General features: G+C 41.7%; 4 protein-coding genes across 12 annotated transcripts; 2 read left to right on the top strand and 2 right to left on the bottom strand.

The window, feature by feature from the left end:
- Window positions 1–2,304: 2,304 nt before the first annotated feature.
- scn4aa (sodium channel, voltage-gated, type IV, alpha, a) lies at window positions 2,305–22,291 on the bottom strand. Its single transcript, XM_066663645.1, is given in 25 exon segments — window positions 2,305–3,861; window positions 4,025–4,295; window positions 4,385–4,489; window positions 4,607–4,744; window positions 4,850–4,903; window positions 5,501–5,779; window positions 6,647–6,769; window positions 6,875–7,048; window positions 7,178–7,332; window positions 7,498–7,624; window positions 7,730–8,110; window positions 11,571–11,927; window positions 12,191–12,364; window positions 13,647–13,885; window positions 14,761–14,881; window positions 15,482–15,619; window positions 16,226–16,426; window positions 17,190–17,331; window positions 17,523–17,586; window positions 17,696–17,944; window positions 18,241–18,332; window positions 20,292–20,420; window positions 21,180–21,268; window positions 21,777–21,914; window positions 22,040–22,291. Coding segments are annotated over 25 exon segments (5,472 nt in total). The 3' UTR covers window positions 2,305–2,581.
- A 29,624-nt stretch (window positions 22,292–51,915) lies between these two features.
- zgc:163073 (uncharacterized protein LOC100037358 homolog) lies at window positions 51,916–56,092 on the top strand. Its single transcript, XM_066663956.1, has 6 exons — window positions 51,916–52,062; window positions 53,408–53,435; window positions 54,031–54,174; window positions 55,455–55,628; window positions 55,877–55,954; window positions 56,064–56,092. Exons 1-6 carry the CDS (start codon window positions 51,916–51,918, stop codon window positions 56,090–56,092), a joined length of 600 nt encoding a protein of 199 aa, XP_066520053.1.
- A 7,124-nt stretch (window positions 56,093–63,216) lies between these two features.
- On the top strand, window positions 63,217–99,989 carry mapta (microtubule-associated protein tau a). 7 transcript variants are annotated; one of them, XM_066663852.1, is made up of 16 exons: window positions 63,217–63,299; window positions 76,299–76,490; window positions 80,576–80,653; window positions 81,541–81,618; window positions 82,966–82,983; window positions 83,470–84,129; window positions 85,207–85,241; window positions 86,712–86,778; window positions 87,277–87,315; window positions 88,519–88,787; window positions 90,071–90,163; window positions 90,367–90,459; window positions 91,249–91,341; window positions 93,912–93,993; window positions 95,230–95,336; window positions 97,229–99,989. In XM_066663852.1, the coding sequence occupies exons 2-16, from the start codon at window positions 76,316–76,318 to the stop codon at window positions 97,424–97,426; spliced, it is 2,085 nt and encodes a 694-aa protein (XP_066519949.1). In that variant the 5' UTR covers window positions 63,217–63,299; window positions 76,299–76,315; the 3' UTR covers window positions 97,427–99,989. The 7 variants fall into 7 exon arrangements, with proteins under 7 accessions (XP_066519949.1, XP_066519950.1, XP_066519954.1 ...); XM_066663853.1 differs by lacking the exon at window positions 83,470–84,129 and having other exon boundaries at window positions 80,567–80,653; XM_066663857.1 differs by lacking the exons at window positions 80,576–80,653; window positions 83,470–84,129.
- Window positions 99,990–101,039: 1,050 nt separating this feature from the next.
- kansl1a (KAT8 regulatory NSL complex subunit 1a) lies at window positions 101,040–123,333 on the bottom strand. Of its 3 annotated transcripts, none has more exons than XM_066664172.1 (15): window positions 122,832–123,333; window positions 118,250–118,987; window positions 116,869–117,458; window positions 109,232–109,373; window positions 107,860–108,005; window positions 107,039–107,177; window positions 106,746–106,917; window positions 106,217–106,267; window positions 105,875–106,054; window positions 104,969–105,120; window positions 103,979–104,097; window positions 103,254–103,311; window positions 103,052–103,164; window positions 102,700–102,955; window positions 101,040–102,541 (listed from the first exon to the last, which is right to left on the bottom strand). In XM_066664172.1, the coding sequence occupies exons 2-15, from the start codon at window positions 118,916–118,918 to the stop codon at window positions 102,386–102,388; spliced, it is 2,943 nt and encodes a 980-aa protein (XP_066520269.1). In that variant the 5' UTR covers window positions 118,919–118,987; window positions 122,832–123,333; the 3' UTR covers window positions 101,040–102,385. The 3 variants fall into 3 exon arrangements, with proteins under 3 accessions (XP_066520269.1, XP_066520268.1, XP_066520266.1); XM_066664171.1 differs by having other exon boundaries at window positions 106,217–106,402; window positions 107,039–107,174; XM_066664169.1 differs by having other exon boundaries at window positions 106,217–106,402; window positions 122,832–123,332.
- Window positions 123,334–123,557: the final 224 nt, after the last annotated feature.

Genomic DNA, 123,557 nt, shown 5'->3' with positions numbered 1-123,557 from the left:
TTAGGAGGAAAACACGTCATTAACGCCAGTGCAATCTCAATCAGTTCAGACATTATCTAGTGTTCTCTTGTTTTTACTGGCATAAGCTGTTTACTAGTATTAAAAAGTGCTTTATGACTACATAATTCAGTGTTTATTTATGTGAAATTGAGGAAGTCATCAAATGAAGTGCTGGGAAAATAAAAACTATTCGACACTGTCACTAGGTTAAACCTTGTGGCCATGTTTACAAGCCTTCAATTTCACCTGTAAGCTGTCTATTGTTTTACATTTTATAAGAATTTAACATCAGGTGTGTGAATTATATTTGTGGTGTATAAATATATATTCACTACAGATAAAAACTGTAAAGTGTAAACATTGTAAAATAACATCACAGTCTCAGTCCATAGATATTAACCTTGTATGAAGTGCAAAAAAAACAAGGTAAATTGAGGCGGTACAACTTTGGATCTAAAGAACATATACTACCATAACAACTATAATTCTTCTCGTATTGCAGTGATTTACTATTCGATCATGTAACATACTTCATAACTGTCATGGGGGTACCACTAATTTTCTTGAGCTGCAACAGATCCAACTCAGAAGGTAACTCCAATCTGAAGGAACAGGAAGGTCTTGCCCTTAAGCGAAGAAATGCCTTAAACCCTGTGAAACCTGAACACAAAACCCGAGAGACAACTCCTCAGAGGTGGGATACGTACTGTTCGTCACTGGATACCTATGCTCAAACCATGTTTGCTCAGTTGGTAGAGCTTAGGTATCCCTGTAGAGTCTGTGGAGATGGATCTGTGGCAGCGTAAGAAGACCTGTGCTTCCCTGTAACAGATGTAACCCTTGACCAACATTAAGGGTTGATGAAAAATTTAATTATTATTATTATTAGATGTACAGATAAGTTTTAAAGTGTTTTTTTTTTTTGTTTAACTTGTATTTGTAATTCAAAACATTCTACTGCTCTTTTGTCATTTTATGGTAACTGTCTTTTATTTACTAAATATTAACAAATATATTAAGTAATTTGAAAATAGCAAGGGACAAGAATTTATTTGCTGCTGAATTTGTTATGGGCGGCACGGTGGCGCAGCAGGTAGTGTCGCAGTCACGCAGCTCCAGGGGCCTGGAGGTTGTGGGTTCAATTCCCGCTCCGGGTGACTGTCTGTGAGGAGTTGGTGTGTTGTCTGCGTGGGTTTCCTCCGGGTGCTCTGGTTTGCTCCCACAGTCCAAAAACACATGTTGCAGGTGGATTGGCAACTCGAAAGTGTCCGTAGGTGTGAATGAATGTGTGTGTGTGTGTTTGTGTTGCCCTGTGAAGGACTGGCGTCCCCTCCAGGGTGTATTCCCGCCTTACGCCCAATGATTCCAGGTAGGCTCTGGACCCCCCGCGACCCTAAATTGGATAAGCGGTTACAGATAATGGATGGATGGATGAATTTGTTATGAGCTCCGTCAGAAAAGTGAGTTTGGGTTTAGAAAGTCTTTAAAAAGATGGTGATTTTGATGTTTGCAATCACGAACATATCGTATTTGTACTTCATTTTTTGATTTTTGGTTAGGAGGGTCATTTTCAATAACGTATAAAATGACAATAGAGCAATAGAAATGTTTGAATTTTGAACTGCAATGTTACGTTACACAAAAATGCTTTAAAACGTATCAGTACATAATAATTCACATTAAGGGACATGTTGGGTTTATTATAGTTTTCGGGCAAATGTCTAAGCATGTTTGACAATGTATTTACGAATAACGACATTCACTGACTGCATTAATAAAAACATCTGTAAGTACATAGATAACCTGGACATACATTTGGTCACAGTGCACATAAAGTGCAACTTCATGAAGCATACATAACAAGTAAGACTACAAGCAATGAAGGTATCTGATTATGAGAAACCTAAAACAGGGCTAATGTAAGGCCATACCTGCTGTATTAACTGCTATAGGTAGGTGTACTGTACTGATTATGTATGCCTTACGTAGTTGCACATACTGCCCAATGTGACTCTACACCCCCTATGAAATTGATCAGCGTCTGCTAAACGCCCAGCTGTAAACCAGCAGGCCACAAACTGTGGTTTTATAAATAGTGCAAAGGATAGAGAGGCCTCAAGACAAACTGAAGAGAGCAGTTACAGTAGCTCTAGAGTGAAAATGTGTACTTTCATGGGGAAATTGGTTAAAACTGATGAGAAAACTCCAACCTTAAAGTTTGTTTGAAAAAGGGCCACTTCAGAAGGTGATCCTGATTTTTGTTTATCCTGTACCTTTACAGTTCCTGTAAGGTGGGGGGGGGGGACACACTCTGCTGATTCCAAAGGAGGGTGGTCTGAATTTGAGCAAGGAACAAGGGGCAACAAACAGAGGAGCAATCTGTTCCAAAGGGACCCCAGAAACCAAAAACACAATTTCATTGTCTTTGAACCTCAGCAACTCCTTAACAGTAATGTGCAATCCCATCAGACACAGTGTTTCTGGAGCATCAGGGTTGTTATGTTTGTGCAAGTGATACTCCATTTCAACACTTTCCTGGTTTTCTTCTGAACAGAGCCAACATAACACTGAACATTGTCTGCTATACTATTGATTCCCTCTGTGGTGCCATCTCTGAGCTTGAAGCTGTGGGTGCAGAACGAAGAACTACCTCGTTTGTGACCTCTACGGGGACGATCATCATTCGGCCTTGGGGCCGACGGTAGGTCACTGGAACCCCAAGCCCTAAAGAGGCGTGTTTGGATCGCATGGGCCTTGCCTGAAGCTCCATAGCCATAGCTAGCTCTGCTTGGCTGCCATACAAGGCATTCATTTTCTGCGCAATTAGACCCACTGTTTCTGGCGGTTTCTCATCCTCCTGCCGCCTCACCTTCTTCCTCTTTGAGCGGTGCATGAAGCTAGCGTGGCGTATGGAGCGTTTGAGGAGGTGTTTGCGGTAGGATCTCTGTAACACTATGGCTGCCCGCTCCTCCTCTTTCCTCCTCATGGTGGTGGTGATGGGCTCGAAGGAGGAGGGACTAGGGTTGTTCATCATAAATTTGGCTTCAATGCTCAGTCTCATAGCTGCCATCTCTGTGGTGTCGCCCAGAACCTCCTGCGTGACCGCAAGCAGGATGTCCAGACAGTGGACTTTGTCTCCTGTTACAACAGGGAGATCCATGTTGACCAATCTGAGTCTGTTTGGCTTGGGAATACGCAAGGGCTCCTGCAATGCGTCGACAAAGTCAAACACACGCTCATACTCCAAAAACTGTGTGCCATCCATGTCAAACTTCTCCCAAGTCTCGTCAAACATCTCAAAGTCGTCCTCGCACAGCGGGTCGCTGCTCTCCTCCTGGGCCACGTTGAAGTTCTCCAGGATGATTGCAATGTACATGTTAACCACCACTAAAAAAGACATGATGAGGTAACTGCAGAAGAACATGATTCCCATGCCTGGATTCCCACAGTTTCCCTTCACATCTGATCCAGGGTTTTCAATGTCAGGGTCACAGTCAGGAGGACCACTGTTGAGCATTGGAAGCAGAAGCCCATCCCAGCCGGCAGAAGTGGTGATCTCAAACAGGCAGATGATGCTATTTCCAAAAGTCTCAAAGTTAAAGATATCATCGATGCCTGCTTGTTTTTTCACATAGGCGAAATTAGACATGCCAAAAATGGAGAAGATGAACATGATCAAGAACAGAAGGAGGCCTATATTGAAAAGAGCAGGAAGTGACATCATCAAGGCAAACAAGAGCGTCCTGATGCCTTTCGCTCCTCTGATGAGACGCAGCACACGTCCGATCCTAGCCAAGCGGATGACGCGGAATAAGGTGGGGGACACAAAGTACTTCTCAATGATGTCTGACAGCATGAGGCCTAGGGCCAGAACAGAGGAAATTTGTTAGAGAGTACAGCTTAGGTGTTTCACAAAAAGAAATGGCACAGTACAGTAATGTTATTAATACACAAATGTTTTCAGAGCGATTATTGCAGTTCACCTTCTGTCTGAAAAACAGTAACTATATAAAGTTAAATTTACCTGCTATAGAAAGTATGACAACAATGAAATCAAAGACATTCCATCCGATGGTGAAAAAGTATTGTCTGAGTGCAAACATCTTGAGCACACACTCGCTGGTGAAGACAACGATAAAGATCAGATTGATCTGGTACAGCACATCCTCTTTCTCTTTACTTTGGTCGTCTGTCTCCACCATCATGGTCACCATGTTGAGGCAAATGAGCACCATGATGAAGATGTCAAAGAACTGCTGGCTGATGAAGTCAAACACCATGCCCTGGATCATATTCTGGAAGAGAAATCTCATTATTAAGCCAGCGAGAATGGGGATTAGAGAACAGAGGGTGTGGGAAGCGTAATGCACTGGTTTCTACTTACCGAAGGGCGTGGTATGGGTTTGACTGGCTTCTTGGAGCCCAGCTTCTTCATAGCGTCGTAGTACTTTTTCTGCTCCTCTGTCATGAAGAGATCCTCTCCTCCAAAGTGCAGAACAAACAAGAAACACATAATTATTCTTTCTGTTGATTCTGAGCCATCCATTTTACAAAACGAGAATAAAATACCATGAGTGATATAGAGTTAGAAAGAAGGGGTGCTAATCTTTTGCTTTTGTTGATTGAAGTTGTCGATGATGACACCAATGAAGAGGTTGAGCGTAAAGAAGGAGCCAAATATGATGAAGATGACAAAGTACAGGTACATGTAGAGGTTAATCTCATAGGATGGCTGCTCCTCTACCTACAAAGTGAATAGCACAGTCGTGTTTGAATGGACATAAGATTCAGGATTCTCACTTAAACGTCAGAGAGTTCAGTTTGTGTAGTATAAAAGACAAATCAGTACCTCTCTGGAGTCCACTGCTGCGTACATGATGTCCATCCAGCCTTTGAAAGTAGCCTATGAACATAGAACAATGTTAGTGTCCCAAAAAAGCTACACTCTCTTAAAGTCACTCTCTTAAAGACATTATCTTATATCGTCTGACGCAGGGAAAAAAGGCAAAGGAAAAGTATATATATATTTTGTAATAATTTTCACCTGAGAAATTTGGGCCGTTTTCCACATGTTGTGAATGTACAGTGCCAGTCAAAAGTTTGGAAACATCTCATTCAATGGTTTTTCTTTGTTTTTTATCACTTCCTACATTGTAAATGAATGTGGAAGACATTAAAATTAGGAAGGAACACATTTGGAATTATGTAATAAATTTTGTTAAACAAACCAGAATATGGTTTATACTTTAGATTCTTCAAAGTAGGGCTGGTACACAGCGAAATAGAGTGAACAGCCTTATTCCACCAATGACTATGTGTGTGAGATGTGTCCAAATATTTGACTGGTACTGTATATTATTTGATAGCCACCTAAATAATACATTTTACATATCCATAAGCTTCTGCAATTGAGTGGAAGCTGCATTTATTTTCCATACTGTAATATACTGTGTTCATTTACTGTACATTAACAGATGAAATAAAACATGGGAAATCTCACCACTTGCAGCAGGGAGAGGTATCCCAGTCCCACATTGTCGTAGTTGACTTTGACGTTGACCCAGCGCACCTCGTTAGTGTACATTAGGTTCATGCATTCGCTCTTGTTATTCACTTCGTCCATAGGTAACAGCTCGTCTGTGGTGGTGTTAATACAGCGGTAGAACTTTCCGGCAAAAAGGTTGACCCCCATGATGCTGAAGATGAGCCAGAAGATTAGACACACCAGCAGCACATTCATGATGGAAGGAATGGCACCCACTAAGGCGTTCACTACCACCTGCGTGGAGGGGCACAATAAGCATAGTGTGTAGTACAGTCTTCCAAAGGTACCTGCAAACTTCTAAAAGAGCTGCACTAATGACCTGTAACCCTTAGAGTGACTTTGCTTTTCATCTTTACGTCCAGGTGCCTGTGTATTTTACTGAGATGCTGTGGTTTGATTTTTCAGCACATTATATTAGATCAACAGATATGTTTTTTCTGAAACAAACTCATAACTCATAACAAAAAGAGCAGAGGCCTTTGGGGTTTGGGGTGGGGGTTGAGCGGAGCACAAACCATCACAGTGTTTGTGGGCATGTCAAGCTAAAGCTCCGCAGAGTCTAAAGAGTTACAGCACAGAGGACACATAATTCGCTTTATTTCGCATGGAATAGTTTTATTATCAGGGGCTGTGGTTGTCCCTGCACTGTCATTATGATTCACTATGAATAAACCATGACACTTTCTTGACTCTGTCTGTTAATCTCTGGCTCTGTCCTGGTTAAAACAGACAACAGCACTGAGAATGGACGCAAACTTGATTCCTGTCATAACTGCTGCAAAATTTAAGATGGGGGTAGGATTTTTGTTGCCAGATAACACCAAGGTTTATGGAACCAGATCAAGAAGCAGAGTTCATGGTTGAAAATGGTTATGATAGAAAGGAACTGTTTTATCTTGTATAATACCATTTTTTTAAAATGTCTTCTTTATATTAAAACAATAAACTCCAATAACAGAACTGTGGTATAATCACGATCATACACTCAAGGTGTATGACACAAGGCTTCAGAGTATAGTGCTCTTATTTTTTTATTATTGTTTATATAACAGCAGTAGTAATATTAATTTTGTTATATTTATTGTGTGATATTGTTCTCACCCTCATTCCTTCAAATCTGGACAGGGCACGTAAAGGTCGAAGAGCCCTGAGAGTCCTTAGAGATTTGATTGGTCCCAGCTCAGAGTAGCCCAAAAGATTGGCTGTTAAACTGATAATTGATACCTGCAAAAGAAAATAATGAAGATATTAGAGTTTTAAGACAAAAACAAACTAGAGAACCACTGAAAATGTAAAGACTGTTCTTTTAAAAACTTATGATGAACTCACATCCACTATAAGAAAGTCCAGCCAGCACCAGGCATTGGTGAAGTAAGTCTTGAAGCCATAAGCAACCCACTTCAGCAACATCTCCACTATGAAAATGTATGTGAAGACTTTGTCTGCATACTCCAGAATAATCTTGATCACCCTGCGACGCTCAATATAAATGTCCTCGAAGGCCTGGGAAAACAAGAAAAGGTAATTCGGGAATGAAAACAACTGGAAAATATATGGATTTATTTTTATTTAATTAAAAATAGATTTTTTATGAAGTAAATGAAGTCATTTCTGTCATTCTAAAGAACGCACCAGTGCTCCACTACTGAGGAGAATCATGAAGATGATGAATGTCTCAAAGTAGTCGTGCTCCACAATGGTGAAGCAGGTTCTGCGCAGGTTCCACCAGCTCTTCCCTTTCCCCTGCGTGATGTCCACATCGAGACAAGGACACCGCCTCACGCAGTCTACCACACGGGACAAGAAACGGTCAAGTCTTCAAAGAGAGTTCTGAAGACACACTGTGATTTTCTCTATGGTTCTCTGTGTTATAGTGGGGGTCAGTCATAACATATTCAAGAAATGATGTAGAAAAGCAAAGAAAGAACAGCTTGTGCAAATAAGCCTCTCACTTTCAGTAAAACAGGCTTGGGGATCCTCCGGCTCTGGTTCCTCTTCCTCTTCTTCCTCAGGTGGGGGCTCTGGAGGCCTGTAATCCACTGTACTGCACACTGAAGAGTCTCCATCATTGAGAACACCCTAAGAGAGAGACAGAGAATAAGTCAGAGACAGATGAATAATACAAACATCAGTGCTGTAAAGGATGCAAGGACAGAAGGAAAGCAGTGCAGTAGGGTTAAACACCTTTTTTTCGCTCCTGTCCCCTTCATCATCTGATGAATCTTCCGACTCCTCATCGTCAACGTCAGACTCCCCCTTGGCAATGGGCACATTCAGGATCGGAGACTCTAGACAATTGGACAAACCATCTGCCATCTTCCCTCTGTCAAGGCTGTTTAAGCCAAGACTATCCTTTAGGCCCCCATTTTCCCCTTGCCCTCCTCCCCCATCATTGTGGAGAGGTTTTCTGACCAGGCCGACGGCAAACGCTTTGAACCAGTCTATTCCCCTGGTGATGCGACCGATGGCGATTTGGAGATTGTTCATCTCTCCATCGTCGTCGCCTGCTGAGAGATTGTCTCCGCTGAATGAGCTGAGCAGCAAGGCAAGGAACAGGTTCAACACCTGAAGAGAGAAAGAGGTGGAAGACAACCAAGTTTAGACAGGTCCAACTTTTACTTTACATATTAAGAGCAATAATTAATGCTTGTTAACACCACAAATACTCTGTGAATTGTTGGTTAAGGCTGCTGTATGGGATATGTATGAAGATGTGTGACGTAGAGGAGTAGGTGGAACTGAAAGTACTAGAGATGGAAAGAGAGAACAGGGAAGCAGCAGCAGCAGTGTGTTACATCTGTCAAGCTCTAAGTTAACCAGCAGCTGATTAACAGTATGTTCTACATGGACGAGTCTCCGTCACATCTTGCCCCCTTCAACCTTCAAGTCTTCATCAGCTGAACCGACCCACAACCCGAATCTGGGTAGGATAAAGAACCCACATCAGCTCATTTTAACGTTCACACTGCTAAGAACGTGGAGACCTACAGTACCAGTCAAATGTTTGGATACATTCTCATTCAACTGCTTTGTTTTAATTATTTTCTACATTGTAAATGAATGTGGAAGACATTAAAACTATAAAGGAACACATATGGTAAACTAAAAGCTGTTAAAACAATCCAGAATGTTTCATTTTTTAGATTTTTCAAAGTAACCCCCTTTCAGCTTTGCACACTCTCTGCTTTCTCTCAGTCAGCTTCATGAGGTCGTGACCTGGAACAGTTTTCAGTGAACAGCTGTGGCCCCAGCGAGAGTTATTTTGTAGAACTGCTCCCTTCTTAATGTGTTTGAGACCATGACTTTGGTTGTGCAGAGGTAGGGGCTGGTACACAGTTCTCTAGTGACTAGCTCTAATCACTAATGAGATGTGTCCAAACTTTTGACTGGTACTGTACATTTGAAGTATGATGCAGATTTAATTTCTTCATTCATTATAATACCTCACTGTTCAGAAAGATTGTCACAAAATGCCCCCACATTGATACAAGCTTTTTAATTATAGAGTGTTTGATGGGTATACATAACAGATATTAGGTTTATGTCATGTCTGTAATGATGAGGAGTCAATAAACATAATGTTGTCTACATGTCTGTTTGAGTGTGGCTATCTTTAGAGTCTAAACCCTGTTAGCCCACTTCTGGGTTCCTATTTCCTTGCTTTAAATGTAGATCATAGTTACAAGGGGCCTCTGTGTTTGAGAGGCATTACAGAAAGAAAGAACAGACACAAAATGGGACGGGGACAAATAAATGGACAAACATGAAAGAAAAAGTAATTACAAAACACGAGAGTTAGGTTTCAAACCAAGGCAAACTATACCATCAAACATTTTTGTTTCATACCTAAAAGACCACTGCAATTTGTATTGTTTTCTAAAGGAAATCTACAGGTTTCGCATTTTAACGCAGAGCTGGAAGTGGTTTGAAAAGGTTCAGAGGCATAATGGGGTACTTACAGTAAATATTACTTCTTTGGGAAACTATTTTAAATACTTACCATGCCTTGGTTGAATGACGGCATATGAGGGGGTGTGGAAAAGAGCGCAAATGTGACCTTTACACCAGTAGTTTTTTTTATTTAAACTGCCAAACACTGAGGCAGATATATTGAAACTCCCTGAATAAAATCTTGTTTCGATCTGAACTTGATGCAGGACTACACAAGCCATTAATTAAACACGTTAAAAAGCTAACATTAATAATCACAATAATCCATATCACATTAAGAGAAAAGCCAAGTGACTGATGCACACTATTTTAAGCAGCTGTACTGTGAGTAAAATTCACATAATGCCAGAAAGACCAGCCATATGTTGTCACTGACTTTGAGTCTGCATGATATTATATCTTCCCTAATCAATGCAGTAGGGAGAGTAATGGCAATGATATGCTGTATGTGACCCATGCCATTTTAGTGGCCAATCCACCACGTTACACCCTGCGTCAGAATGTGGACTCCACCTTGTTGCTCTGGATCCTGTCAGTTAGAGAATTTTGCTGATGTGCCACGCTATGTAGAGTGAGGATCCGCCACACACTGGATCTCCAGCCTGATGCTGCTGTGCTTCTCAGCTGTCTGTGTTTGTTCCCTGTGTGCCAAGGCGCTCACTTGAGCTGGGTCTTAGCACAGAGCCAAGGTCAGAACCACTGTTTGCTGGCTCGAGTCATACAACCTAAATAGACGTCAGCGCCGGAGAAACGGCGCTTAGTCCTACTGATCTGTTTCGACTGAAGAGGGGCCCAGAAGAGGCACAACACCTGTGCTGGTCTTGGCTTGCGTTGGTGGGTGATGCTTCTGTTAGCTTGCTAAGAAAAGCCATTTCCTTTCCCCTCTATGTATATCCAGACAGGAAATGTGTTCGGGCAATGCCGCACATACAGCAGTGATGCGCTCAGTTGCTAACAGCTCATCTGTACGTCCTTTGTCCTGTAACAGTACAGAACAAGGACATGAAGGCAATGGGGTTGCTTCCGTCTCTGCAACTCAACACCTGAACACGCTCTCCCACTCCGTGTAAAACCTGTTTACACCTGGCATTAACATGGGTTTATGCACGAAAAGCCAAGTCTACACACCTCCAAGATGCATTGTGGTTGCGTTAGGATCCGATCACACAAACCACATTTGGATCTCGTCTACATTTAACACAAGTGTAAACAGAATGTATTTTCCTTGTCTCGATAGAGTTAGAGTTACGTTGGTCAAGAGGAGGGAAAGCGCAGGTGTGCTGAGATCTGTGGCGTCATATAGGGCAGTGGTTCCCAAATTTTCTGCAGTGCCCCCCACTGCATATAAGAATATTTTTAAGCCATTACTTTAACAAACATGTACATGCCTTTCACTTCCAGACTCCACTGGATTTATTTTAAACACTGAAAGACATACAAATCTAGGGTGGCGGTGGTGCAGCAGGTAGTGTCTCTGTCACAGCTTCAGGGTCCTGTAGGTTGTGGGTTCTAGTCCCGCTCCGGGTGACTGTCTGTGAGGAGTGTGGTGTGTTCTTCCAGTGTGTGCGTGTGTTTCCTCCGGGTGACTGTCTGTGAGGAGTGTGGTGTGTTCTCCCCGTGTCTGCGTGGGTTTCCTCCGGGTGACTGTCTGTGAGGAGTGTGGTGTGTTCTCCCCGTGTCTGCGTGGGTTTCCTCCCACGCTCCAAAAACACACGTTGGTAGGTGGACTGGTGACACAAATGTGTCCGTAGGTGTGAGTGTGTGTGTGTTGCCCTGTGAAGGACTGTCGCCTCCTCCAGTGTGTATTCCTGCATTGCACCCAATGAATCCAGGTAGGCTCTGGACTCACCGTGACCCTGAACTGGATAAGTGGTTACAGATAATGAATGAATGAAAATAAGCCATCGGAGTAACTGCATCAAACACTCACACAGTCATTCACACATTCACCCAGAACACTCTGGGTGCACATCACCGGAATGGACTACAGTTCTTCACTCTTGTGATGTGCTTTATAAAAGCAGCAGAATAGATTTAATGAATAACAGGTATTTATTACGGGCAGTTTACTCACCACCAGGTTTCCTATGACCATGACCATCATGAAGACCACCAGGCACATTCCTGCCCCTGCCACCTCCATGCAGTCCCACATGGTCTCGATCCACTCGCCGCACAGGATGCGGAAGACGATGAGGAAGGAGTGGAAGAAGTCGTTCATGTGCCAGCGGGGCAGCTCGCAGTCCTCCGCGATCTTACACACACAGTCCTTGTAGCTTTTTCCGAAGAGTTGCATGCCCACCACAGCGAAGATAAAGACAATGATCGCTAGCACCAGGGTCAGGTTCCCCAGAGCCCCCACGGAGTTGCCAATGATCTTGATCAGCATGTTGAGTGTGGGCCAGGATTTGGCCAGCTTGAAGACACGCAGCTATCTCCAGCACAACCAGCAAGAACACAAAGACAGAGCACAGAATAAGACCCATACAGATATGAGTTAATGAACGTTTAGCAACAAGAGGCAAAATCATCACATTGAGACATCACACCTGTCACACAAGTCTTTTTAATCTCTGAAACTGATGGTTGTTCATTGGCCATTCGTTCTGCATGGTATGTACAAGTAATGCTGAGTGAAGTCAAATAGAAAAGAAAGTGCTTCCATGGCATCATAGGGCTCTGGTTCAGACTTACCAAACGGAAGGACCTGAGGACAGACAGACCCTGAACATTGGCCAGTCCCAACTCCACCAGACTCAGAGTGACGATGATGCTGTCGAAGATGTTCCAGCCCACCTGGAAATAGTAGTAGGGGTCCAAGGCAATGAGCTTGAACACCATTTCAGCCGTGAAGATGCCTGTAAACACCTGATGGAACAGAAGTGGATTCAGCTTGAAAAAAATATTACTGGCAGTGCAAGCAAAAAAAGCTGGAATTTCTTTCCTTCTTTCTTTTCTTTTATTTTATTTAAAGAGCAGCCATCACATTTCAGTAAGAGACTACATTGAACCTGTCACTGATTAAGAAGTCAATGGTTAGCCATGCGGTTTGATTGATTCAAAAACTTTCTTCATCTTTGTGCTGAGGTTCAGAGAACCAATGGAAATTTAAAAATTTACCTATGTATTTTAATATGTAATTAATATCTAAAACAGTTAAATCACCATGGGAACCTCATCACATTAAAGAGCCTTTATTTAGACATGGCAGACAAAAAGTCAAAGCTTTTTGACATGAGCCTTCATCCAGCGCAGTCACAACATTATAAATAATAATCAGGCTCCTTCTGCACTCACAACTAAAAACATATTTCTATTCTCTGGTGTTAAACTAGTTTTAATATTTTTATGTTTTCACTTTACTATATTCCTTTTATTTTTGTTGCTGTTTTCTATTTTGTGTACTTTTTTTATAATTTCCATTTATTTTCAGTGATATATTATTCTATTTGTTTTCTCTCCCTTATTTTACTGCTTCATTACTTTTCTATTGTATTTTTATGTGTTTTCATTCATTCACTTTTTGTAACTACTTCACCCTGATCAGGGCTGTGGTAATTTTATATATGTATTTATATTCATTCATTAAATGTCTAACTCTTATCCAGTTCAGGGCGGCGGTGGGTCCAGAGCCTACCCAGAATCACTGGGCGAAAGGCGGGATCACAACCTGGAGGGGGCGCTAGTCCTTCACAGGGCAACACACACTCACACATTCAATCACACACTCACACCCACGCAGACACAGGGAGAACACACCACACTCCTCACAGACCTCACTGAACTCACAACCTCCAGGACCCTGGAGCCGTGACAGAGACACTACCTGCTGCTCCACTGTGCCGCACTATAGTTATTTAGTATTCTTTTATTTTGGTTATTTATTGTTTAATGCATTAAATGTGCTATATAAATATAGTTTATTATAATTAATATTTTATGAAAAGTGGAATTGTGATATACAGTATTTAAATCCTCTTTCCTTAGAGCACCTTCCAAGCTGGCTGGATTGATATCTCTCCAGTCAAACTCACTAGGCTGAGATTCTTGTTAAAAATAGCTACTTGGACATTCATGGCCCTACTTGCGTTCTTTTACATTATAGTGTTAAAGCAGAAATAGACGACAACCGTTCTTAAAGATCACCCACCAGGTTGCCGACGGAGAGCACATGCTCAAACTCAGGACTCATGGGATAGTGCTCCATAGCCATGAAGAGTGTATTTAGCACAATGCAAATGGTGATGCCAAGGTCCACGAAAGGATCCATTACAACAAAATGAACCCATTTCTTAAAGAAGATCCAAGGTGCGCAGCAGTCCCACTTTAAGAAGATGTCAGCAAACTTGTACCAGCCTGGAGGACACGGCCTCTGGGCATCTTCCAGCTCTGAAGACAGACAGAGAGTGTGTGACTGTCAGAATAATCAACCCAGCAATGACTCACGGACAGTACTGTATTTAAGGTAGAACATGTCATTTTTTTTGCAGATAATTTTGTTTCATTTAATATTTTAATATTATAATTTCAGCAGCATTGAAACTTTTCATCCTTTTCAGAGGATGGTACTTGTGATTTTTATATTGATATGAATCTGCTTACATGAGCTCAATGAATTGACATATGAAAAGTAATGATTTAATTTAAATAGCTAACACTAATAACATTTATGAACTATAAATATTATTAATAACAATAAGCCCAACAGAAAGCAAGAAAGTGTTTTCCACACATTGTACATTTGTCCTTTAATTAAACCCAAAGTTATTAGTCCTCAGTGAGCAACAACGGCTGAATAAAAGACCCAAGCAGAGTCTAAACTGAGCAGCTTGGCACGGAAATAGCCTGAAGCTTATCACCACTCAGGGTATGTCAACAGGGCTTTCTCCACATACAATAAACTTGACCTCTACTCATGTGTGCAGACCTCCAGACAATAACCCCTCCGTGCATGGGGAAGAGTACTAACCAGGCCATGATAATCTCAGTAATTATACTTCAGATTAGAGCACACACACATTCCCCTAATGTATTTCAAATCTAACTGCTGGGACTTCACACATCTCGCGCACATATACACACACACACACACACTAAATAAAACTGTCATGCAAATGGCAGAGTGTGTGCTGAGTGAATTCATCTCAGCTGTGCCACTCAGTGGTGGGAAAGAGTACATTATTGAAACTTTAAATGAACATTTAAAGTCATGAAACATGAAACAGCAGCAGAGACAGTGAAGGTCTGAGACTCTTGCGTGGTACCTTCCATAGCTGTGGTGAGCACACTGAGCTGGCTCGCTGCTTTAGTGGGAAGTTTGGGCTGCTCCAGGTAATTCATGCTATGTTTGGAGCCTATGGATTTACTTTCCTCTTCTGCTGCTGGCTAGAGAGAAAAACAACATGTGAACACTCCCTCTGAACAAAAACAGTGCTAATAATATATTTTAGTAATAGATTGCATATTGAAAATACTGAATTTAAATGGTTTGTTTGACTCTGCAAGTAGTGTATATAGTATAAATAGTAAACAGTATAAATGGTATTATAATATAATGTAGTAGTATAAAAAGTATGCTGATTAATAAAAAAAATAACATTCAGATGTTTATTGTATTATCAGATTTCTTTATTATAACACATTTATGTTTGGTGAATTGCCTCTGTGCCAAGTGCTGTTTTCTCTTTCCTTTTTATTTGCTTTATTTGTTTGATTCTATGAAGCAATAAAATATTTACTGTGGGCTAACCTCTATAGTTTGCAAAATCCCAAATGCCATTTTTATGTTTTCCAATGATTAATAAAATGCATATATTTAAAAATAAAGATTAAATGCTCATGCAAAAAATAAAAGGTCACTTTCAAAAGTTTCCAAATGTTGAAAGAAAACATGCAGAAAATACGTCTCAAATATCAGCACTGATGTTACCTGTATTAGACGTTTTGGAGCTGTGACATAACAAGGTAACGGAAAGTAATCTTTACCTCCCTTATAGTAGGGGCTCTGACAATCAGACAAGGAATAACTCTGCCATTACAGTCTTTTACATCCTCCTCCCCATCTTCTGATCCTTGGCTTTGAGTCGTCTGACTTGCCAAAGATGCCTTACTTCCAGCATGAATCTAAAAATATGAAAAATAAGCCAAAGACAATTGTTTAGCTTGACGAATCAAGGGCTTTATACAATAAAGAAAGGTAAATGGTAGTGTACATATTCACTATATGTACAAAGGTACCTATATTCATAAAATGCATAGTGAATTTTAAGGTGCACATTGCTGGCCCAGGAGTTCACACGGCTTGTACAATCACTATAGAAAAGCACTGACCAGTAGATTGGGAAGCAGCTACACATGAGCCTAATGTTAAATGTGGACTGACCCTCCAGCACTAAGCTGTGGAGCAGTGTCTTCTGTGCGACAGTGAAGCTCCATCCAGTGTCTTTGATATGAGCTGGAATGGTGTTTGTGATTCACAACTAATCTGTCAACATCTGTACCTGACTCCACTAATGTTGTTGTGGCTGAATGCCATCTCAACAGAGCAGAAGCTGGTACTGCAGCAAACGAGTGCATGAATATCCTTTAATTCAGAAGAAATTATGGATAAACCTGTTTCCATAAGCTTTTGAGCATATAGTTTACACAGTGTATAATCAAAGTCTTCACTGTGCTGTTAAGAGTCCTCTGATTTTATCTGTAACAATGTCCAAATTGTAGTCACCTGACCTGTTGCTCTTTGTTCTTGAGTTGCTCCAGCAGTCTCTGAAACTCCTCTTCTTTCTCACGAGCCTCAGCCTGTGTGGCTTCGTTCTGTTCATCATATGCCATGGCCACTACAGCCAGGATCAGGTTGATGAGGTAGAAGGATCCCAGGAATATGACCACAACAAAGAAGAGCATGTAGGTTTTCCCAGCGGCTCGCAGAGTCTAAAGAAAAGTGGAGGATGACGGTGTAAGAGGCAATGAGGAGTACCGACTTACGATTGCTCATATGGTCCAGTAATAATTTAGATGACGGCGCCTGCTGTACATGCTCAACAAACATGAAAGTATTCATTGCTAAATAAGCTGAATCAAATCTTTAGAGTGCATGTTTCACAGGGGGAACACAGGTCTGTTTGCACAGTCACAGATACAGCCTCCCAGAAAACTCCAAACTGGAGGAACAGGAGGGCCTTTCCCTTAAGACAGGGAATCCCTCACACTGTGCACAACCTATACGTGCAATCTCAGGGACACCTTTAAACCTAACAGGGGTATTATGCGAGCCTGGTTTCTGTAGGGTGAGGCATCCCCTCAATTAAAGGAGATGTTCGTGATGATAATCCATAAACACAAACCAGGAGGGGACTTTATTTTTTCTGTGAGAACAGTAGTCCTCCTCAATCGTCTGTGCTGCTTTTAAGAGTGTGGCCATCTTATCTATCCACTTTGCTGTTTCCATTGCTGGGGGGTGGTCCTAGTTTCAGAGATTCAGAGCTCCACAGGGTGTGGGGGGTGGCTGGATCTGTGATAGCACATGAAGACCACAGCTTCCTATCACATCTTTGTGAAACATTATTAAACTGATTTAAGCTACAAATGATCTTAAAAATATACTTCCAAAATACTTAAAATTGGCATATGATAAAAACACTGAACACATTTTTCTCGGGAAAAACACAGATTCTATTTAAAATGAATTACCTACCAGCTGAAACAGGTTCTCCCAGTAGTCCTGAGTCATGAGCCTAAAGAGGGCAAGGAAAGCCCAACCAAAGGAGTCGTAGCTGGTATAGCCGTAGTTTGGGTTCCTGCCTGCTTTTATACACGTGTATCCTTCTGGGCACTTTCTGTCAAAACAGCAGCTATGAAAAATCATAGCACTGAATGCTGATCTAGCTTTAAAGATCACTCTTTTCCTTATATTATAATCACTCCTTTTCCTGTGATAACTCTCATCATGGACACCAACACCTGATTACGTTTATGTAATCATGTAGACGTTCAGTTAAACACTGAAAGATCTACATGGCAAACGTACCCAGCATCAGAACTGTTGCCACATAATAAGGCGTCGAGGCTACCCTCCAGGAAGTACTGGTTTTCTGCCGGAACATGGATATTTGAATGAAACACAATATGCAACACATGGTGCAGTAAAAAACAAGGACGAGAACACGGTCAGTAATCAAACTGTTCTGAACCTGAAGTCACCTTCGTTTTCGATGTAATCTTTGAAGTCAAAAGTGCTGTTGACATAGGTCTCGTTGTAAGCCAGGGTGGAGTTGTACTCGTCCATGGTGCTGTTGGGGATGGGCCACTTTATGCACTTATGGCGCAGGTTCCCCATGAAAAGCTGAAGGCCGATGAGGGCAAAAACAGCCAGGGCAAAGACAGTCAGAATCATCACGTCCACCATCTTCTTTACCGACTGGATCAGAGCTCCCACAATAGTCTTCAGACCTATGAGTGGACACAAAAAAGAGGAACGTGTGGAGCAGGGGAACACATCGTTTGTGGTCTACAATCAATTTGACAAAACTTTTTTTTTCTCTATTACCTTTATTTGGCAAATATTTTGAGCTGTGTTTGTATTATGTTACCACATTTGTCAGGTGACTCTTTACTAATGCATCGTAATGTTTCACAATGTTCACACTGTAGGTGCGCAGAACAAAGCGTTACCACAAAGATTAACCTTGCTGCTCCGTTGTCTCTTACCTGCGAAACCAGGCACAACAATTGATTCTAAGACGTACCAGGAATAACAGTGATTGTTTTGAGAGCTCTGAGCACACGGAACGTCCTGAGCGCTGACACATTACCAAGGTCAACAAACTCTGTGACGTACCTATGAACAGAAGAGACACATACAGACCAATGAGATGCAACTCAAACATGTATAAAACAAAACAAAACCAAGGATGGCAGCACAGTGGCACTGTGGATTGTGTCACTGCCACACAGCTCCAGTTTCCCGTGAGGAGGAAACTACCGAGAATAAAGTCACAATAGTCTGATATTATTTCTCAGCATCTAAAATTCTTGATGAGAGATTTAGTCAGTCAGTTTAGGGAGTGGAGTGGGACGGTTGGTTCATGTTGTGAGTGAATACAGCTGCTTTAGTGAGAAAGCATTACACTAATATTTTAACCTCAGAAGTGTGTTGTTTTGTTTCTGTTCAATTCTTTACTGGTTACACCGTTGCACTGAAACAGAGCAGTGGTTGATGTAAATGATATGTTTTAATGGGTGCTATATTTAGACCTGCCCACCTCCATTGCCAAATGGCAATGTTAGCTGACTGTCATTGAGAAGGTGCCTGAATGGTATAACCATGCATTAAGTATAAAGAATATTGCTTACGCAAACAGCACAAAAGACTGAGCCTGAATTCCCCAGAGAAATCCAATCATTTCCAAGCACATGAGGAGAGGAGAGAATAAGCTAAACTACAGTTATCAGACAGCACATGTATACAGCCCCTCTTTAATTAGATTAAACCTGATACAAGCTCAGAGCGGCACGTTGGCGCAGTTGGGTAGTGTCTCTGTCACAGCTCCAGGGTCCTGGAGGTTGTGGGTTCGAGTCCTGCTCCGGGTGACTGTCTGTGAGGAGTGTGGTGTGTTCTCCCTGTGTCTGCGTGGGTTTCCTCCGGGTGACTGTCTGTGAGGAGTGTGGTGTGTTTTCCCTGTGTCTGTGTGGGTTTCCTCCAGGTGACTGTATGTGAGGAGTGTTGTGTGTTCTCTCTGTGTCTGCGTGGGTTTCCTCTGGGTGACTGTCTATGAGGAGTGTGGTGTGTTCTCCCTGTGTCTGCGTGGGTTTCCTCCAGGTGACTGTCTGTGAGGAGTGTGGTGTTTTTTCCCTGTGTCCGCGTGGGTTCCCTCCGGGTGACTGTCTGTGAGGAGTGTGGTATGTTCTCCCTGTGTCTGCATGGGTTTCCTCCGGGTGACTGTCTGTGAGGAGTGTGGTGTGTTCTCCCTGTGTCTGCGTGGGTTTCCTCCGGGTGACTGTCTGTGAGGAGTGTGGTGTGTTCTCCCTGTGTCTGCGTGGGTTTCCTCCGGGTGACTTTTTGTGAGGAGTGTGGTGTGTTTTCCCTGTGTCCACGTGGGTTTCCTCCGGGTGACTGTCTGTGAGGAGTGTGGTGTGTTCTCCCTGTGTCCGCGTGGGTTTCCTCCGGGTGACTGTCTGTGAGGAGTGTGGTGTGTTCTCCCTGTGTCTGCGTGGGTTTCCTCCGGGTGACTGTCTGTGAGGAGTGTGGTGTGCTTTCCCTGTGTCTGCGTGGGTTTCCTCCGGGTGACTGTCTGTGAGGAGTGTGGTGTGTTCTCCCTGTGTCTGCGTGGGTTTCATCCAGGTGACTGTCTGTGAGGAGTGTGGTGTGTTCTCCCTGTGCCCATGTGGGTTTCCTCCGGGTGACTGTCTGTGAGGAGTGTGGTGCGTTCTCCCTGTGTCCGCGTGGGTTTCATCCAGGTGACTCTCTGTGAGGAGTGTGGTGTGTTCTCCCTGTGTCTGCGTGGGTTTCCTCCGGGTGACTGTCTGTGAGGAGTGTGGTTTATTCTTCCTGTGTCTGCGTGGGTTTCCTCCCATGCTCCAAAATCACATGATGGTAGGAGGATTGGCGTGTCTGAGTGTGTGTTGTCCTGTGAAAGACTGATGCCCCCTCCAGTGTGTGTTCCTGCCTTGCGCCCGGGTAGGTTCCGGACCCACCGCGACCCTGAACTGGATAAGCGCTTACAGACAATGTATGAATGAATGACTGATACAAGCTCAGGTTAAAAGCTGCAGTCCCCTGAGCAGCTGTAATACTCACGCCATGCTGATCACCATGAAATCCAGCCAATTCCATGGATCACGAAGGAATGTAAAACTTCCGATACAGAAACCTCTTGACAACACCTTGACTGTTGCTTCGAAGGTATATATACCGGTAAAAACATATCTGAGACAAGAAAGACGAGTCAGACACAGCTCAAAATGTACGGACATACTTTAAAAAGCTGTACCGTCAAATACATTTTAATAATGAGTTATTCATTTAAATTTTTGTCAAAATAGCCATTAAATGCAAGCAATACACCTACTATCAGGAGATCACCGGTTCAGCCTCTCAGTCATCCCAGATCACAATTTAAATAATCACTGTGTTTGATTTGCAAATGCTCTTTATTTGTGTCTACATTCCTTGACAGCTCCACTCGCTTTTAGACCCAGACCCAGAGCAGAGTTTGAAATACTGTGTTTTCCTGTGTTGTTTCCATTCAGTTTTAACAGGCTGTACAAGTGGAGTGTTTTATATCTAATGTCCTCAAAAATATTCTTGAATATGAGTATATTGATTGTCATTCTGACAGAAAATCATAGACTTGAAAAGAAAACTCTGACTCCTCTGCAGTACTGTAAGTAATGGTTCAACAACAAAAAATTATATATATATAATATATATAAGCGCATAAGTCAAAATTCCAGATGTGCAGCCTCCAGTGGCCGAGCAGGTAAACTTCAACAACACAAACAAGCAATCCAATCTGTAGTGTCATTTCCCATAAAATATTTCTCAAGCACAAAATGCACTTGTTCTGATTCTGCTGCTGGGTTAGGGTTAAAATTAATAATAAAAACACCCTAATTTTTTAATAATGTTTTCATATTTTATCTTTAATCTCATGGTGTAGTGCAAGCAGAATAATGTAGCACTTACTCCACAGTTTTACTCCAGGAAGGAGGGTTGCTCATGGTCATGAAAACACAGTTGGAGAGAATGGTAATCATGATGAACATGCTAAATAACTTACAGAAGGGTCAAGGCAAAAACACACAGACATAATAAAGGCAAAGGCAAAATCACAGATCTACAAATAATCACATTATAATATTTATTTATATATTCATACATATATAATACACACACTTTCAAATACTATTAGAAACCCCAACATTGTATTGGCCAACATCCACTGTATGAAGTACTACAGTGCTACAGACTGAAGGCCACTTGTAGCTGCCCAGTTTATCAGCTCTTTTTACCCTATTCATCATTCTTGTTTCCAACAGCAGGACCATTGTTGACTATATATTATTTTGGTCACTGCAAGGTTGAGTGTTAACCACCAGCCAAAATCATCTAGAGATCGGCTCAGTGTGGTAAGATACTGACCATTGTTGTAGGGCTAGGAGATGGTTAATACACACACTGTAAATCGAAGTATGGAGAACAGTCAGAAGATGCGAAACAAAGGAGGGCTTTCTGAACTGTTGCTTTTATATTTAAAATGAAAACACTATTCAAAGAAGACACTTACTGCAAAAAAGGATATGAATGTATGAGAATTTTAATGGCTCCTCTTCTGATGGGGTTAAATGGGCTGAGAATGTAGCAGGCTGGTTCTGCGTTGAACCTGTTGATTGTGTTTCCTTTGCTAATCACAATAAACGTCTAAAAAAATTACCACACGTTTAATAATAATGAATAAAAGATGAAAGATGGTGCATGTAGTTACTGTAAATCCGTTTCCACTTAAAACCTTCACCTGCAGAATAGAAGTCAGACTTGAAACTCACTTTCTGTGCTTTGTAGTAGGGGTCTATGTCCTCCAGAGGAGTGTTAAGCAGCTCGTTTGGTGGGTCTCCATAGATCATAGGTAGGGATTTTCCGGCCTCCAGGTCACAGCTAGGTGCCGATGGCTCTGGCTCCACTCCCTCTACTTCCTTCTCGCTCTTCCTCTCCTTGATGAGTCTCTCGATCTCTGCCAGTGACTCCGGGGTGAAGCGGTGGAACGCTTCGCTGCCTGTGGGAGGGACCAGGCTTGCCATCTTCGCATCGCGAAGAGATACCACCTCACCGGGGAAACTCTAAGCTGTTTAAAAATCAGAGACAATTAAAAAAAAATAAGTGAGATTAAGTAAAAAAGAATTAGACATGTTCTTCAAAAAGAAGTTTCATAGTAAATATTAAATGGATTTGAATTACTGTCAGCAAATATAGCATTGTCTTAGTGATTCTGGGGGGAAAAATTAATTTATGAGCTGTTATCTGAGGGGCAAAAACTTAACTGGCCACAACAATGCGTAGCATTGCTAAGAGTGGTGTGATAAGAGTGGGTTAACCCAACAATATGAAAGTTTAACATTTTAGGAGCACACAGTCATCACAAGATTATTTACTGATTTACTGCGTTTTTTAATGTGAAAAAGAAAACTTGTTACACCTTATCAATGCACTATTTGTCCTTGTTTAAGAAGCAAAGCACCTCTTGGGATTGGAGAGTACTTCAGGCATGAATACTCATTCTTGTAAGTTTAATAAATATTCCACAAGCAACTATTCATCTTCTTTTAACGTGGATATTATAATTTATTACAATAAATTTAATATCATAAGCACTGCTTGCAAAAGAAATATAATACAATACGATAACACAAGACAAAACAGTAACTACTATATTGTGACTGTAATGAAGTTCCCCTTCTCCCACACTTTGGCAAATAATCTTACGTTAGGCAGTGTAAAAATATTCAGTTACACGGAAAGGAAACAAGACTCAAAAGTTGAAAACGGTGTCATGAATTCTTCAATTCAAGGTGAACTATGAGGGGTGTACACCTCCCTACACCTCATCATTTCTATCAGAAAGAAGAGTACATGTTTATTGGGATGTTTCAGTAAATGCTAAACTCGTCGTTGAAACTCTTGAAATATCTTCTCAAAATAAACAAACCTCAGGTAATTATGTCAGAGTCAGGGTCAAAACCCACAATCAAAACAGCGCATAAGCTTAAATACAACTTACAAAAACAACCGCAACGTCGGGTAAACCACTGATGGTTTCTGAACGATTAACATCTGTGCCCAAATATCCTGATGAACATAATTTGATCATTCTGGCAACAAGTAACATATAACTTGACAAAGAAATAAGGATAGCACGGGTGCAACAGGCAGTGTAACTGGCGCACTGCACCAGGGTTCAATCCCCATCTCGGGTCACTGTCTGTGAGGAGTGTGGCGTGTTCTCCCTCTGTGTGTGTGTGTGTATATATGTGTGTGACTGGATGAGAGTGTGATGCTCTGTGACCGACTGTGGCTGTGTCCAGGGTGTGCTCCTGCCGTCTACACAGTGGTTCCAAGTATAAAATGTGAAAATTAGAAGAAATGTATTAAAATCAGAATTTCACACAGTGGGAAAATAATTTGAAGTTCAATTAAATAAAATATTTAAGTTCAGTATGCTTTTTGTCGAAAAATAATATCCATATTTGGTCAAAATATTAATTTGGTTTCTAGGACTATAAGGAGCCAAATCAGGTTTATAGACTAGAAATGAATAAAGATTTTCTTTTTACAAACATTATTGCAAGCATAAATGGCTGCCACTTCTCGCCACTGTGTGTGTGTGTGGATTGAGTGTTGCATGGAATGGCGTCTGAGCAGTGTTAATTGTAAAGCTATCTAGAGGGTATCTAGAAAGGCACTATATAAATGTGATGACAAATAAATCAAAATATATTTAAAATACCTCTCCAATTATATGATTACCGGCCAACGCTGTTTTGCAGTATTTTAAACAGGAAATAGAAGAATCACCTCTGCATTTAACCCATACGTGGTAGTAAAAACACATTTCTTCAAACACACAGTGAACACACACACAAACCGGGGCAGTATGCTGCCAACCACCTCATCACCAGGGAACAGTTTGGGGGTTAGCTGTGAATATAAAAGCGCTGCACTTTCCCACAGTACCAACGAGATTCTGACATTACTCCTGTACATCAGGTTACTTATTAGCTTAGTAGACACGTCCACCCAGGCCAACTCACATAGCACACACACATATCCCACTCTTCAGGTTCTCTAAGCAGCAGCACCTACAAGGGCCTTCAGAACAACCGGAACTGAGCTTATGCGGCGGGCTGACAATGCACGGCAGGGCTTTGTGTTCACTGTGTGATAAACAGGGATGTAGCCAATGCTAAAGGCTGAAACAGCAATCTTAAGTGGGTTAAGTTTGTTTCAGTCAAAAAGTAAGATATCATTATTTGAATTGCTCTGAACAAAGCTGACATTGTTTGATCCCTGACAAGACAGTGAACAACAGGATGTTTTGTATGAATGTTGTGCAGGGCTGCAACTCAGTGCTGACATGTACAAACCGAATTCCAAAAAAGTTGGGACACTAAACAAATTGTGAATAAAAACTGAATGTAATGATGTGGAGATGACAAATGTCAATATTTTATTTGTAATAGAACATAGATGTTTAATCTGAGTAAATGTAACATTTTAAAGGAAAAATCAGTTGATTCAAAAATTCACAGTGTCAACAAATCCCAAAAAAGTTGGGACAAGTAGCAATAAGTGGCTGGAAAAAGGAAATTGAGCATATAACGAACAGCTGGAAGACCAATTAACACTAATTAGGTCAATTGACGACATGATTGGGTATAAAAAAAAAAAAAGCTTCTCAGAGTGTCAGTGTCCCTCTGAAGCCAAGATGGTAAGAGGATCACCAATTCCACCATTGTTGTGCAGAAAGTGCAACAATACCAGAATGGTGTTACCCAGCGTAAAATAGCAAAGACTTTTAAGTTATCATCATCAACCGTGCATAACATCATCAAAAGATTCAGAGAATCTGGACCAATTGCTGTGCGTAAGGGTCAAGGCCATAAAACTCTACAGGATGCTCGTGAAATTGTTATCAACGCTCCGTTCAGAAGCCTGCATCACTGATGGTATGGGGTTGCATGAGTGCTTGTGACATGGGCAGCTTGCATGTCTGGAAAGGCACCATTAATGCAGAAAACTATGTTCAGGTTCTAGAACAACATATGCTCCCATCTAGACGTCATCTCTTTCAGGGAAGACCCTGCATTTTTCAACAAGATGATGCCAGACCACATTCTGCAGCAATCACAACATCATGGCTACGGAGGAGAAGGATCCGGGTACTGAAATGGCCAGCCTGCAGTCCAGACCTTTCACCTATAGAGAACATTTGGTGCATCATAAAGAGGAAGGTGCGACAAAGAAGGCCCAAGACGATTAATCAGTTAGAAGCCTGTATTAGACATGAATGGGAGAGCATGACCTAATGTTTAGGGAAGTAGGCTTGGAGACGAAGGGATGCCAGATTGATTCCCCTCGATGGGCACAAATATTGGGGGAAAAGATCAGCATGGTCTCCTCCCTGAACATTCACAACTGAGATACCCTTTGGGAAAGGCATCCAATACAAAACTGTTCCCGGAGAGTGGGCGATGGCTGCCCATCCCTCTTGGCATGAGAGCTTACTGCCCCTTATGTTTTATTGGTAGACAAACCGTCTCTGAAGAGAACTGTGGGCTATAGAAACCACAACAATCGCAGTAATGTTAATCTTTGTTTATTGTTGTTGTTGTTTTGGGATTGAACATAACTCACCAATTCAGGAAGATCAGTAGATTTTTTGCCTTCCTTGTTGGACCAATCCAAGGAGCATTTGAACTTCAAAAGACCACAGCATAATTTTATGAGCTTCCGTCGTGAGTCGGATAAAAACAAATGTGATCTCTGCTGCAGCTGGAGATTTTACAGATGGAGAGTTGGTGCTGGACGGCTGCGTTGCGTGGCATAGAGTGATGACTTTCTCTGGACAATCAGTGCTCTGCAAGTTTTACACACCACGGTTTAGTCCCTACTCTGAACCACGAGAGAATAGGGGCTAAAAAGAACCCAGTTCCAGGGACAAGAAAGCTAATTTACCTAATGTAAAAGCAAATAATCTAAGTAGATGCTGCACAATTAGCTGTCAAAATGAGAAATGTTGAGGCTAGGGGCATTGGGCATTAGGTAATGTTGACCCCTGGCTCCCTCTGTATGATATAATAGAGTATTACCAAAAGGAAAAGATGAACTACGAAACTAATCTACTTGTATAAAACATGAAGGCGTGAAGGATCCTGCTGAGACAGTCTGTGTTGTAGGCATTACATTTAGTCAGCAGCAGTTACAATCATTACATGTACATGACCTGGGATCTGGGGTCCAAAAAGCACAGACACCCAGAAGGATCCAGTGTTTCTTTAGGGGGCCCCAACTCAGTGCAGAGGGCAAGTGGGGATGGAAGAGTGAAGCACAGACACATGCTCTGTCTCAGAATTACACACACACACATACACACCTACAGACAGATATGGTAACTGCCCAGCTGCTGTAGACCATCACGCTTGCGTGTCGAATTACAGAAGTGCGATGACTCCGCTCATTCCAGGCTTCTTCAGCCTTTGCTCTCTGATTCACAGCTTGCCGATAAACAGGTCAGCATGCCAGCTCAGCTCACTATCACAACTCACATACGCAATAAAAAGGTAAGGGCAGGGCCACTATCAGCAGGTTCTCCCAACTTCAGTCACCAAAATCAGCTGAGAATTCTCTTTCAAGTGTGTGTTTTCTGGACACTGAGGGGGCTTACCCATGAAGAGGGGAGATCAAGATAAGACATAAATACAGAGGGAGGTATCTGGCCATCAGTCTCCAGCTTAAATGTCTTAACTTTACCCAAATAGTGTGATGTAAGGATCTCTGATGTCCTGTCAGCATGTGTCTTTCAAATTCATCATAGTAGTCCATCTTCTAGAATTGTTGCACTGTTACTTTAAGCTGTTGGTAACAATTTTGGCTCCATAAAGGGCACATATTAGGTAAAGAATATAACATGTTTGGTGCATCACATTTGTGGTGTATGTGAACATTTTTTGAGGATCTGGAGCCCAAAAACCCATACACTGTGAAACAAGACCACCCAGTCAGTTTCCTGTGTGCTGCCTTAATCACGAAACAGGATAAAACAATCCGTTCTGATTCTTCTCAACTTCTGACGTCAAGTTTAGAGACTTTAGAATTGCCCCGCCCCCTCGTCTGAGTCTATCCAATCACAATGCTGGACCTGAGAGTTAAAGGCAGCAAAACACAACAAGCGCTGAGAAAAGAGCACTGATTAAAAACGGAGAAAATGAGAACAGAGAATAAAGAGAAACAAGACAAAACGGCCAAAACACAGATCTTCTGCTCATCATTCCTCACTATTGTGTGCTCGGGTCAGTGGGGGAACAGCAAGTGGCTCATTATCATTTAAAGGAGCAGGTGCTGAACCTGGCCATTCTAAAAAGGGCAGAAGGAGAATGCTGCTGGTGTTTGATCCTTGTGGAGTTTTAACCAAAGTAAGTCATGATGCAAATCTGACTGGTTTCAAATTTGTTCCAAATATCCAAGAAACATCTCAACTATTTAGATTGTTTGGTTTATTCACTTGGAGTAACTATTTTTACACAAGTTTAGGGTGAAAATACAATCCATTCTTCATTTTCAGGGACTCCAACCCACCATCTGAACTCCACGGCCCTCTCACTACTAGGTCACTTTAAAAAAGCCCACCAACTCTTCACAAAACATTATCAGTCCCACACTATCCTCCACATCACTGCCAACTCACAACCCCCACCCACCCCAAGTCTCTCCCATCAAACCTTCTCCTGTCACTGTTTCAGAAGTGTGTGCCAAGCATGAAGGATAGATACTCTCTGCCATTTTCCCACCACTATTAGACTTCACCGTGCCATTCTGGGTGGGTCTGTTAAGAAGGCATCCAGGTCCGCTTTGCAGCACAGGACAAGACAAGACAGGAACACCTCCCTCATCTTGAATTTGAAGAGCACTGCCTAGTCAGGGGCCCCTTTCTCACTATACGCCTTAAAATACACATGCTGCACATGGGGAATACCTTTATAAGGGCTGTTAAGTCCTTATTGCAGATGTTTGCAACTACAGCAGTAAAAATGCCCAAACAATTAAAATTCATGTTTTTGCAAATCTGTTTGTTTCTTTTCTATAAAGCATAAATTATTACTTTTACTTATTACTAAAAAAAATTTTGTCTTGAAGCCACACATCATAAATTGTCCGGGTCTGAGAGTGAAAACCTGTCGACACTGGAGATGCTGCCATCTCCTTGACTGGAAAGATGAAGTCAGCGATAGCATCTGATGACATGCTAACATTTATAGCTGCATCAGGTTCGTACCACGCAAATAGTCGCAGTGAGAAACTATTATGTTGCTGTTGTCATAATATAGGCCTTCACTTTCAAGAGCATGACTGAAACATTTATGTATGAATTCAGGTAATCTTAGGCCTTTACATTAATTACATTATGGACATTGTACAATGAATCTGTCCCTAAACCTGTGGGCTGTCTAACTAGAGATCATTTTACCTCACAGTAGGTTGTCCCAATTCTTAGATACTCAATTATGCTGCCTACTAAGATATCTTAATCTGGCCAATTTTAAGGCAGATTTGAACCATTCCTCAGCCGCAAAGGCAATCCCATGATGCAACACTAGAACAACTCCCGTATATTTCACTCTCCTTCCAAAATGTTGGGTATTCACATTTTTTGTTGCGATAATTAATTTTGCTTTGGGAGAAGAACAAAATGGACAGGAGTTGTTCTCGTGTTGCATCATGAGATTGCCTAAGGAAGGGTTCAAAATTCGGTCAAATTAAAATGTCTTAGTAGACAGCATAATGAGGTGCCTACCTGTATGTTCACACTAGCAGGCAACAAGTTGCTTACGTTGCTCCAAGTGTGTCTCTTGTGGGTGTGTTGAAGCCATTTTCATTGTCGGGGAGTGGGGGTGTGTATTCAGAGAGCAGAAGCTGGCCGAACTTCGGACCTTGTGTCTACGATTGGTTTAAAGAATTTCTTGCAGCCAGTCGTTTATAATGTTGCTTTGTCGACTGCTAGTGTGAACGCAGGGTGAGTATCCGTTCACACTAGCAGGCGACAAAGCGACAAGCATCTAGTCATTTCCTACGAAAGAACGTGATTTGTAGCCGCGATACAGTGGCAAGCGACATGGTGACAGCGGCAAATCAAGTTAAGATCTTCTGAACTTTATGCAAATTTGTTGTGACACGGTGAAGCGACCTTCTAAAAGATTGGCTGCAAGAAATTCATGTTGCCTGCTAGTGTGAACATAGGGTAAGAACTGGGACAGCCTACGTATCATAAAACGTTCTCTAGTCAGACAGCTCAATAGGATTTGGGACAGACACTAGGTTTTGGGACCAACCTAATATATCTCATTACCTCAATAATTTCTGCTGACCTCAAAATGTTTGTTTGCATAAGAAGAAACAACTCCAGTATTTTAGTAACTTGCTCTGTTTTCTCTGATCTCAGTTGATAAAAAGAGTTAATTTATTTTGTTTATTTTATATCTTTTAAATTTATTTAAGATATTTAAATTTTATATATATTACAATTCCAGTGTCTGAATATTTATAATGTCTAAATAGTTTATTTGTAATTATATTATATTATTATTATTATATCAGTGGCATAATATGATCTCACAAAAACAATAATATTGTTTACTGAATTATTTCTGGAACAATATATCGACCACAAAAAAAACCAAAAAAAAAAAACTATTTTGACAGGCCTAGGTGGCCAAATATTGCAATGTGTTTATCCTCCTTGCACGGATAATGGTGTAAATGGAGAGATAAATGTATAAACAAAGACACTTGTATTGACCATTACTGCCTTACAAAAACACAGTGTTGATCTACATGTTAATGAAGGCTGGCATTCCACTCTGACATGTCACATGCCACTAGTGTTTAGAAGTGGTAACAGAGACACAACACGCTACTCCATCTGATCAAGACGTGAGCTTTCATCCAGAAACTGCATTACTCAGCTTTGAGACTCTCATAAATATATGCTCAATAGTAACACTTCAGCAGCACTTAAAACTGTGCTATCCACACAAATACACTGACGGATAGGATAAACAATATATCATTAGTCAATACTGATATTCCAGGATTATAAATATAAACACTAAAACTATTATTGATATAATTTTGTCAATATTGATAGAGAATCACTCGACAAGTTCATTAAACAAACTCTGGTGATTTCTCTTTGAATGCAGTTTGTTGGACAAGTAAAAACACGATGGTCTGAACCCTGTTTTTTTGTTTTAAGATTTAACGCTTGATCACATAGACCACATATGTCTTAACAGGCCAAACACAGGATAAACCATCAATAAAAATAATCTGATAATATCAAGTGATACCATAATAATCTGATACTACAAACCAATAAACTTAAACAACATTTACTGCTAATTTTCCAATAGCATTGATATTCTTATTCTGCCACAGCTCTGTGGACAGGACTGACAACTACAGCAATTATGTCCTTAAGAAGGGGCATTATTAGACAGAGGTGTTAATACAATTCATTACCAAATTGAACATGGTGCTTTGCATTTCATTTGGGTGGGAGGTAATATAGACATGACACGATTTTAACCACTGAGATTTGATTGGCTGGCAAAGAACAGGATCTTAAATTAATATTGCCTTCTGGTTTATTCAGGCCAAGAGTTCCCAAGCTAGTGCTAAATCGAATCACTTCACTTAAAAGAATGGATCAAACAAAATCTCCATTTGTATTCTATTCATTTATTTAACCAATCACTTGACTGAGAATTTGGGACAAAGGATACAATTTTGGTGATCGAACCAAACAAATTTGAGGCCCAATTGGGACATCAAGGACAGCTATGTATGGAATGTAAATAAACACAGTAACATAACTCTGTCTTTTTTGCATTAACAATAAAATAAGCAGATCTGAAACTTACAGTACACAACAAGGAGACACTGACCAATCTGTCAGTTTGCCAATAATATCAGCAGTATATATGTTTTATTAGTATCTCCAAAAAACTGGTGATAATGAGCTAATTGTGAATGATCAGTGATTACTGCTGGAAATCAATCTTTCTGAATTTCCTCCCTAGTTTCTCTCCTGAATTGTAGAACTACTTTGAGGGAGTTTAATTACATCTAAAGATTAAATTAGAAATAAGAAACTTATTAGTATTCTCAGAAAAAGATATAATGCGAGAGATATTTAGATTTGACCCATATTTAACTCTGATATTTCTTGATGTGTTTATTGGAGACTAGAAAAACTCTGAGCTGCAGAGTAAAAATATCTGCATCTGATTCATTGAACAGCTTTTGCAGCCCTGTACAAGTAAGTGTTTACATTTTTAAAGTTTTATATACAATTCAATACAGATGACTCAAAAAATTATTATTAATATAATTATTTGGTAGCAAATGTCTTCCTTCATGGCTTAGCATTATGACTGAAGCCTGTCTCGTACTAGATTGTTGTACTGAAATAGCAATTCCTTTCTGAACGTGTATCCAGGATAACTGACAAGTTGGAAACTTCACCCATCCTAACATTAGATCATGTATCAGTGCTTCCCCTCATTAGTTCTTTCAGTTAGAGCTTTCTGGAGCATGGCTAGTGAGACTAATGGCCAGCATAGTGGAACTACATATGTTTTTAAGTTCGTTTATTAGACACCAGAGGCCTGATTTCCAGTTACAATCTTCTTAAATATTAGTTATCATAGCACGTCATGTCTGTCTATCATGCTGCAATGAGTAAAGAGGGCCTCTGTGAAAATCCAAGAACCTACAAACCCCTACACCCACTATGGAAACTGATCTGATCTTCGTAAATATCCGAGGCCCCGATCTATGTCTATTATATTTGTTTATTAGGTCCTTAAGTTTGCCTTGATGGTTAATATGACCCTGAAGGTAATGTGAGCATAATCAAATGGGAATGTAATCAGAGCTCTGCATGCCACCGCAGCTTAACAGTTGCTCCCTGTTACCACCGCAAAACTTGGAAAAGGAAAGGCTTTATTCTGTCCTGAGAGTTAGGATTTTGGGGACATAGTCAGTGAGAGATTTCTACGTTTTTTTCACCCTTTGCCCACAGTAGGCTGAGAGAGAGAGAGAGAGAGAGACAGAGAGAGAGAGCGATGTAGAGTCTCAAGGAGTGATCACATGGTGTCCCCAGAGAAAGAAATTCAAAACCAACACCTTCTGTGTCCAACAGCATGTGATGCTCAACACTCTTAACACATGTACGCACACACATTCGTACAGAGATTGAAGGAGATGCACTGCAAAGCCCATCGCCATGCATGCTAACATGCAATTGACTGATGCTATGCTTATGTTTACCAGACTGGACCAAATCTTTTCTGTCTTACTAAAACGTAAGACAGAAAGGAGCACAGATCAACTTCAACATTAATCATATCGTATCTGGGTTTTATTAAACTGCCGCCACACTGTCCAAACAGACAAAAGAATGTTAAGGAAAACTGCACGTTTAAAAACAGCATTGACAATGTGCTGCATCAAACTTGTTTCATTGTAAATTCAGTTGAAACTACGTGATAAGAAACTCTTCCCCAGGACCATCATCCTACACCATGGATTAGGGCAACATGGATTAACAGCAGAGGAACGATGTGGTGCAACCAAGCACTTCCAGCATCATCATACAAGCCTTGAAATGAAGACACAAACTATATTTAACCTGAACCCCCCGGACGATGGGAAAAGGAGCAGGACTGCAGCTTGGATAGAGAAATGGACCCACGGAAAATACAGACGCTGATATATTCAGGGGAGTGTTAAGAGTTACAGTCAAGTATTAATGTATTAATTAAGCCATTTGTAAAAAGTAAAACACACACACACACACACACACAAACTACACTTCAAAACCTTCAAAAAAAGGTGTATAGGGGAGAGTGAGAGAAAGAGAGTGTGAGAGAGAGAGAGAGTGAGAGAGAGAGAAACACAGAGATTCACCGGCATGCAAATCTATACCAATTTAAAATCATATGAACATTTCTGTTTGATATCTTTGCCCAAAAAGTAAATATCGCAAACCCACTGCATTTCATATTGTAATAATATGGTAATCCTTATTTACCATCAACTACCAGGGCCTCAGAACAAACATGAGATGTAAATATGAACCATGCCCAAAATATATTTTACCATGCTGGTTAACGTCATTTTACTCTGGTCTTTTTCAGGCCCATAGAAGAAATAAACCTTTGCAAATAAATAAAACTAAACAAAGAGCACTTAACACAAGAAATAAAATAAGCCTTAAAATGTAAAAGTTACCAAGGAGCCAAGCCGATGCAATTTTATTTCAAATATTGTGCATCACTGAAGAAAACAAAAGCAGAAGTTTGTTTAGTTTTTTACCTTGCACACCTGAGTAATATTTCCACAGAACTGTGTAGGTTTAGTCCCTTTGGGTCTTCTGTAAAGCCTTCCAACCAAAGGTCTCTGCTCTTCGAGGCCACAGCAATCTCCAAGACAGCTGTTGCTCTCTTACTGAGTGTCTTGTATGAAATCTGAGATTACTCGCAGGTAGGATCATCACTGCAATAACAGGCCAGAGGCAGGTTTTTTTTTTAACTATGTAAAGGCTCTCATTTAGAGGATATTTTAAAAATACCCAACATTTAGGTGAAATAATTTATTACATTTTGGCAGAATTAAATGTAAACAAAGCCATTAAGGAGGGGATGTAAAATGCTTAGTTACAGAGAAACTTACCAACTCAGACGTGTTTCTAAGCGCTCATGATAGGAACCAGCTGTCACAGAAAAGTTTGGTCTTGTCCGGTTTTGCCTATAAAGCCTTGCTCACAGAAGAATATTGTGTTAAATGTTCACAAATATGCTGTCAGTTACTGAGACAACAGTTTTTATTTTTGTCCCCATACAAAAAGAAAATAAAGTTTGTTTAGTGGTGCAGTGGATTGAGATTTTCACCTTTGCATAAGTAAATATAAAGCTAAAGTATCTTACCATACCATTTAAGTTACTCAAACAGACACGTGTGCTTGTGTAACATAAATGCAATGGTAAGTTACTTCAGCTTTTTATTTACTCCTGTGTGTGAGTGAATTTGTGTGCAACTTATGTAAAAATGACAAATTTATTACATTTTAATTGTAATTTATCATTCTTAATTTTTCTAAAGTATTCATCCTTAAATTCAATATATTAGTTCTAGCAATTAGCATTTCAGTTCCCTCTAAATTAATACATATTGTCACTACTTGAAAAAAATGTAATTTATGGCTATAATCAGAAAATCTCTTTCCACTGAGATCTTTCTTCAAATCTGGAGACAGGTAAAAATCCCTCTGGGCTGGGTCCGGGCTGTGGTGTGGAGGACTAATGTCCTGGAATCCACAGTCACACACAGCGCCAGGCTCAAGTTTCCTCAACAGGCTTGTGTTACTCAGAAGGGTTTTTGCCACAAATGATCTAAATGAGCTAAATATCAGAAAGTGATATTTCTTAGAACACATAAAATTACTTGCAGAATTAGCATATTATTCATACCAAGAGTTTACTGAACGCACCTAAAATAAACAAATAAATAAATGTGTACTGAACTGGATAAGCGGTTACAGACAATGAATGAATGAATAAATAAATAAATGTTTATATATGGGCGGCACTGGTGCAGCAGTCACACAGCTCCAGGGGCCTGGAGGTTGAGGGTTCGATTCTCGCTCCGGGTGACTGTCTGTGAGGAGTTGGTGTGTTCTCCGTGTGTGCGCGTGGGTTTCCTCCGGGTGCTCCGGTTTCCTCCCACAGTCCAAAAACACACATTGGTAGGTGGATTGGCGACTCAAAAGTGTCCGTAGGTGTGTGAATGTGTATCTGTGTGTGAGTGTTGCCCTGTGAAGGACTGGCGCCCACTCCAGGGTGTTTTCCCGCCTTGCGCCCAATGATTCCAGGTAGGCTCTGGACCCACCGCGACCCTGAACTGGATAAGCGGTTACAGATAATGAATAAATGAATGTGTATATATATATATATATATATATATATATATATATATATATATATATATATATATATATATATATATATATATATATATATATATAGTCCTATCTCCTCAGTTCACTGTCTGTGAGGAGTGTGCTGTGTTCTCCCTGTGCAGCCCTGGGTGGGTTCCCACTGGGGTGCTCCATTTTTCTCCCAAGATTTGACCTTATGAAAGTGTGATACCCTGTTATTGACTTGTGTCCACAGCTCCCAACAATTCCATGTAGGATCATTCTGGACCCTGATCAGGAGAAACAAGATGAAAGAACAAATGAATTAATGTACTCCTTGAGAACAAACAGTATAAATTCTCTGCATTTCTTTTTTCTTTTACAAAAACTCTTCAAATATTTTAGTATAATTTGTGTACCTCACATTTAAACTGATCATAGCTAAAAGTAAAATGTCTGCAAAATGGAGTATCATATAATTATATATATTTACTTACAATTATTTAAATATTTCAAATTAATAATGAAACGATAAATTTGTCCAGTGATATATAGGAATATCTGCACTAACAAAAACTCCTCATGAATTTAGAAAGTTGTTCTGCATATATATATGTATATATATATATATATATATATATATATATATATATATATATATATATATATATATATATATATTATTAGAGAATAAATGTATTTAATTAATTCTTATTTCCAGTTGTTCCAAATAGATATTCAACATACAGTGAACCTTTGAACACTTCTGACATTTTTAATTTTCTCAGTGAAAGATGGCTAACACACTTTCTATGTGGGAATAAACTTTATCTAACAGCTCCATCTAGTGGTACCACGAGTTGCTTTGCCATGCATTCTTGAATATAATTCCATTAAATTATAAATCACTGTGAATTGATTTTATTTAACATTTTGGAATAAAACACCTGTAGTTCTACACTCCACTATTCAAGAAGATACTTTATTGTTATTCCTATTTTACAGAAGACGGCAACGTTGTATATATGCTGGCTAATAAAATAAACTACATATTTTATTGTGATAAAGTAATATATTACAAATGAAAATAATGTGCATAAGGCAAATAATATAGGTCACAAAAACATGTTTCTCCCTTCAAATAATCTGCTTTTAAACCTTTCATTTCTAAGAAAGAGAAATAAAATGAAAGTCCACACATTCCCTTCCACTGTGAGAATAAACCTCAACAATATTGGTCTGAAATAGGATCTTACCTCTGAACTGCCAGTGAATTTCTCTGATAGGGTGATGTGACACATAATAAATCACATTAAAATCCATCAATAAGCCAGTTCATCTGCAAGGATTTTTAGTTGTTACCGTGAAGTGATCAATGGCCTCATCACTGAATAACACCGCTTCTTTTACAAACACTGCTACACCCCTTAGAATAAAGGAGGAGTTGAGGTGGATGCAGGTTCGAGTACACAACAGCTTCCTGGGGATTCAGAGGAGATTAGCCTGCTGTGATCCACACAAGTTACCTGCAATTTGAATTTTGTCATCATAAGTCAGGAAAGGGTTAAATTCACAGATATGGTCATATATCATAACAATCAATCTGACTAACTAGTGTCCTGCGTCCACTGATGAAGGATGAGAAGACAAGTAACTTGTAATTTGGCTTTACATCTACAAGGTGGACCAACAAGGGAGGAGTGTCCCACAGAGTGGACGGTGAATGGACACAGGGTTTAAAAACTCCAGCAGCACTGCTGTGTCTGATCCACTCGCCCCAGCACAACACACACTAACACACCACCACCACATCAGTGTCACTGCAACGATGAGAATGATCCACCACCACATCACATCTGCTCTGTGGGGGTCCTAAGCGCTGAAAAACAGGGTGAAAGGGGTTAACAAAGTATACAGAGCAACAGAGGGACTACATTATGTAACTGCTGAACTACAGACTGTTCTTCTTTGGTCAGTGGAGCTGATAAAATGGACATTGAGTGTAGAAATGAGAGGGGTTGCTCTAATGTGAGAATTAGTTAAAGGTACACTGTAAAAAAAATCTGTTATATGCTGTTATAAGCTGTGGTTGCCAGAACTTCACCGTTAAAAAAAATGTTGACAATGTAAAGAACATTACGGTATCTTTTCGAGCAACCGTAATTTTCAACAGTTTAAAACTGTTGTTTAATTACGGAAAATTACTGTAAATTTAAAAAAAATATATTGAACCTGTTTACAGTACTATGCTGTAAAATTAACAGCTATTTTTATGAACCTGTTTACGGTGAACAATTAAAAAAACAACAGTTTTACTGTAAAATATTACATCCCATTTCCATGATAAACACATTACAACCATGATTATTTTACAGTATTAATAACTATGTATATTGCACTTACACAGTTGTAGAGTGCTTCTCAAAACAAAAATAAAAATGAAAATACAAAACATTAAATAAATGAAACAAGAAAACGTTAAATTGTTAGCAAACAGTATGTTAAAATTAATTGTAAATAATAAATAAACAAACAAACAAGAGAGATCACATTACAATAAAGATTTCACGAGCCACCTAAAACAATGAGTAGACTGAGAAAATGAAGGAGACTGAAGGAGCTCAGTCTGTGCTGTCTCCAGCCCATAAACAAACTCCATTGCATCTCCTGAACCAGATTATCGGACCAATAGAACATACATAAATCAAGCACAGCTGCACAAGTTTGTCACTATGACAAAAATCACCTGACCTGTCTCCAGTCTTCTGTGACTAAAATACCTAAATCCTAATAGTTAATAAAATTACTAATAATAAAAGATTTATTAAACAGTTATCAAAACATCTGAAGAAAGGGACTAGAATGGGTGAAATTGAAATCGCATTAGGTTATATAATTGTGACAGTGTTTATCATCAGCAATTGCATACGCTGTTTGAACATGAAATGGCTACACAGTCTACAAAAAGAGATTAACCCAAAGCCTTCTTTCATTAAATTAATATACACTGAACTGCACAACCAACTACCACTTTTTATGGATGTGATGTCCATATCAAGAAAAATCTTAATACCTGAAACAAAATTAATAAAAGACAAGGAGATGCATTGTTCTAAGAAAAAAAACATACCACATATTGTTATTGTAGCGGGCAAGGTTCAGTTCTGGCATGGGCCCTTTGCATATCATCACCTCTCTTCACTGTGTTTGTCTCTCTACCACAGCTGTCAAAAAAAGGAAAAATGGCAAACAAATCATCTTCTAAAGTATCAAACAACAAAAGCTTGATTTTAAATGAATTAGAATATCACCATTTTCCTAGGTGTCACAAAGGCCAGCACATTGTTCCTTCCACAACCACTCATAGGAGCTGGAATGCAATGCTTGAAAGGTGGCAGGAATGAAAAATTTAAACTGCAACAATCGTTATAAAAACAATTTATAAAATTGAACTGTGTACAGATAACTATGACAATGCAGTCATGACACGATAAAACATTTGTTAGATATATGTAGTTTTCTTACCTTGAAGACGCCTATCTTAGCAATGCTAGCAGCCTTCATTCTAACTCTGGAGATTCATTAAAGCAATCAAATAAAGGATCAAATGTTCTCCAAAAGAATTTTTATTAACTCAAATGCATGAACAGCCATCAAGCTCTACAGTCTCCCTGCTATTAACATGCATATATATTGCAAATCAGGATCCAAAAATTTGAATAACTTTAAGTGATGCAGGACGTTGAAGAAGCACATTGCTGTTTGCCATTTCCAGAATTATGCAATCGAATCTGGTCTTCCCTTCAAATTGTACGACGTAATTGAAAAAACAGCTGAACAACAAGACTAAAAATAAAAAAATAAATAAATTATGTTGCCTTGACCTTACTGTTCAAGTAATCATTAGGCATTAGCAATTGCAAAAAAATAATGTTCATATACATTTAACAGAACCAAACACTGCTTATTAAATCACTAAAGTACAGCAAAGTGTGTACTATTCCATAGGACTAGTGCTGTGTAACAGTTCAGTCTTGAAAGTTGAGTTGGGCGAGTCCATCTTTAACATGTCCCTCTCCACTCATGATCAGAGAGATCTGCAATGAGGGTGAGGACTCTTGGGTTCACGGTGAGTTGCTTCTTATTTTTCTTCGTTTCAACCTTTGTTCCCTTCTCTGGATGTTGATGTTGAGGAAACACCTTTTTGAACACAAGAATTCATAATCAACTATGACATACAGTGATTTGTTCTTAAAGAGGAAGTTATAAAAGATGTGTCTTTACCTCTGAAGGAACTCAAGTGTGGAGGCCAAATCCACGGGATAGTGGATATTGAGACAGTAATAGCTTCCAAACATCAAACAGATTGCAGAGATGAAGTTAGGGATTTGGTCATTCACAATCTTGCGGTCTATACTTAGCATGAACGGTCTTGAGGTATAGCAAGAAGTTCCTGTAAAAAAGAGATAAAAACTAAGTGGCAGCACAAGTCATTAACATCTGAATGTGGCCTTAAAATGTGCAAGTTGAGGTTCTTCCCTATCCCTTATGGTATGTTCTCCTCCATATGAGTGTAATAGTTTCTCTGAGTTTGACAGTTTCACTGTGGTTTGAATAAGTGCTACACTGGGACTGTTCTTACACAAAACGAATTACACATATCTGAACAAGCAAATAATTTTTGAGCTGATAAAATGGTTTGAAATATCCATCCATCCATTATCTGTAACCGCTTATCCAATTTAGGGTCGCGGGGGGTCCAGAGCCTACCTGGAATCATCGGGCGCAAGGCGGGAATACACCCTGGAGGGGACGCCAGTCCTTCACAGGGCAACACAGACACACACACACACACCTACGGACACTTTCGAGTCGCCAATCCACCTGCAACGTGTGTTTTTGGACTGTGAGAGGAACCCGGAGCACCCGGAGGAAACCCACGCGGACACGGGGAGAACACACCAACTCCTCACAGACAGTCACCCGGAGCGGGAATCGAACCCACAACCTCCAGGCCCCTGGACCTGTGTGACTGCGACACTACCTGCTGCGCCACCGTGCCGCCCTATGGTTTGAAATATGAAAAACAATAAGATAATCCACAACAATTGTGTTGCGCAACCTTCCAAATCTTCTTCAGTAAAAATGGTATTGTCTGTAGTTACAGACGGGTCAAACTTGTAGTATATATTATAGAGGAGAAAACTATGTGGAAGAACCACAAGAGCGCTTTAAAACATGACGTTTCTTGAGCTTAAGTTCATTCTGCATAAGTGAATATCAGCTTACCACATACAATGATGCACGGTGTCACAGGCAAGCTTTCCGGTAGTACATCTTGTGGCAGACATGTTTCTTCTACATAGTGCAAGAGGGTCTCCTCTTTTTCCTCAAAATAGGAGAGAAGCAGCAACACCATATCCTTGACATCTTCTGAGCATCCCTCCAGCTGTCCCCTCAGAAATTTCAGCTTTATGACAGTCTGCATAACTTGTTTCTTCCTGTCTGAAAAAATGGTTCTCATGAAATCTAGAAGCCGTTTCCCTTTTATTCTATACTGTTGAGGAAAGTGTCTTTTAGTGATACCCCAGTGAGCTCTTGGAAGTGGACTGTCATGCCAATCTCCTGGAACAAAAAAGGCCAGTCCTCCATGAGGGACTGTAGCTCTGTTCCCTTGATTATGTCTTTACGTTGAGAGTAGTAAGTGCACTTCATAAGAGTTTTTACCTCATCTGGGCTGAAGTTAGTTTGTTCACTGAGCATCTTCATTTTGTCTTTCTTGTCCTGTTGGCTCTCTGGTGTCTCACTCACTGGCATGAATTTCATGTCCCACTGTATGCAACCATATGTATCCTGAACAGCTGCCCTTTGTTCGGCTGGAATTCCCTCTGTGTCATACTCATCTGATCCTTGTTCGCGCTTCATTATCCTTTGTGCTGAATTACGCTTCATTATCCTTTGTGCTGAATTATGCTTCACATTTTCAATTCTGGCTTGTAACTGCTTAACCAGTGAGTGATATCCAGGTCCCACTACATCACCTTCTATGACATCTTGCAATGACTGTGGATACTTAGCAACCGTTTTTTGGGCAACTTGTGTGGAGGCTTGTTTACCAGGAGAAGCACAGATCACCATAATTTCAGTAACAACAATACGGACCATTTCTCTCCGTAAACGTGGGCTTGGCCTTTTCCCCCTCTCCAAACACTGCATCAGGGCTTCAGGAAACTTCTCCAATAGAATCTGGAAGCTGTCAACCCAATCTGGAGCAGTAATCAGGTGACTGGGCGGGGGGGAGGAAGAGTGTGAAGAGGGTGTTGAGGAAACTGGAGTGGTTAGTGCTGACTGGCTATGGATTTCAGTGGTCTGATCTGTAGCACAAAAATAATTAAATTAATAATACTTGTTAATTTGAATGATTATTTATCCTTGGCGTTACTTATAAACTCACTGTGTTTTTTCCAGGCAGCCACCAATTTTCTCACTTGAATTGGTCTCAGTACTGAAAGCAGATCAGCTTCTTGGATGAAGGGAAAATCCTCAGTGGACTCCACACCTAATGACTGTAGTGTCTCCTCTAAAATATTTAAAATTGCAGCTGGGAGATCTGGTAAAACTTTCATAATGGAACTGCTTATGTTGCTGTGCTCTGCATCATCCATTTCTGAGTATGAAAGAATGAATAAAGGCAGAATACATTAACAAAATAATGACAGCCCAAGATATTCATTAAAGTGACAATACACTGTGCTTTAGTGGAACCACTTGGTTTCCATCCTTCATGTAAAATGTCAATGGATAGAAATCAGTCAAGTCATTGATGTTCAGACACAACATCTTTTAATTGTCTTTGATAACGGAGTACAGATGGTATTCAGGAAGAAATTCTGCTACATATGCAGACACCAGAAAATAAACAGCATCATTTTTTAGCAGAATAAGTAGTAGTTCACCAAACTCCACAGAGTCAAAGCTCCCTGTAACAAGGAACTGACCTTTCTTGTACAATGTTCCCTTATACAGCATTTCTACAGCAACATTTGTTTGTTTCATGAAAGTCAAAATGTCTGACCGTATCTTGAATGGCTTTACTGTACAGTACAGAGTAAAATGGAGAACCACCTTTAACTTGCCAGACAGCTTGACCCATTGGTCCTGCTGAAAGGTATGCCTGCAACATCTGATGCCTTTCAGACAGAGTAAAGCAGAGGTTCTTGAAATTCTTCAAATTCCTAGCACATCTCTTGAAATAACTGTGCTTACTTTCAAAGCGCATTGTCCATAGTCTAATCAAGGGGCAAAACTTCAGAATCAGTGCTGGGTAATGCTGTAAATAATGATGCTTTGGTTTCAGGTTACTTTCTGGGAACAGGCCTTTCCTTGACTCTAAATATTCTTGAATAAGAACATCAAGATATGCAACCTGAGGCACAGAGATTTTTTGAGCACATATCATGTCCACAATGTCTTTCAGCTGCAGAGTCAATTGCCACACAGCATCTTCTGTATCTTTAAGTCTATCACCAATTATGAGAGGCAGCAGCCTTAGAAAATTCCAATTCTGTATGGCCTGTCCTGAGAGTTTAGCTGCTTGAGGGCTGACATCACATGGCTTTGCAGAAGCATCAGTGGCGCTGTATTTGAACTGTTTAATGCGCCGATTCAGAGTGGAGTAGGTGAACCATGACTTTACCTTTATGAAATACTTAAGATACAGTGCAGTGTCATATGACAAAACACCCTCAAAGATGTCATGCCCTAGACATGGTGGCAAACCTGGCTGACATATATTAAAGTATTTCAAAGAATTGAATATTGACTTGAATTTTACACCTTCCACATCTGATGTACCTTCAGTCATGAGGCGATCAACAGCAGAATTGTATTTGTCAATGGTGCGCATTGGTCCACAGAGATTGGGATCAGCTCCGTGAAATTCAGATCGTGTTATTAAGCAGTACCTACAGAAATGTTCTGAGCGACTAAAATTTTCAGAGAATCAACCAATGCAATGCGAACCCAAATTATCTCCAGCAATGCAATACAAGGTTCCTTTGACTACTGTTTCATCTGACATTACAATGCCATTCTCTTCCAACTCCTTCAAGTCTGCTAGTAACTCAGAAAACACCTTAGCATGCCCAAATACTTTGAAATCTTTCTCTCTGCACAATAAAACAAGTGACATGTAGTCTGTGTCAGACCGTACATGAACTGGCAAATTACCAACAGATACATAAACAGCTAATATTTTGTGTTTTGTCTTTGCAGAGCCTAAAGGGTTAACAACTTCAAAGGCGTCCTGGTATAATACTAGCTTCAAACATGATGGATTCTGAGCAAAAAAATCATTCGATCTGAATATCTGACCATCACTAATGTCATTTAGAACATCTGAGGGCGACTCATTTGAGTGTTCTCCTGAAACATACTTCTGCCACATATCAGATTTTAAGACACATGTCAGTGTTTCTCTCACGGGCACATAATAAGCAAACCTATCTGTCCTGTTCTCATCTCTTCCTAAAAATATTTTCTTAGGCTCCACATAGTTGAACATTTCTTTGAAACACTGAGCTCTTGAGTATGCTGTCCTCATTGGCCCTGTATGACATGCAGAGAATAGATCAAATCCCCTGACAGACTTACAAATTTTGGTGATGTCCTCATCTGATAATGATGTGTCATTTTTTAGCAATGAAGTAAGTTTACTAAAAGTATATGTCTGGCCCAACTCATGAATGTTTTGCATCTCCTCAATAATGTTCTGTATGGTAGAAACGGGTAATAGAAACTGCCTGTGTAGTTTCAAGTAGAATAAACAGACGTTTCTAAGAAAAAGATCACTAAAATTTTCTGACCTATCCAGATTACCTTCATCTGTGCCTGTCTCTGTGCGTGCCTCGTACACCTGAGGGTCAAAGTCATCTGATTCGGCAGGAACAGATGATGACCGAGAAACAGATTCTCTGTACAAGTCACTGACACTGTGGTCTGCCAAATCTCTGTGTTTCCGTGACATGTGGGCGGTAAATGAAGATTTGACCTTGAAAGCATTGGTACATCCTCTCACAGGACAATTCACGACACGTCCTTCTACAACATGCTCCTTCAAGTGCATTATTAGATCTTTGCTATCCTTGCACTGGCGTTCACACAAGGACACAGCGCCCAGCAACCGACTCCAAAGCACTTAAATAAACAACGTGGTTCATTTCGATGAAGTTTGCAATGAAGCACATAACCATTCAATGTTAACGTGCCACAAAAAGTACAACTAAACATTTCCTTTGCCAAACTAAGAAGTAGCTAGTTATCGCTAGCTAATGTTCAACTCGCTGTACTGAGCAGTCGGTCCGTCCGTCAGTCTCGGTCCGTTACAAGTGTGAAAACAATAAGAACCAAATGCTTCTAAAAGAGTCAAAGGCAGGATGTGGTGTTCTAAGACGTGAACATAATCGCGCGTCGAGAGAAAAGAGTCCGTTAAAATCAATAAACGAGCCGAGGCCAAAGCCTCTCCTAACGTCTTTGCAATAGACCTACTTTGGGCAGCGGAGGAATTCCTGTCGCTGTTTCGACTCATTTATTCACTTCACCGCCTCTCGTTATTTTTCAAGTGGGGAAAAATATCACCACGTAAACACACAGAACCACAAAAAAAATGCATCAAGCCCAGCGGGGTACACTGCTCTGATGACTGGCTCAAAAAATAAAAGTCATACGTGCATCATACGTGACTTTTTTACTTACTTTGGTTTGATTGTCAGTGTATAGTGGGAACATAAACCAATCCAGGGCTAAAATTTAACAATCTATGTAGCTGCCGAGAGAACCGAAACAAGTTTGAACACATCCTTAATGTTAGTCAATAAGCAGTGCTACCTATCCTGACCTAGTTAGCTAAACAAACGCCAATACACACACAAACGAGCCTTAAACAAAGTTTTATTCTCACATTGTGACAATTTACGTGAAAAGCTTACCTCAAGAAGATTTTTTTTGTCACCAGCAGTCAGGAAAAATTCCCTCAGCATCGGAGTTAGACTAAACCCCACAGATGCGTAGGGTTTTTGGCGCGCAGAAATGGAGTTATTTGGTTTACATGGGGTCAAAAGTTCAGTGTCCGTTAGTATTGAACAGTCTGTCGGCTCGCTCGTCCTTTAAATTAGAACATTATCTTGAACTCAGAAGTTATTTTAAAGTAGGCATAATAGCAATTGGTGATGCATGTTTCTATTTATTTATTTATTTAATTTAAATAAAATGTTATTTTGTTTATTATTATCTTTAAATGCATTCTTTTACACTTTCCCAGGCTGTAGGTTTAACATATATAAACTCATGCTCATGCACAGAAATTTTTTATATTGTATACATACAATTTATTAATGTAATGAGAGCATTCTTTGTATTTCTATTGTAGCAAACACCTGGTAAATAAAAGCAACCAACAAGAACATCCTTTGGCAACCACATTATACACCTAGTAACTACTTATAAGCACTATGGATCACCTATGGATCCCTGTACATACTAACAATCTAGAAATGCTGACAACCACCAAGTACATCCTAACAACTATAAGCAAACTTTTCAACAATCCAACATTCACTTGTGGCCACCCAGAACACCTTAGCAACCCATCAACACCCCGGTTAGTTTTTACATCTTAGCTTATATTATGAAACTAGCAACCCATATATGGTTACACCCTAGTAACCACCTACTCTGACAGCCACAAAAATGGTTAGCATTGCTGCCCAGCAATTACATTACAACAAAAGTTGTGTCTTTCTAGTTTTGTTTAAAATATTCCATTGCAAATAGAAAATTATGTGGTATATATAACTAATAATTGCAAAGACAATTCCTAAAATGACATTCTAGTATACTTAAACATATATAACTACTTTACCTTACAACACATGCCGTATTTTTTAACATTTTCTTTCTGTAGAAATCAAGGTATTATTTTGTTGAATAATGAACGGTTTAATATTGTAAAATTAAATGTGCAAATCAGCAAAATCTTTAATTTAGACTAAATATTTCTGTTATTTTTAGGGTTATACTTTGCTTATGATATTATGGTATTTTCCAATATATTTTACATAAAGTAATAAAATTAACAGTAAAAAATGTCTATATTCTACATATTATGTCAGTAAAAATTAATGTAATATTCTATTTATTCATTTAAGGAAAACATCTTTATATGTTACGGTGATATACTATTTTCGAGTTTATGACCTTTTACCATTGCTATTTTATAGTTTATTACCGTAAATTCTACAAACATTTTTTACAGTGTACAGTACCTGAAGAGACAGAAGATGAATGTAGCAATACAGAGAGAGCCTAGGGATACACCATAACCAATGGCTGGTGCAAGTGGATCAGACACAGCAGTGCTGCTCTAATTTTTAAACCCAAATTCCATCTCACTGTCCACTCTGTGAGACACTCCTCCTTCATTTGTCCACCTTGTAGATGTAAAGGCAGAGACAGTAGCTCATCTATTAATGTTTTTGTGATTACCACAGGTTCTCTTTTTCATTCATTCATTCATTCATTCATTATCTGTAACCGCTTATCCAGTTCAGGGTCGCAGTGGGTCCAGAGCCTACCTGGAATCATGGGGCGCAAGGCGGAAATACACCCTGGAGAGGGCGCCAGTCCTTCACAGGGCAACACAGACACACACACACACATTCACTCACACACTCACACCTACGGACACTTTTGAGTCACCAATCCACCTACCAATGTGTGTTTTTGGACTGTGGGAGGAAACTGAAGCACCCGGAGGAAACCTATATTTTAATTTAAGGGTCTCATTCTGGACTCCTAGTTGTTTATGTTTTTACTGATCATCAGTAAAGCCTGTCACAATTATTAGGCCAGAATTATTATATTATAACCATTATTGATTTAAAACTTAGGTCACCGATCTCAGACGATATTTTCAGCCGTATGATATATCGGCCGAGCTCACAGCAGCTCCTCATTCTCCCTGCTTTGTCCTCTGTGGACCGTAAAGGGGGCTTTGTTGTTACTGTACTGAAGACATTAAACATCCATTTATTGCATGAGTGAACTTTTCCAAACCACTCTGATACCCTATGAATGGTACACTAATGCTAACGCTAATGCTAATGCAGACAGGTTAGCGCTCAGCTCATATTTAGGCTATTCGTCTTAAAAGTGCCCCAAAAGAATTATGACCAGTTTTAATGTTTGGGCTAAACTGTGCCTCTACAACAGAAATAACAGCACAGTCCATTCATTTTTAAAGCGGTGGGAGCGGCAGTGGTGCTGACAGGAGGCAGGTACTCATCAGAAGAGTCCCTTCCATTGCATCTCATGCAATATTCAGAGAGCACCTCTGAGGGAGACGTGAGAAGTGGAGAAAACGTTTCAGCATCTCAGCGTAGGTACAGTATTATTAATTTTATGTGGAAGAGGGAATAATGTGGAAGAGCAGAATAGCTGTGTAATCACAGTAAATGTATCATACTTCAGTGGTCCTAGCACTACTAATGGCACTTAAAGATGTGTTAATGAAGCCACAGATGGACAGCGGTGCCTCCTCTTTTTGGATTCCCTTCCATGGAGAGCTGTCAGCTCTGGGATTTGAACTCCTGATGTGCTAATAATGGAGCAGTGAGACAGTTTGGTTACTCTAAAGAAATTAGCCCAAACATTTAGCCCATTTTCTCAAATTTAGTCTTTGAACTGTTCTACGCAGTAGGCATCCCTCATTTTATTTTATTATATCTTATATTTTATTTTATTTTAGGAATTTTTAATTGAAGGAAGACATACAATAATAACTAAAATAGTGCAAGGAAATGACAAAATAAGGGCTTGTACTAGGCGCTTTCCTAAATTAATCTAACGTTAAAATAGATATTCTTTGGGTTTAGATAAAGAGAAGAAATAGAAGAAAGCAGAAATACAGAAGAAAAACATGAAAAAATGAAATAAATAGAGAGATACGTGGGGTTGTGCCGTTTCTAAAAAAAAAATAGGTGTGACGACAAATGGACTTAATCTAGTTTAGACTGTTACAAATTCTCAAGTTGGATGGCAGACGAGGTCCTCTGAATTGTCTTAATGTGGTTCTGTAAAAGGCAGGATGTAGGTTGCTCGAGGTCCTGGTAGAGTATTGATGAGTTTACATGTCATCATCACTAGCATAATGCACCTGGGGGACAATACTGACTACTACATCTGTTATATTAACTTGTAACCATCAGGCAATGAGAGGAGACATCCTATCCGGAGAGAAAGAGGGTGGGCAGTATCTCTTGGGCCCAATCCCATTTCTTATTTTTACCCCTTTGTTTTTGAGTATCATCTTGCCCCTTGGAACTGAGATACAGTGTGGCTCTTAAAACATTAAAAGCCAAGTGAAGAGAAACAAATAATACACAGATCTGTTTCCCCAACTCTTACATCCTCGCTGTCCAAAGGAAAACATGTATCTCCCAAAATAGTAACTTTACAGGAGAGGGGAAATCCTTCTTAACTCTCAATGGAAGTCAATGTAAAAAGATTTAATTTTGGAGCGTTTCTATTGATCCATTCTTCATGAGATTTTCACACAGTGTGAATGACAGCTGCTGTGTTCAAATGATGTAGTAAACTAGAAATCCTCAAAGTGGACATAAATGGTGTTTTTTTTTAACTGCGATAGACACGTGTCATAGACCCAAGCTGGTTATTGTGTGAATTTGTATATATTTAACTAAAAGACTGTTCATATAATGTCTACAAAATAGAACTGGCACTCTGACTTTACATCAACAAGATGTGCCTATTGGACAGTGAAGGGGAACAGGGTAATATATGTATTTGTGGATGCTCTTCTGAATATTGGGCAACCCAGCATTAAACCAGCATTAAAATCTCCTCTAACACAGCTCCAGTTCCACTCCGGGTGACTGTCTGTGAGGAGTGTGTAAGTGTGTGTCGCCCTGTGAAGGACTGTCACCCCCTCCAGGGTATGTTACTGCCTTGTACCAAGTGACTCCAGGACCCTGAAATGGATAGGCCGTTTCAGACAATGAATAAATGAATGAATTAACCAAGTTGTAAGCTCCAAAAGATGTAAGCTCACTTACTGAACGTAAAATCACTATGAATTATAACAGATATAAATGTACAATGAATATCCGCAGTGCTATTTTTAGAAACACATACTAAATTTTGGAGATTTTGTTTGACTCGTCCACATTTTCTCAAAAGCTCTGTGAGGTACGGCCCACACTGTGCTGTCTCTTCACTCCGAGGCACAATAGCAGAGTGATGACAGCCTCCCACAGATCGAGTTCCTCCTGAGGAATGAATCTGGAGAACAGCATTAGTGCTGGCGAGGTAATGTAGATGGCTGTGTGTGTATTCTGAGAGGGGTTGTGTCTGTGTGCTTGGATTTACAGGCTTTCTGCCGCCCAATAGCCCCCTCAGCAAAGGAAAACCTGACAAGAAGACACCTCTCTGCTTCTTAAGGAGGAGAACAGACTTTTAAAGGACATTCAGTGTTTTCATTCAACCACAGAAGATTGTGAATTACCTACAAATATGTTCCATATGTTCCTTCCCTGTGAATTTAAACCCAACATCTATAGTTTCATGTAAGACGTAAAGCACAGGGTACTTTATGAGTTGGGGCAGATGAAATGTTGCATGAAACATGTTAAAGGTTCTATTTTATGCCATTTTCTAAAACACATATATTAACCACAAGACAAAATTACTGTCAATGGCTTCTCTGAATTATAATAAGGTATATTGTGGACCCAACTCACACCCACCCCCTTCCACTGTCCCCTCATTATTGGAATATAGGTGACACTCATTTGACAAATTGCAGTTGATGTAGGTCCAGAAAAACTCAGGTATTCTGGTCTATTTTTGTTTCCACAATCACACAGCTAAGATAGCTAATGGCAAATACCAGTGCCTCTGGGAGGACAGCTAGTGGCCACCAAATGAGAACAGACACTATTGGGTGGGAATGGAGCTCTGCTCAGTGTTGACTGTGATTGGCCGAGAAGCATGTCAATCATTATAATTACTATAAAAAGCATTAACCAATGCAAAGGAAGGCTAGAAATCAACTCCCACAATGTCTAGTGTAGAGCATTCCCTCAAGAGAAGAAGCTGTTCCTGTAGATCTCCAATTAATGTCCACCACATTACAGTTGAAATGAAAACCAAAATAAAATCTATACTAGTCATTAAATCAATTAGCACGTAGGTTTCACCACCTGCTTCCTCCATTTGTCATGATCTGGTCTCTGTAGTCTGCGTGGCAAGGGGACTGTTTGTTGTGACACGCCAAGACAGTTGCCATCAATAAAAGGTCAAAACGGCAGCAAAATCTAGCCCTCGCTGCCCACAGATGTTTTAGAAAGGAGGTAAGCTGCAAGAAAGGGGACTATTAAAAGCAAGCATCTTCTGTAGCCCCTTTCCCTGAGAGCCCTCCTCCCTAATCCCTTCATGGCTGCTGCTTATTTTGGTTCTGACTCCTTTGAAGCACGACAATGCAGTACGTGGCCACTATGAGATCATCGCTAATGTCCACCAACAGTAATGGAAACAACAGAGGGGGGGGGGTGTGGGGGGGTAAGCCATAACATTAAAACGACCTGCAGATCAGCTCCACTGATCTTATATGTGGACTTTTTTATTCTACAGTTACAGACTGTGGTCCATCTGTTGCATACTTTGTTAACCCCTCTTCAGCCTGTTCTTCAATGGTCAGGACCCCCACAGAACAGGTATAGGCTTTTATTTCTGTGGTTTGTGTGGATCGTCCTCTGCGAGTGTTGCGCTGGTACGAGTGGATCAGACACAGCAGTGGCTGCTGGAGTTTTTGTCCACACTGTGTCCACTCATTGTTCACTCTGTTAGACACATTTGTCCACCTTGTAGATGAGTCCAGTAGTGACACTGAAGGGCTTAAAAACTCCAACAGCAACTGCTGTGTCTGATCCACTCGTACCAGCAAAACACATGCTAACACACCAGCACAAATTCAGTTCAGCGCTGATAACAATCCACTACATGGGAGGTGTGGGGGCTCCTGAACATTGAAGAACAGGGTGAAAGTGGGCTAATGAAGTATGCAGAGCAACAGGAATAAGACTAACACAGCAACACTGGATGATTATACTCTGTACTCCACATTTACAGCTTACTGTGGCATCGCTAAAGATGAAGCTCGTGATCTCCTGAGGACAGGGGCAGCACTTATAGCCCCTGATGAGATTAATTTAATAGCCTTAATGCATTTTTATTAGTGTTTAATGTGCTGATTGCTTTCCAGCAGTTATCTTGCATGCAGTGGTCAGAGAAATCCTGGCAGGACATAGTTCAGCTGGACACTGCGTGCACTCAAAGCCATTTGCAAAGCTCCACCGGGCCCCGAATGAAGATCAAACCAAATACGAAAGGCTTGTCCGTCCCAGACTTACGGGAGGGTCCGATGTGCTCTTTCCAGTTTATTTTAGAACTGTGACTAATATTGCCGTTTGCCACAGGAGGAGGAGATAAGGTGGAGTATATAATGCTCAGTTCTTCTGACCTCCTTACCTCCACCACTAGGTGTCTGGACCACCTCTTATTCATCTGCATACTGTTTTTCTTTTTTTTCTTGCTATGTCCATGGATAAGCAGGACACTCAGGCCACCCTGAAACAGGAGCCAGCCGCTAAAGCTGCAAGTCCAGCCCCGGGTGCTGCTCCGGCCACTGCAGGAAGCAGGGATCCTGCACCTTCCAAAGCTGGTGGGCAAATAGATCCTGCGCTCCTGGTGAGTTTGGCACAGCATGGGTTACACAATACACCTGAGATCCATCCATGCTCATCATATAATGTCAAGGCTTACATTTTCTTGTAACAGCAACATTATTATACAGTGGGACCTCTGAAGTGGCTTTGAAGGAGGTGACCTTTTCTAAGTGCCACATCTTTATCTCTTCCAATGGGAAGATATTGCTGCTGCACCCAAGGACAACTCCAGTTTTACAAAGTGCTCGATAAATAAAATGTAATTGAATAGAAAGTGAATACATATTTGACACAAACACAGCTCCAGCAATGAAACTAATGTTCAGAGCAGACTCTGAGTCCCACAGAGTGCATCTGAAATGCAGTTGCTCTTCACATACGATGGTGTGTTTTGAGCTGTTGCTAATGTTTAAAGCTGGGGTTGGGGTGAGGAAATCTGTCACAACACTGCGTTGAACAGAGCCACTGTTGTTGCTACATTGCACTATGTACCTTTTGGAGGAGGGCAGGAAACCAAGGGCAGCTCAGAAGCGACTCGGATGAGAGTGAACTGGCATGTCTCGGATTGGTCGGCCACTCTGTGGTATGTGTCCTTGCATTACTGTAGACATCCGTGAAATGGACGCACAGTATTTTTGCGGTTGTGTTTTAACTCCCTCCAGGTGTTTTTTTTTTTTTTTTATGGAGGGAGTTCATTGTTCTTGGTTTAGCCCCCTGTGCCCCAGGGAGTCCAGGGGGGGGGGGTCATTATCCAGGAGAGAAGGAATGCTGCGGCTGGTGCCAGGCCACGGGGAGTCTGGGTGTGGGGGGGTCATAAAGGGTGTGGACCACCGCCGCCAGCTTCCAGTCCATGACCGTAACAGATGACACCAACGTCTGCTTTGTCCAAGCTTGTGTGTGTGAGTGTGTGTACCAGGAATATATCACATTGTGGGACCCTGTTGACACACTCAAATTTGGGGAGCGGGACCCCACAATATAAATGATTATATTTAAAGGTGAAGGCATGTTTTAAATTAGGGTTAGGGTTAGGGCCAATTGAAAAGTATATGATGTCTTCACAAACTGAATGGAAGTCTGTGTAATATCCTCACAATTCACAGACACACATTCACATAGCGAGGATTTATCTTCCTTGTGGGAAGTAATAATTAAATCAAAATTATTACATTTTAGGCTGTAGAATTGTGTTAGTGTTAGGCTACGGTTGTAGGGCTAGGATTAGGGTTAAATTAGGGGTAAGTCAGGGTTGGATTAGCATAGGGTTAGGGTTAAGTCAGGGTTAAATTAGAATAGACTTAGGGTCAGTCTTCACCAAAATGATTTAAGTTTCTGGTCTAATGTGAATCTTTCTTTATTTGTTGCAGCGAGAGTTCGGAACAGACAAAATCGAAGGTACGTGTTTCATCCCACTTTTCTAAAAAATTGTTCATCACCAATTTTCCCAAACATCTAGGCCTCCCCCAGTCACCTGGGAGGGTGGGGAGCACACTCTTCCACGGAACCACTGCTTCTTCTGTTGTAGATCTTCTTAAATCTGCCTTCACCTGCACCTTATATCCATTTGTTTCATAACACACTGTTCAGCTCTCTCTGGACCACCTCCGTTTGACCCTAAGGCTGAAACACTGAAGTCTGAGCTTGTAACATTCTGCCTGCCTTCACCCATGAGCGTCTGATTGTGTTCTTCCCGAATCCAGAGTGTGAAAGGACCTTGGATGCTCCGACACATGACCTAAACACAAATACAAATTATGTTTTTACCATTTGTTTTTACTGTTCTTTACTCTTAAAGCAACACTAGGTAGTATTTTCACTGTGGTGCTTCACTGAGCTGTCATTGACTCTCCATGCTCAGCACTGCAGAAACTGCACTGTGTAACTTTGGAAGGAGGGTAGGATACTGATAAAACATAAACATAAGAAGATAATCTAGATGTATTGCTGATCTTTAAACATGTTTCCTTTCTTGTGTCTGATGTCCTCCCAGAGTTTAAAGAGGCTTTCCTGCTGTTCACAAAGAACCCTGAGGGGCAGATCACTCTGAGTCAGTGTGGGGACGTGATGAGGGCTCTGGGTCAGAACCCAACCAACGCAGAAGTGCTGCGAGTACTGGGCATGCCCAAACCAGATGGTAAATCAACACACACAGCACAGACGGGGTATATACACAGATCAGCCAATACCATTAATACGACTGTCATCAATACACGAAGTTAGACCTCTTTTACCCTGTTCCTTAGCACCCAGGACCCCCACAGAGTAGGTGTGATCTGGTGATGGATCATTCTTAGTGCTGCAGTGACACTGATGTGGTGGTGGTGTGTTAATGTGTGTTGTGCTGGTGCGAGTGGATCAGACACAGCAGTGCTGCTGGAGTTTTAAACCCCTCAGTGTCACTGCTGAACTGAGAATAGTCCACCAACCAACGACAGATGAGCTACTGTCTCTGACTTTAAATCTACAAGGTGGACCAACGAGGGAGGAGTGTTTCACAGAGTGGACAGTGAGTGGACACAGGGTTTAAAAACTCCAGCAGCACTGCTGTGTCTGATCCACTTGCACCAGCACAACACACACTAACACACCACCACCATCACATCAGTGTCACTGCAGCGCTGAGAATGATACACCATTGTCCTGATCATTGAAGAACAATGAAAGCGGGCCAACAAAGTATGCAGAGTGCTCCTGTGTGGTCAGTGGAGCTGGTACAATGGGCAGCGAGTGTAGAAGTGAGGAGTTGGCATTAATGTTGGGGCTGATCACTGTAATGAACAGAACAGGATCTCAAATTAGTCTCCTGCCTTTGAATCCCCCAGTGACATCCGGCTAAGCCTGGCCATATTCACATCAATAAATCCCAGCATTCCCAGTTCCAGGGGGGAACGCGTCCGAACATCCCCTCAGCATTAAAGTCCACCAAGGAATTCCTCGTATGTGCGGGGAAACAATAGGTAGAAACTAAATATAGGGTCTATTGTTTAAGGGGTTTAGAAAAGAAGCTGTCACGTCTTGGGTGGCATTAAATGCGAAGCTGATCTGCATTCTACTGTTCTACAGGACACTCCCTGCAACAGCACGGGACCTCACTATGAGCAGCTCATTTTGGATTCAAAGCTAATCCTGTTACGGCTGATGGATTGTTGTTCACGGGGCTGTAAACACAATAACCAGGTCCCAGCTGAGCTCGACCTGCAATTCCCAGCCAATGCTGGTCATCTTGTAGTCATTTTTTTTTCAATTTTGGAGCATTTCTATCTTTATGTATTCACGTCAGACCCACAGTCACACTCGATCCCCAATCTGGCCAAGCTTTATAAGATCTAGGTCCTTGGTCTATGACTTATTGTGTAGTTCGCTCTGATTTCAAAATTCAGTTTCATTTGCTTGTGGTGTGTTCCTTTGTTGCAGAGATGGAGACCAAGATGATTGACTTTGAGACATTCCTGCCCATGTTTCACAAAATGTCAAAGTCTGTAAATCTGGGCTCGTATGAGGACTTTGTGGAGGGGCTTCGCGTCTTCGATAAAGAAGGAAACGGCACAGTGCTGGGGGCCGAAATCCGCCATGTTCTTGCTACACTCGGTACTAAACAGCTCCATGTATCTGTTACTGCTGCAATATTAAATATTAAAGAAAAGGAATTGGTGACTACAATTGATTGGCTAAAATAAAGCTTGGGGATCAAACAGTAACGAAAATACAGAATATTATGTAGTAGTCCTTTAACAAAAAACAAACAAACAAAAAAAAACCTTGCAGGACTGAAACTGCACAGTCTTTGTTTAGAAACCAAGCTATCTCATTGTCTCAGTATGTGTTTCTCCTGGCAGGCGAGAAGCTAAGTATTGGCGAAGTGGAGCAGGTCATGGTGGGACAGGAAGACACAAATGGCTGCATCAACTATGAAGGTAAAACCCATCTACTTCAACTACTACTCTGTCTTCAAAATGCAACCGTGGAAATGACTGTTCCTCTGGATGACACATTCACGCACGTTTATATTTCTTTCTCTTTCAGATTTTGTGAAGCACATCATGACAGGATGAGGGAGTAACTGAGGTAAAATCACTTTAAAGCCAACAGTTCGACAATATTGCTGGACAGTTAGGGTTCTCCTCAGAGCGTGTTGAGCTGTCCAGTGGTATTTACATTAGCAGCAGTTTTAAAAGAGCTGGTGAAAGCTAACCTGTGCTACGTAGCAACAAGTGAAAAACTAAATTTGTGAAGGGCTTGCTAGCATGGATGACTCCAGGCAATGTTATAACAGCATGTGTCATGCATAGACAGGTATTATGACCGAGATATTGCATGTGTTATGGATATATAAGAGCTTTTGTACAATACCTACTTCAAACATTTGAGGGACCCACTCTGTTGAGCATAAATAAAGTGTAGGAGAAGGACCAAGCCCAGACTCCTCCTCTTCATAATTATGCACCCTATAAAACCACTCCTCAACCCTCACCTTCTCATGAAGAAATTTGCACCCCTCCACCACCCCTACTCCTCCTCCTCCACCAATGATTTTGCCAGGCAAGTGGGGGTCTGGCTTCAATCTTCACCAGCAGAAGCTGCCCAGAACTCCAGCCCAAGTCCTTCTGTGTTGCCCTTCCTTGCCCTGCTTACATCAGGCGTGGTCCTCACTTCACAAAAAATACTTACTGCTGCTTTAACTGCAATGCCATCTTTCTACATTTCTGAAAGTGGAACATCCACCCTTCTTTGCTTTTCAGCTTCCTGAGAACAGCCAGAGCAGCTGCTTGAGAAAGAGAACAACTGTTGTCCAGACCCACGGATTTACTGAAGCTTTACAGATCTCATCAGGTCTGGATAATCAGCAGATGCCCTAAATGTCTCGGCCCTGAGTTGTTACCCATCTATGATTTACATGTAGATTTAAAATAAAGATGGCATTGTTTTTAAGCTGGTTGTGCTTGTTTCTGTATTGGAATATTACATACACTGGATATACAGGCAAAGGTATCAAATTTCATGCTGATTAATCCCATAATCTTTAAGGAATGCATATGCAATTCCTCACTTCCGTAGCCTCACACTCATAAAAGTGTCATCATATTTGAATGCTGTCAATCGGAGAAGATACTGGATTTACACTGGTGCTACACAGAGCCAGTCCTGACTTTCCTGGGGCTTTCCTAAGCAAAATTTTGATATGGTGTCTGTGAACCAAAATGTGACCATTTTTTGACAGTTGCACCTGACTCTCCACTAGTACTTTCCCTCCTTTTTTGGCTTAAGGATAAACAGAACAAAATATATAAAAATATTTGTTCAAAAAACAATAGATCAATGAACAGTTTTAACATAGTTAACTTTGTGACCAGCCCTCTAGAATTCAAGTTAGCATTATTCATTTAAGGTGAAACTGAAACTCAAAGAACTTGGAAGCAACTACATAATTTTAAGGTGGAATGGAATAGTAAGTAACTTTTAGAGTGTACTGGTGGGTTTGGGGAAGTTTAAATGAGTACTACACAGTATAAAACATCAGTTTATGTTCACTTATGTTTCTGTTTACTTTTCTGCTTCAAAGTTTGGTTCTTTTGTGGTGCTGGGAGGCTTTTAATGTTGGCGAGAACAGCACACACCACCTCTAGATATGTTCCCACGCCTATGTTCGTAGACTATTATTTATAAGCAATCCTACCTCAAGAAGAACAGTCACAGATTTACCTCACTGCTGTTCCCGAAGCTCAGTCTCGTGGAGTGTTTTTTTCTTGTTTATTTCCTGAAGTATAGCATCGCTTCATTTTCTGATGATACACTATCTCTCCCTAACTTGACGTGAGGGGGAGACAAGGGGTCTTTCCTTACTTTGCAGTAAGGCGGTCCGTCTCGGGCACTACAATGCTAACGTAGTTGTCATTGAAGGAATGCCTGAAAGATTACACTCCAACCATTAGCCACCTTGAATACTGATGCTTATACTGTTTCCAGAAGCCATAAATTGATAGGAAATTACTGTCATTCTGTGTGTTTTTGGTGTGAAATGATAAAAGTGGTGATGAAGGTAACCAGATGTCTCCTTGTCTACAACAATAGTTTATTTACTCTCAGCAAATTACCAGTGAATTCCACCTCTATAAAGAGATTCATACGGAAAGATGATGAGGATGATGTTTAGAAACAGTGGTATATCTGGAAAAATATGGGTGTTTTCGCTGTAATAACTTTCTCTAATTATCTTTTAGAGACAGACATCTGACAGACATCCATTCAAAGTTTCCCTAGTACTGAGCACTTGCCTTAAACAACTTAGCTATGCAGTTAGTACTACAGTAAATTTTAACTGGTCCAGTACTTGTTAGCCTCAAAAGAACCAACATCAGGCACCAAACCTTAATTGGTTAAAGGATTCAATTTATAATAAGTGGAAAATATGCTAATTTAACTTGTCTTTTTCATGAATGAGTGTAGGGATTGAAGCTTCACTACAGTACAGTAGCTCTCTGTAAACTGTGGGTTCTCAGGAGAGAAAACAGCCACAGCTGTCGGAGGATAAATCTCTGGATTTGAATGTGCCGGTTTAGTGCATGTTCTCTAAGCTCTGGATGCCATCACAGACAGACGTTCTGAAGCCCGGCTCAACTGGACCATCTCAGGGGAACTTTCTGGAACAAAAACGTCATTCAGCATGCCAAGCTCTGCACATTCCCTTTCTAGAAATCACAGTGCTTAGCTGGTGTTAATTGCTTACACCACTCGTAAAATTCATACATTCCATTAACCACTGTGCTGCACTGGGTGAATTAGAAATACCACTAGGTCACTTTTTTTTTTCTTTAGTTACAGCTTCAAAATCATTGTGATGTTAAACTGTAATAGGGAAAATATTGTTGCTACACCAGGCTCAGCACTGCAGAAAGTGCATTATGTAACTTTTGGAGGAGTTATTTTACAAATGTTTGTTTTAAACATTGTAATTCATACAAAACTGAACCTGGAACTAATCTAAGTGAGAAATCACATTTAGATCTGAATTATTATGAAGTGACATTCATTCATTCATTATCTGTAAGCACTTATCCAGTTCAGGGTGGTGATGGGTCCAAAGCCTACACGGAATCATTGGGTGCAAGGTGGGAATACATCCTGGTGGGGGCGCCAGCACACACTCACACCTACGGACACTTTTTGAGCCGCCAATCCACCTACCAACCGGAGCACCTGGAAACCCACGCAGACACAGGGAGAACACACCACACTCCTCACAGACAGTCACCCGGAGGAAACCCACGCGGACACAGAGAGAACACACCACACTCCTCACAAACAGTTACCTAGAGGAAACCCACGCGGACACAGAGAGAACACACCACACTCCTCACAGACAGTCACCTAGAGGAAACCCACGCGGACACAGAGAGAACACACCACACTCCTCACAGACAGTCACCCGGAGGAAACCCACGCAGACACAGGGAGAACACACCACACTCCTCACAGACAGTCACTCGGAGGAAACCCATGCAGACACAGGGAGAACACACCACACTCCTCACAAACAGTCACTCGGAGGAAACCCATGCAGACACAGGGAGAACACACCACACTCCTCACAGACAGTCACCCGGAGCGGTACTTGAATCCACAACCTCCAGGACCCTGGAGCTGTGTGACTGCGCCACCTACCTGCTGCACCACTGTGTCGCCCCATGAAGTGACATGCATATAAATATATCTAAATATTTATGACCTCCTGCAATAGCACACACTGATCTGTACCATCTGGAATAAAGACACCCTGTGGTAGCACTCCCTTGTGGAGCAGTCCTATGCAATGAGTATTTATGCGAGTGAGTGAGTGAGTGAGTCAGTGAGTTTGACTGCTGTTTAATGTTTAATGTTTAATCCTGACCCTCTCCATTTATGGCTCGGTTATGGTTAAAACTAATGTTTAAAAAGCCCATTCAAGGTTTCAATGGGCCCAGAAAAGCCCATTCAAGGTTTTCCACAATAGACCATGTCATATTAAGCATACATAAAGCTGGGGAACATCTCACTCAGGTTCTCATTATGTGCTAAATAGTGCTAGGAAACACAGGATCCTGGGAAATAGGGTCTCTTGTCATGTTCCTATTAAATCTAGGGAAGGTCTTTGCAAAACATATGAAGAACTCTGAAAGACAAATTACTGTGTGCAAAGGTTTAAACCCTCGAGGTCAATTCCAGGTTGCTCTTGATTTTCAAATTTAAATAAATCTATTTGCATATTTTAGATTTTTAAATGTATTATAACAAGTAGGAATAAAATAAAATATTATATCTTCACTTATTTTCATGTAGAATATCAATAAAACCTTTTATTTGACCAAAGGCACCCAAACTTTTGTATAAAACTGTATATTCAAAAATTGTAGTCACTTGCACAGCCAGCCTTTCAGGGTATTAATGTTCTCTGTGGTAAGTTATACATTTTCCGCAGTAATAGCTGCTCTTCTGGAAAGGCTGTACACTATGTCAGAACATGGCTGTGAGGATTTGATGGTATTCAGCTATGAGAGCTTAAATGAGGTCAGGTACACGTCAGACAATGTGTTCTGGATAAGAAATGTCACTCAGAAAATTGTCATTTATTATTCACTGACTAATTATCTTACAGTGGCTTGGGCCTTTAGTGTTTGGGAGTTATACCAGTGATGCTGTGTAAAAGGAATGTCTGTGATTTAGGAGTGAATCAACATCTTTTGAAAATTACATAAAAGGACCCCAAAGGCTGGGCTACACAGTATTTGTGCTCTCCATCGCTCTCCTGCAGGCCCCACTGAATTACACAGTCATAACACTCAGTTTGCCTTTCTCCTCCCCACATTACTGCTTTTTTTTTGTTTGAGTCAGTGACGTAAGTTTCTAGAAAGGTCTATGAGAATTACACTGTTCTCCACTGACCTCTACTGGCCGAGCAGGGAACAGCATTGTGTTATTCAGAGAGTACTGAAAAAGACCTCATATAACATACTGTCATTTTTATTAACAGCCACTAGATTACAACCACAGACAAGTTAGGTAAATGGTCAGTTTTAAAAGTTGATGTTGGAAGCACTCTGTATATTATGGCAACAAAATTATCAGTGTTATTAACTTCCTTTGTCAATAGTTTTAATCTTGTGGCTGACTGGTGTATAATGCAACATTTATATGAGTTGGTATTTACTCATACATTTAAAAGGCATGGCCTGAGAACAAATTTTCTGGACATCATTTACAAAATATGATCAACAAATAATTATAAAAAGCAAAACACTAAGTGTTATACATCAACCAGTATCTATATTCCTCATATGAGACTAGCTATACTGAAATGAATACAAAAGCGTGAAATCAGCATTGTTTTTCCCTCTCTGGACAGTGCTGTGCAAAAGTCAGAGACCAGATGTTTGTGTATTTAATTTCAGATAAAACCTGCCATTAAGTTAATTCCTTTAAGGAGATAACAAATACAATTCCTAAAATAAGCAGAGAAAATCAAACTCTGTTCTCACTTTAGACCTGAAAATGTCCACAGGTGTTTAGGCCTACTGTGAGGTGGAAACCAGGGATGTGGGTCTGAAAGGATGTGGATCTGTCAAGAAGCCTGTACTGAGAAAACGGGACAGACAGAAAAAAATAAATAAATAATTAAGTTTTTCTAAGAACAGTGAACTGTAGGCTCCAGGACCCAGACCCATTATAGTTCAATTAGTAAATGCAACCAATAACTAAGACTGACTGAAGTATGGACAATTTTTCTGATTTTTTGGAGGAACCAAAACCAAAATCCAGAAAATAATATAAGCTATGATAAAGAAAAAGGCTGAACATAGTAAATACAGTATATTTTTTTCTGACACTTAAAAATGAATACATTTATTTATTAGCACATAAAATACAATTTAAAGGATGTTTCCTGCCTTATGAACACTGCTACGTGAAGCATCCCATTGCCCAAGCAAAACGTGCCATTAAAAAAAGTGTACAGATCATCAGGTGCACAACAGCTCAGAATGAAAGTGCCTGTACTTGCTTCATCATGTTGGAGAGAAGCTGTGGCCAGGTGCTCACAGCCATGACCTGAGGCTATTAGCTACAGGCTGATCTGGATCTACGTACACCTGACAAACAGGCAAGGCCAAGGCCAGGGCAAATCCCTTTCCTCGTCTGAGAAAAGCCATTGACAGATGTTTCCCTGGGCTTCTTTCCAAAAAGGAAAGTAGGAGAGAGTGAGAGCGAGTGAGAATAAGAGATGCTATGTATTGCCAGGGCAGACCCTGGTGAGTCCCATAGTTCTCACTGTAATTTGGATAGTACATAAATCTCCTGAGATTTTCTGGCTGTTTCATTTCTCAGGCCAGCGTGGAGGCTGATAAAGACAGACACGTGGCAAAAGAATACTCAGGAAAGTTTAGATGTACATAGTCCTGCTAAAATCACGCTGGTCTTGTCCTGTAACAGTTGACAGTATGCTATCTATAAAAGTAGGCTATGTAGGGAATTAGTGAATTTAACTACTTTAAGACACCCCTGTTGAATTTACTGTTTGTCTGATATTCGGCGGAAAACATTAACCAATAGAAAATGGTGCAATGGAACAGCTGCGCATGAATTCAGTGCCTGGCTTCTGGCTAATTTAAAGTTCTCCAGCAGTTTATAAGTGGGTGAGACTGATGGAAACAAGAAAAATACAAAAGGGGACAGGGATATAATAGTGCTGTATGGAATAATATATTCTATAACATAATGAAACACAACATAACAGATCAAATGCTAGTTTTAGACCCAAATGCCCCATCAGTGATGATATTTAGAAACTAGACTAGTAGTAATAGCTATATTCAGTTAATTCTAAGTACAGTTTTGAGTGATTGTGTTGGTGTTTTTCGGAATCGAACAATAATATCCTCAAACATGTTTGGAAGGAATCTAGTTTTCCCACAGATTTTACAACAGTTCCTGTGCTGATAGTTGTTGAGTGTAATAAGACGTTCCACTGCTCTTCTGTGAAAACTGAGTATTTGAGTTTGTAGGCCTGTAATCATAGTATATTACATTTATATATTCACAAGTACACTCAGAGCTGGCTAACTTACATTTCTACAGTAGCTTTTTTACCTCAGCTCCATACCAGTAAACGTAAACTCGGCTCACTAGCGCCCCCGCCCTCATCCAGGCGGCGGGGGGTACTTCAGCAGGCGGCAGAGCGCGCTTCGGCGAGAGACTGCAGCTGGAGACACAATAACACAGCGAGTGGCACAGGTAAGAAAACGGCTTAATTTTGCTTGTATTTCTTTAATACAACATATATTTTCGCATGATGCTGACATTATTCGACGTGGATGTGTGTTAGACGTCTTTATTGTGTGAACTCGCGAATTTCTAAGCGTCTGTTTGTCATGTTATCGCGTGTATTTCTATTCGCCTGTGGTCGGAGCGGTGAGGAACGAGGCTGAATTCGCATTTAATTCGCTTCTGTCTCGTTAGAATTTTCCGATCCACCTTAAACGGTGCAACTGTTAACGTTCTGGCTCAGAATGTAACTGTTAGGCGCTGCGGCATTTAAGGTGGATTGGATAATTCCAATAAGTAGCCGAATTAAAATTAAGTATTTCTTTAAAAATCATAAAAACCGTTATGTATTTGGTTGGTTGAAAATGTAAGTGAACACAATGCTCTTAGAAATTAACCGTTATAAGAGGAGCCGCCTTCAGAAGGATAATTACTGTCAGATAGGACCTAGACTGGGCAGTGTAACGGCATTTATGGGCTCTAACACTGGCAGCTTTAATATGGATCAGTTTTCTTTCTTTCCGTAATTAAACATCGCGTTTACTCTTAATATATCTTAATATTTTCTAGACGTTTCCTTTCGATGTATTTAAGCAGAAATGCTTCTTTCACCGTGTCATTTGGTCCTTTCTGCTCATTGTGTTGAATAATAGACTCCCCCATGCAGAACGGCTTACAAAGGCGTTACATTGCCATGCATTGATGCCACTCTCATTGAATGCGAATTGACTCTGAATGGATGCAGATTCTGTATTTGTTTCTCTGGGAAGTGTTTATAGTCATCCACGAGTGGGCAATGGTTTTTTATCCTGCACCGAGAGAGTGGTGCTGATGATGCAGCCATGATCCCAGCTCTCCATGTGCTGCCATTTCAAAGCCAAGCCCATGCAACATGCAGACAGATGTATGCATGGAAAAAATGGCCTGGCCCGGCCCTTAAAGCATTGCACCTATCAGATCTTCTTTTATTCCTTTGCTCTTTTGCATTTACAATGACCTGACTGGTGATGGGGTACCACAAACTCATTGTGTATCTTTGCTTTACGCATACATGTCCGTCAATCATCCTTTTTTTTGCAGCCGAACCTTCAAAACTAACCAAAAAAAAGGCAGGTGAGTTTTATCCTATCCATGGTTCTTCGCAGCTGACCACCGTGATGCCCTCTCAGGATGCAGTTTGTCTGCGAAGGTGAAGGGAGGGCTGCTGGATTTTCTCGTCCAGTTGCAGAGTTGCAGAGACACACCCCTCCATGCAATTCAGGATCTAGTTCAGAGATGCAGAGAGCTCGAAGCACCAAGGCACACGCTACACTGAGCTAGAGTTCATTTATATCTCTTGTTATTTATTGTTGTCTAAAATAAGCAGGACATGTGAGGTCGTGGTAAACTACATTCAAGACAAACACCTGAGATTTAAATAAAGGGAGGCATTAGAAGTGCCTGATTAAAAAGGCCAGTGTTCTCCAAAAATCAACAAAAGTTTTTACTTTAGGTTCTGACTTTATCTTTCCTTTTGGCTGCATAAAAGCTCTTTAGGGATTCAGGTTGCACTTTGGACACTAAATATTTGCGTCAGCACTTGCAGTTTAGAGAGTCGCACATTTGCAAGTTTAAAATTAGCCCTGTCACTGTCTGCGTGGGTTTTCTTTCCAAAATCCCCCCCAAAAAATCTTGGTAGGTGGAGTGGCTGTGTGAAATTGTGTGAGTGACTGGGTGAGTGTGTGTGATGCCCCGAGATGGACTGACGCTCTGTCTAGAGTGTGTACCTGCCATTGAAAGCCTGATAAGGATGTAGCTGCTACAGAACATGAACTAATGAACGAATAATGGCCAAAAACCCTCAGTTTCATATATTTTTAATTTGTGTTACTGGACCGTTCAGAGACAGGCCCAGCTGAGGTAATTGAATCTGTCTGACCCAGGGAATGATGTACTAGATGTAAGTTCATTAAAACCACCAATAAGGAGTTAGCGGTTTTCCCCAAACAGCTGCTCTTAGCCAATTAGCCTAAATGCCAGGGGGCAGACATTTATTTTACACATAAGCAGCCTATTGTTATGGCACCAGGACTGACTTATGTTAATGTGGTGGTCTTTCCTTGCGTAATTAATGCAGTTAGGGGCAGTTCACTGAGGGAAGGCAGTCGGTTTCACAAATGCTCAGTGAACTTTGAGACTGGGTTTTGAAGGTAATGGTCTCTGAGAACACTGATTCTGTTTACATAGGAGAGGTACCTATAGGGGGTTTGTGGGGGGTTATGAAAAGTCTTTGTTGGGCTTTATTGTGAGGTGAATATATAATCACAATCTAATTTGCATAATATAAATTGCTCATACTTTATATATTTCTTGGTTTTCCCCAGGCTCCACTTATGATCAAATTAAAAAAAGATTAGTTTTACCAGGCCATAGAAATAAACAGGGTGATTTGGTTACTGTGCCTTTAAGACTGAAATGTGTCAGTGAGCTCTGTTCTAATTGGCTGCCTTGTAGTGTGCCTCAGTCATTAAGTAATCTGGAAACACTCTGTATAACTTCTTTCTGAATAAGGGACTCTTTAAGTATTAACTCCTGCAGCATGACAAGGTACAAACTAACCCACTCTTCTGCTCTGAAAAGATTAAAGAGGACATATTACGAGTCTGTCCAGTCACAGTGCTGGAGAGTGCAAAGACGAGGTTAAACGCAGCAAAACAGACATAACGAGCACTGAGAAATAAGAGCACTGAGTAAAAACGGAGAACACGAGAAAGGAGAAGAAAGAGAGACGAGCACAGACGGCTAAAAACTTCTGCTCCTCGCTCCTCACTGCTGTGTGCTCGGGGTCAGGGTTAACAGCGAGTGGCTCGTTATCATTTAAAGGAACAGGCGCTGAAACACAGACATTATATTAAGACACAGAACCATGTTCATTTGTGGAAAAGTGGTATGATATGTCCCGTGTAATGTTTAGAAGTATCTGTAGCACCTTTTGCGTGAGACATTGTCCAAAAACTGCTTAAAAGACGTCCAGAGCCCTGTCGAGCGAGCTGAGGGTGACGCTCATAGGACAGCCTCATGACAAAAAATAATCATGACAGATAACAGATAGCGGATCAGTATAAATTAGGGGCTAATTGCCTGGTGTCTTCCCTCAATTTGTCCTAATGAAATCTGCGGGATGCAAATGATCGATGGTACATTCTACCAAGAGCTGCATGATTACGAACAAATGACCAATGGAGATTTGCCTTGCAGTATATCGCAACTGTGCCATTACATTGGCATTTCTTTGTTTTTGTATGAGTACCCTGCTTTATCAAAACATCCCCACAAACTTAAGATGCAAGGAATGGTTTTCCTGGCCTTTCTGCTCTCATTAATGAGCTTCGAATCACACAATCCAACCCCTGCTATGAGTATTATCCCTATGCAAATGACTCCCAGCTCATGTCTGTGGATGAATGCTTTTCACAATCCGAATCCGACCATATCTGTCCAGCACAAGGATCGTCTAAAATCCCGGTTGATTATCTTTCATTTTGTCTTACGCCTTGCAAAACATCCTTCCCCTGAAACCCTGTGCTGACTTTTCTGACACGGTTCCATCTGCGGCCTCTTTTCCGACCAGCGTTCCTGCATGAGCGCCTAATTGGAATGGTGGTAACGAAGGAGGTGCTATAGCTCTTGGTTTGCCCCTCCTCACACAGGCTGGTGGGGCCGATAGGATCTGCGCCATGGGCGCTGTGCTGCACGTCGCTTAAAACAAAATGCAGCTGCAGATATTTAGGCCGGCCCCCTCTCTGCACCACACACAGCCACGACGAGTACAAACCTAGAATTCCCAAATCCCTGATGCTTACTGGTGTCCAAGAGGCCTGAGGCTCCAAGGAATGCACTATCTCTCTAAAACCGCTCGGACCTCCTTGTCTGTGGGAACTGGACTAATACCAGTTCAGATAGTTCAGTTCTTACCAGAAAAAAACAAGATATAAACATTTGACTCCTGTTTTTACATTTTAGTTTGTATTTACTGATTAATTCAAAATAATTCCTGATTAATTTATTGCTGTTACTTAATAATGTGTAGTAGAAAATGAATCATTTATAGAAGATATGGAGTAACTCATAGTAGAAATGTAGCGTATTTTAGCAGACATGGAATTATTTATAATAGTTACTGAGATTAATAGCAGGAATCAATACAAATTGTATATTATTTACTGAGTGTTCATACTACACAGCTCACTGTACTTACATATTCATTCATGTTAATAGCAGATACTTGAAGGAACACAAAGTAAGATTTGGTGTTTCTGCTCGTGGGCTACCCCTCACACAGTCACAGAGTGCAGTTCATTTTTACAGCACAGTCCTAAAATCAGGTGTTTCTCTACCCTCCTCCAAAAGTTACATAGTGCAGTTTCTTCAGTGCTGAGCCCGGAGTAGCAACCAGAGTCTCTATTGTCCCTGTTAGAGCTCAGTGGAGTGTCACAATGATTTTAAAGCTGTAATTTTAAGTTTGAAAACTCTACCTTGAGTTGCTTTAGTAATTTAGTGTAGTTACTGAGTTATTTACTATTTTATGGAAGTTTAAATTAATTTTCACCTATTTTGTAAAATAATAAAAATGTAATGTTACATTAATTCTGAGTCATAGTGCGTTAACATATAGCTTTATCAGATGCACAGTCCAAATGATACCAGCCTGCAGCACGTTTTCAGATCAGTCGCCCCACAAGAAAGTTATGAAACTGTAAAACTGATCTAAGACATGGCACTGGTGCCTTCTTAAGGAATAAATAAATAAACAAATACATCCGGACTGTTATCTGACCGCTAGACTGAACCTAAAACAAACAGTGCCGTTTTGTTTAGAGCAGGGTGGTATGTAAGTATTGGTTTGGATGTTTCAGGCATCTCTCTGTGGACTTGCATTAGAGCTGCTGCATTAGGGGAAGTCTGGAGTCATGCAAAGGAGGGAGGAAAGGAGGAGAGAGAAGCAGAAGGGAATAGAGCAGTGTTGGTTAAAACTAGGTCAGAGATACAGGGGCAGTCAACCATGGGGAGAGCATCCTGGACCCCCTCCACCCACCCATCTAACACACACACACATGCACACACGCACGCACACACACACACACACACACACACACACACACTGCGTGCCAGCAGAGAGAAATGTTTTGCTGTGTAATACCGGGTAAACAAGTCAGAGAGCCCCTGGGGTGCTACACTGTGTTGCTCACGCCGTCCAGTGATGAGTTTACTGTGACAGCAGTCATTTGAAGCCAGAAACTCAGATTATGGTTTTATCACTGGTTACGTAACGTCCTGATCTCATAAACACAAAAACATTCATTTGGTAACAAGATAAACCTGATGAGCAGGCGTTACATTTGTCGTGATATCAATAACATTGGCCTATTTATATCAAAGGTATATTTAATATACAACACCAGGGTCCCGTCGCTTTACATGGGGAGAGACCATCCATCCATCCATTATCTGTAACCGCTTATCCAATTTTAGGGTCGCGGGGGGTCCAGAGCCTACCTGGAATCATTGGGCGCAGGAATACACCCTGGAGGGGACGCCAGTCCTTCACAGGGCAACACAGACTCACACACATTCACTCACACCTACGGAAACTTTTGGAGTCGCCAATCCACCTGCAACGTGTGTTATTGGACTGTGGGAGGAAACCGGAGCACCCGGAGGAAACCCACGCGGACACGGGGAGAACACACCAACTCCTCACAGACAGTCACCCGGAGCGGGAATCGAACCCACAACCTCCAGGCCCCTGGAGCTGTGTGACTGCGACACTACCTGCTGCACCCCCGTGCCGCGGGGAGAGACCAATAAATATTATAATGTTTCTAAAACTGTTAAAAATATGGGAAATTGATTTACAGCCATGATTTTTTCCCACATGTAGCATTAACAGTGAGCCAATGAATCATTCATTCATCTCCTGTAAGGAACACCCCATTGCCGTTCAAGATTCTCTCAAAAAGAACATTGTCTTGTCCCAACTGTATATGAGTTATTTATATACAGATTAGCGCTGAACGATTTGGGTAAAATATCTAATTGCGATTTTTCTGATCTATACCGTGATTACGATTAAACTAAATTGGTTCTTTATAAATGAAGGTCCAGACCTGTTTTTATAAGAAGACCTGGCATTAATTCTGAGGGCTCGACGATTTCAGCGGCTAAATCTGTATCACGATATATTTCTTAGTTTTTATCAATCTGATATATTTCTGTTGTTGATACGAACAATAAAAAAAGACTCCGAAAAATGGCTAGGAATAGCAAGAAATATAACAACACTGACAAACCTAAACCTCTTGTCTTTGTCAATATTAATACTTTTAAACTAACTTTAAAATCGAGTGCAGTGAACTGACAAAAGTGCACAGTAATGACCGCCAGTCAGTGACAGCTGCTGTAAATTATGTTGAAATATTGAAAATGTGTTTAAAATCAGCCTTGTGCCCAGTGATTCCGGGTAGGCTCCGGACCCAGGCTGTCTGTAACCCTGAACTGGATGAGGGTTACAGACAATGAATGAATGAATGTTTAAAATCATATTGTTATTGAAACAGTTAATATTGCGATATATATTGATATTGAATTATTGTCCAACCTTCATTCTGAGCGCTAAATGTAGATGTACACAGCACTGACTGGTCTAACTCTGGTATGGAAACTAAAAGCCCCTGTTGAAAACTGGTTAAGACAAGGCAGGATACAATTAAAACTGCAGCTCCTGTGGTTTTTAAACGGCACGTGTTCTGATCGTGTTTTGGAATATAAACCATTCATCTTTCAGGGCGGTTTCATACGACCGAACCTCAGCCCTGTTGATGCAGACTGGAAATTGAATATAACAGATTCTACAACAAGATGTGATTAATTATGTAATTATGTAATTACAACTAAAAGCCGTAGCAAAATGGAGATCAGCCTCCTGCTCCTGACTCTGAGTCATTCAGGAGTTAAATCACTCATTCTTTCTGATGGAAATCTTCACCCACAAGCCAAAGCCTGGCGGCTGCTTCCCGTCACAGTTCCCCTCAGTGCTTACGTTTTTAAAGAGCTTTACCTCGAGGCGCTGTTCCTTACGAAACACACCCTTACTGTACCACATGCCTAACATAAAACTGAAAGAGACACACACACACACACACACACACACACACACACACACACAAAATAAAGCATTGAATTCACTTGAAATATAAACAACACTTTGCAAATGCAAACTATTTTTAATTTATTAAAGCAAAACTAATTAAGTTTTGGTATTTTTGCTACAGTTGTAGAATGTTATTCAGTTTTACAGAACTGTCCTATAATCAGAAGGGAGGGTGGTTTCCTACCCTCCCCCATAAATTACATAGTGCAGTTTCTGCAGTGCTGAGCCTGGAGTAGCAACAACAGAGGAGCTGTTCTCCCTGTTACAGCTCAGTGGAGCATCAAAGTGATTTTGAAGCTGTAATTTAGAAAGTTAAAATATGACTTAGAGTTGCTTTAACCCAAGCACTTTGTCTGTGGTTTTACTCACATTTGGCAAGAATTGTTACGATGTAAGATCCCAACTCTGTCAAAAAACCTTTTATCTCCCAAGTACATCCCAGAGGAATGTTCTATTGCTCATAGGTGGCTCTGTAATGGCTCAGGAGATTAGGTGATTCCTCCTAATATTCCTTAGGAGAAAAGGAATGAGACAAAAAGGAGACACGAGAGAGAGAGGGCACAGTTTGTGACTTTACTGAGATAACTTCAGAGGGGACACTTGGACACTGCTGAGTCTCAGGAGACACATTTGAGCAGCACGAGACTTGCGCTAAAGTCTCTTTTGTCTTTCCATCTGACCTCTTTGTTGTCTAGGAGAAACTACTGAGATACCGAGGAGATCTCCTTGTTTAGATTTTTCTTTCCTCTGAGTTTACAAGATGAATCCGTTTCTAACGTTTCATTCCAGTTGATGTTAAGAGACTTTACACTTATTTTAGAGCATTTCTATTGATCCATTCATCATGAAACATTCACACAGGGTCAGGGACGGCGGGGCGGTGATGTAGGTGTGAGTGCAATGGTGCAGAGAGAAAGTAGAGAAACGGGTGGTTTTGGACCGCAGTTATAATTTATCCATGACTAAATGTATAGATTTAAATCAGTGAATTCACCTCAGCTCCAGGATATTTACAGCACTGCAGCCACCTCTGTGTTATATCTCACATCAGCTCTAGAGCCCAGACACCTTGGCTTTCGTCTGTATGAGGATGTGATGGACTTACGATCTGAGAAAGTGTGTCTCAGTGTGTGTTGACTGTCACAATGTGTGAGTCATCTTACCGTATCTCAATGCAGAGTCAATATGAGTGTTGATGTAGTGCTTTCTATCACCACCCACCCTCACCACACTCCAGCAGCTGCTGTGTTTGTAGAAAGACCTGGTCCGTGTGTACATTCCCAGCCCATACTTACGCACACTTGATGCTTGAATGCTGGCTATTATTACCCTCCCCTCCAATAAAACACCAGCTAAAAGCAGCTGATCTTCAGACCTTTGAGATGAGTCCTAATGACACTTAGACCTGCGTGACACTTAGACCTGATCTTGTAGGAAGAGTGTGGGACAAGCTTGTTGGCTTGTGGTGTCCTGTGTTGGACCCACTTTTGCTTCGAATGTGGAAGTGTTTTAGTTCAGAAGATAGGAGATTGGAGCACAACAGTTTGTTTCAGAGCAGCTGGGTCCTTGTATAAACACTGACAAGGCGTGTGTACCGTTGCTGTGTATAAACCAGGTGAGATTTTTCCCACTGACCACAGAAACCTGTTGGAGTACTCAGCCAATTTTCTCTTCTCTTTCATTTTTAATTCTCTTTCTCTCTCTGATATTCACTCGTTCTCTTTAGTTGGCTCTAAACCAAGGAGGAGAACAAAGCATTATACACTATTCCTTCATGCTCTGATGCGAAACCAGTCATTTACAAACACTTAAAGCAACACTAGGTAAGATTTGGTACTTTTGCTTCTGGGCACCCCCTACAGTTGTAGAATGTAAGTCAGTTTTTGCCGTTTTGCCACTGCATAGACTCTAAAGGGACTAAACCATGGCGTGTAAACCTTGCAGAGCACTGATTGTCCAGAAATTTTTGTCACTCTATGCCACACAATGAAGACGTCCAGCACCAACTCGCTATCTGTAAATCTCCAGCTGCAGCAGAGATCATGTTTGTTTTTATCTGACTCACGACGGCCGCTCGTAAAATTATGCAGTGGACTTTTGAAGAAGTTCAAGCGCTCCTTGGATCTGTGGCTGACAAAAACCCACCGCCAAATGTTACATAGTTCAGATTCTGCAGTGCTGAGCCTGGAGTAGAAATGACAGAGTCACACTAATTTTGAAGCTGTAATTTAAAAAACATATTACCAACCCTTGCTTTAAGTGCATCTGTTATACACCTCTGTTCTTTGTGAGTGTTTACCAGGGTTATGTTCACACAGCTTTCACAGCATTCCTGCAGTAAACAGTATTCTGTATTTTCCAAGGAAATCCTCCTAATCCAGGATGCCATGAAACCTGGATGTGCCTTACGTGGCTTGTCTAGACACACCTCTGTAAAGAAAGTGATGTTACACCTTAAGGACAGAGTAGGGGACAATCATGAACAAACACAAACATTTGTGTTGGGTACTACACTTGCATTTAAGTCCTAAAAGATCTGTTCTCTCATTTCTCTGATGGTGAGTGATGTGGAGCTTAAAGGTGCATTAGGTATTTTTACAGGAATTTATATCAGTGTTATTGTAGTTCACCTACTTAGCCATCAAAGGCCGCACATCCCGAATCTCCACAAGTTAATTAGTCCAGACGACTTCCAGTGGCCAAGTAGGTGAAGTACAACAACAATGGCAGCTTCTCCGGACCAGAGTACACTTTTTCATACAGGTTTTCACAGATGTAGGGTGCACTTGTGCTGATGCAGTTGTTAAAAAAAACAGTTTTAATCATGTTCTTCATATAAGTTTGAAAATGAAACTAAATTTTAACATTCATTTGTTTTTATTTTGAAAAAACTAAAGAGAAAAAGAAACAGACACATTCTGTATCAGGTTTGCACTTCTGACTTCTTGTAAAATATCCTCTTTAATGTCTTCTCTTACACAGTGTAGAGAGTGTAGAGCCACTTCAGAGAATATACTGTGGGCCAGAGGGGATCAAGGAGGGGTTAAGGAAACCATTAAAACTCACCTCTCTCTGGATGAGAGATCATTAGGCAAAAGGATTTTCCATTTTTACTTTCTGCAGCGGCGACTCTGAGGATGAGCCCTGAGGGGGCGTTCTTTCTAACGGAGGAACTGCCCCGATCTCCACGCTTCTGAACACATGCCTGGACTTGGATGTGACTGTGAGGGAGGATGAGCAGAAGCTGGAGAGTGTAATCACTCAAGGCAAATAGATGGAGGAATTTCCCTGAAAAGGCAGGGTTTTCTGTGAGGTGTTTGTTCGTGAATGAGGCCACCGTCAGAAAGTGAGAGTGGGGCAGAGCAGGGAAGTAAAGGTCACATAGTACAAATATGGAGATAAACTATACAGCCAAATTAGTGTTGATTCCTTCATTCATCATCTGTAAGCACTTATCCAGTTCAGGGTCGTGGTGGGTCCAGAGCCTACCTGGAATCATTTGGCGCAAGGCAGGAACACACCCTGGAGGGGCCGCCAGTCCTTCAGAGGGCAACACACACACACACACACACACACTTTTGAGTCACCAATCCACCTACCAACGTGTATTTTTGGACTGTGGGAGGAAACTGGGGCACCCGGAGGAAACCCATGTGGACACAGGGAGAACACACCAACTCCTCACAGACAGTCACCCGGAGCGAGAATCGAACCCACAACCTCCAGGCCCCTGGAGCTGTGTGACTGCGACAATACCTGCTGCGCCACCCTGCCACCCAGTGTTGATTCCTGTTCAACCAAAATTTACACTAGGTACAGGAACATTGCTGTGAAGGTTTGATGGCCTTCAGCCATGAGGACATCATTCAGGTACTGAAGTACTGAGGCCCAAAATTACTGGACTCTTTCACTTCTGAAACAATTCCACTGCTCCACATCTCAATTGCAGGGGGGCTTTATCCCCCTCTGGTCCACACTTGGCATTGAGTATGGTGAACTTAGGCTCATGTGCAGCTGCTCCTGTGCATCCCATTTCATTTGTATGCTTTTTCCATGGAGAATATACAAATTGAATCTGAGTGAGCCTTAGAATAGCTGGCATCACCCATTATAAGGGTGTCCACAACCTTTTGGACAGGAAGTTCATGTGGTTCTCACTAGCCTTCAGTTATGTTCTTCAGATCCATGTTGTTATACTGTGTTGTAAAAAAAGGGAAAAGGCTGTAAAAGAAGAGTTATGTAATTCTGAACCACAATTTAATGAGTGTGGTGTTATTCAGCTTGCTGCCACATTAGCTACCATCATCCTCAGGGACTGAAGCAGGTGCTTCTTTGCTGGGTTTAAAATAAAAAAAAAAAATGCTGTAAGCGGCTTAAAGAGGTGTGTGGTTTGAAAGTTAAGAGTATTTTCTTCTTTCAACACGCTACACACAAACGTCAATGAAAGAGACTTCATTTTATGAATGTGAATTAAGGCCTTAAAGGTGCACTAGGTGATTTTATTCGTCATTTATTCATCTTCACTCACATGTGTTTACAGTGTCACACAGTCATTCAATCTACCAACCTGTGTTTGGATAATGGAAGGAAGTCGTAGCACCTTTGATTTAATATTGATTTTATAAACTTTGATTTTATAGTGCAAGTTAATGAAAATAATATGTATTTAAATCTGCAGTCTGGACCTCAGGGGCCTGTCTCTGTTGTATTCATGTTGTAGCCTGTCTCTGCTTGGCTATTAGAGGTCGCCTTGACTAATGCTGACGTGCATTGGTTGGGATGTGGGATGCGCAGAAAAGTGCTGCAGTAAAATTGCGTAGTGAACCTTTAAGTAACTTTTCATTTGTCTGAGTTTTGGTTTTGGAGTCAAGAGCTGATGCCATTTTCTGTTGACATTCCCGTTCCTTATTTAACTCCATATTTAATATCTCATCTCCTCAGAAATACCACTTGAAAACACCTGTTTAGACTGGATATTAAATATGATTTGTTTGTCTTGTATTCAACCTTTACTTCTGCTTTTGTCTTACATTCAAACCATTTTCACCTGAAAAATGTGCTTAAGTATTAGCCGTGCAGCTGAATCAGTTCAGAAGTCTGGTTGCCTGATTGGACCCAGAGTGGGCTCAAAATTAATTTTAACTGCAACTACAGTTCAGCTACAATTAGCACTCGATAGTCCTTTTAGAAACGTGCAGTTAATCGTCCTTTAACGCTGACCATAAAGAGTGGGCTGTTTGGTGTGGGAAATGACCCCCCACACTGGTAAGACCACTCTATTTTGGTTAGCGTGTCCGTAACCTTAAGCTAGGCCTACGTGTTTGTGTGTATAAATAGCCGGGTTAGCACAGGCCCGCAGGCTCTGTTTACATTCAGCTTGTGACAGGCTGGTGGAAGAGGCCAGACTTTAGGAATGATTTCTATTGATCCTGGAATGCCACTGCTCTGAAAGGTAGAGGGTTCATTTGTATGGACTAGTTTGTGTGTGTGTGTGTGTGTGTGTGTGATTGGTAGGGGGGCAGGATGTGGGGGCGGGTTTGTTGTCTCTTCTAGAAACTTGGACTTCTGTTCTGAGGCCAGACTCACTGGGAATCTGACCTCTGACTTGAAGCAAGTTCTCCAGACCCAAATGCTCATGTTTTCTTTTCTCTCTCTCCCTTTCTCGCTCTCTCTCTCTCTCTCTCTCTCTCTCTCTCTCTCTCTCTCTTTTCTCTTGTTCTCTCATGTCCCCCTTTTTCCCCCATCCTACATATCTCTTCTCTCCCCCCATTCCAACACAGTCTGATCCTAATTTGCCATGGACCAGCAGCACGATTTACTCGGCTCTTCGCCCAACAGCCACTACAACTCCAACGCCATGGCAACCTCCCTTGCTGGTATGACCATCAATGACCATCACCATGGTAACCAGTACCACAAGGAGAACGGCGTGGCGGTGGGGCACATGGGACCTGGGGACGGCCCAATGAAAGGTGAGACGACTGTGCTGTGGAATTGGTCCAAAAAAAAAACTCTCTCTGCTCCGACCTCTTCGTCATTCAGTGAGCAGAGTCTTCTGGGTAAATCTTACATAAGGGATGTATTACAACTGTCTCCAAGCTGACTGTCAAAAATTTGGGGGCACTCGGCCTATTGGCATTACAGAATATTAATAATAATATAATCTCTTTGTATAGCAACTTTCATACATAAATGTAGCAGACATTCTTTAAAACAAGTGTAAACCGTGTAACTGCAATTGAAGTCTTTTTTTAAAAAGTGCGTAGACAACAAACTGCAATCAAAGTAATTACATTAAAAATTATTCAAAGTTATTATTAAACAAATAGAAATAAACATAAAATAAAATAATCTAAACATGCCTGAGATCTAACATGGATAGTTGCAAAAAAAAAAAATTATTAAAAGAAAGATTAAAAATAAGATTATAGGCCCTACTTGAGTGAGGAGTTTTCCTGCCCCTTAAGTGAGGAAGAGAATAAAGGAGAGCTCACACACCTCGTTTCTTTATCGCTGTGTTTTGGCGTGTTGTTGAGGTCTTCATCAGGCAAAACAAAAGGAGTCACTTTTAATGGTTTTAAATATGCTATTTTTTAGATTATCCATATGTTAACAGCTCATACTGAAGCTGCATTGGAACCTGAAAGGTTTGAGCGCTCACGGGTTCTGACTTCAAGCTAACGAAACATCTGACCTTTGGCTTTATTCCCAAGGTGCGCTTTCATCAGCTTATCCTTCAGTTTTAAGAAAATGATATTTCTATTCACAATAACAAGCATGTTTATTGAAAACATTACAATGCAGGAGTCCCCAACAGACAGCGTAGCTCAACGTCTGGGTCTGTGCTACATTTGCAGGCTAAATAAAGAGGAGGGAACTGAGAATTGTCGGTGAAGGAGACACTGTCCTGAACACGCTGCTAAAATAGCGCTGGCAAGTGTCAGATCAGGGGCTGTATATAAAGAACAGTGCATTACGTCACCTCGGTGTAACAGGAGCGCTGTTGTGACAGATAAAATCAGATACATATCTTGGCTGGGCGGTGCATGAAGAAAACAAATAAGAGAGAGATAAATACCTGTGACTGAACTATTCAACCTTATTAATGAACTAATTAGCATTGTAATATCTCACTATAAACTTGTTTATGAGCCAGATTAAATCTGCTATATATTAAGATTATAATCTCTATACGCTGTACAGTTGGGATAATAGCGTCCGTGATATTTTCTTAGGTCCATCATGAACGGAAGTCTTTTCTCAGTTCCTTGATGCAGCTGCAGTAACAGTGGCTTCCTGATGCAGCCTGTAGTTCTAATCTCTTTACATAAAGACGACAAGGCTACGCTTGACTGGCTCCTCGATCCAGGCCTTGCAGCTGTGCGCACTGTGCCTGTAATCCACGCATCGGGGTCAGCCTCCTCTCAGATCTGCCTTCTTGCGGAGTATCTGGTACCAATTCATCTCCACTATAGACCCAGATCTGTGGTCCTGAATGTGCGGCATTGTTTCTTTCTGCTGATGGACCATTTGTCTTTTATAAACTACGTTGACTGAGAACATGTCAAAGCTCTGGCATTCATGTCCATTCAGGTCAATGTTCAGTGGTGAAAATAGGGTCTTATTGGCTCCAGAAAAAGGAATGAATGAGCCCCTTCAGAGGCAGACATTGCCTGTTTTCTGATGTTGTGTGATGTTCTGGTCTGTTTTCACGCTACTGCAGATACTGCAGCCCCATAAACTCAGAAACTTGAAATCTGGGAACCTCTGATGATAGGAAACTCCAAACTGGAGGGAGAGGTTGGCTCTGTCCTTAAGTGAGCGAATTCCTCTCACTCTGTGGAACCCGATCTCATGTCTCAGGAGGCAACCATCAACACTTCTAAGAGAAAACTGTCTACCTATTGTTGTCTCTAGGGGTTGTGAATTCAGATTGCGCAGTGTGTAAGACATTCTCACGCTTAAGGGCAAGGCCTCAGTCAAGGGTTTCTCAGATTCTGGGAGGCTCGGATTTGGTATCGCAAACAGACTGGTGAAACATCGTGTGATATTTCAATTTTTAAAATTACATTAATTTAAAGTCACACAAAATAGAAAACATCGTTCCCTAAGAGCCATTCTTTTCGGATTGAGTCTTTTAGGACCCTTCTTTCTTCACTGGTGAATCCCTGGCCAATATGCTGTTTATCAAACATTGTTGACAAAATGCAGCAACAGCTGAAAATGAAGGTATTAACGTGCCCAAGCAAGGCTAGAATCAGCTTAGCAGTTTAAAGCTAACTTAGACTCCTATGTACATTCCAGCCCCTCTCGTTCTTTGTGTGGAGGACCAGCAGAGGTAAAGAACATAAAGAGGGAAGGAAAAAATGCGTTCATGGCACCAAGTGACAGGCTCTTGCAAAGCTGGCAGCTCCACACAATGGCTTCCGTTGTCTTCTGCCCATTCACATGCCATAAGCACAGCCATAATGCTCTCTCTTCATCCCCTTGTGACCCCTGGACACTGTAGTGCGTAGTTTAGCTTTCCCCAGTCTGCAACCCTCCCTAGTTCACACTTTCTCCCCCTTCACCCACCCAAACATGCCTCACACTCCGTGGAAAAACCACACAGAGGTCACGCCAAGGGTAAATATCACAAAACAGGGTGAGTATGTCATGAAGCTTAGAGTTAGAGCAGGTTTACACTGTGCAGTAACAGTAATGAAAATGAAATCACAAATCAGGGATATCGGGAATAAAGGTTGTATAAATAAAAGTGGTGTTTGAGTGCCTTTGTGACCAAAGACAAATGACGGTAAAGTTCTGTCCTTATCATAAATTTTGGTTTAAATGGCAATTGACCAGGAATTTTCTAAAACTGGAACTGGAAAGTTTAGAGCAGGGGTTCTTAACCATTTCCGGTGTGACCCCTTTTTGGGACGACAAACTTTTAGTAGTGATTTTGGTAGATCAGTCCATACGAGCCAAACATTCAGGAGAATATGCAGAAGAGAAACATTTACAGACAATCAGATGGAAATCACCAGTAAACACCTGCTGATTAGTCTTCCTTTAATGTCCAGCATTTTCTAAAATGCAACCGATACAGATTGATACACACAAACAATTTAGAGTTAACTGAATACAAAGAGCATGAAGCTGCATGAACCAGTGGGTTTAGTGAGGAATGATGATTTATCAGTGATTTGGCACAGGAGACTATGCGTCATTGCATTAAAACACCACCTCCATCTGCCACTGTTCCTGAAGGAGGCCCTTCTGTTTGCATAATTGTCTCATTTTGGTAAAACCATTCTCGTGGCCCGTGGGACCACTTTGAGACCCCAAGCGGGTGGTGAACACCAGGTTAAGAACCCCTGTAATAGAGTCTTTATTGTATTAAATCCTTATTGTAGTTTATTGTGTTATTATGGTATTTGAAACTTTGTTTGAAGTCTGACATCAGCCAGATCAAACTATGAGACATGAAATAATAGGATAAGATGCTATTATTGCACAGTGTACACTGGGCTTAAGTGTGTGGTCAGAATATTAGCTGGAGTTGTTTGAAGTGTAGTAGAGATTAGTAATAGTGTGACTTACTTGACTGAATCATATAACTGTATTGTTGAATGGAGGCTGGTTATTTTTTTATTTAGGACTAAATTAAGCAACACTGTTTGAAATTAAAATAAAACTATTGTGTCTCTACCTTTGCTTGATCCCTGGAAGTCCATCACAGGTTGCCCTTCCCTGACATATGCACTAACATCATTTTACTTCATACAAAGCTACGTTTTAATGTGGCAGTCTTTCATAGTACAAATTGCAGACTGAAATTTCTTGAAAAGTAGACACAACAATCATCGGATTATTCTCAATGCTGCAGCGACACTAACAGTGGCAGTGGTGTGTTAGTGTGTGTTGTGCTGGTACATGTGGATCAGACACAGCAGGGTTGCTGAAGTTTTTAAACCCAAAACCGAAGTTCTAGAAGCCAGTGAAGAAAATATATCTCAGTCTCAAAAGGATATACAGATTTATAAAACTGATCTCTTTCTCCTTTGAGAATTTGCAGAAGCACAGGTTGATGATGAGGAGTCAGCATTACAACATGAACATGAAAGCGCCTCCTGTGGTGAGGAGGAACAATGCGGTATGCATATGAATATCAGCCAGAGCTTTTTTGTTTCATGCTACACTTTCGGTTTGTATAATGTGGGATAAAATACACGGGCCACCGAATATTTACTTTTGGGATGTTTTTTTTTTACTTTCTCTGACATAACAGACATAGACTTACAGTTCATTCCACAGCATCAGCTTTGTTTTATGTGTAACCATGCTCTGAATTTTACTCTGAATCCTAATCTAATAATATAAACTACGCTATATGTCCAAATGTTATTTGAACACCCTTTATGAAAACAGAACTTTAATGTGCATTCATTTTGGACACAATTCAGCCGTACAGCTTTAATTAATCTCCACAGAAAAGAATGAAATGGGATGCTCTGGAGGAGTTGCTCATGAGCCTAAAGTCACCATGACCAATGGCATGTGTGGGCTAAAGATGTATAAAATCCTCCATTGCTGGGCTGTGGAGCAGAGGAAGTTTTCACTGGAGTAATGGAGCTTTATCTATTGACTTTGGGAAGAGTTGGATTGGTGTTTTGAGATCTTTAGCTCTCATGGCTGAATGCCATCGTATCCTCACAGCAGTGTTCCAGCAGCTAAGCTTTCCCAGAAATGTAGAGGCTGTTATTATATTCAGAAAACAAACTCAATATTGGACCCTTCGTTTCTGAAGAAATGCTGGATGAGCGGGTGTTCAGAGACCTTTGGCCATGGAGTGAACAAATCATCAAACATATCCAGATGCAAAACAGATCATTAAGTGTTACAAACCTCCCCCTGTTGCACACAGACAAAACCGACCCTGACTTTTTCAGTACTCATGACTCACTTGGCTGTCTCCCTGTGTGCGCAAACCTTCATTTAATGACTGAAGGCTCTAATTGAGTTTAAATCCTTGTGTAATAGAGGGGTCTGTGGATTCTGAGGAAGCGCAAGGAGAAGCTCCTCCATCATCTGCTCCCGCTGTGGCAAACGGGCAGAGCGGTAATTGCTGCCTTTCTTGATCAACATGCTTTACATTTTGCTGGAATGCTATGCTTTGTTTTGCCTTGGACCAGCTATTAACATCTGAGAGATGTTGCCTTTGTGTTGCCTTACAGCAGCTTCCGAGCCTCTGGACTATTAGCAGTTCTCTAACATTTCTGTTAGAATTTAATTAAATTTCTGATTCTGAATGTAAGGCAGAATATTGCTCTGCAAATGACCTGCCATTTGATCCCAGTACAGAAGGCCATGAAAGAACAATGTATTGAGTTTGGAATCACTAGTTATATTAATAATGATGTTATAATATTAAAGGTGTACTATGTAAGATGTATTTGTTCAAACTGAAAAAACTGCAACTAAAATACAGCGTTCTTCTGCTGCTGTCAGCTGCTCTGACTTTCTCTCAGTCAGGGGTGAAGGGTTGGATATGGTGGTAGTTTAACTCATTAACTCAGCTGCTGAAACGTGATTAGCATGCAAGACGACAGCTTTATCCCATCTTTAGATGCTGAAAAACAGCTACCTAGCTATTACAGTGACCCCTATAGGACTACATGCGACATTTTCGACATGCTACCTCATGTCAAAGAATCTCAACCTTAACAAAACTCTGCAGTTTTGTTCAATTTGAGTAAAATATGCAAAAGTTATAAGGGTTTATGTAAAATATGCAAGTCATGGGAGAGGTTTATTTGAATATGTTAAAATATTTCAAAATGTTTTGGATAATTATTCAACTTCAGGCTTCTGCGAACATTTTGACACCAAGATCTAAAAAAAAGTTAGGCAGACATATATCATAAATGCATCATAAATGAGAAATAATGTACTGTAAAGATCTGTTCTTTGGTAATATCTTGATATCTGCCTCAAGATTAGATAAATCGTTCTTATTCATTATGTAATTAGAATAAATCTGAATATGTGAAGCCCCTAGAGGAGTAGCATCTGTCTACAGTCAATTCACATTTATGTATTTATCAAAATATACATAGTTTTGTTTCCAAACATTACTTTACCTTTAGATCATTTACAGTAGGCTTTGCTGGTTGCCAGATCTTTGCAGTTATAGCAGCCCAAGTGTTACACAAAATGCCAAATGCAGTCTAAACTGTAACTGCCTCAAAATGGCTTGCTTTCATTTGCTTCACAAATTTATTTACCATTTCTTTTTTGTGTTGGTTTATTTTCTGTAATGTTTACTGAGCATGTTGCTGAATGCGCTGAACCTTTGCAGTCAACAAATGTCAAGCGATTTTTCCTCTTTACCCTGATGTGGTTGTGAGGGTTCATCTGAAGGATGCTCCTCTAATACTTTATCTTCTTCTCTTTGCTTCCCACCAGGAGCCACCTCTCCATCAGGTACTGTGAAGATTTATCTCTTCTATTATTTTATTTTTTCAGTGTTTTTACATCACACCAGTGCCATGTCGGGTCTCTGCTGTTCTCACAAGTGTTTCCACTGGTTCATTGTTTTAACCTTTTCACTGTGGTAACTGTGGTCTGCGAGGTGCATTTCATACACAGCCCACATGTCACACAACGACCGGATCTGCTGTTAAAGCTCATATTTATGTGTTCATGTGGATGTCCAGTCCATCATCATTATTGTTTATTACATTCATGATGCCAGCAAACCCCTAAGTGTTGATTGTTCTTTGTTCGTACCATTTCATATGTGTCTCCACTGTTGTTTTTTATGTGTCTCCACTGGTCATGTTCGAACTGATATATATGAACCATGATGAAAGGGGCATCAGCAGTTAGACATCAGCTGAGCCATTAGCCATGAAGTCAGGTAGATCTCATGCACTGGTTTCTACTGAAAGTCTGGGACTATGTTTCCAGATTTAGCAATGGGCTTGGCTTCAGGGGGTCTTGGTGAAGATTGGCGAGACCCTGCTTGGAGCTCTGTAGACCACAGGCTAACAGAAGAAGGAGAAGAAGAACACTTTCTTAGGAGCAGCTGGGCCGGCTCATCTAAGCATCCACACCATCGACCGCTCAGCCCTGATCGCACCCGGAGCCTGTCCCTGGAGAACGACCTCCCTGTTTCCTTCTTAATCCGTAGCGCTGCCCTGGAGGACCTCACCGCCGTTGGGGACATCCTGGAAACGGATGAAGCGCCTGTTTCTGATGAGTTTACTCAGCATGGACTTCCTTCTGAGGATTTTATACACCACCATGAGGATGGACTGCAAACCAAGACTTATCAGTCACCGATGACACAAGATGGAGGTGTGCCACACACGATAATCTCGGATTATTCCAGTGGTACGTTACCGGTGGATCCAAGCCGAGGTAGAACTGAACAACAGCTGGACTTTGCCTGTGTCAAAGGCCACATGGAGTCAGGGAGAGACTCCACGGACACAGAAAAACATTCAGACGTCCAGTGTGCTCTAAAGTCACATGACACTGAAAGTCCAGAGGTGGAAGGAAAATCTGCAGGTGCCTCCCGTGGCTCACCAGCTAGAAAATCTCTCGTTCCCATCGCTCAGTTCAAAGGTCTGTGCTGCCGTGTTCCAGTCCCTGAATCTCTCCTGTTTTGTTCCCTTTCCACTTTTGCTTTACTGAGCAGCTGAGCTGTGCCGCACTGTTTCCCCCTGTAAAGAGCGCCCAGAGAAATAAATGCAGCGTTGTAGGGAGTCGCCTGTTGCCCCACGACATGTTCATGTTCTGATTGTGTTTCTACGACCCTGCTGTGCTTTGATTGCTCTCACAGCGCTGTTTCACAAAAAGCTGTGTCTGCTGGCCACAATCCCGTTCAGCATGTCACAGCTGCATGAACGTCTCTGTGTGTTTCTTATCCCCATTTTAAGACACTTCTAATTTACAAGAACACTGCTGCAGTAGCCCCACCCCCATGCACTTTCATACACTGAAAACACTAGTTCAGGAAGAGCAGATTGTCAAGATCATGTTAGTTTAGTTCAGTTTCTGTTGTCACTACACTCTCAGAAATAACTGTCACTGTGGTGGTAGCCTCAAGGGTACATCATCTATATTTTTAGTTAGAAACACTCTATATTAATTTGCATTGATTTCATACGCCCCATTTCATCTCAGGACTATTTTGTTGTTTTTTTTGACCTAATAAGTGCTTACAAATATTACCCTAATCTTGCAAAAAAGAGTGGGTAATATACCTTTAGAGAACACAACTGGACATTAAAACCACTCTTGTACATTTAAAGGAACACTGTAATATTTTTGTCTCAAAATTACAGCTTCAGAACCATTGTGATTCTTCATTGACTTGTAATAGGGAGAATAGAGCCTCTGTTGTCACTACTGTGGGCTCAACACTGCAGACACTGCACTATGTAACTTCTGGAGGAAGGTAGGAAACCACCCCCTCCCTTTTAATTTCAGTAGAGTGCTGTCCAAATGAATTAAACTAGAGAGAGCTAAACCCAACTCTTACCTAGTGTTCCTTTAAAGGTACATTTACACTGTTTGTGCTTTTAGCGAACAAAAATGTAATACCACAGTACGTTTTTTCTGAGAGTGTATGGTACAATCAGCCATTGGAGAAAGCAGGTTCGTATTGTATTGACACAAAGCTCTCTCCGTCTCCTGCAGCTCAACCCAGGACTGACAACGACGCCGAGAAAAGAGTGAGTACATCGTCTCTGTTTGGTTGTTACCTTTGTTTTGTTCTCCCTCCACAATTCCATTGTTTCCGTTTTCATGTTCAGTGCCTTTTCCTCTCACAACTCCCTCCCAAAGAGCCCCAAAACATCTCCCGACAAAACTAGACCCTCCAACATAAAAAAACCTTCCACAGTCGTGCAAAAGGCCAAAGCTCCCTCCTCTGCTAGCTCTCCCTCAGCAGCTGTCAGTGCTCTACCCAGAGCAGCTCGGCCTAGGGTGAGTATCATGAGCCTTACCCCTGTTATTGGTGGTATGCTCTTCGGCAGCATTGACTAACAATAGACCACTCCCTTATGCCCTTTATTTATTAGCTGGCACAATCGCATCTCATCTGCATGGAGGTGTGGCATGACATCAGTATACTTTTGTGTATACTTTTGGGCTGATAGCTTAAACTTGCTTTACAATGTTGGTTAAAGGAACAGTTATAGATTTAGAGTTATAACATTTAGAAAATTTCTTCCGACCTATGCAGATACAGTCCTTTGGCCAAGGTGTGTTTGGTGTCCAGATTTGTTCGTCTTCAGTTCGACCTGTCAGCGAGTCTTCCCTGATCACACACACACACACACACACACACACACTGCCCCCAGCCTTGGAGCCACGTGAGCCACCCCACCACTGTCTATCAAACTGCTGCTAACACAACTTGAGGAACTGTGGGCACTGATGGTGGCAGTGTACTACCAACAGAGAGAGCGAGACCAATTGTACTCTCTCTGACTCCAACTGAGGCATCACCTGTATTCAAACCTGTGATTTCCAGGTGATGGGGCCAACACTTAGCTAACAGATCATTTAAGCTTATTAAAACCATTTAACACGGTTGAAACTACATCTTAACTTCATCACACATCACACTCTTCCGAATTAGACGCATTCTCACAGCTTGAAGTGATCCGCGAGGTTAAGGCCTGGGATGGTGCCTTTGCAGCATGTGCAGGAGACACACATTCACTGTGATTCTCCGGAACATTAGCGGCTCTATTCACACATGGGTTCACATCACCCAGTGTTTGAACTACAGCACTGGCAGGATGAATGTTAGACTGGTTTGTTTGGTTTCTGACACTATTTGACATATCTGTATTCACAAGAATAGCTAGAAATAGCACTGTGAAAGGTCAGACCTTTACCTTTGATCATTTTAGGGAAGGTTTTCTTCAGGTGCCATTAGTTATTACACTAATTAAAATTAAACAAGGCAAACTTTAGACAATAATCATGCCTTGGCTGGTTGATTGTATTTGGAGAAATTGGAGGAAATCTGCACATTTAATTTTTTGCTGAACTGTTCCTTTACGCTAAACAATGTGCAATGTGTAAACTAAGAGGTGTTCACTACAGCTGAGTGCTCATTAGCCCATGCCATTCCAGAAATATTCACATGTCATTCATCAGAGCTAATCACCTGCACTTGCTTTTGTTTTCAGGCTCCAGGGAGTGGCAGACCTCACGCTGCTGGCACTAAGATTCCAGCTATGACCCCTCCTCAGTCAGGTAGGTGCCTCAGGATCAGATCAGGACTCCTGACTGAGCTGCCCTCTTGTCGCTTTAAAGTGCAAGCTGGGGTAGTTTTCTCAGAGGAGGAACTTGTTCTTGATGAGTTTATGTGAGAGGTAAACAGGTTTAGGCTTATTTTACTTGGGTTTTGACATCAGCAATATAGAAATAAAACAGGGCTTAAATGTAGCTGTCTAAAATATCCACTTTATACGAATTTATATTTTCTAAAGGCCAGTTCAGTGCTTGAAAACAGCACTGACATCACATTTTGCGATGTATCAAAACCTTCACGGTACTCGACTTCATTATGTGACTTTGAGGGGTTTTCATGGCTCTACCTCCTGTTGGGAATCACCACTTGAAAGCAGCATCAATTTTGTGGCAGCCTCTTTGCCAGAGTTATACTCATATAATAAGATATGACTGGAATATTACCACCATGAGTTAACAGCTCTGTTTATATCGTAACTCTTGTTGTTTTTTTTATAACAGTGAAAGTGGATCCGAAGAAACAAGTGAAAAATGGAAAAGGTAAAAGAGACTTGCCTGAAAGAAACGTCTACCTCATGATGCTTCAGTGCTGTACTGTATCATCAGAGTTCTCAGTATTAATCCCACCATTGGGGGCACCATGAGGAAGAGTACAGAGCTCAGAAAAGAAAGGTCATATTACTAACATTATCTCAATGTAGTAAGATATGGAAAATGTAAAGAGTAAATCTGAATTTTTCATAGTTTGGTAGAACCAAAAGTCTAATTTACATCGTTTCTACTCTTCCTCCGTATATATAAACAGTTAAGATAGACATGCTGGCTGTCTGATGTTGTCTTTGCTTTGCATCGGAGGTTACAAAGCTAATCAATAGTGGAAATAACAGCATTCAGATATACATAATTAAACCCACTACATTTACTGTTCCAACTACTTCCCCCTGTTTACAGCATGATGTTTCTCCAGTGGTTTGATGTGTAATTAACACTGTTGAACAAAGCTGATCATTCCTAGATCTTAATTTTGTTGAAGTAGGAAGCTGGTGTCAGTTTGAACAACAGAACACTTGAACAGGGATATAATCAAATCTGCATTTATCATTTCTTTGATTATTCACAACAGGGATCGGCTCTGAATAAGCTCTCACAGTCACTCAGAAACAAAAACAGCACCTTCTTGTAAAAGTCATTTTTACAGTGATAGGAGGCACGGAGCACACAGAGAGCTCTTGTTCTACTCTGATTTATTAATGCTAATCAGCATCCAGATTTACACCAAGAAAAAAGTCTTATGTGAAGGATGGCCACTAGAGGGTTTGTGGAAAGAGGCTACATCATCACATGCTTATCTCAAACCGTGTAGAGATAGTAATTCATTTTAAGTAGACTTGCCTATGTTGGTGCTGACACTGTATTACCTGCTGTCATCAAGAAGCTATTTCTGTTTATAGCTGTTACACCTACATCTGTCTGTGTTTATAGATAACTGTGTGTCATACGGTGTCAGAATCCACGCAAGTCTATTTGAGATTACTGAACCTGTCCGTGTTATTTGAGGCTAAATTATGTGCTATATTAGACTCGTAGCACCAATGTCATTGAACTAATGTCAGACGCCGGACATGTCTTTGCTGATACTTTCATGATCACTGAGCTAGTATTCTTAAAATGTACAGTAAAAGAGATTAGAATACTCCCTGATGTTGGATGAAATCTACCACTTTTATGTTATCCTCCTCGTAGACTCCCCTAAGACCCCTGAGGCAAGTGGCCAGAGTAGCCCTGGCACCCCTAAATCTCCCTCCAGCAAGGCCCTTGGTGGAAAACCCCCAGTGGGGAAAGACATGAAGAAGATAGCCGTGATCCGCTCCACTCCAAAATCTCCAGGTTCACTAAAGAACCGCTCTCCTGCCCCTCTGGCCCCTGCCACTGGTCCCATGCCTGACCTGAAGAACGTCCGCTCCAAGATCGGCTCCACTGACAACATCAAACACCAGCCTGGAGGAGGAAGGGTAACTCTCGCGTCTTATTCTTTCTAACATCAGTCTGGATATTTACGTGAAGATGTTTAGACAGGACACGTTATACCATAATACTAATTAAAGGAGCAACCAGTCATTTCCTTAAGGAACAAATGTTATGCTGACAGTGACCCAGATTTGAGGATAGCAGTTCTAGAGAGCACAATATGTACCCCCCCCCCCCCCCCCCACCCAATCATCACGGTGCTAGTTAACTTGGAACGTCCGTTAGCGGATGTGATAGGCATGGACAGTTTGCATTCTCCTGTTTTGCATTGGTGTTGCATCAGCAGCAGTTAAACTACCATTGTGTCGTGTTTTCTGGAGGCAGCACATGCTCACCCCTACCCTCCTGAGGCTGCTGGCACTGTGTGCGATGGAGGGAGAATCAGTGTAAAGCTGGAACCTTAGATGACTATCATTTTGGAGAAATTTTGGCAAAAACCCAGGGATAAATAAATATTGTTTCCACACTAAAGTGGATAAAAAACACTTGCAATATTTGGTGCTGAAAATGACAGATTGCTCTTTTAAATCTCTGAATGTTAGCTTTTTCCAGCAACAGGGCCAAGTTACAGAAGTGTCCTAACACTGAAATCAGAATCCATGCTGTAAAATAGGCAGGATTAGCTTGTGTAATGCGGTTTTAACATTTCTTATCAGGCAAGTCTTACCTTCCGTATTCTGGTCCTTGGTGTTAACGAAAATGGAAATAATGGTATGATTGTAGATTTTTGGAAAAGGTTTATGTGTCTTCGCGAATCCTCATCAAACTCTAAAAATCTGTTTTAGTTTTCCCTCACTTCAGATGAGCTTGTTTGATGCTGCTAGGCTAATGGCCAAAGTAGTATAATCTGCCAGTGAGCATCATTCAATTTCCCTTTTGAATTTCCCTTCTATTGTACCTGCACTCAATTCCCAATACTCTACCTTTCCACAGGTCCAAATACTTGATCAGAAGCTGGACTTAAGTAATGTTCAGTCTAAGTGCGGCTCCAAAGACAATATCAAACATGTACCTGGAGGTGGCAAAGTGAGTAACTAAGGAATAAAGCTTCAGTCTTTGTTATTCCTGCAGTTATGAACACAAGAAACTCCAGTTTTCTAGAGTCCAATCCTCGCTCCTCAGATGTACTTTTTTTTCACTGGTTGAGGTAATCCTCGGCAGTTTGCATCATTCTGTAGCTTTCAAAATCTTCTCACAGCATGGTCCTGATCTGCAGCGTTTGTAGCTGTTAGTCTGAGTTCTGCCTTTGTCCTCCTCTCACATACAGGTCCAGATTCTGGACAAGAAACTGGATTTCAGCACCGTCCAGGCGAGATGTGGCTCCAAGGACAACATTAAGCATACTCCTGGAGGAGGAAAGGTACGGGACTCTAAGGTCATTTCTAGATTGTCATTTGCTTTCTCCTTCTCTCAGTATTTATATGATCAATACTCTTAAATGCTGCTATTGATTCTGGAAAAACAAAGTCCTGCTACCGTTTCATAGAACAGGGACACTGTAGGACTGGAAATCTACTCTCACTCATGCCTTAATGAACCTTCCCCTGCATTTACCTCACACAGGTCCAAATTCTTGATCAGAAGCTGGACTTTAGTGAGGTCCAGTCTAGGTGTGGCTCCAAAGACAATATGAAGCACGTACCCGGAGGTGGCAATGTGAGTCACGGTGGGATAAAAGCACATTTCCCTCCTAAATTTACCTCCATCTGTTCATCACTTACTGAAGAGAAGTATTTAACCTCCTGGTCCTGTGCTTACTGCTGCACGGCAGTCAAAACTAATCCAACTCAGATTCATCCTACCAACACTAACTGACCTCTTTCTCAGGACAGTCCTTGGCTCAGTAAGTGGAGATGGGTAAAAATGTCTGTCTTCTCAGATGCAGAGAATTTCCTGCGGTCTCCTTTTCACTGAAAATATGGTGGTTTTGATCTGTTCATTTACATTTGTCTTCCATTTATGAACTCTTGCAGGTCCAAATACTTGATCAGAAGCTGGACTTAAGTAATGTTCAGTCTAAATGCAGCTCCAAAGACAGTATCAAACATGTACCTGGAGGTGGCAAACTATAGGATGAACTCAACACCTTGAAAGTCTTGGTTCTTCCTGAAGTTATGACCATTTGTGGAGACCACTTTTAATGAGAATCTAATCTGAACTCCCATAAATCTCGTCCGCATTTTCTGTCCTAACTGTGCTCTAAAGGGTTTCTGTGTCACAAACTCTGATACTGCTATTCTGCTGTTTACTAACTTCCATGTTTTCTCATTTAGAGCCAGGGCGTACCTCTTGGTGTGTGTCTATGGGCTGTGGTTTTCTACATTTTTTATCCTCTTTCTTGGCCACTCTTTGGCAGTGCTCTTCTACTGCCACTCACTCATTTAACTTGTTGTGACAAGGATAACTCTGCCCCCATTTCTCCCCCAAACCTCTTGACTGTTTCAGGTTCAAATTCTTGATCAGAAGTTGGACTTAAGTAATGTACAGGCTAGGTGTGGCTCTAAAGACAATCTCAAATACACACCCGGAGGTGGAAAAGTGAGTAAACAAGGGAGGAGTGGAACATCTCTGGCCTTGTAATATATCTTCTTTCTGCAATTTCAGTGCCATCAGCTCTTTAATGTTTCATTATAATGTGATCAATAGATCTTTTTTTTTCTCTAATGCATGGTCAGTCTCTGTGCTAGTCTCTGTTCGACTGTTCTCTCACCACCTGGAACTCAAAACCTCTGACCTGCTGTCTGTGGTATTTATGTGGAAATCAGATTAATAAACATTTATATTTGTCTGTACCTTATTTTCCTACATTAATATGCATGAGACATTCTGTAGATGGTGTCATGCCTCATGCAAACACAAAAATCTCTTTCCGCATGTATATTTGTTCTTGTACAAACCTGACAAGGAAAAGTCATATTAAACATACATATTAAACAGATCATAAAACTGTCTCACTGTCTACTCTAGTACGCTTTATCATTGTAGTAGTTTTGTTGCTGGCAGTTTTACAGCTGGAGAGTCTGGTGTAATAGAAGATGTATGAATCCAGATGTAGATGGTTGCAAGTTGAAATCCAGGGGATTGCTATCATGGATGTCTCTCAGCTGATGTGATATTTGGGCAGTTTGCATTCTCCTCCAGTGGTGTTGCATCTCTGTGCAGTGAGGGGCTAGTTTGACGCATGAGCAAATACATTGGATATTATCCACAGTTAAAGTAGTGAGGTTAGGGGCATTCCTTCTTTACTTTAAGAGTGCATTATGTGACATAGTCACATCTGTGATATATAATGCAGTTGTACTTTAAAAAACAACTTGCACATCCTTGTATCAGTGCTTTCCAAACTCAAAAACATTTCCTCGTTTTATGTGGCAGCTTCTATGACTAAATATTAATGTATTCAATAATTAAATATTATCTGGCGGCATGTGTGTTCTCCCTGTGTCTGCGTGGGTTTCCTCTGGGTGCTCCGGTTTCCTCCCATGCTCCAAAAACACACGTTGGTAGGTGGATTGACGACTCAAAAGTGTCCGTAGGTGTGAGTGTGTGAGTGAATGTGTGAGTGCGTGTGTTGCCCTGTGAAGGACTGGCGCCCCCCTCCAGGGTGTGTTCCCGCCTTGCGCCCAGTGATTCCAGGAAGGCTCCGGACCCACTGCGACCCTGAACTGGATAAGGGCTACAGACAATGAATGAATGAATGAATGAATGAATATTCTCTGAAAACAGGATATTTTAGCTTAACTTTCACTTTTTTTTTAGTTGTTAAACTAACAAAGCTTATTAAGGTGTTTTGGTGACCTCCCAAACTTATTATTATTATTATTATTATTATTATTATTGTATTTTTATTGTACTATTTTATTGCAGTTCACTGTAGTTTGCTGTAGCTATTTTATTTATATATCTTCTACTTCCTTTAGACATCTGTATTCATGTTAGATTACTTTGCTCTTGTCTCGTTTATATAATTGACTGGTACATTGGATGTGTCACAAAAAATGAACACAGATAAGCGACGACAACACAAGTTCACTCTGCCCTTTAATGAGACTACATCACACATAAGAGTGTGAGCGAGTTGTTAATAAAGTTGTTTGGGGTTTAAAGGTAAACCTGTTGTACTAACGTGCTAATAGCTTCATTACTTTCCTAAGCTAAAGTCAGAAGGAGATGACCTTCATCTGCCAGTCAGGACCCATCATCACACACTCACATATAAAGCCCCACTGCTCTGGCCTTGTCCCTCAGCTCCACACACTGAGGGGTCTGTGCCTCTCCTTTGTAACGAACGCTTGGCTTTACCGAGGAGATGACCTCATCCCAGAGACAAGTGGGGCCTTTTTGTCCAGAAAAAAAACCCCTGACCTTTGGCGGTAGTCATGGCGATGAGGTCATCTGATCTATTTCTGAAGGGTTTGGGATGGTGCACGGCTGCGCTGGGCTCTTGTAGTGGCTCCACACTGCTGTATGGGGCGATTACAAATATACAGGGCATTTCTCATAAGCTCCATATAACAGTGGTCTTCATGAAAGCCGTTGGTGTTTGCAGGGCAGTTCTCGGTAAGATTAGGGACGTTGGCCTGGGATTTGTCATTGTTTTACCTTTATAAACGCAGCAGTGTGCAGATGTAAAGAGCTTCCCTGAGTAAATTAAATGTTTGTGTGAGACTACAGTTAAACAAATTATTTTAAGTGCACTGTTTATTTTCTGAGTTTAAATTATTGGGGAATGCAAATTGTAAAATATAAAACAAGCTGTTTTTATAGCCATTTTAAGCTCTGCTTGATACATCCAGCACTTAATGTTCTCTGCAGAGGATGTAGACCTTCACTTATTTAGTTCTTAGACATGGGACTCACTGTATCTGACATCGGAACCCCTCAGTGCAGGCTAATGTGCATAGGGTTCTCTCTATGTGTCTGATGAGTCTCCTGCTCATGTCTGAAACACTGTAGAATTAACCCTGTCGAACTAAACAGCTCTGGTGGATGGAGAAGGTGGAGTAGAACCGTGTTTGTGTGTGTTCTGCATGTGTGCTATTTTATTGTGAAGTCAACTGGATTAAACATTCTGTGTGTAACTACCTTTTTCCTTTTCCGGCCTTTAGGTCCAGATTGTTCATAAGAAGATCGACCTGAGCCATGTTCAGTCAAAATGTGGGTCAAAAGACAACATCACCCACAAGCCAGGTACTGTGTGTCGTGTATTTTGTAGGGTTTCTGCAAATTAGTTTTAGTCAGTTTTCCTTCTGAAGAATTAGGTTCCTTTGGTTATAGGGTAAATGAAAGACGTTTATATGTGTCCTTCAGCAGAGAGTAAACTTTTGAACAGTGGCTCAGAAATGCTACAGTCGTAGTAAGTCCCTCAGAAACTGTGCGCTGATATTTGCGTTTGTTTGTTTCTAGTAGAGGACGTGTTCAGTTACTTTTCAACACAACATGTAATTTGTCCAATGATGTTCAAACTTATGGTGCTTTTCCAAAGCGTGAGTCCGGCTCCACACGACTCGACTCAGCTCGGCTGGAATCACTTAAAACTTGTAGGTGTGAAAACCACAACAAAGGCGGCTCATCTGTTTCCTCATCATGTATTCCCATGTTGTTTTTTGAGTTGTTGGACTGAACACGCCATGTTCGGCTTTCACTGGAAATGTTCGGCGGCCATAGACCCAAGGAGCATATAAACCTCTTCAAAACACCTCGATGTAGTTTTGAGCTGCCATTGTGAGTCCGACTGTGAAAGCTGCTGTAACTTAAGAGATTTTACAAACAGAATAGTACCTACCCTGCACGGCTGTAACCCCCCCGATCGAGCGGGGGCTGAAAACTTACCCTCTTTCAGGGACCAGGACCGGATGTAGCCGATTTGATTTGAGTAGAGTCATGTAGGTTCCATCCAGCAGAAACGCGCCAATATGAAAAACAGTGAAATGTATTAAATATGGAGGGTACAAACTATGTAATTAAAATACATTTTATATACATAGGGTGGCACGGTGGCGCAGCAGGTAGTGTCGCAGTCACACAGCTCCAGGGGCCTGGAGGTTGTGGGTTCAATTCCCGCTCCGGGTGACTGTCTGTGAGGAGTTTGGTGTGTTCTCCCCGTGTCCGCGTGGGTTTCCTCCGGGTGCTCCGGTCCTGAATTGGATACGCGGTTACAGATAATGAATGAATGAATGTATATACATATTCAAATAATGACCTATGCTGTGGGAGTGTTTTCGGGGTCCTGACCATTGAAAAAGCGAAGTATGTAAAGTATGCAGAGCAACTGGTGGAACTACAAATGTACACCTGTGTGGCCAGTGGAGATGATAAAACGGAAAAGAGTGTAGGAACGATGAGGTGGCTTTAATGTTATGGCTGCTTGGTGTTTATATATTGATCCAAACTTGTTTAATGATTCTGTCTCGGCATCTCTTGCAGGTGGAGGAAACATTGAGATCAGGTCAGAGAAGCTGGAGTTTAAGGCTCAGTCGAAGGTCGGATCGCTAGGAAACATCGGACACGTGGCGGGAGGCGGCCAGAGGAAGGTCAGCAAGAACACAGGGTTCTGGTAGAAAGAGTCTTCAACCAAGGTCCCCAATGTACAGAGATACATGTACAGAAGAGTCCAGACAGTCCTTATAATTACTGCTTTAATCACTAATTTGGGGTGCTCTCACTGTGGATTCAGAGAGACATCTGATCGTGCACACACAGCTTGTATAATCTCCATAGAACGGAGCCTAACATTACCACGGCAGGTGCCAAGAGCAGGATAGAGGGTAGACTATGGAGCAGTGGAGCATCTCAGGGAAGGGCTGGAGGTGTGTCATTAGTAGTAGTTTTAAAAGAAGGGCTGGAGTGCCACAAAGACAATGACAAATGATGCATAGCACAATAGCACCCTCTTGTAGATCAGTCCCTGAATGTGTGTGAGTATGTGAGGAGTAGCTCCCCCAACCTTGAGTAAATGCGTCAACATATGTGAGTGAATGAGTGAGTACAAATGTATGCCAGTGAGTTCCATGAGGTGCTTCGCATCGAAATAGTCAGCCTCCCGGCAGCGGCTGCTTCTCTGACCTTTTGGGTTTTCAGTCATTTTGTTCCAAGTTTCTTTTGTCATTGTTTGTGTCCCCCGTTTACTTTTCAGTTTCGTCAAGACATGTTTACATTATTTATTGAACTTATAAGACATTTCTTCCCGTTCATTTGCCATTCTCTCCGTGATTTGTGTTGTGACCCCATTTCATGTTTGTTTCTTATGTTTTGGTTCCACGTTGTTTGCTTTTGTCACCACTCACTGGCCACGCTGGGGGTGTGTTCAGAGAGAGAAGGGGAAGAGTCCAGGCTCTCTCTCCCCTGACCCCACTGACCCCCGAACCCCATCATCCACCAGCATCTCCCCAGAACCCATCCTCCTCAGCAACCCCCAGATAAAGATTGAGGACAGTAAGTACCAGGCAGAGACCCTGCACAAAATCCATCTGCATCAATGATTTAGAAAACTGCAGAGCACGCTCTGTGATAGAAGGAACTGTAGGAAATGAACATACTGCTGCTGTAGTGATAACTAATATGGGCAAGTGGTTATCCTAACGCTGCCATGGCCTACATCCTTAACAGGGTTAACTGTGAGTTGTAAACATAACAGTAGAGCTGTTTAAGGCCACAATTCTATATTAAATACAAAAAGGGAAAAGAGTTTTTTATTCTGTTAAAGGTGCACAAGGCAATTTCATCTGAGGCTCTGTCTGTTATTGTAGTTCACCTACATAGCCACCAGAGGTCATACATCCTGAGTCCTGCAAAAGCTTGGAAGAAATAAAGCCTCAAACGTGGCATATTTCATGTTTAATACTTGGTGCTTTCCCAGTGTCAAGCTTAAAGTCTTCAGCTGAAGAAATGCGTTAGTGATTGCTTTATTTTAAACAGAGAGAACAATGTCTTTTCAGGCTTTTTACAAAAAAAAGTTACATTTCTAGAAGGATAATATAATAAAATTTAAATAATTAAATGTTACTATTATAATATATATTATCAAAATAAAACCACGAATCTCCAAAATGGTCACTTCACAGGAGAAAAACCTTCATTTTAAATGGAAGTCAATGTAAAAAGAGTAATTTCGGCGCATTTCTATTGGTCCATTCATTGTGACATTTTCACATAATAGAGATACAGTTTTTCCTTTGACAACGATGATGTCATTACTATAACAGAACTACATCTTCAATAAGAAACTGTCTTTCCCTCCTAATATATTCAAAGCAGGAAAATATTACAGTATTTTACCGATAGCTCCCTGTATCTAACAGTCATAAATAATGTGATAAATAATATCAGTAATATGTACGTTCCCTGTGGAGGATGTATTCACTGAGACTGAATCGTCTGACCCCGTAGTCACCTGCCGTGTGTTGTTTCTGTTTGTCTCGGTCAGATTGAGACGCACAAGCTGTCGTTCCGCGAGCAGGCGAAGGCTCGGACGGATCACGGCGCCGAGATCATTTCTCTGGAGGAGTCTCCCCAGCAGCTAAGCACCGTCTCCTCCTCCGGCAGCATCAACATGGCCGACCCTCCGCAGCTGTCCACCCTCGCCGACCAGGTGACTGCCTCGCTGGCCAAGCAGGGCTTGTGATCCCCCTCCCACGATGCCCCCGTCTCTCTCTCTCTCTCCCCCCTCTCCCCCGAACCGACTAAACACAGCATCACAGTAAACGTACAGATACCAACAGAGGTCCTCATCTCCCCCACTTCATCACTAAAGGACCTCAAACCAAGGCCACGCCCCCACGTTGAGTGGCCCCGCCCACCACTGTTCACATTTTGTAATATTTATAACATGGGCCCGTGAGTGTTTTTAGAGTCACATCCTCAAGGGTTTGGTTCTTTACCTTTACCCCCAGGGGTCTTAAATCTCCCCCTGACGTCTTCTCCCTCACTTTGGGGTTCAGAGCTGCGTAGCTGTATGTTTTTTTACCTGCACGGTCGACCTGGTAGTCCAAGTTCATCATGTTAACATCTGAAAAATATCATACATTGGCTCCCGTCTTTATATAAAGAAAGGGAAGCCTGTGGAGACTGTCTTTCTCTCTTTTTCTGTGTCAAACCAGAGTTGCTTTTCCTCTGGAAAGTGTCTAACATCCGATTGAACACCTTCAGAAGATTGTCCCGGTTTTTAAAAATAAAGTGTGAAGCATTCAGATTTAAATTATTCCAATGTCTCAAAGTGAGAACTGGCTAAGGTCTGCTCCTTCAGAAACGGTCTCAGTGTTACAGCAGTGAGTGTGAAGCCTGAAGGAGACTGAGAAGTGCACACAGCGCTGCGACGATGAGAAGCCACACCAAGAGCCCAATGCTTTTTAAATCGACAACTTTCCTTACGGCGAGGACTGCTTCAAGGGGGAGATCCTTTTTAAAAGTTAACCTGCATCTACCCGATACGTCCCCTTTGGATCAGGCCAGATCTGGGGGCTTCATGTAGGAACCATGGTGTTCGTCAGGCACTTTTCTTACAGTATTACTCTGTGGATATGAGATGTATTTGATATGAGAAACCTTGGTTATTGTGGTGCCTGCTGGCGGTCTTAAGTTATTTTCTGTCAGTGCTTCTTTGTAGATGCCTCTTTCGCTTAAATCCTTTTTGCATTTGCTTTAGCGATAACTAATGAACTCACGTTTGTATCCTGACCTTTGACACGAAGCGTCCCGCTCTAACACACAGTCGTAGCCGAGAGTCCGGGACGAGCTCGCGTCCTCGGCAGTGAGAAGCCTTCATCACACAGTCCTGAATCAGCTGCTGTTTATTATTTAGAACGATGTGCTTTGGTGGTAGGAGTAAATTAAGTTGAAATCGATTGGTTTACGTGGTACGCCCGTCTTGTCGAATCGTGAACGCTGTTGGAGTAGATGCCAAGATTATATCTAGGAGCTCGGATTTGATCCAGCACACTGCCAAAAGTGTTTTCCCTTTCCTTTTCTTTCCTCTCCTCTGTTTGTGCTTAGTCCATTCATTCCTATGAAGTTACATGAAAAAGTTATGAAATTATTGCCAGACGGTTCTCCTCAAAGCCGATCCAGCGGTTAAAGTACGTATCTCGTATCGATCGTCCTTCAAATCCATTTACGCTGCATGGAGGCTGCTTTTCGTCTTTAGCGTTTGCTCCACACGACACAGCTCCATTCGGGAACGTAGGGATGAGCGCCGTTATTCGAATATAAGGATGTACGAGTAATCTAGGTGTCGTTTACTCTTGCTACTCAAATACGGCATGTGCAAATGAATTTTAAAAACCTCCAGATGAGTACAACATGAATTAGGGTTGTGCTGAATTACGCACGTCTAAATCAGTTTATCGTACGCAGGTATTCGAATAACAAAGCTGGCGGTAAAGCTCATCCCTATACCACCGTTTTTGCGGCACACGACCACCGACTCTTCTTAAGACGTGCTTGGACCTCTTTGCTCCCTGCATGCGTTTCACGAGTGACTGCGTTCCTCCTTTCTCCAACACTGTTCTCTTTTTCCGGATGGTGATATCAGTATTTAGATATTGATAATTGTGGAAACTGTCCAAACGTATCCCCTGCTCAATGACCACACACTTTTCTGACTGACAGAGGAGGAGCTGTATAGATAGCGTTAGTATTATAAAATGTATGTGAACTGTATGTTTATGGCTCGTCATCTATTTGCCAAGGAACACGAGGGCTGAGAAAAAACAAAGTAAAAATAAATAAAAGGAAGTAGCAGAGCAGTTTCGGGGGTTGTGCTCGCGCCACGGTATATCTGCATGCTAACGTCGTTTGGTCGTTGCTGTTTTTCTTTATTTTTTCCCGTTCGTTTTAATTTTGTTACGTGGATGAGCAACGTGTGTCTGAATGTTTTCTGGGATGGGGTTTGTGTACCGAGTGAGGTGTGACGGTGTGAGGCCGACGGCGTGAAGAAAGAAGGTTTCCGTGATCCAGAAGTGACCTTGTGCGGAGGGAAGGAAGGAAAGGCCAGTGTTGACAAGTGTGTAGCGTCTAGTTCCACATTACTGACCCCGAGACTGGACTTAGGAGGGTTTGCCATCCTGTCGTCACTGACATCATTCACCTGTTTGTATATTTTAGCTTGAGAACCGTGATCGTCGATATTGTTCTAGTGTGTTTTATTAATAACTGATTCTTGTTCATGTGAATTTGGAAATAAAGGATATAAAGGTTAACAGCTGTCTGAGATTTTTATTTCTTTGGAAAGAAGCGAGAAGGTACAACTAAGCAGGTCAGTGCCTAGCATCAAAATGTAGTCATAAAAGGCTTTACCCAGTCAGTTCCACGAGGGGGTGCAATGGTTCTCTAAACAAGAGGTCTAAAGGAACACTAGGTAATGTTTGCGTTTTTTGCTCGAGGCTCCCCCTAGTGCCTAATTTTATAGCACTGTCCTGAAATCAAGGGGCAAGGAGAAGGGTGATTTCCTACTCTCCTCCAAAGGTTACATAGTGCAGTTTCTGCAACTTCAGACCAGAGTATTACTGCTCAGTGGATCATCACAATGGTTTTGAAGTTGTAAGGTTAAGGTAAAGAGTGTTCCTTTAAAGACTCATGAGTATGTAAATACGGGCAGGTGTTTGTCGACGGGACCTGACGTCGCTGATGTGGAAGACTTTAAGAACATCACACTCCATTTTCTGGACAAATACACAAACCACAACCTGTTCCTCCTTTAAATTGGGCAAAGCACACCATGAGTAGTCGTAAGTGCCGGCTAAAATGGTGTAAAGGGCCCCAATGTTGCGCTGTGGAGCAGTAAAATAAAAAAAATTGGGACAAATCACTGATGCCACTTTCTTGGCTGAATGCCATTAAATCCTCACAAAATATTTGCACACACACCTGTGGACGGTTTCAGTCACACCAACGTACACTCAGACTGTGGGAGGAAACCAGAGCCTAGGGGGGGAAACCCATGCTGTCACAAGGAAAACTCAAACCACATTCATCAAACAGTGACCCAAAAGCAAGCAACAAACCCAGGACCCCAGCCCCCTGCAGCTGTGAGATAGCAACACCAACTGCAGTGCCCCCTGTGCCACCTTATGAAAATTCATAATTATAGGTCAATAACAAATACAATATTGACATTGTTTGCACTTGTAACATGCAGCTGCTCCAAAGTGTGCATCATATCCCTTACAAATCCCTTCCTATCATTGGTCAACCATCATATCAGGCCTTTAACCCTCCCCCTCCCCCACAAAGACGGCACAGAAACACTTCCTCTGAGGGGTTGGACTTGTTTTAATGGTACTATTTACAAGCCTTTTTTTCCTGCAAGTGATTCAACGTTTGAAACAATTAAAACATACAGTGAAACCCGTCGAGTAACTACAGAAAATAAGAGAATGGGGGAAAAAAAAAAAAAAAAAAGCACTGATTGAATAACAAAGAGGCGACAGGGACGAGAGAGGACACAGCCGTAAGGTCCAGTTGCATAGGCAGTAGTTACTCCAGGGACAGAGACAGTGGACATTGCTGGACAGGGCTGAATAAAACAGAAATGAAAGCGGTGGGTCAGAGCTGCGTTTAACACAGACGCCAACGAGAGCGAGAACAGGAGCTTCACCGGAGAGAAACGGGCGTCTGTAAAAAGGTTGAACCTGAGAGTAAAAAAGGGGGGAGAGGAGAGGAGAAAGCGAAGAATGTAGAAGAGAGAAGTCGAGTGGCGAAAGGGAGATGAGAAGGAGGAGAGAAGGAAGGAAAGGGAGACAGTAGAGAGGAGAGTAGAGAAGGGAGAGGTGAAAAGTGAGATGCTCTGCATGAAAAAGACTTTCGTGGATTTGTAAAAATGATCGGAGAGAAATGTTTGGAGAACCATGGAGTTCAGCGAACTCAACTTGAAGGATGGATATATGAACACATCTGACAAATCTATGTCAGCTCCTGAATTTGGGGCTGTATCTGAGTGCACGAGAGCGACAGCGAGAGCAAGAGAGAGAGAGACAGGAGCCGTGAACGAGTGCAGAAAGACACCGTACAGAGACATTTTATGAAGTGCTTCTCTTGGAGGACGCTCTCTCCGATGAGGGACAGAAACACTGGCTGCGCGACGTTAGTTGAGTTGAGGTTAATGAGGAAAAACTTATTTGCCGTCTACTTTTGGTCGTCGTCACTCCACGGTACAAGCATACACAAACTAGTCTGCGGGGGGGGGGGGGGGGGGGACCCCCGGACGTCTGCTACATAGTGCGCTACAAAGTGTTCACCTGACAGATTAGAAACCACACCAAGAACAAAGCTTAGCTGACTAGATTTAGGGATTTTACTGTTTTTGTCGTACACTTATCTTTCTTTGTTGGTTCTGAGAGGCAAAGACAACCGTGGGAGACGGGTGTGAGGTTTCTACACTCCTTAAACATTCACTAAAAACTGTGAAAATATTTGGCTGATGTTTGAATATCAAACAACAGGGTCCTTTTGACGTTTCTTGGTTGGATTTCGGATTTTGTTCTGCCGTGGTTCGTTCGGGTTAATGCCAGAGGGGTGTGGTTTGAATGGTCCCTGTTTTGTGGGCAGGGCTTCATTCTGTGCTGCACAAGGGGGAGGTGGGTGTGGGTCACGGCGAGGAAGCTTCACTGTCAGAAACGGTGACACAGTGAGTGGTCCTCAGACTTGGAGGGAGTCTCTTGTTTTGGAGATTTGTCCCTTTCTGAGGCTCTGTCACCGGGTCCCTGTGGAGAGGAAAATTCCTGCGCTCCCACGGCTGCACCGTCTGCAAGACACAAAACCCCAGAACACAGTCAGTGGACAATTACAGCCACCACAGAACGGGGACATGGGCAACCAGTTCAGCAGAGTTAAAAGTACACTTGGTAAGATTTGGTTATTTTGCTCCTGAGCTTGCCCTACAGTTACTGAGATCAGACCTACCCTCTCCTCGAAGCTGTAGTCTGGTGTTGAGCAGCTTGTGTCCTCGCTGTAAAGCCAGTATGTGTCTCTCTGGTGAGGGGTGTGTGCATCGCGGGAGGAGGGCGTGTCAGGGCTCGGGGGGCTCAGGGGTGAGGGCACGGTCCCGTAGTCTTGCAGCTGGTGAAAGTGCCCCATATCCGGGGAGGAAGGCTGAGGGGTGGACGGGTTCGTCCCGCTCAGAGATGGCGTTGTCCGGCCGTCCATGGACTTAAAGGACCTGCCGGAGCACAGGGTGAGGAGAGAGTCAGGGCTTTTGATTTCCACATTTCAAAAGCACCCAGTGCTGGTGGGTTTATATAATTCATCCTCTCACCTGCTTCCTCTCCTCTTCGCCGGAGCAAGAGCCGTCCATCTCCAGCGAGATCGCTCCTGATCCTCGCACTTCTGATGGAGCTGAGCAAAAGCAGCGTCCGACAAATCCTCCACCTGTAAAGAGAGACACACACACCCCTGTGATCACAGAGCTGAATCTGAGGAGTTTGAAGTTGTTTTTATAAACTGAGAAGTTGCTGTACCTCTACGTTCTTATCCTCATCAGACAGCGGCCTGGAGAACACATCCACCTCCCTCCAACTGCAACCAAAGCAAAGTCGAGATTAATGTTTTTTTCTGAATTAAAAAAAATAAATTACCCCTTTAGCTTCGTTAAACCACGTATGTGTGTCACTACAGACTTCAGTTGTGTCTGACATCGAGGTGGAGATCAACAGCTGGGCTTAAATTCATGTATTTCTATTGTGATGAAGCAGATAATAAATACAACTAGAGAGAAGCAACACAAGGAATAAATTCACCCAAATCACAGTGTGTCAAACCAGTGGCGAGGTTTCCATTTTGTCAAATTTTACACTGAAATAGACATTAAAACTATTTTATAATGCTTTACGAGTCATATACGAGTGTCTGCTGAGTCTCAACCTGTTCGCTATAGCTTCACCATGAGCACTTTGATTAGACTCACCGATCATTACCAGAACGTAAGTGCTGTACCATTTAAGGTGGAAAAGAAGATTCCTTTAAGAAACTCACTGCTGTTTAATGAAGATTTTTCTTTGACAGACTGTCAATTACTTTTACACACAGAACTGAACCACCATTTTTAAATAGTATACACACCACTATATTAAGAGGATCTGAGCTGGAAACCTGTTCTGTCTCAATTTTTACACCCGAAAGCGGCTTCTGGCTCTTTACACCCGATCTCCACCTCTTGTCGCTACATAATCACAGGAACCTGTACCTTGGAGTGATTATCTCCTTGTACTGCAGCTTCTCCACTCGGGTTGTGGCGGCCACAGACATGGGGATAACAATGTTGTTGATGTCAAACGAGTTTTCGCCTCTCTTCTTTTTAATCGGCTGCAAAAGAGAAAACACGTGTCACAGGTTTCATGGTAACGCAGCTCAAGGTGCTTCACCAACGCGCTGCATTTCTCCAAAGAGTTAAATGTACAAATATTTTATCTGGACATCTCACACAACACCACCAGCACAGCCCAGGTCTATCACATCAGTTGACAGGAGCCTGGGCCAGATACTGCTGTATGATGAGGGGAGGGCCATACCACCAACCCAGCTAGGACTGAACACTAGAGATTATTTTTTTTTCCTTTATTTGTAGCATTTGAACCTCTACAAAAGACCACGGAATAATTTTACGAGCTGCCGTCGTGAGTCGGATAAAAACAAATGTGATCTCTGCTGCAGCTGGAGATTTTACAGTTGGAGAGTTGGTGCTGGAGTCCTGCGTTGCGTGACGTAGAGTGACGATTCAGTGCTCAGCGCTCTGCAAGGTTTACACGCCATGGTTTAGTGCCTACTCGGCTCGCTCTGAACCACGAGAGAACAGCCACTAAACAAGAACACGCTTCCAGAACCAGGACCTGATTTACCTGGTGGAGCAGATGAGTAGAGTAGCGTAGGTACCATGCAGTGGAAAAGCGCATTAAGATTCCTTAGGGCAGCAGTGGCATGACTAGTAAAATTTTAACACGACGTAAAAAGAGGCTGGGATTGCAGATGTCAGAATTGGAGCTATACTTTGTCTGGACGTTGACCACAGAATAAATAATTAAAGACAGCTAAAAGAAAAGTTATAACGTAATTAAAATAAAAACAACAACAACAACAACAACAGCAACAGCAGCACTGGGCAGAATGATGGGGCAATAATAATAAAAAAAAAAACATCACACTGCCTCTTCGAGAGCTGCAGCTGACATCATCGTACCATGGAGCAGGAGGGAGACTGGCTGCTGGAGGCCAGAGGAGTGGAGCTGTCTGTTGGGAGGGACAGCTGTCTGCTCAGGGAGCTGGGAGTGGACGGCTGGACGCTGCACTGTGATGGGCACGGGCTTCCCGCCTCAATCGGCAGCTTTGGGGCTGTTTGGTAGAAAGCAGCACAAAAAGGGATTATTAAACAGAAATAGCCCTAAAAAGCAATTACAGAGAGATAAGCAAGCAACATGCACCAGCCAGGGATTGAACCTAGTCTCTGGGTCTGGGAACTCAACATAAACCTGACTGGAAAACCATCACCATGCGTCCAAATGCATCAAGACCGCTCCTTTAATGAGTGCATTCAGCTATTTTCTAGGAGTGCTAGGTAAGATTTGGGGTTTTTCCTCCTCCCCAGTGTAACTCGCATTTACAGCACTGTCCTGAAATCAATGGGGAGACGTTGTCCTATCCTCCTCCAAAATGTACACAGTGCCGTTTCTGCAGTGCACCGACAGAAACTTGTTTCTCCCTTTTAGAGCTCAGTGGAGCATCACAATGATTTTGAAGATTTAATTTTAAAGTAAAAATATTAAATAGTGTCCCTCTAAAGTGCAACTACTGCAAATGCAGATTCACATCTTCCTTCATTTAAAAGTAATGACCTATAACATGGAGCCTAATATCAAGCATGGGCTAAGCAGCGGAATCGTGTTCTCTGGAGCTCCATCTACAACTCTGCCGCCACTAATCTTCATGTGACTGAACGCCATCAAATACTGACAGCAATGTCTCAACACCTAGAGTAAAGCATTCCCACAAAACTAGTAGCTGGAACACCCCTCATATCTCAACAAATCTTGGATGAGCAGGTCTCTACAAGCTTTCAGACGCAGAGTAATTTCCCAGAGGTGCTCACACTCCAGAGACGTGTCCAGTAAAGGCTCTCGGCTTCTCTTGCGGTTGAGGGTCCGGTCCGGCAGCTGCTCCGTCCTGCCGGGTATGTGAGTAGTGTGTGTGTTGAGTTTAGGCCCTCGCATGCTGCCTACTACTGGCTGCCGCCGAGCCTTGTCAGTCCTGCTCTTATGACGAGACAACCCTGCAGTGGAGGAGAGAACAGAATGAACAGGAGGGTGAATATGATACCCTTGTTTCCAAATTTCTATAAAAGGTCAGTGGCTGAGATGGTTTATTTATTACCACAAGAATTTTCTGTATTTTATTAAGAATTTAGGAAAATTTTACATAAGTTTTCACTTACTGACTGCAGCCATGTGTGCGCTGGAGAGCCTTAACTTGCGTTTGGACAGTGCTGACGACGAAGGAGAAGAAAAGAGGGAGAGCTTGTGTTTGAGCGAGGGTTTTTTCAGAGGCTTTAGTTTCTCGATGCGGCGAGTCTGCCAGTGAGATTTTAACAAACTCTGGAGCTGCACACTGAGAGACATGTCTGGGGGATGTGGCGAGAATAAATGAATATACCAGTACTTTAAGATAAAGTTAGCCATCATATAAAATGCTATTCCTTGATAAACACCTTCAATTTTTCAAGCTTTCCTTCTTTAAAACAGACCCAAATAACTTATAAACTCATAAAAAATGTAATTCAAATTAATTATCAATTTCATTGTCAGTGATATTTAAACATAAACTGCTTCAATTTTTCTGCTGAAGTTGAACATGTCAACAATGTACCTTTAGAAAGCTGATATAAGTTTGTGATTAATGAGTCTCTAGCAGCTAATCAGAGATGGATTAATGTCAAAAGGACTGTTATTAATCCCAGTGCACACCTGAATTCAGGGACAGTATGTGGTGGATACTGGGGTCGTGGAAGGCCGCTCTGTCCACCAGGGGGCGCTCATACGGCAGGTCTGCTGTGGGCAGGTTCCGGGAGCCGCCACACATCACACAGGAGCCGTTCACGTCACACTGTCTGGTCGGGGAACAGCACACTCTCTGGACCTGAGCAGGGAACAGATGAAGCTTCATGACTTGATGCCTTTGTGCTATCTTTGTTAGGGTTACGAGTTCTTGAAAATAATTTACATTATACCAAAAATGTAGGGAAAAAATTGAGGAAAACCTTGCTGTTGATGTTCTGGACAGTGTTTGGGTGAATAAGGCGTCGTCTTTTGCAGCTGATCAGAGGTTGAACCCTGGCAGCTGTGCAGCCGTTGTCTGGTGCAGAAGATAACCTGGCATCTGACACCTCAGCCATGCTACTGCACAAAAACAGACAGCCACAGCATCAGCATCAAATAAAAAAAATATATATTCTGACCAACACAAAATGGTCACCAATTACTGGGACGGAAAAGTCACTGGTTTGTTCCCTTCAACCACCAGGAAAACTGAAGGAAGAGAACTCTGTCCGTCTTCTCCCTCAGTCTACACGGCTGAAGTGCCTTGAGTCATCTAACGTTGTAGAATTTAGACTTTTTGAATAGATTTTGATGTGCTTTGCAATCACTCATTCCCCCTCATCATATTAAAGAACACTAGGTAATATTTTTAACCTTACATTTACAGATTCAAAGACATTGTGATGCTCCACTGAGCTGTAATGAGGAGAGTAGAACATCTCTCATTGCTACTCCAGGCTCAGAACTGCAGAAACTATACTATGTAACTTTTGAAGACGGGTATAAAACCTGCAGGCACCCCCCTGATTTGAGGACAATGCTTTAAAAGTGAAATACACTCTGCAACTGTGATCTCATCTTACCTAGCTTTGTTTTAAATTCAACTCAATTCATTTTTAAATATCAGAAAAAAAAATGTACATATAGATCTTATTCCAAGAGCCTTAAGATTACTTTCAGCTAAAAGGTGACACAGTAAAACAACACATAACATTTCATTATGTACTATATAAATGGAGTCTGCCACTTTGGATGTTTTTACCTGAGGAGGAAGCCATTCCCAAATCTGTTGCTCTGAAATCTGCTGAGATGCCTGAGGCTCTCTGGGGATTTCTGGGAGATCAGAGGGTCTGCCTTTTCTGCCAGGGTCTGTCCTGAGGGAGCGCGGTCTCCCAGCTCCACACAGCCCTGTGCAGGGGGAGCCAAAGGGACATTAGTGTCTCACAGTAAACACATGACGACGGGCGAGGGGTCGGAACGTCATAAATGAGACTTCTCACAGAAATAAGGTATACACTACTTGCAAAAGCCTTAGGCACTCACTGTAATTATTATAATTAGTATAAGGTTTATTTTAGGGTTTTGTTTTCTATGAAGAAGAATGTGTGTTGTGAGTGAGTGTGAAGAACAAAGTGTGTTTTCAGATGTCCTCCTGATCGTATGGATTTGTTAAATCCACAGCACACTTCATTTAGCACACTGAAGTATTTATTAATCACTGAAACTAGGGATTGGATGATAACCTAAAATAATACTGGACTGTCACGAGGAAAGATTTGGAAAAGGTAACTTTATAAATCTCATTTCCTGCAGTGCATTAAAAGTCTGCACAGTGCTATACGTCTAGAGCAAATTGAGTCATTCCCACCCTTTATAATGCAGTTAGTGCTTAAAGGCACTACACACTTGTAACATCCTCAACATTTCACACTTATTCTAATGTCATTTCCATCGCATGTCATTATGAGCGAAATTATGTAGCAAGGTGCATTAATACTCACAGCTTTGCACAATAATGAGGTAGTCATTTACCTTTATACCACAGAAACGAGCAGCAACAAAGGAGCAGAGCCCCTGTTTATTTAGCAGCATTTCAGGGACAATGTGTACTGTGGCTCTTATCCCCGCTGCTCATAAATAACCTTCAAGTGGTTCTAAAACACACACATCCACTCCCAGCTGAGGGAGAGGTGCTGACACTGCTGCCATCTGTCTGTCACTGCACTGCTGTTGAAAACAGGCCTCTCCCTCCCTCACTGCTATGTGCAATATATGCCTTCACAAGTGGTCTCTTATTGGGTCTGACACACCGAGGGATTAGAGAGTGTTTGTCATGGTGTGGCTCATCCTCAACACAGAGCACATCCATCCAATATCGAGATAAAGCCTGCCACAAAAACAATATTCATCAAGAAAATGTCCAATGGTCCACCTCGACATTTAGCCCCTTAAACTTGTTACCGACTTCGCAGAAATGAGAAGCTAATGTAATTATCAAACTACGGTCACTTTATTTACTCCTCTGTCACCGAGTAATCGAATCCCTCGTTACGGTTTATAACTACTCCAAGTCGAACATCTTATTCACAGCCGTGAACTCGTGGTCCTACTGTAACAGCGGTGAAGCTGCTGACCTTGCTGGTGCGGATTTGCCGGTAGATGTCGGTCTGCTGGCGAATGCGATATTCCAGGTCCGATATTTGCGCCTGCAGCCACGTCCAGCGACTGATGATGGAGGCTCTCTCCTGAGCGAAGCGTCCTTCTGCTCTTCTCCAGCTGCGTGAGAGACACAAACACACAAGCTGTTCAATTAATATTTATACAATAACCATCAAACCATGAATTTCTGAGTTGAGGCTTTTGACACTGCTGAAATCTACTCATTAATAAACGTCCTTCCCATAAGAGTCTGTCTGCACACAGGACATATTTTCCCCTTTTCTCTTCTTGTGACTGACCATAAGTCACCGACAAAAAGGGACTGTGCTGCTTGGCTGCACATATTTATAAATGCACAGGCATGCTGGGCTCGCTACATCTTCTACAGATATAATGATTACTGTAGCTAACCGATACCACAACTAGCTCTAATCTAATCATGTTTCTAATTAAAATACCACAAATTACAGAATTTGAGGGCCAAGGAAATGTCTTCACAAGACAAATAAACGTGGCACTGTCCTATTCTTGCGAGGAAACCTGGTCCTCACACTTACATAAAAATACACAAACACACACTACTGCATAATGAGAAGGAATCACTGTGTTGTCTGTAAAAAGCAGTGTGAATGTTAAATGTAAAATTGTCAGTGTGGATTCTTCCTTTTTGCTCCTGCTCCTTTGTGCGTGCATTTGTTGGAAAAGAGAACAAAAAGAGCGTGGCCTCCTCCCTCCTCAGCCGCACTGAATCATCCCTCAGACCACGGCCCATAAATTACACGATGCTGATGGACGCAATCGCTCCCTTTCCCTTAATTCCTGACTACTGTGGAGGTAGTCAATCAGCTTCACAAAAGGTTAGATGACAGAAAGTGTGTGTTTATATGACTCTCAAACTTGTATTTGTGCTCTGACATTTTAAAATAAAAACAAAATGCTGAATTAGTGAAGAATAATCAAGTGTCATATGAAAGATGCAGCATCATGGAGCTTGAGGCGCTGCCGGTTCCCTGGACGAGGAGAGAAAGCCCCCCCAGAGCAGAAGCATGTTTTCTGTTCAGAGCAGAAAAGAGGAGGTCTTATTGTCTGGGTGGGGGTGGGAGTGCAGTTATTTCTCCAAATCACTGCATCAGTCTCAGGGTGGTGTTCAATAGCGTTTTCAAACAGGGCCAGAAATGCCACACATCTGCATTCCCTGGTGTTACGATTTGGCAAAACCGTACTCGTTACAGTCATGCCAATAAACTGTGTCGGGGTGAGAGAGAGAGAGAGAGAGAGAGAGAGAGAGAGAGAATGAATATGTCTTTATATGAGCTGTGAAAAGAGCAAAAGAAAAAAAATAAATAAATAAAAAAGGCGTGAGGTCTAACCGGGTCAAACGCAGCTGGAATGCTTGAGTCATTACACCCAGAAAAATAGAAAGAAAATGAGCAAGTGAGGAGGAGAATGAGAAAGAAAGAGTAGGATGAAATAAAGCAGGAAGGGAATGGGACACAAGGGAAAGAGATTAGGAGATAATGTGGTGTGTGTGGGGGGGGGCTAGGAATTGAACAAGAGTGGTGTAGAGACATAGGAAGGGAGGGAGATAGAGGGGAAAAGTTACATAACATGAATGAGTGGGCTGAGCTCAAACAGAGGAAGGGGGAGGAGACAGAGAAAGAGAGCAAAGATACAAAAAGAGCGAGAGTGAGAGAAAAGAAGTGAGGGAACGTGAGTGTTCTCCTCCAAGCGCGTTGAGCTCTCCAGTCACACTGATTAGCCAATGTTCAGCAGAGCTTCACAGGTCTTCACGCTCTCAGCTTGAGAGAAAGAAAAGATACAAAGAAAAATGGTGAAAGAGCATTAAAAAAACTATATATAAGAAATAAACAGAAAGCAGCAGTACAAAGACCAGGAGGATTATCTTCATATTCTCTCACAGCAGCCCCCCGACTCATTCCTGCACGCTACACTTCTTCAAAAGCCTGGAGTCACCCATCACACAGATCAAAAGAAACTGAGTTTTACAAGTGTTTATTAACCAGATAACTACATAAAATCAGATTTTGTGAATCATCTCAAAGCGTTTACGCGCACTTCGGAAATTGGATAATGGGAAAATTGGGAGTTTCCATGAGTCCGGAAATAAACTGATTTCTGCTTTGCAACAGACAATAATATCACACAAAGACAGGACATCAACCTGCTGCTGTGGCTATTTTGTAAAAACAGCCCACTTTACCGGTGAATATACACCTTATTTTCTTCATAAGTTCTAATACTACACAGTTCTGCACTTCTTAGCTTTCTCCACACTGCTGCTGAGACAGTGACAAGGTCTTTTAAACAGGCGTCTGATTTGGCAGTGTGTGTCCCTCCATTACAGACAGAGACCTGAGCAGCTGAATGTTTACAGTGAGGACAGGGGGAGCAAGTGACACTTAATGAATATTCAGATACAAAATGGAGAGAGAACTTCAGAATGTGTCGGAGATGCTCTACACTCTGTGCCGTTACATTTGTGCACATGCGCAGGTCGAGAGATCTAAAAGAACCTGGGGCATGAGAAACCAGATTACTGAACTGAACTCCAGCTTTCTTAATCTGATTTCTAGACCTTACTCAGAAACCAGGGTTTCCCGTTTACAAGACCACTTGGTTACTCCGATAATGGCAGAAATTATTAAGTGCTTGTAAAACACACTCGCTGATTCTAAACAAACTGATCTGCTTTTAAAACCCACCACCACATCCAGGGTCAACGTCCTCTGACGTTCCACTAGCTCCAGTTCCTCTGAACTATTGCTCAATTGGACAGGAAACGAGTGGCTGTCACATACACACACGATCTGTCACACACAAGTCCAGAAAGATTTGGTGAATCTCAAGTTTTAAGAGACAGCTTGGAAATCTAATTTACTGAGACACCCCACACGTCCACAGCCTCCCAAACTCAAATGTAATCAGTCAGCCAGAACATGTTTAGTGTGTGAAGTTGGCTTCAGTAGTTTTCCACTGGAGTCACAAGGCTAAGGAACTTAGCTCCACCCACTGACCTCAAACCATGCCAATAGCTTCTTATGCTATCTATCAAATCTGATCACCTGTTTTGGTACCACTTTAAAATTAGACTACACCTCTAAAAGTTTATAAAATGATTTAAAAACTCTTTAATACATGGTTATTAATTACACTGTAAACACCTTAAATGCCATTAATAATCATTTGTACCAGAGATAAAGGGGAAACAGTGACTTTGTTTTTGTCTAATAGTGAAAGTGTCAGATGTTACTGAAAATGTCAAGGTAATGAATAAGCTCAGACCTGAGAAAGTGAACTTAGTCATTTGAAATGTTAAGGTGCATCATCAATATCTATAAACCTGGTTAATGAAGGGTTAAACTTGTTAACAAATGTGTGCTGAAGCTGACAGGTTTAATGTTGACAGACAGAAAAGACAAAGTAAGGTCAGTATCCAAAGATCTGAGATTTAACTGTAGATGGAGGTGGGTTCGTGATTTTGCAAACAGCAGGTCACTGTTGCACTTTATCTATTGGTGCTTTTCCACCACATGGATCTGGCTCTACACAGCTCGGCTCGCTTAAAGCTTATTGATTTTCCACTGGCAGGGCTCCCCTGCAAAATGGAGCCGGTGACGTCGCAAACCCCCATCTCTAACGGGCTTTGAAAATCACGACGACAAGAGTGGTAAAATTGGGCACTGTTTACTCATCATGTATTTGTGTGTTGTCTTTGTTTTTTGGACTGAACACGGCTCCGTGCCCCAGTTCTCAAAAATCAGTTTGTACATTCAGTTTTCACTGGAAACTGCCATTGAGAGTCCAATAAAAATATATGTGAAAGCTTCTGTAACTTAAGCGTTTTAACATGCAGCGAGTCTGTGCTGGATCTGCATTTTGTGGTAATAGACACATCTCTGTGGCCATTCAGCGCTCTGCAGGGTTTACACGTCACCATTTAGTACCTGCTCAACACGGTTGGATCCTGGAGCAAGCTGGGACTGAAAACTTACCCAGTTCCAGGAACACGGTACCAGATTTGGACAGTGGAAAAGCAAAAGAGCCGAGCCGAGTCGCATAGGTTCTGTGCAGTGGAAAAGTGCCATGTGTTATTAATCATTATTAAGGAAACAATGTATTTACAACCTAATTAATAACCATTAAACAGACTGTAAATCATCCATAAACCTTTATACTAAAGTGGTATTTCTAATTATTAGTAAACAATTAATAAAATGAACCCTTCTATAATATTTTAAGTAGTTACACAATTTATCATCATTTGATGTGGTGCAATTTATTAAACCTAAAAAATAAGATAAACCTAACACTTGCCATGCTCTGGGTCAAGGCGAGAACTAAGCCAGCTGAGAAAGAATTCTCCACAGAAAACCCTCTTTCTGAAGCTTCTGGGTTCAGATGACCTCTGAGGAGCAGATTGTTATTTTTTTTTTAAATATTTTATACACTACAAATTATATTTCCATAATATTTAACAAAAACTGGAGCAGTAGAATTAAAGCCATTGTCTGGCTTGTGCTGTAACCAACAGGCGTGCTCAATTTTGTGCCAAACTGTGCGCACATGGATGTTTGATTATTTAGGTCAAATGTTCAAAGGCAGTCATGCCTGGAGGCAGGAAAAAGCCCCTCCCCTGACTCAGGCCGGCCTCTCTCCTTATGAAAGGCTTCCAATAATAATCAGCCTAAAACTTCAGAGCACCGGCTCACCACCTCAACACTGTGCACCTGCTGCTTACAGACTTTCCCTCAACAACATGGTCCTGTTTTGAAAAAAGTGTGTGCGCGCAGGTATATTAACAAAAGACAAAATGTTTACGTAGTACAGAGGTTTTCAACCTTTTTCCCTCTGGAGCCCCCAACTGCCAGCTTTTCTGAGAATTTGCCTCTGCCCTCCTCAACTAATACAAATTTGACAGTATGCAAACAACTGCAGCGTATGTATAAAAAAAATTATGATGAGGTAAAATCATCCCATTAGTCCAGGATTTTTATTGTGCTTTATTAACTGGCTACAAAATATAATAAATTAAGAGCGCCATCATAGGAAAAGAACACACACTCCTGCTCTGGGAGGATTTCTCTCCTTATCCAGTGGCCTGTCAGGCTCTAAGCTCCATGAGACTATGTTTCTCACCTGACGTTTTATTATAAAGATAAAGCAGTGTTACTAAAATACATCCTGGAAACCCAAGAAAATGATGTCAGAATCCTTTAAATATATATTTCCTGCAATCTCACATCTAACACCTGCCATTGGGGAGTGTGCCCTGCAGTTTGAATATCACTGAAGTGGACAATGTAAAAGGCAAATCAGATGTTTACCAATATGTCACAGGAAGAGCAGTAGTGTGTCAGACATTACAGTGCACTTCCTTCAACACTGAGTTTTTATAAATCACTTGTACACACACGCTGAGAACTTTTCTTCAAACCAAATGCTGGTTTCTTATCAACTACATCTCGGTCCCTCCACTCTTCAGTGCACAGAAAAAGCACAACTCTTGAGCTTTTCCCTGTGTGTGTGTGTGTGTGTGTGTGTGTACACACCAAACAAATAAGGCTTGTGGGAGCTGTAAAAAGAAATTCACATGAAAGTGAAACCAGTTTTTTAAAATTCCCACCAGAAGAACAGTTGCTTTCCTCTTTGATTTTACAGCACATCGACCTTGTCTTTTACTCTCCATTTTCCAAATCCAAGCCTCTTTCCCAACTTCTTTGCAGGCAAACAGGAAATGTAACCTTGTCTGGTGTTTTTTGAGACAGACCACGGCCAAGTAGGAAGGGCAAAAATGACTTTAGACTGGATGGTGTTATGACAACACGCTGTATGATCTCACTGAGCAAACACAAGGCCAAAGTGGAAATTAACAGAGTAGCTCCACAAAGTTCAGTACGTGAGCACACAGGCCCAGGCGCGCCGTACTGGACACTAAACCACATCTGGAGATGTAGGACTTGACCGTACATCACAAGTACTATTACAGCCTCCTCTGACAGAAACAAAGAGGACTGCAGATATAAACAAAACAGCCCCTAAACTAGCTCCTAAATACTCTAACAAGGTAAACACATGGGTGAAGGTTTCACAGGGATGGCTTCAAATACTTTAGATATTATGACTGTCCTGATCTGTATGAGGACTCATTGAATAAAACAGTTTTTTAAAAACCAAACAATAACAAAAAACACCTTTAAATATGCAAAAATGCAAAATTTCAGAGGAATACACTAATGAAAAAGGTATTTGTATAGTCGCTGTTTAACAAATTTATTTTTTTAAAGTTCATTATGTTTTAATCAAATCATCATGATCATCAGATGAACACAGAACCTGTTCATCTGGTTTGTTCATGTCTTAGTTCATATTGAGTACTGTTCTCACAACTCTTGCATCTTCATCATCTTTACCCTAAATTACGGTGAATTTTTCTTGCTGTATTATTACCCAAGACTGGGAGGTTTCCGTGGGTAAAACAGTTCAGTGATGAACGAAATGGAAATGTGTTGGTGTTTGCTACCAATAATTAAACATTTCTCCTAAAACACCACTCCACCCTTATATATAGAAGTGGGTGGGATAACAGACAATACACAGTTGTGTTTGAGGCATTTCAGGCCGTTCCTCTGCACACTGGTGAACCCTGGTCTGGACTGAAGGGCAGTCGGGAAAATTCTGACAAAACTAAAACTCTGCCCCAAAACAATACAACGTAAACTGAACTTATTTGTTTTAAAACAAAACTAGATGGTATTTTTTACCTTAAAATTACAGCTTCAAAATCACTGAGCTGTAACAGGGAGAACAGAGCCTCTATCACTGAGACTCCAGGCTCAGAACTGCAGAAACTGCATAGTGTATGTTTTGGAGGAGGGTAGGAAACCTTCACCCTCCCTCCCTCTTGATGTTAGTGAAAGTGCTGTAAAAGTGAATTACACTGTTACTGTAGGGGGAGCCCGAAGCAAAAACCCCAAATCTTTTTTTCCAAAAAAATATGTTTTGAAAACACCAGCCTTTAAACATCCGGTCAAACCCTGATGGATAAAATCTTGTCCTGCCCTCATTACTTCCAAAAACATCCTGCTAAGTATTCGCATAAACTAAATGTATTAAGATTGTCGTTTTCTGTTGACTTTAAAATATGTTTAATGCACACATTCAACTAATGACAATTCACTGAGGTTACATTTTTCGGAGACGATGTTCCACTCTCTCTAAAAACATTTACTAGATCTTAAACTCCTCAATAAAGTGGGAAGCTGTCCTCAGCGTGGCTGTAGTAAAAACCACAGTTATTGTCAGCGCAACAGCTACTTCCTTCTGCTTAAAATATCTCTGCTTGAAACATCTACAGGTCAGCAAAGTATTTTCCAAAAGCATTTCACTGTTAACAGGGTCATCTCACACACACAGTCAGTCAGTCAGTCATTCATTCACAGTCAGTCACACACACCCATGTGGACAATTTCCAGTCAACCAATGTACCAATTTTTACAGTTCTAGACTGCCTCCCACATCAGTGTACACTGTTCTAGCCTGTTCTTCTTTCTCTGCCCACTTAAAAAAAAAAAATCACAATAAAGCTTCTCACAGTTTGACGTGGCGCTGCTCGATGTCCACCCTGGCGAGCTCCTCTTCCTCCACATCACTGTCTCCCCCTGAGCTGCTCTCGGTGGCGTCCGAGTCAAACTGGGCCTCTGCCGTCCGCAGGTTAGTGCTGCCGCTCAGGTGAAGTTTCTCCAGCTCAGAGGGGACCAATCCTCCCTTCAGGAAAAGGCTGAGAGAGTCCACGTGCGGTTGGTTTCTGCAGCCGAACGTGGAGCTGTGGGTCAAGGCTCGGTCCAGAAAACCAGAGAGTTGCTGCTGGACATGTCGCTCCACCTGTTTAGCCTGCACAACCTGCAGTCTCTTACAGAGACGTTGCAGTCGTCCTGAAATGTCAGAGTGCCTGCGGCGGCTCTGCTGGACCCGGTCCTGTAAGAGAACCTCCAGACTCAGGGAAGCGGAAGATGATGAGGGGCAGTGAGGGGCAGGAGAACTGTCGCTGTTTGTTTGTGTGAGCGCTGCATCTCTGGAATATTGCAGACGGCCAGTAGAGGGCACAGGATCAGGTTCAGGTTTGACCTCCAGGCTTGCGGGCGAGACCCTTGTATCCTCTGCTGTTCGAATATACACACCCACCTGGGGGGAGACGATACACATTTTAACAGAGACACACAACGCACCAAACAATGGCTACCAATCCCAGTTGTGTACACCCTCTGTTTTCTAAGAGTGAATCCCATTTCACCCCTTAGCCCTAACCATCCGATTGGCCTAGGGCTATGGGGCAGGGATATATACACCTGGAAACAAATTTGTCAGGGGCTATAAACGCATTCTGAATCACTAGCAAGACGGCTACACAATGCGAATAATAAATAGCCATAAATGTCATTATTTTCTCCTTTCAAACTATGATAACCAGTATATTATTTTAGTTTAATGCAGCTTCAGTTCCACCTTAAATAATGAAGAAATTACATTCTTGTGCCTGTTGCTATTGCAACATTTAAGGTGGAACTGGAAGTTCTGAACAAAAAGTCATCAAATAAGCAGCTTAATATTAAATTGCAGAACTAACGTTAAGGCATACTGCCCTGTTACAGTCCAGAAGCTCTGACAGACGAGCAGCAGAGTATCACTCAGGCTCTGCTCTTTATTTGTGTTCTGATGACATATCAGGTTCTTGAATGTTTATCCCATTTCATAGCGGAAAGTCTTAACCTCAACAGCTTGTAACTCAGTCCCCAGGGGCAAGATAACAGTGGAAAAGAAAGGTAGGGGTAAAAATGAGAAATAGGATGCACCCTAAATCACCCGGCCCAGGCCAGGAGAGGGCTGAGAAGCTGAGTCGAGTGTTGTTGTTCAGACAGAGGTGATATTATGTTCTCTTTATAATGAAACCTACAGTTGCTCTGCATGTTGCTCACCTCTGTCTCCTCCCTCTGATGTTTGCTGTCTGTTCTGGGTGCGGAAATCAGCGACATGCCGTGTCCAGACTTTGAACAGAGGGGTAAAAGAGCTTCACCAATGGCTTGAGGTTTAGCGTTGTCTCCGTTTACGGTGGCTATAGAACCTTTCTCAGGCAGAGCAGTGCTGGGCACAGCCATTTTCTTGGCCAAGCCATTAACGGGGACCATGGCACTTCCCCCTGCTCCTGCGGCTCCTGTTCCGTTCACAAGACCCTTGGCTTGTCCTCCACAACACAGGGCTGTGCGCAGAAGGAAATCCCCTCCGTCTCCGGCGTGAAATAATGAGCCGTTCAACAGGCCGTGACTCTTCAGGACACCCTGCACTTTCAGAGACTCCTTCGCCACATCAGAGCGGAGGTACGAGGCCACGAGCGGCTGAAGTTTTCCGAGGCTCAGTGGGTCCTGCGGCTGGCCGTTATTTTTTCCGTTGCAGCAGGTCCTACAGCCGCTCTCAGTATCAGTGGCAGTGGCGGCAGACGGGGAGACGGAGGAGGAAAGGAGGAGGTTCGTGGTGCTACCGTTGTTCTCGCCGTTGCTCGAGGAGAGGCCAGAGGAGGCAGCCAGCTTGAGTCGGATGTGGCGAGCTTCGGCTGGGGCGTCGGTCAGTGCGGGCGCCATCGCAGCCATGCAGCGCCAAGAGAGATGGGAAACGGCAGCCTGCACCTCCACCCCACAACACCTGCCCACCTAGAGATCCTGAGGAAACGAGAGAGGAAAATTATGTAAGAAATGTGAACGAACTGCTCAGGAACACACTGAACTAGATTTAAATATTTCCACGCCTCGTGGAGTGATTCGGCACTGAGCTGGGGAGCCGTGCTTAACTTGCTTGGGTGCAGTGTCTATTTCTCACGGTCAACATGAGCTAGTTACAGATGAGCTGACCTTCACATCAATGTCTACAGCAGCTTGAGCTCAAATGACCTTGTTAACAACAAAACTGAGGATTAAACATCAGTGTTAGAATAAAACCTTGTTTTAAGTTAAAATACTATATATTTTGAGTGTGTAAAAATGTCATGATGTACGGACCAATGGAAATGCTTCAAAGGTTAGACAAATACTCCATGACAGCAGTGTTTTCCCCCTGTGTAAACAGCCCTTTTCAGAACGGCCGCTTTCAGCACCCGTTCCTTTAAATGATAATGAGCCGCTCGCTGTTCACCCCGACTCCGAGCGCACAGCAGTGAGGAGCAGAAGCTGTTTTTTTTTTTTAAACCTTTTTTGCTCAGTTACTCAGTTCTGTTTTGATATTTTGCCCCACGCTCTTTGGGTCTATTATGCTGCATTTAACCTCATCTTTGCGCTGTCACATAAACACAGGTCCAGGGCTGTGATTGCTTCTCTGGTGCTAAGGGGGATGTCCTAACAGAGATTTCCTAACATATCTGAAAATATATATCCGTATATGATCGGATTACAACAGTTCCACCTTACGAACCAAGTCATATAGCAAGTCAGGCCTTATCAACTCACACCTAAGATAAAACGCACCGTAAAACACAGCTGGCCTCAACTTTCTGACTCAAACCGGTGGACAGAATAAGGCTTCAGTGACCTCAACAAAAGCATGAGGGTGGGGGGCTTATCCACTGGCACTAAAATGACCACTACTGTGGTGCTTTAGGAGAGAAAATCCAAGTCCATTCATGCTTATATAAGCACCAGCCATTCCCCTCTTCCTCCCCCTTCTCCTCTTCAGCAGGCCATCTGTGGCAGTGGAATTAGGGATATGCCTTTAGGTGTCTGAGATGGACAATCTGTGCCGGGCTTTACGCAGACACTGCAACCTATATTCATTGATTGTTCAACAACCAAAGCCAGCACCGTTAGAGTGCATTCCTATTGTAACTGCTAAGAAAACAATAGGACCTACTGTCAAATTTGGGCTTCCTAAAACCTAACACAATGTATTTACTATGTGAAATAGCCCAAACAATGCCATATGGATTCAGTAACCACTCCATCTTTTGCATCCAGCAGAGAAGAAAGCACAGCTTTATGTACCAGTCGACCACACACTATAATAACAAACTGCAAAACATATAATCTACTCCTCGTTTTCACAACAGTGGACTTTGCAATAAAGAAAATCGCAAGAGACTGCAACATTCCAGCGAGCTATTTAATAACACATCGATATCTGTGAAAACTGACAAAAATCTACCTCATACTTTAGTTGAGACATGATTCTAAAAGCACTCAGGCACATAATCATGATAAAACTCCACACTAGGCACCTGCCAAAGAAGCCCAACTAGTCTAACTAGGTTAATATGTCAAGGAACTCAACACGAGGGACAAAGTCTGTTAAAGTTTAACAAAAGGACGTTCACCAAAACTAGGACTTGGAGAATACGAGCAGGATAAAATGTCAAACATGAACACTAGGACCTGGACATTTGCAGCCACAATTCAAGAAAGATCAGCATGTTTGTTAAGATTTATACATCAATGCAGACGTGTGTGGAAGGTCTTTATTCTGAGACTAATGCTGGCGTAGTTTGGACCACTGGCATAAAGCATCTTAATTCAATCTAGGCCTCAAGTTTTCTCTTAAATGGACAGTCCCAAATTCAGCATTGTAAACAGAGTTTAAGAGCTCATTTTTTCAGCACAATGTAAATTAATCCATTAAGCATTTAATATGAGGTAAATATTTGGGGAATATTAAGCAAGGGGACACAGTTGTGAATGACTATAAAACAATTAAAATGAAGTTATACTTAAGTGCAGAGTTTAGACGAATATAAAGAATGGTCCTGTATAAGAATATAAGCTGGTGAACCAACATGTTCGACCCCTGCTCAAGTGACATACTGAATAACTAACGATTTGAAAGTGGTGATTTAAAAATCAGTTGAATGACTTCCTTAAAACAAATAATCAAAAGTATCTTAGTTTCAAAGACACCATTTTCATGTTTTGATCTGCCCGATACAAGTTTGACATTTATGAAGTGTGTTTTAGACATTTCAGAACTATCAGTGTTAAATTATTCTTAATGTCACCTTTATAACAAACAAAAATATTCTCTCCATTGTATGAATGAAAGAAAGCCAGTATTATTGAGAACCACCACATGACTAAGTTACCACTGTCACAACAGTGGCCTAAAAATGTGTCTTGCATTGTGTGTGTGTGTGTGTGTGTCTTAAGATATTCTTTGAAAATATCCAACATTCAAACCCTTCAATTACAGCACACAGTTGTCAGAGGATGTCACTAACACTGCATAACTGTTCATTCCCAAAGAAAACACTTAACCAAAATGAATAACATAAGATTAATTATTGTTATGGACTGATGCCCTGACCAGTGTGAGTTCTTGACTTGTGACCAATGACTCTGGGTGGTCCTGGGTCCCCCTCGACCCTGAACAGGATGAAGCACTTACAGAAGACGAATGAAGCTGTTTATTCTTGTGACAGTTTATTACAACCTTTGACACACTTGGGCCGTATGGAGTATTTAATTCGCCCCAACTTATGTAACAGCCAGTTAACATCTGGCCTTAACACTACAAACAGGGTGGAGTGTTGGGGGGGGGGGTAATTATGCACCATTATCTGACATATAAACAATAGAAAATGAAAGCTTAAATAGATTTTAAACTTACTACCAAGTAAAAAAAGTATACACTCAGTATTTCAGCCCCATTAACATGTTAAAAACACTCAGTCTGATCTCATAACTATGGAAAAGCTTAAAAACTAGTTTTCCCCTAATAAACTGTCCACTATAACTTGTGTTTTGTAACAATGCGCTCAAATGTAATTGTCAGTGTGATCTAATAACGTTGCTGGTCTGCAGGATTACTGAGCCCAACCCAATTTTCCGTTCCACCTTAAGTGTAGCAGCAGTTACAGCACATTCTGGCGCCTCGGGCGCCATTTAAGGTGGCAATTACCGGCCAACTTTTGTCTCACATATGTTTAACGTTACATATTTAATATACAATCTAATTAAAGTTGTTTTCAAGTGTCAGTCGAGTCTTTTACACCAGAGCTGTTTCTTCATAAACGACGTGTTCTCTGATATAAACAAGCATTAACGGCCTAAAAGTAACGAGAAGGAACAAGTGTTAACGTTGGACTTAAGTTTAATCCTTAGTTTAAGTGACTGACCAGTAAATGTCACAAAATTTGCTCCGTTTGTAGCATTATTAGCGTGTTCTCAGCTCCAGACAAAAAACGAAATTAAACTGGTGTTGCCTTTTTATCTTAAATTTCCGTCCCACCTTAAAAGGTGCAGCGGTCCCTCTCCGGCGCCATAAACACTAGTTGTGGCTGAGCCGAGGCGCCAGAGCGTAACTGCCGCACCATTTAAGGTGGAACGGAGAAATTCGATTAAGAAGAGAATTTCAGGTTTAAAAAACAGACTTTACGTGAGCTTAAAGCGTCAACACAGTCTGTGTAAGATTTAGTAACACGGGAAAGGTCGGAATAAAGTGTTTATGTGTTGAAAAGTGCATTTTTGCAGGTTTATGTAACAGCCAGCAGCTGCTCCCCTACACACAAAGACAAAGGAGGGACCTTACCACGTGACGGTCGCGCTCCCTCTCCGTCTCTCTCTGTCCCCGGCACAGGATTCTACTCAAAACGCCCGCTGTAAATTGTTTAATGTAAAGCTACTACAACAGAAGTGTGTCTTCAGCACGAAATAAACACGTCCAATCCTCCGGGTCCAGTCCGTATTCACGAAATGGGCGACTCACGTAATCAGAAGATTAAGGACCAAATAAACACACTTTCTCGTTCACTTTTCCATAAAGCTTCCGTCGGTTTGTGGCCTCGGGTGCGAGTCCTTTCACCCCGCCGCTTTGTTTCTGTTTCTACGGCTTTGGAAAGCACCGGTTTCGAGGTGTTTTTCCCATCGTTGGAGGGACGAGTGCGCGGAAGATGGCGGCTCCTCCGTCTCCCTCCGCTTTAGCCTCAGCTCAACGCAGCGCGCCGCCGAGAGCGCGGGAGACTCGCGTTACGTCAGCAGCCCACACGGGGGCGCGCACTCTCCCCATTTTTCATCTCTCCTAGTGCTGTGTTGTTTTCCCGAGGACTGTATGTTAGTTTATTCGTTCAAACCTGCCCCATCCCCGTTTTACACTACATCCTGTCGTTCCTTACAATATAACACACAGAGCTTGTAAGATTTCCATATGCAAATAAGTTCTACTCTGATTGGCCGCCCTGTTTTGTGACCATGTATGTATGAATATATGTATGTATGTATATGAACACCAGAGGGCGCACTAGTAAAGTTCCCTCCA

The sequence above is a fragment of the Hoplias malabaricus genome, chromosome 3 (assembly GCF_029633855.1).
Source record: "Hoplias malabaricus isolate fHopMal1 chromosome 3, fHopMal1.hap1, whole genome shotgun sequence".
Lineage (NCBI taxonomy): Eukaryota > Metazoa > Chordata > Actinopteri > Characiformes > Erythrinidae > Hoplias > Hoplias malabaricus.
The sequence above is the reverse complement of the archived record's forward strand: the minus strand, read 5'-3'. Positions and strand labels throughout refer to the sequence as shown.

What these genes read in the sequence shown, in the direction of transcription:
- zgc:163073 (XM_066663956.1), top strand. Translation starts at nt 51,916, where the DNA reads ATGGATAAGCAGGACACTCAGGCCACCCTGAAACAGGAGCCAGCCGCT. An exon ending in GGGCATGCCCAAACCAGATG is followed by an intron (nt 54,175 to 55,454) that starts GTAAATCAACAC and finishes CCTTTGTTGCAG; the next exon opens with AGATGGAGACCAAGATGATT. An exon ending in TGGCTGCATCAACTATGAAG is followed by an intron (nt 55,955 to 56,063) that starts GTAAAACCCATC and finishes TTTCTCTTTCAG; the next exon opens with ATTTTGTGAAGCACATCATG.
- mapta (XM_066663852.1), top strand. Translation starts at nt 76,316, where the DNA reads ATGGACCAGCAGCACGATTTACTCGGCTCTTCGCCCAACAGCCACTAC. An exon ending in TATGACCCCTCCTCAGTCAG is followed by an intron (nt 86,779 to 87,276) that starts GTAGGTGCCTCA and finishes TTTTTATAACAG; the next exon opens with TGAAAGTGGATCCGAAGAAA. An exon ending in ACCAGCCTGGAGGAGGAAGG is followed by an intron (nt 88,788 to 90,070) that starts GTAACTCTCGCG and finishes TCTCACATACAG; the next exon opens with GTCCAGATTCTGGACAAGAA.
- kansl1a (XM_066664169.1), bottom strand. Translation starts at nt 118,918, where the DNA reads ATGGCTGCGATGGCGCCCGCACTGACCGACGCCCCAGCCGAAGCTCGC. An exon ending in GAGCAGCGCCACGTCAAACT is followed by an intron (nt 109,374 to 116,868) that starts GTGAGAAGCTTT and finishes TCTCTCACGCAG; the next exon opens with CTGGAGAAGAGCAGAAGGAC. An exon ending in ATGAGGATAAGAACGTAGAG is followed by an intron (nt 103,165 to 103,253) that starts GTACAGCAACTT and finishes CTCTCTTTACAG; the next exon opens with GTGGAGGATTTGTCGGACGC.